The sequence below is a fragment of the Castor canadensis genome, chromosome 14, assembly GCF_047511655.1.
Source record: "Castor canadensis chromosome 14, mCasCan1.hap1v2, whole genome shotgun sequence".
Classification (NCBI taxonomy): domain Eukaryota; kingdom Metazoa; phylum Chordata; class Mammalia; order Rodentia; family Castoridae; genus Castor; species Castor canadensis.
Genome location: NC_133399.1, coordinates 101,064,538 through 101,207,110, shown reverse-complemented (window position 1 = coordinate 101,207,110; position 142,573 = coordinate 101,064,538). Strand labels below are relative to the sequence as shown.

Genomic DNA, 142,573 nt, shown 5'->3' with positions numbered 1-142,573 from the left:
TGGACAACACTGCTTCCTACTTCTTCAACTTGGGGACCAAGTCTGTTAAGAGGGGGCTAACAAATAAAATGGAGCTTAATCCCCATAGAAGTATGCACATTTGCATGTAGCATTTCCTCTGCCCCCAGCCCTGGCAATTTATATCTCATTATCCAGGTGTGTCTTTGGTGATCTCCCCCTACGCTGGTCCAGCCATGTTCAGCTCTATTTCCAATTTGTCCCTAAGAACAATTGTCCTATCCTCTTGTCCTGCAGAGGCTGCTGGCCACAACCTGCCTCTGTCATCACAGCTGTTTTACAGGTGTTCACCATACCTCTCTGCAGAGTTGTCCCCAAGGCTGGGCCTGGAATTCAGAGAGTTTGCACTGGGGGCCAGGGTGAGTGCCCATGTGCACTTCATGGGAAGAGACCTGCTGGTGTGAACACAAGAGGTCCAGGCTGTATTCATATGTACATATGTACACACACACATATACACCCTGTGTGTGTTTATACATGTTTGCCTTGACCTCTGTCTCCTTGCCCTCATCCCAGATCAACCTTGGGCAACTTCTTTTTTTTTTTTTTGCTTTAAAACACCATTTAATATGATGTTCATCATGTGAAAAAGGTGGGGTGAAAGGAGATAGGAGGAGCAAGGACAAGTTTTGCGTTTTATGTTTCATGCCCCATCCTTGCTTCCCAGGGGCAGATCCTGGGCCCGGAATTCTTCCAGCACAGTCCTGCTTTTCCTAGCCTTGGTGTCCCCCCAGGGGGCTCCTCTGTGCATCTCTCCTCTGGAGGCCCAGGAAGCTGTAGTGGAGGTCCCGTCACATCCAGAATGAACCGGGGGCCCCAGGGAATGAGCAAGTGCTGTACAGAGAAGACCCCTTGAGGAAGGCAGTTGGAGGTCTACTTGGGGCCACATCTGCTGGGCTAGTTTACTTGCTTCTTGGCATTGCTGCCAAGGTGAGTCTGAGCAGGCTCTGCTGCTGTGGACAGTGAAGGAGAAGGGGTGGTGAGCAATGGCTGGGCAAGCAGGCCATGTGCCCTGTCACGCTGTGGATATAGTGGCTCAGGAGACAGACACGCATCTACCATATGGAGTACACAGGAGTCAGAGGAGAGGGAGTTTCTCCCTAATTGGCTGCAGGGCCTCTCTGGCCTCAGTGTTCCCGTCTGTCAAATGGAACCACTTAGGGTTGTTGTGAGAGTCGAGTGAAATATGTGAGATGTAGACATTGAAAATGAACAAAGTAATAGAATGCTATTGTGATTTTGGTTCATGGTCAGGAGCATGAGGGAGGTGAGCCGGACTGGACCAGGGTTGGGGAAGGGAGGTAAACACAGGGCTAGGGTGCAACATTTTAGGCTCCTCCTTTCTCTCTGGTGCAGACCTTGCCCAGGGGCCCCACCACTCCCCCGGAGAGGGAGAGGCACCTTAACTGCTGCTCCGTGGGGAGCACACCAGCTGGCCTTAATTCATGAGGGAGGGCTAGGTACCCCACTCAGATGCATGGGATCAGGAACTCTGAGGATGGAGCGAGCTGAGTTTTAACAAGCTTGGGATGATTCTGATGCCACAGGTTCATGACAACCAGTGCCCTGGACTGGGTATTGATAAGGGTTGGGGGTGCCTTTTTGGACTGATTGAAGTAATTTACTCGCACAGGTAAATTGCTTTCTTCTCCTCTTCCACGCTTTTTCCCTTTTTCTTCTATTTCTTCTTTTTTCTCCCCCAAGACATGAAATCAGCCATCAGTAGATATGATCTTAAAGCTTACTGTGCAGAGTAAAAACATACTTCTAACACTGCTTCTACCTTAAAAAAAATAAGACCAAATGACTAGCGAGTATTTGAAAAAGATCCAAATGCTATTCATTAAAGAATGTAAACAATGCTATTCATTTGAACATAAACAAAATATGACTTTGACCTCACTAGGATGGCAAGAGTTAGACAGGTGAAGAAGATCCAGAGTTGGTGATGATGTGTGTGAGAAGAGCCTGGTGGCTCAGCTAGCAGCTCATACTCCCAACTTTTGGAAAACAATCTGGTGAATTTGGTGTTATTTATTTAATTCTTCTAGTTAGCATGCCATACACAGGGCTTACTGAGTTTTCAACCTTGTTCTAGGAAATTTACAAATGCCACCTACCTACTGTGTTCCTCAGAGTGCTGGAAACTTAATCCTCAATGCAACAGTGTTGGAAGGTGGGACCCTTAAGAAATGATGAGGTGGATCAATGCTGTAATTGAGGGTGTGCGTTAGTTATCTTGGAAGTGTGTGCCTGATAAAAGGATGAGTTCAGCAACCCTTCCTCTTATTCCACCACACTTTTTTGCCCTTCTGTTTTCTGCCATCATGATGCAGCAAGAAGACTCTGGCCAGATGTGAACCTCTTGACCTGAGCTTGCCAAACTCTAGAACTGTAAGTATTTGTTTCTTATAAATTGTCCATTCTCAGGAATTCTGGTATAGCAGCATGAAATGGACTAAGACACCAGATCAGGTAATTATTAACATATTTACTGAGTGTGCATGTGGCTTCTGACTCAATGGTCCTACTCTTAGGAATGATTTCTGTAGAAAGTCTCTCACCACTGGTTAAGGGACATGTTAGGGTGTGTTGTGTGTAGTTGGGAGAGGGGGAGCTGGAGGCACTTGATGTCCATCCATGGGGGATGAAGAAATAGTGACGAGTGTATAGTGTGGGATCCTATGCAGTGCTAGGATCAGCTAAAGAGATATAGCAACAAGAACAGATCTGCAGAACAGTGTTGATAGAAAAAAGTAAAATGCAGAAGAGCCATTTATGAAAATTCAGCACACATACTCAAAACAATGCTCCATAATTTACAAGGCTATATGCATAGTTAAAGGCATGCTGCAAACATGTTTGAGCAGGTACCTATGGGGAGGAAATGGATTTGGATGGAGTGGGGTCAGCAGTGAAGGCGATAAGACAGAACACATGGAGGGCCTTGCATGGACCAGATGCAATCTGTCAGTGTGCTGGGCTCTGAGGAGTGTGATGACCCCGATGCACTGAAGCTGTGGTCACAAATAAGAGAAAGGAAGCTGGCATTTCCCAAAGACAGCATCTAGTGGAGAACAGGCAGGCTTAGGAGAGTGGGCTGAGCACACAGAGCAGGGTTTGGAGTTTGACCTGAATTTGACTCTAAAACTAGTCACTCAGTCCTTGGGAATCGGGAAGGGAATGGAATAGTGATGACGCTTGTGTCCCATGTTACAGAGGGACTGGCGCCCCTTGGACACCCACAGTGCCTTCTTTTCCTTTTGGTAGCATTCTGGAAGTCATCAGTCCCCTTCAAAGGGGTACATGCGTGTGTTGCCATTGCCCAGGTCAGAGCTGGCTGTGCCAGTGGGCACTCAGACACAAAACCTATGTCTGGGCTGACTTTTTGAAAAAATTCCCACATAGACAAAGTAGAGAGGATATTATCACAAACCCCTCACTCTGTCTTAGTCTGTTCTGCGGCTGCAACAAAAAAGCCATAAGCTGAGAGGCTGTGACAACAAACATTCATCTCTCATTGTTCTAGAGGCTTGCAAGTTCAAGATCAAGGTGCTGGTAAATTCAGTGCCTGGTGAGCTGTCTACTTCATAGAGAAGTGTGAGGACACAAATATTCAGCACATCCCCACATTCACATTCATCAGCACATGGCCAATTTAGAGGTTTTATTGAGAGGAGAGACCCTAGATAATAACAATTCCTTACATTTATATAGAATATTAGTTCTTGTTCACAGACATCTCTTGCATACAATGTTACACTGTCCTTACAACCACCATGGAGGAGATATTGCTATTCCCATTTCAGAGGTGAAAAGACTGACCGAATGATACTGATCAAGTCAGATCCTGGTTCTGGCCCTGGGTGTTCTGGCTTCTGTGTGGCCCTCACCTCCATGCTCTCCCTGGCAGAGCACTGACGGTTGTCCGTCCCACATCTTCTACTCACTAGTGGGTGACCTGGGGCAAGCGTCCTCCTTTTCTGGGCCTACCCCAATGGTCCTGGCAGGAGAGGACTGAGGATTCTGCCTTCATTCCTGAGTCTCACCCTGTCCTTCTCAAAGTGCTGTCTGTCCTTGGTGTGTCCTACTTAATGGGAAATGGAGCAGTTTAGAAGCAACCCAGAAAGCAGAGAAAAGCAACCCACGCAGCCCCACTGTGCCCACTCCAGGGACCCAGCGCTGGCTCTGTGCTATGGTTTGAGAAAGAAGCCCCAGGAAGTGGCAATGGTGGTAAGTAGGTAGGGGGGTGGTCCTCAGGCTTTCCTGGTTTCTGTTTGGCTGTGGGGTCTAGGAGCTGGAGATCTGGTGGCCCCTGCCTGTGATCCTGGGGGAAAGAATGAGATTTCTGGACCTTCCTCAGGGGATGCTTGACTCCCAGGCAGCACTGAGTCCAGGTTTTAGAAACAGATCTTTCCTTTTTTAACCACTTTTCTTCCCATAGTGACCCACTTTTGTACCTGAGGCCTGTAGGCACTTTGGTCACCTCTCTGAACCATTTTTCAGAAGGATAGGCTCCTTATCTAGCCCTCGCTCTCCACTCTGTGGTTGGGAAACCTCTGTAGGGACACTGAGCATTTTCTGGGGAGGGGGAGGTCCCCAGGGCTCCTGGAGCCACCATGCCTCCCTCTGGCCTGGAGCCCTTGCTTGGTTTGTGAGACACGAATGAGAACTTCTGTCCCTGAGTTCTTAGTCCCTCAGGTCATGGGGTGGGAGAGGGAGAGATGACAAGTAGGTCATAGTGTTAGCCAGTGATATAAGTTCTATCAACACAGGATCTAAAGATCACTCAACATACCTGTGTTGAGCACTCCCAAGCTATCCAGCTCTGAGAGCAGGATTGCAGAGTTATAGGTCTGGCAGTGGCACCTTGGGAGTTGGAGGCTGCAACCAGCAAGTAGGTATATAGAATTCCTGTTTTGCGACTGCTGTGGATTGAGGCTTTTAGACGCTCAGCAAGAGCAGGACCACACTCCTGCTACCTTAGTCTGCTTTCTGTTGCTATAACTGGATGCCATGGGCTGGATGGTTTATATAGAATACAAGTTTATTTAACTCATGGATGTAGAGGCTGGGAAGTCCAAGAGCACGGTGCTGGCACTTTCTGAGGGCCTTCTTGCTGCATTATAATATGACAGAGGGTATCACATAGCAAGACAGAGCAACTGAGCCAGCTCGGGTCTCCTTCTTCTTATAAAGTGACTAATGTCATTATGGGGACTGTACTGTCAAGAGCTCATAAGACCCTAATTACCTCTCAAAGTCTCATGTCCAAATACCATCAACATAAGAATTTGGGGGTTAAGTTTCTAATACATGAGCTATTGGGAGACACAGTCAAGCCATGGCACCTGCCCTAAGGGAATTATAACTCAGTTGTGCATGCGAGCACATACATGCAAGTGTGTCCATATGCACACAGCTAAATAAAGGCACACATGCAAGGAGAAAGCACTTGGATGCTGTGTGTGTAACTGAGGTGTTCTCAGCACAGATTAGTTCAAGCGGGAACAAAGAAGGTTTTATGGTGAAGGTATGGTTGCATCTTACACTTTGTATTGAGACGTGTAGGAAGAGCATTGCAGACAGAGGAACAGCACAAATGGAGGGGTGGAGGCTCACAGGAGCATTTGTTTGTTCTGGGGGACATCCATTTGCCCTGAATCATGCAGAGTTTAGTATAGCAGTGTTAGCCCTGGAAGGCGAAGCCACGCAAAACCAGCTGCTTCCAGATTCAGGGAGTTGAGAGGCACAGGTTTGCCAGTGCTACTATGCCTTGGTTAGTCCAGGCATGGGGGATGTACTGAATGATGTAATCAAGCCCAGAAATGGGAGCAGGTATTGGAAGGGGACCAGGACACTGAAGCAGACTCCATGGAATGAGCAGAACCTCTTTTCCTTCCTGCTGTGAACCTGAGACACCTCTTCCTATCCCCTCTCTGCCTCCTATGCTTGCCAATGCCTTCTCCAATGTATCTCCTGCCACAGAATTGGGGATGTGGTATCATACTTCTGACGGTGGAGATTAATTGGAGACGGCATCTCGCTTCCTAGCATGGCGTTTGGCACTCAGGGAAGTCCTGTGACTGAGAGCTCTTGTTACAGGGCTCCTTCCTTTTTCTATCTGGCTAATGTCTTAGCTTTCTTAAAGCTCAGTCCCAGTCAGAACTGAGCGCTCTCTGTGTTACCCCCTGCCTTGGGCACACCTGTGTCCTGAGGATGAGGCACCAAAATGGCCAGTTGAAGGCTGCCCCCTGTGGTTGTGGCTGAGTTAGTCACTGGCGTTCCAGTGCCTCACTCCTGGCTCATAGGAGAGGCTATAAACATTCCCGAAAGAATGAATGAAAACATGTAAGTACTTTGTAAATTGGAAAGAATTTACAAAAGTTACTTAATATGCTTCTCCAGAGAGTGAGACTTTGGCAAGCACTGAATGAAATAAACAGAGTTGGATTTCATGGCAAAGGCCAGATTGGAGCTGGGCCTGTGGGGATGGTTTGGCGAGTGGGGGGGGCCATACCTGCATAAACCCTCTTCTGCAGCTCTCTCTGCCAGCCCAGCAGCCTGGACTGTGCTGTAGCAGCAGTCCCATCACCTTCTTTCCATGGGCTCTTTGCTGTTCTCCACGCCACTCCCCGCCAATGGTTTTCCTGGTTATACAATCAACCAGTATAAAGCATTCACACAGGAGCAAAAATATTTAACATGGAATGTGCACGACCCTCATGCCCGGTGTCAACGAGGTAGCCACTTCCAGGATGCATCCTTACAGATGTCACTAACTTATTCATCTGCTTTATTTATTTATTTGTTTTTACAGAGGCATACCTCTGCAATTTCCTTATGTCACCTAGCAACATATTGTGGACATTGTTATTTTTTAAATCTATATTGCATCCCTTTTAACGGCCATAGACGCTCTGTGATATGCAGCACGCATTGCTTATTTAACCAGTCCACTTCTGATGGGCTCTGGATTGGGTAAAGTGGAAATTGCATTTTGAAAGAGGACGGTGTGGTGAGGGTGATGGCTGGCTGGAATGAAGGCTTCTCTCATGGCAAAATTTCAGGCACAGTGACAAGCAATGTTTTGTTTCTTCCTCTTCATCTCATTCTCTGTGCTTCTTTATTGAGATAGCAAAATGACCTTTCTCTGAGCCTCTCCTCTCAGCTGGTCTTCTTTCCCAGATGGGTTGTCAGGATATCCCAGGTCCCAAGAACTCCCCTATCCATCTCTCTTCTTTGTCACCATTGCCAGCCTGGAGTTTGTTTGTCATCCCTTGCCCTCTGGGATCTGGCCACCCACTCAACAGACCTTGTTTGCTCACCTTGGAGTTTGGCATTGAGGGTCTTGACACACATGGGGGCTTTGGGGAAGGTCTAGGGCAGGCAAACAGTGAAGGCAAGGAAGAGATGGGGTGAAGGAGGTGGTGGCTTGTTAGAGAGAGTGATTAGAGTGCAGGTCATTGTATCCCAATCCCAGGAGACCAGCAGCTGAGAGGACAGTGCTGCTGTTTGTCATGGCATTTGGCATTTAGGAAATTTGATGATGCAAACAAGGCCTCATGTTCTGGTGGCTATGAATATTCATGAGGAGCTTCCCTCCGGCAGCTGGGAATTCCTCCAGGCTTGCTAATGAACCTCTTTCTCCAGTGTAGGAGGTCTGGGGGCAAAGGGTGGGATGTGGTCCTTCTCCATTCTGCCTTTCCTCTCTCCTGCCTTCATCTTGACCCCCCTGATTTTGGGAGGCAGAATCAGGACATCAAGGCCTGGGATCTCAAGCCTTAAACTCTGCCCCTATTTTTCTCTTCCATTGTGGAAACTCATGACCAAGCACACCTCTTTGAGTCAGAAGCAGGAGACAATCACAGAGAGCTGGAAAGAATCTTAGATGTGGTTTAGAACAGGTGGGGAAACTGAGGCTAAGGGCATAGTTGGTGTGCCCACATCATCTGGTAATAAGGCAACACAACTGGAGTTGAACACAGGCAATGAAATCAGGATGGTGACAATGTACCTCTCTACTCACCTCTGAAGCCAGATTAGTCCATTTGTACCCAGGGTAGCTTCATTTTGGACTCTGTGTACCTGGGTCTAAACCTCTTCTTCCTTAGTGCCTTCCCTCAGAACTGCAGCTGTCTCTGTCTGACTCTGGATCCTCTATCCCTTCTTGACTGAAACACTCACTTCACACCCAGGCATCCTGGCTGGGCTATTTACCTTTATGGAGGGTGCCTGTTTCCTGAACATCAGGGTGGGGCTGTCTTCCACATCTAGACAGAAGTGTGTGTGAACCTACTTTCCAAACCCACACCAGGACACAGTGCCTGGTTACTGTGACTATCTTATAGGACCACAGGAAAGAAGGCGAGAATGAAGGCTTCCCAGGTTAGGGTAGCCAGTCAAAACCATGTGGGCATGGATTGGTTAAGAACACAGAGAGAAGAAGGAATCTCATTAAGTTGTCTCTCTGGGTCATTGGATTGGAGATTTTTTGTATTCTTTTTATAATCACTAAACCTTTTTTTTTTTTTACCCAAGTGAAACCTTACTTAAAGCCTTACAAATAAAACTGACAAAAGGCAGGGCTGCTCAGATGTGGGATGAGATGAAGGACCTGGAGTCATTTTTGTCAGCCCCTCCCCTGTGCTCCTCCACAATCAGGTTGGTTTCAAAACCATGGTCTCTCCAGCTCACTCAATACACAGAAAAAGGAAAGAGGCTCAGAAAGGGATGGCATATGCTTTAAGTCACACAGCTTGGTAGTAATAGAAGTAGAATTAGAAATCAGGTCTCATGTGGCCTGCCAGATCTAGGGCCCTGTCTGCCTGTGTCCTGAATTTTTCAGGGCCCCTCGGCTAAGTTCTGGGGTCAGCCAGGCTGGTGAGTCTCCCTTCCCCTCCTGCTCTCCACAGTCTGGGCCTTTGTGATACAGTGAGCTTTGGCTTTTTTCTCTGTGGAGTTTTTAAAGAGAATGATGGAAAGGAGAGGAGGGTTATATGGAGCTAAATGGGCAGAGTGAACGGAAAAAGAAAGAATTTCTCCAAGTGGAATTTGGTCTGGACCACAGAGCTTAGCTTCTGGATCTCAGCTTGCTCAGGAATGCAGGTGGGGAGGATCAAGAGCCCTTCCCATGCAAGCCAAGAGCAGGAGGCTGTGTGTGGTTGCTTGTGTGTGCTTTCCCAATTCCCCTTTCAGCTGGGTGAGGATGCCAGCAGGGAGGGGTGGCGCTCTTTTCTGGCCTTGGTGTCCATTAGCCCTCACCACCCCAGGATTCCCTCTCTGACCTCACATCTTCCCATGGTCTTCTCATACTATTTGGAGTGCCTATTAGGAACCAAGTACTCTGCTAGGTTCTAGCCATACAGACACAGGAAGGCCTAGGCCTCCATCAAGGAAACTACCGGCCAAGAGTTTGTGAATATGTAGTTACAGCAATCATAATAAAAAGTACAGTAGAATTTTTGAGTTAGCTTTGGGTTTGATTTCTGCCTCTACCACTCATTTAATAGTTTTCTCTGTGATCTTGTGTGAATTACCTAACCCTCTCTTAATCTGCCTCTCCATTTGTAAAGTGGAGATAATAATACAGGTATATTGAAGGTAAAAACCTCAAGAATGTTAATCTCCTCTCTCCATAAGAGAGGTAGAAAAACATGGTGTGAGTACAGGATGGTGGTGGGGGAAGCAAGCATATTCCAGGTCTGGGAATCTCTTAGAATGGCTGACATCTGGAGAGGCATTGATGAGAGCAGATTCTGGGTAAATCAAGATGGGAGAGTGCTGGGTGTCACCACAAAGCAGGGAGCAGGGGCAAAGTGAGAAGACACTTGGAGCCAGGCTCTGCCTTGTTCAGTGCTCACAGAGGATTTCTGAGTAGAAGAGTGAGATGTGCCTCCTTAGCTCCCAGAACTGAGCTGGGTCCCAGTCACTAGGTTGTGGGCTTCTTCCTAGAGCCATAAAACAGGATTTGTCCCTGAGATCCCTTGAGAGGGCCCCATTCAAGGTTGGCACCAGCTGGGCAACCTCTGTGACTCCCTTCACCTCTTTGGGTCTTAGGACCTTAGAAAACACAGGGGCTTGGATGCTGCGATCCCTTTAGGTTTGGGGTCCATTGTTAGTGTCTCTTCTTCGGTCTCCTGTGCCTTCCTGCCTTCCCTCCTTCCCTCTCCACCTCTCCCCTGGTGTTTTTGCAAGACCATTGTTTGTGGGCAGAGTGGAGAAGCTGGCCTGCTTTTTCTGTCCTGTGTGCCAGGGGTGGGTAAGTCTGCATGTCCTTCCCGGGCACTGAGTATCCTAGTTTTGCTGTTAGGAAACCATTGCCCATGAAGGTAAGGTGGCTTTCACCTCCCTTATGGGCTCCCTGCACAGTTGTCTATAAGCCAAGATGGGCTCCCCTCTCTTTTTCCCAGAGAGCTCATGGTAGTGGTTGGCAGCAGAGTGAACCTGGCTGTGCAAGATGGAGTCCAACAACTACCCAGGTGGGGATTATCTCAGCCTGCAGCCCACTGAACCCTGACAGTGGGCAGCCAAGGAAGACAGGGCAGCTCCTTAAGAGAGTGGGAATAATTGTTTGTTTGTTGGCCCCCACCTGAAGCCAGGACCCTGCTCTTGGGAGAGAGGTTGGTCTGACCGGTGGAGCCTGGTACTATGACAGGGAACTTCACTGGGAATTAAGAGAAGGCACTTAAAGACAATAGGAGATGGGTATCCAGGTGTCCCCACCCCCACATGGAATGGGTCACATAGCCAGGACAGGAGAAATCTGTCCATGCTGCTTTACCAAAGTTTTGGGGAAGCCTCCACACGTCTCACTTATTATACCCAGGTCCCATACTAAAAGTCACTACTTTTGGCTGAGGACATACCATTAAGTGACTTTAGTTCCTGCTGCTGTGAAGATTTAGAGATGTACCATTGGCTGACTGAGGTTGGAGAGGCCTGTGAAGATACCGGGGGAAGTGGTGGGGGCACAGGGCTGGGGGACAGACAGCAGGTGAGGTGAAGAAGACACAATCCCTGATCAGCCACATCTTTGTTCGAAACCCTGGGAAGCCTGTTTGAACTGGCCTGGATCATGTTCCCTGATGGTTGCCAATGAGAGGCTCTAGTCTGCTAGACCAGGGTGAAGCCGTAAAGTTTGCCTCCATGGAGATACCCTGCTGGCTCCTTGCTTTCTAGCTGGGCTGCCTGGGGCAGGTGACTTCTTACCCTCTGCAGCCATCTGTAAGATGGAGTTATCAATCATGGCAACTCCATCAGGATGTGGCGAGGATCAAGTGGGATCCTATGGGGTATTTAGGACAGTGCCTATTACATAGGAAGCACAGCCAGAGAAGCAAAGGGGTGCTGTCTCCCTAGGAGAAAGCCTCAGTCTGACGCTCCATGGAGCTTAGAAGCTGTCTGCTTATTCCTCCGTCTGCAGATCAGTCTATCTTTCTTACTAAGCTTCTTTTTATCTCCCCTCTTGTTCAGTTCATCTCTGTATCTCTGGCCGCTGTCATGTTATCTCCCTGCCTATCTGGTTCTCATCTCTCCCTCCGTGCTCATGTCTACCTCTCCCAACCCATCCACCCCCATCCTCCTTCCTCCCTGTGGCTATCTTCTTGCCATCTGTCTGGCCAACACTCAATCCTGGGACTCTCTCCCCTATCACCAAGCCCTTCTTCCTCTCAGCCCCCCAGGATTTTCCTGGCTGAGCTCCTCTGCCCATCTCCCTCTCACCCCTCTTTCTTCCCGCAGCTCTGTTCAGAGCACTTTCCCGGCACCCCCACCCTGGACAGGCAGCTGTGGAGTGGAGCAATGCAGGCAGATGGGGACAGAACGCAGTCTCCAGAGGCGAGGGTAGGGCCTGCTAATTCCCCCGCTCTGGGTGGAGGATGCAGAGGCCTCATTCAATTATGTCACATCCACTCAGCCACTCCACCCAGATGATGCAGTGCAGCCTGCTCGCCCTTCCCTGCCAGAATCTAATGGAGAGAGATCTCCTTCTGCCTGGCCGACCACAGGGTTCTCCCAGAATGGGAATGGGCCCGGTCTGTCTGGCCTCGGGGTTCTTGGCCTGCTGTGATTCGCTGTTCACTCTAATTACACCCAACAAAGGCCTCTGGAGTTTGTCCCACTCACCTTAATCACTGTGGAATTGGCTCTCAGTCCTCATTCCATTACTGCCCCCTCCCCACTTGGCCACTGCCTACAGGAGCCAGATTGGCCTTGTCTCTCCTTTGGGGCATGAGGACCGTGGGTGAATGGACCAGGGAGGTGACCAGAGGGAAAGGGGCTGGGATCCAGGCCAATGGTGCTTCTCCAGTTTGGAGTACAGACCTGTGGACATTGAAGCAGGGTTGGTTGCCGGCATGGTGTCTTCAATGGCTCCAGGTGTGTCAGCTACAGGGAGGAGGGATTCCAGAGAAGTCCTGAAACCTTTTCCTTAAGAGGCTTACCTTGGAGAGACAAGACCAGCAGAAGGAAACAATTACACTCTGTGCCAGCCATAAATAGGAATGGATTCAGGGATGGGGAGATCAAATATCCAGAGAAAAAACGTTTATTGGCAGTTAATTGGACACAGATTCTTTTGTATATCTCTCGGAGGGGGGGATTGTCGTTATTTTCAGGTGAGGATATTGAGAGGAACAAGCAGTTGGTAAGTGACAGAGCCGGTGCTCAGGGTCTGAGGCTAAGTCTTTCCTTTCTCCTTGTCCCTCACGGGCTGGGGCCATTAGGGAAGATTGTGAGGCAGGACTCTAGGTTGAAGACTGAGTTAGAATGAGGACACTGAGAGGGAGAGGTGACAGGGCTGTGGCAGGGGTATGCCGTGGTGGGATGTGGGACCAGGTAAGAAAGGTGGGGGCTTTGTGTTACTCCCAGTACAGTGTGGCAGCCTCAAAGTTTGGCAGAGGGGATAATCTACAGGAGAAGGACTAGTAGACCAATATAGAGGAGTGAGCTGTGTACCCCAAAAGATATATCCATGTCCTAATCCCTGATACCTGAGTATGTGACCTTATTTGAAAACAGGTGAGATCATCCTAGATTTAGAGTGACTGATGTCATTAGATGAGAAAGGACAGGGAATTGAGACAGAAGAGAAGGCCACGTGGGGACGGAGGCAAAGTGGAGTGAGAATGCCACAAGCCAAGGGATGCCAGGGGCCACACAGCGTGCGGAAAGAGCCTATGGAGGGAGCTCAGCCCAGCTCTGTATCTTGATTTCAGACTCCTGGCCTCCAGAACTGTGCTCTAAGCCACACAGTCTGGGGTAATTTAATATGATAACTATAGGAGACTAACACCGGCAGGAATTCATCTGTCCAGCCCAAGGAGACTGACAGGCAAGGCTAGTGGGCAGCTGGTGTCTCAAGGACAACTTGAGAGGACCTAGTGCTTTCCTACGGAGGCCTATTGGGACTCATGGCTCATGGCAGTAGGACTGGCCAGAGAATTCAGCTCTTGCTCTTTGCCATTGGCTGAGGACAACATGTGAATTCCAGAAGGAGGGTCCCCAGAGAACCTGAGGGAGGCCTGTCAGGCCACATAGAAAGCAGGCCCCATATACACTGTAGGTAGTAACTACATGGAGGACCCTTGAGAAGAACCCCTGCTAGAAGTATGCTATGGTTTGGGTATGGTTTAGTGTATCCCCCAAAGTTTCATGGTCTCCAGTGTGGTGATATGAAGAGGCTACGGGACCTTTAAGAGGTGTGGACCAGTGGGAGGTCATTAAGTCATTGGGAGTGCTGCCGTTGGGAGGGATTAGCAGTTTTCCCTGTGGAATCCAAGTCTTTTGGTCTTCTCTCTCACTCTATGATCACCCCCTCTTGCACACACTCCCACCATTGAGATGACGTTTGCCATGAGGTCCTTACCAGAGTTGAGCTGACGCCGGTACCAGGCTGTTTGTACCATCAGAATTGAGAGATAAATAAACCTCCTTTCTTTATAAAGTCCTCAACCTGAATTATTTTGTTATAGAAACAGAAAACGGACAAATCCAAAACATAAACAGGTGCAGCTGGGGCTTTGCTGACTTGGTGGGTTAGTGGCATCATGACACGATATTAAAGGGAATGAAGGATGAGAATATAGGGCGACAACCCGCTTCCAACTTCCTCTCCTCAGAAATCATCCCTTGAGGCCATTTCCTGATGTCAAACCTGAGTAAAGTAGGATTCTGGTCTAGGTGGGAGATTCTCAGGCCTTGATAGAAGAGTTAATCCAGGGCAGCTGTTCTATAAGACTGGCTGATTTTCTAGCTCCCCTCCCTCTCCACTGAACATAAATGACAAATGGGACTCATGTCTGCAAGTACGAAGACTGCTGCCCCTGAGTGGCTCCTGGATCCATTTCCAGCTTGAACTTAAAGAGCAGAGTTAAACAAGATAAGCATGAGTGTTGTTTCTGGGGGGTTTATGATGAATTGAGAAGTCTCAGGGGAGGTTGATGGCAGGGCATGAGGCCTGACTGTGTCTGGGTGTTAAGGGGAACGCATCTTAAGACAGGGAAATACATAGCTGTAGGGTTTGAGTTATTCTCCAAGGCTGCTCCTGTTGGAGGCTGGGCATGTGGGTGAGGGCGGAAGTGGAAATGTACACCAAGGAGGGGAGGGAAGGCCTTGGGGCCCAGAATGTTCCTCCCTTTCCTCTCTGCTGATCGTAGCTGTTTGGTTGTGGTTTTTCCTCTGTAGAGGGTAAGATGTCTTTCAGCACACTCTGCTTCTGAGCCATCCTTATTTATCACAGTCTTCCCCTTGCCTCCTTCCCTCCCTCCCGGCCAGTCAGTTAAAGAGAGACCCAGATAATTTTCAGCTACCTGTTTGTTCTTTAAGGGAATACCCTTCCTGAGGGCTGCCTGTTTCTCCTTTGTCATTTTCCGCTTGGAGGCTCTAGTTCCTTGCTAAGCCCCTTCCTTCCTCCATCTTCATCGGGGAGTACACCCAAAGCTGGTGATGTATGTGTGCAAGCACACCTGTGTGTGTGTGCGTGCGTGCGTGTGCACGTGCGCTTCTGCAGGTGAGCTGGGCCTGCTGAACATACTTATCTGCCAGCGGCCCCATTTACAGGGTCACTGTCCTTTCTCCTTGCAACACACCCTTACCAGGCTTTTAGAGCAGTCAAGTCACATGAGGGTTTCTGGACTGTGCCCAGCTAATACCCTCCCTGCCCACTGAACCCTCTTCCACAAGGGCTCCACAAGGCCTCTGTAATGCCTAATTTCTTACAGCCACTCTTCCCCAAATGGTACCGATGGAAGGGCCTGGAAGGATCTAGCACAGCCATAGATGAGGACACAGAGGCTGAGGATATGGCTGTCCAAGGTCACACAGCCAGGACTTGGCTGCAGGGCCGGACTGGACCTATTCTGTAGATAGTCAGGTGGCATGTATGTTGATGTCCCCTCAAGCAGGTGTTCTGAAATATTTATTTATTCCACACTCTTTTAGTGGGGTTGCTGTTGGCTCCCAAGGGGAGAGTTGGGGGGCTGTCTATTTCAGTGGAAGTGGGGTCCAAGTGACTAAAGATGCTGTGTGTAGTGACTTGACTTTTGGGGCACATGTTATTTATTTGTTGCATTGCTGTTTTTGAGTCCCATGAAGATTGGAGCCCAGGGTCACCTCCCCTAATGCAGCCTGATGGTGCTGGAGCCCCAGGCCCTGTCTTACCGCTCACCTCTCCGTGGCTCCTTCCTTGATGCCCCAGTGTCTCACTCACCATGCCAGGATGCTGTGTGCTGTGAGGGCTCCTCCCGCCAGGAGATATCACGATGACCCAGAGCTAGCTGAAAGCCTCCTCCTAGTCCCTGTTACCTGGCTTTCCTCCTCTCTGCCCCTCCTCTCCCAACTCTCTTCTCTCCAGGCCCCCCCTGCCCCGACACCTCCTGCCTGTTGTAGCTCTCTGGCCTAGCATCTTCTGGCACTTTCTTTCCCTTGTGTATCCCCAAAACTCTCTCCTCAGACCTGCCCCTTCTCTGAGTGATGACAGCTATGAGCATGCCTGAACCCCAGTCATGCTTCCCCTTTCCCAAGATGACTCTCTGGCCCAGTCACCACCAACCTCACATCCCACCTCATGCAGAGTGGGAGGAATTCCAGAGCCACTGTCCTGGTTACTTCCTCTGTCACCCAAGGGCTTTTTGATAGAGGCTCATTTCTTTGGTTTCAATGCAAATGTCCCTGGGAGTGTCACAGAGAAGCCATGGCCAGTGTCTCAAGAATAGAAAGAAAATCAGCTAGAGTTATCCATTCCACAATGTACACATAGCTCACAACATCATGGTGCATGCCATATGTGTACACAGGCTTCATGTGTCAACTTCAAAATGATTTTCATGACGAAAATAAGACGTGTCAAGCTTCCTGCTTTAGCTCAGAAATAAGCAAGTGAGAGACGGGCCTTGCCTACGGCAATCCCTAAAAAAGGCAAACCTCTGTAAGGGCCAGAAGGGAAATGGACGACCAATAGTACAAGATGATCAATAATAGTTTTGTGGACCACAAAATTGTCTGTCATAGTGATTCAATTCTGTCATTATAGAGCAAAAGCAACTACAATGGGATGACCAATGTCCACTCCTCCAATTTTTTTACGTTGCGTTTCTAATTGCAGTGTCTCCTAATATGAGTATAAGCAGAGGCAGAGTCTTGAATGAGGTAATTATGTTGAAATGTGGTCATCATGCTGGACCCTTACTCAGTGTGACTGGTGTCCTTATAAGAAGAGATTCCAACTTGCACAGAGAAGACTGTGTGAGGACCCAGGAAGATACCACCTGCAAACCAAAGAGAGAAAGGCCCCAGAAAAGAACAACTCTGTTAACACCTTGACCTCAGACCATTAGCCTCCAGAACTGTGCAAAAATACATTTCTATTCTTTAAGGCCCCAGTTGATGGCATTTTGTTACAGCACGTCAAGTTTGTAAGCAAACTTGACTCATGAATACGGAAAGTTGAATTTTGGATTATTTTCACATGTCACATATTATTCTTTTGACCATTTGAAAATGCAAAACCCATTCTTAGCTGTGGGCTGTGCCCAGATAGGTGGCCAATGGCATTTGGCCTGCTGGGCTCTGGTCTGGGCGTGGATGTGGCTGGTGAGGTAAGCTGAGACTGGAAGGGTGGGCCATGTCCACGTAGGGCAGAACAAGGAAGATTTCTTGAGCTTTAAATTTCACAGTGAAAGTGGGAGCCACAGAATATTTTACAGCGAGGGAATGCAATGATTAAAACTGGATTCTCAAGGCACAGCTCATTTTCCTTGATGTAGAAGGTTCCGGGAGCTTAGTACTTCTGCTTCCTTGCTGAAGCTGGAGAGCTGCTAGATCAACTGAAATTGTAATCGTAATTGTAATTGTTACTGAAATTGTTTTCCTCGGATTTCTCTCCCTTTCTCCCTTGTTGGGACACTTTGTAATTGCTGTCTTCTCCTGTAGAGCCTCTGGTCACAGGATCGTAGCTACCTTTTCTCTACATGCCTGGAAATTAGGCTTTGTGAAGACTTCACCACATGTTGTTCTCTCTGTGGGCTGCTTGAAACTTTAAGATGACATGCTCTTCTTTCTAAGCTCCCATCTCTTCTGTCTCTGGTTTCTGTCATTTTCAGGTACCAGGATGTTCCTCTGGGTAGATCAGAATGCAGCCCCAGCAGGCTGCTGCCTTTGGGACTTCCTAACTGTTGGGGGGTTCAGTTGTGAACTAGGTGAGAGAGAGGGGTTGAAATGCTCTGTTTTCAGCAGTGAGATGTGTGTTTGAGTCTAGATCCTGCACTGGATTAGGAATCTGCTCTGATGTCTTGAGGTCCCCAGGGGAAAGCGGCCCCTAGTGCAAGTTCTGGCCTCCTCAAACACTGACCTGGTCCTGAAAGGTAGGCTTGGGGGAGGGAGGGACCAGGGTGACCCTCCCCATCAGTGAGGGAAGAAAACCCAGCTCAGAGGGGATGGTGGCCCATCCTTAGCAGAGTCATAAATGATGTGATTTCTTCTGCAATAGAGTCCCATGGTTGCCGGACCACTAGTGTCCCTACTGGGCCTCCAGGAGTCCTGCCTGCAGGAAGAAAAGCAGACTCCACAGTCAGCACGAGCATCAGGTGCTTCCAGACCCTTTCCTAACCCTCCATGTTGGGCAGAAAGGCCTTATCCCCATTTTCTGCTCACATCTTTTTGCTAGACCTTTACACATTCTGTTCTTGCTACTCCCAGTGCCTTTCCTTTTTCCCTTTTCTTTCTGGAGCATCCATATTTGAGGCTCAACTCCTGGCTCCTCTATGAAGTCTGTGAAGTCCTATGGGACCACCTGAATCTCTCCTTTCTCTGACTCTGAAACTCTTGTTGTCCTGTCCCCTGGTTGGCACTAACTGCCAACATTGTCTTATTGTATCTGATGCAGATGTTCAATATCACATGGGTCCCTTGTCTCCTCCAGATCAGAAGGGCAGGAGCTGTCCTATGGGTCTTTGTGTGCACTAGGTTGAAGGAGCTGCTGAATCTGCAGGTAGTCAGAATGAAGGGAAGGGAGGAAAGAGAAAAAGAAGGGAGGAAGAGGAAGAAAAGAGGGAATATAGGAAAGAGGGGGGAAAGAAAGAGGAAAGGAGAGAGAGGGAGAAAGGAAGGAGGGGAAGAACAAAGGAAGGATGGAAGAAAAGGGGCTCAGTGCTGAAAACTTTAGTGCTCTTTGAACAGGCACAAGTTCAGCCTCTCAGAGAGGAAGTGAGTGGGGAATTGGGGTGGAGATGTGATGGCAGCTGGTAGAGACACTAGCTCTGGATAGCATGGAGCCTGGGAAGGGGTGCTTCCATTCTGGTGGTGATAGAATCCGATTGCATTTGTTTGAGAGGTAAGGGAGGGCAGGAGAGGGTGGACCCCTCCCCCAGTCATGTTTCTGTTGCATTTCTTGTGGTGAATGGAACAGTGGGGTGGAGGGTGGTGGTGGCAGGGGGTAGCTGCTGATGCCTTTGGTGACAGGAGATAAATGAATCCATTCAAAAGAGCAGCTCCTTTTCTAGTATTGTAGCAGCTCGTCTCTTGACTTCACTGCCTTGGGGTTTTAATTAAATGTCAAATATAATTTAGGGCTGGGGTGCTGATGGGTGTATAAACACCAATCCTCTGTCTCCTCTTTGTGGGTCTCCCCAGTACTTACTAATTTTGGGGGGTTATTGATTACCTTTTATTTGATTGCCACACGAGAACACATTTGGTTTTCCCTCTCACCTCATTCTTGATTTTGAAATGATGATGGAAGAGTTAAAAAAAAAAAGAGCTACATCTTGCATATGTGTTATATATAGAGAAAGAGCCAGATTGGGACCTGGGTAATTTGGGGCCTACAGAACTATGTATATCTGAGCTGTAGTTTCTCCACCCAAGTGAGCTTAGGGAGGGAGAGTTTCTGACCATGTTGTCTGCTCAGCACCTGGGGCTCAGGTTCGGGGTCAAGATGTTCCTGCAACTTCCTCTACCCATTTCCTGGGAGTGAGGAAGAGGGAGCCTTGGTCTCAGAGGGCCAGTCACACACTAAGTTCTACAGTGTCACGATGCATATGAGGACACTGAGATCAGAGAGAAAGGTGACCCAGCTGAGGTTTTAAAATGGGTTGATGGTAGAACCAAAAAACACCCCTGACACTTTTCTGAGTGGCAATTGATTGAAGAATCACAGGCCACATGAAAGGAATTAGATAACTTTGCAAGTGTTAGATGGTGACTCTATTAGATGATGCAGATACTACAAAATAGTGCTGGACCCTGCTCATGGGATATCACCGATGTCATTATTGGACTCTTGCAGTCTTTCCTTTATACAATCAATACAATTATTTTCCAAAACATAAACACAATCATCTTACTCCCTTCTCAGATGCTGTAAACTGCTCTGCTGAACTGTGTGTGACAAAGTGGTCTTTTCTACTCTGTTCCTGACTTCCTGTGAAGCCCCTTTCCCCCTACTCTATAACACACAATCCGTAGCCCAGCCACATGGAACTCCTCACCGATCACAGGCGTGATTTATCGCACAAATGTCTTTCTGCCTGAGAGCTCCCTTGTGGGCCGGTTAGGACTGCATTGGGCTGCAAGGTTAGGAGATACTAGTAAACATGGCATAAAACCATAGGACCTAATTTGCCTTATGTGACAAGAAGGCAGACAGTTGCCAGGCATTGCTTGGCTGTTTAGTAATCTGTCAGAATTTCAAATTCCTTGTGCCTTTGTACTCTGCCATTCTTAACTTATTGGCTTTTTGTCCTTGTGCTCATACCTGATGGTTACAAGATGGCTATCCTGGCTTTAGGCATCATATTTGCGTTCAACACGGGAGCAAAAGAAAGGACAGCAGCCAACCCATCTGTTCTTTTGCTCAGGAAAGCAAATACTGTTTCATTACCTTCCCCATTTAGTAGATCTCTTCTTACTTTTCATTGGCCTGGTGACATGCTCACTGACAGGTCCAAGAGAGTCTGGAAAACCAGGACTCTGGAAAATGGGCATAAGGACTCTATGACTGGTATACACCAGCCCTGGAAAATCATTTGCATCCTAGGCAATATTGGATCAGCAGGCGAGAAAAGGGCAATTCAGGTAATGGAGAGGCCCAGTCTTCATCATATTTTCTCCCCTACTTCTCAGATGCAACTCCTCTTGACCTGCAGAATCCAACCCAAATGTAACCATACCTAGGGGAGCTTTTTTGGGTCCTCAGAAACCAGGTTCTACCTCCTCTGGGTCCCAGCACCCTTTCTTGTTTCCTCTTTTGTAGTATTTTCACCTTGGCTGATATTTCCCCATGTGTCTGTCTTTTTTTTTTCCTGCCTGGTAAGTTCAGAGACAGTTCCAGAGTCTGAAGTTAGAGGTGATCATTTTTCTGCTCCATCCCTCAAACCTTCACCTCACTGAAAACTTTGCTCTGGGAGATTCATCTGCCATTCTTTGCATCTCTGTGCCTGAGGAATTTTCTGGAAGTTTCCTCTGCCTGAATGAACCAGGATGACAGGCTGGAAGGGTTCAAGGATTGCCATTTCTGGGGAGCAGCCTAGACTCATGCTTATGAGAGCCAGCTGATAAATACTTTAGTTCCCTCAACCTGGAACTAGGGTTCATTTCCAGGTGTGCTTTATCCTGTTAACCAGAGCTGCTCTTTGGGAGTGAACATCCTTCAAACATTCATCCACTGAGGTGGCTGCCTTAATAAAACACACATCTGGGACCTCTGCTGCTCTTTCCTGCTGGTGTTCCCTGCCCCTTCTGCCAGCACCATGCACTCTGGTCCACAGCTCAAGGTCTGCTTCTAGCGTGGTTCCAACTTCTATACTTACAGAGATCAGCTTGGTACTTGCTGTAGAGCAGAGCTCCAGAAGTCCTATGGAGTATTTGGAGAGGAGAGGTGTATGCCCAGAGGTCAATAGAGATAGGTAACTGGGTGTTGCTGCAGTGAATGTTTCAAACTGATCACACTCCAGTATGGGCCTCTGTAGCTGCCTTCTTTCTCACAGTGGGAGCTAGGAGACTGGGCCTGACCTGTAACTGGGTTAGAAGTGACAATGTGCCACCATGGGCAGCACCCCTGGCTCTCTTCTCCCTGGACACAGTGACTCATGCATAGGTGCAGCAGGCAGTATGGCACGATACCATGACATGGAGGACAGTCACCCTACTGAGTTACCAGACCCACAGTGGGCCTTGTGTGAGAAATATACCATGGCAATCCAGGGACATTATGACTTCTTTTTTGTTATCACAAAGTGATCGAGTCTAACCTGCACCACCCATTCACCAACATTTACTTTTGAACTCTTACTGATGGATTCTGGGTGCTGGGGAGAGAGGTACACAAGAAACTCTTGTCCACTTATTGTTCTCTCACCCCTGCCAGGTGGTGGGCCTATCTGCTGACATATCTGTTACCAGCTCCAGCTTTCTCACCTACACGGGAGTGGCTCCATCTTTCCTCACTTCTTTTCATCCTTTCTTTGGTGGAAAAGTTAGGCCGATTATAGGCTCACTGTATTGTTTAGGATGGAAGGCATCAATACCCATTGTTTTAAAATACACAGTTAAGAATGTATGCAACACACATATATGTATATGTGCATGCTGTGAACAATGTTTATCACTGGCAATACATTCTGAAAATTTGTACTCTCTTTTGTTAAAGACTGCTCATTATGATCCATTGAATTGGTGTCCATGATCCTCTAGCAATACACAACCTGCGGTTTAGAAAAAGCCAATGTAGACGTTAGGGACTTGAAGGAGTTAGAAAATGGAGGTAAGCACTGTGTACTATGGTGAAGGGCTTCCAGGAGGAAAAGGCTCTTAACCAACATCCTAGGGATAGGTAGGGGCTGGAGTAGTAAAGAAAAGTCATTAGAGAAGGCTATAAGTAAGGCCTTGGAAGACAATCGGAGATGTTTGAGGGGTGTGATCAGCCTCTCTGGGAGGGAAGAGGAGAGGGTGGACAATAGGAATAACAGGCAGAAGTGGCATTTGAAATCCTAACACCTGGAACAGTTTTCATGCCTGGACTATAGCATGGGCTCTGATCAATCAGGATGTGTACCCACTATGAACCCCTGATTCAGCAATGGTACCTCTCAATCAGGCTGACCATCTTGGAGAGGGTTCAGTCAAGGAGGGGGTTAGAATGTGAACATGGGTGGATGAGGAGTGGTGGAGCTGCGAATTACAAGGTTGGGTACTTGAAATCCCTATAAAATGGAAAAAAAAAAAAGCTCTACTGTATGTAGCCCAGGCTGGCCTTGAACTGTTGATTCTCCTACCTTAGCTTCCTGAGAGCTGGAATTACAGATGTGCACCACCATTGCCAGAGTGCTGTCTGTTCCTTTTAAAATCATAGCTTTATCATTGTTACATATACAAGTGTGTGCTGCTGTATATAAACAATGTCCATTAGAGATGGACCACATATACAATGATGGTGGTCCCATGAAATTATAGCAGAGCTGAAAAATTTCCTTTTGCCTTGTGCATCAGAGCTGTTGCGCTGTTGCAGCACAGCACATCACTCAGGTGTTTCTGGGGAGGCTGGCATCAACACACCTGCACTGCTAGGTGTGTAGACAAAAGTATCACACTTATTATGTACAGCGCATAGTACCTGATAATGATGATAAATGACTGTGTTACTGGCTTATGTTTTTACTATGCTCTACTTTTTATAGCTATTTAGAATGTATTCCTTCTTATAAAAAAGTTTATGGTATGTCATGTTCAGCTGGCAGTAGCCTCACACGTTTCGTTTTTACCAAGTCTCCCGATTACATCAAGAGACCAGGTGGACAGATTGACCTGTATCATACAGGTCTGTGTGAGCACATTCTCTGATTTTCTCATAGTGACGAAACTGCTGAACACACACTTTTCAGAATGTGTCTCCATTGGTAAGCCACACATCACTGCAATTTCAGACTTCCCAAGATTCTGAACATCTTGACCCCAGGTGAGGGTCCTGCCAGGCTAAACTCTGGGAGAGATGCAGGACTTAACCAGGACGGGGTGGGGCACAAAAGGGACCCACTGTGTGTGTGTGTGGGGGGGGGGTCAGGCAGTCTGCCAAGCATCTATGTTAGTAGTTCTGGGTAGAGGGTTGAGGTGTGGTTTGGGTGCTGGTTTTCTATTCAGCCCCAAAGATTTCTTTTATTTTGAGTTCCAGAATTGAATAAAGCAGGTTTAACATTTTGTACCCCTCTGCTGTGGGAATTACACTGTGAGCAAGTGCAGAGAGTAGTGAAGAATCACCTTGGCCTGGAAGAAATTGTATGGGTGTAGGCACCACCCTGGCAGGGGGTATAGGGAGCACGTTCTTCCCAACTTTCCTGAGAAGATAAATTTTTGCTTAAATAACACGAACATAGAAGAACTGTCCAAAGTACATGATTTCAACAATGAAATTTGTGGAACCTAACTCATTGTCCTCTTAGTTTTATAACAGTGTAAAATAATACATTTTTCATCAAGATGGAAATAAAAACAATAATAAAAATATAACGTTTATTGTGTGCTGATTATATGCCAAAAACTATACTAGATACTTTGCATCTCACTTAATTCCTACAAACATCCTGTGTGGTGCATCCTAGTGTCATCCTCATTTTGCAAAGAAAAATAATGAGAAAGTTGGTATAACTCAACTGGCAATGACACTCCAATTGTTCTACCATGTGGAGAGATACCATTAAAGCATCTAAGAAAGTAGTGCTCCTCTGGAAACACATTAGTTATGCCATCCTTAAGTCCATAAAGGCAAGGCATTGTGGTGCTGGTCAATCTCACTAACCCTGTATTGGTCACCTTTTCATTACTATAATGAAATATTTGAGGCAGGCTACTTATGAAGAAAAGGGGTTTTTTTAGCTTATACTTTTAGACTTCAAAGATCTGGCCACCTCCTTGGTTTGGTCTCCAGTAAAGGTGTTGGACAGTGTCACATCATGGCTATGTGTAGGGGGAAGTGGTCAAATCTCAAACTAAGAAGCAGAGAGAAGAGGAAGGGCCAGGCTTACTCTTTTTATAACCACCATTTTCTTGAGAACTTTCAAGAGGTCACATGAGAACTACCATAATCCTCTTTGAGGCCAGGGCCAAAGTGATCTAACTTCCTTCTACTAGGTCACACCTCTAAAAGGTCCCATCACTTCCCAATAGTGCTACCCCGGGGACCAAGCCATTAACACATAGACCCTTGTGATATACTCAAAAAACCATATCCAAAAAGTAGCAATCCCACTCCCAAGCCGTGTAGAGCTGAGTCTTCCCTATAAACACAGCCAGTTTGTTCCCCGACCCCACTTCTCTCTAGTTTGTTTCTGTCAAAGCCTCTTACCTTTTCAAGAGCTTGGCAGGAGTACAGTAGACAAGCTAGTGCTCACGAATAAAATAATCTTGTCACTTTCTAAGTCATTTTCTGTTACAGTAACAGAATACCCGACACTAGGCAATTTATAAAGAAAAGAGGTTTGTTTTAGCTCACAGTTCTGGATATGTGAAGTCCAAGAGTATGACACTAGTACTACTAGTGAGTACGGCTCTAGTGAGGGTGTCATGCTGTTTCAACTCATGACAGAAGGCAGAAGGGCAATGGGGCACGTGAAAAAGAGAAAAGGGGGCTGAACTCCTGTGACAGCTGATCCATTCTTTGAAGCAAGGCATTCATCCACTCACGAGGCCTCCACTCCCATGACCCAACACCTCCTAACAGAGCAACAGAGGAAATCCTTCTTGCTGTGCCTGCCTTTCTGGACCTCCTCTGAAGGCCAGCCTCCAGACTCCATACTCAGGTGGTGCTGTCCTTGGCCCCTGTTTGCTGATTGTTGGCCACACAGGGCACTTGCTGTCTGGGTTATGCAGGACATGTTGAGTTGAATGTAATGTGTGGAGACCAGAAGTTCAGACATTCCACCAGGCATCTTCTCACGTGGGACACTTGTGTTCATGAACCCACTCAGACTTGCTTTTCCTTGGTCTTGGTCATAAATATCTTGGTGGATATTTATGAGAAAGAAGGTTGTGACGGGTTTGGATCCCTCAGTGCCACTTTCAATCTGCTTGACTTTGGGCAAATCATTCCATTTCTTCACTCCAAAGAGCAGATAATGATACTTCAGAAAGATGCTGTGAAAATGAGTCATGATTTATGTAAAAGCCACACTGGCATAGGATGTGACATCAATAAATGGCCCCAGGGCAGTGGGATAAACCTGGAGTGAACAGAATCCTGGCTTTGGGACCATTAGGCTGAACATAAGGAAGTTACTTCTCTCTCTGGAGCCTCAGTTTCCTCACATGTGGAATTAGCAGACAGGTGTGGATGGCATTTGAGTCCCTTCCAGATCCTACATTGTTCTCCAGTAAGCCTGGATGAAATGCTTCCCTGAAAACCCTGTGAGACTCAACTTGAAATGGCAAGAACTGGATTTTCCAGGTGCCCATCTTTCCAGGGGATGGATGGGCCCTTGGCTGCCCAAGGCCTGGTTGAGAGAACACAGAAGGGAAGGAAAGAAGGAGCACACCTTAAGGAACAGGGTGACCTTGAAATTGGTCAGCCCAGAAATGATGAGTTAAGGGAGGGGCTCTGTCATGCAGCGCTTCTCAACTTTAATTACTATAATTCTGAGAAGACTGAAGTCTAAGCCTTAGAATTCCTCCTCGGAAGACGGTGTCTTTGCAGCATCTGCAGACAAGGACGTTAGCAAACTGGCAGTCAACGCTCCATCAACTCGCCATGCAGAGAGGGCGGTGCTGACAGATGGAGGTGTGTTCGCGGCATGGGTCAGAGCCTGACGGAGCACCCTATCCAGTGCTGGGCTCCCCTTTCCCTTCGATCCCACAGCTGCTTAGCTACAGTTGCAATTACAGAGCTATGAAGATGTCTATTACCTCTGGGGCGAGGCTGGGGTGGTGGGAAAGAGGACAGAGCAGTTCTGAAAGAGGCAAAAAGAAGGCAGGATGGGGAAGAGCCAGGATGTAGGCTTTGGGCATTTTTACACATGTCCATGTTAGAGGGGCTTTGGGGTCTTCTGTAGTCTCTGGGGAGGGGGGAGACTGTGTGTGTGTGTGTGTGTGTGTGTATTTGTGTGTGTATGAGACTATGATGGTGAGTGAGAGGTGAAGGACCAGCTGGCAGGGCTTGGAGAAGCCTGACATCCATTGAAGTCTGTTATCCACACCCCAGGCCAGAGAGCCTGGTCCCTCCTCTGACTCTGGAAGTGATTATTCAGTCATTTCAATGTTGATTCTTGGCAAAATTCCAAAACAGATGACTGAAACTGATGATTTGTGAGTACTTGGGAGAGAAAGGTGATTGCCAGAAGTCAGCATGAGCTCACTTAGGACAAAGCAGATCAACCCTGGCCTTTTTCTCCTTCTGATACCAGCTTGATTGGTAAATCAGTGCATCAGGGATTTCTGCTCTGCAGGGGCTGCTGCGGACTGTTCTGCTGCTGCTGTCTATGTGCATGTGGCACTTAGTGGCCTTGTGCATGTGGCACTTAGGGGCCTCGTGAGCCATCCTACTCGTATGAGTCTGTTTTTATTCTGAGCCAATACGGGAGGAGAGCCATTTCCATGAGACTAGTGAATGGGCCCCATCGTCACACTGGTGCCCTGTACTGGGCGGTTGTGGCTGATGATTGTAGGAAGGAAAGAACAATATTCTCTTGAGGAAGCTTTCAGGGCAAGAAGGGGAGTTGGGTCTAGGGCCTGACCTCCAGGACCATTGGCCAGAGCACTGCTGGAACCCACAATGACCCCAGGCTAACAAGGAAACTCTGTGTGGGCCTTGGGGAGAATCTACACACTTCTGATTCAAGATAAAATATTTGGGTCCTGGACACCCTGATGTCCTCCTTACCTTAGAGAGCCCCCCAAATTGAACAGGAATCTGTTGCAAGGCCAATCAGCAATGTCAGCCTCTGAGCCTTTTCTTTTTCTGTAGCTAGCAGCCAGGCATCCTTGAGGAAGGCTGAGATTTCTGGGAGTATTTGGGAATTAGACCTTCAGTTGAGCGGGTGAGGACTCAAAGCCGTTGCTACTTGGGTATGAGAGGAAGAGTGATCTCTTTTTATTCTTACAAGCTGATGAGGCCTAGCTATTTGGGTTGGTCCATCTGTGAGCAGGCAGTGCAAAATCATTGTTGGTAGCCTTGTGAGTAAATGAAGAGAGTCCAGTTGTCAGTGCACTTGGGTAGACAAGGAGCTGCTGAGTAATTCTCCCTAAAAGGGGTTTGCTTACACCTCAAATCTCAATCTCCTCCATTGAGACGGACCCCCTTGCAATGTGCCATTAGTGCTTTGTCCTAACCCTGCTTCACTTATGACGTGAATGAAAATACAGACAGCAGGATTATTAAATTTTTAGATGACAGTTAGAAAGGATAATTGAGGTCCAGAGAGATAGCTGAGGGTTTGAAAACATCCTGACAAGATGAAATGATGCCTGAAACAAACAAGAGGAAATTTAACAGGTACCAGTATTAAGCCCTATATTTAGGTAATAAAAATGAATTATGTAGGTACAGTTATGGGGGAAGCATGACTTGGGAGAATTTCAAGTTAAAATCCTGCAGCTAGGACACTTTGATTATAGATGCCTGATGGGGGCAGCAGAGAGTGGACTAGGCAGATGAGGGACAGTCCAGGACATCAATGGATGTGGAGTTTGAATGGGACAAGTGATCAGGCAGGCCTGAGATGGGAAGATGAGGACTGAGCTGTGGCATACAGGCTCCAGGTATGTGCCTGTCTGTATTGAAACGAGGCAGGGCTCTCTGTATCCATTTTTTCCCAGGCTGCCTGCTCCGGTCAGTTTTCTTCTCAATTGGGATCTACCCAGTCTGTGAAATGGTTTTCCATGGCCACAAGCTCAGCAGGGCAGACAATAGAAATAACAAAATGATAGAGATGGAAAACAGATTAACAATAGCCAGGGGTGAGGGGGCTGAGGAGGACAAAGGGATGTTTGTAGTGATGGAACAGTATTGAATCTTGGTTTCAGTTATGGTCACATCAATCTACAAATGGCACAGAACTACATGTACACATTGTAACTACACATGTACACATTGTACCATGGCCACATTCTGGTTTTGATACTATAGTATAGTTATGTAAATCGCAACTTTTCAGGCAACCTGATGAGAGTCTATGAAATCCCTCTGTACTATTTTTACAACTTCCTGTGGATCTATTTATTTTTAAAAGTTTAATAAAGAAACAAAAGTAAGACATCCTCTGCAATGAGTGTGGGGATCGGCAGATCTCTAGTCACTTCTAGGAAAAGCTAGCTGTTAGAACAGCCTGGGAGACAGACGGGAATTTGTATGCAGGAGGTCCCTAATGTCCCAGGCATTTGAAGAGCTTGTGACAAGGGGCTTAGGACATTGAGACTACAAAGATTAAGCAAGAGGGAGACAAGGGCTTTTCTCCAAAGTGACCCTGAATGTACCAGGTGAAGGGGGACCCAGAACACTCCACATCCTTGGGCTTTTGTCTGTGTGTTGGTTAAGTGGTTGCTGGTAGAGATGCTTTGGGACTGATCCAGCCTGGGAAAATGGTCCCAGAATTCTCTGAGAGCTGATAGAGTCCTTGCTAAGTTCTTTTGACTTGGAAACTCAGGAAGAGTTGGAGTCCAGGGGAAACCCTCCCCCCACTTCCTGTAGCACTAGCTGAGATGAGGGCAGCTGGGAAAGCACCTCACATGGAAGTCAGTTCTTGCTTCTGTTTTGGGGGGAGGTGGGAGGCTGATGCTGCCAGCTGGACTTCCACTGGTCTCCAAAGAGGTGGCTGCACCTGCCTGCTGTGTTGTGGCTTAGCTGGGAGTGGCCTGCTTTCTGCAGGCTGTTCTTCTCTCCTGGACCCCAGAGAGGCCAGTCATAGGCCTGTTTTCAAACCAATACAATTTGAAAATGGATTTTCTGGAGAAAGCAGAAATGTCCAGTACTTTGGCAAAGTGATGGAGAGGCAGCCCCTCCCCAGATGTTCTGATGGGAAGTCAGGCAGTTTTTAGAGTTCCATGCTCTGGGTCACTTGGTTGTAAGGTTGGGGTGGTAGGGTTTTCTCCAGGGCATCCCAGCCTTGGCCTCATGGCTTGAAACTAACTTACATCTCAGTGCACCTTTCACCTCATTCTTGGGGCCCCTTTCCTGAGGCTGTACCACCTTTTCTTTTGCCACAGAGTCTCTGAGGATTTGGGCTCTCCAGCTGACATCTCAACCATTGATCATGTGCCACTCCAGTGCCAGCACACTCCTGGGCCTGTGCCACTGTCCCAGTGCTGCTAATGCTATTACAAATGACTGGTTGAAGGTGGTTTTTTTGCTCTGTGTGGATGGACATTCAGGGATAGGCAAAGGGTAGCTTCCTCAGTACTGATGGGATTGGGCCCTTGAGGGTCAAGGACCTATGGGTGGGCAAACAGACTCCAAGGTTTATAGTCGTAAACCTTGAGCAGTAGAGACTTATGGCTTCCAGGACTCAAGGCCAGAGACTCATAGCTGTAGGTGATCAAGGGCACAGCTCTGAACTTTGGTTGCTAGCGGGTGAGCCCTCAGCGGCCATTAGAGTCCTTGACGGCAGCAATGTTGAGGAGCATTATGGCTTCTGAACTTGGGGCGTCTGGGCCTTCAGCTTTTAACAGTAGCTAGTGTTGGCAGCAGCTGGGGGTGGGGTGAGGACTATTGTTATAGAGCTTGTAAACAGGAGATCTTTGGCTGAAAGTGCTTGGTTGCTCTTTGCAACTCTAGTGACTGGCATCTCCAGTCCCCTGTCCATGGCTCCTTACAGTCTTTGCCTTCTAAATCTGAGTTCTCTGCTGTCTCTTTGTTTTCTCTGACTTTCACTGACCCCCCATCATCTCTTCTATCACAGATCTTGTTCCCTGTTTCTCTCCTGGTCTCTATGGCTGCACCTACCACTGCTGTTACCTCTGCCATTGCTGCCTCTGCTGCTATTGGTGCCTCCGCCACTGTGCTGCTGTCCTCTGCTGCTGTCTCCAAGGCTGCTGCTTCTTCATGTTACCAGCTCAGCCTGTGACAAAGACTATAAGTTGGGGACCTCTCAGGAGAAAGTCCTTATTGGGGTATAATGTTGCAACAACAGAGAGGTCATACAAAGAATAAGTGAAGTGGCCTGGTTATACAGCCAAAACAGGAGGAGAGAGATGTAAACAGAGACTGTGATACACACCAATCACAAGCCTCACATAAGGACTAATCACAACACAGGTCTTCATGCAAATGAGGGATTGTCATCTGCACCAGTCACAAGCCTTTTGCTGAGCCCTTCAGGCTTGGCTGGCTTTGGCAGGGTCACCTAAAACTTACCGAGGCTTGTCATGCTAAGAATACTGCTTTCTGGGGCTAGGGGTAGGCTCGAGTGGCAAAGCACCTGCCTAGTAAGCACAAGGGCCTGAGTTTAAACTCCAGTACCACAAAGAAAATAAAAGAATACTGCTTCCCAAGGCTTGTGTCTGGAGTGGTCATGACTGGAGCATGTCTTGAGCCATGGTGGTAGTGGTTCTCTACTGGAGGGTCCTCAGAGTGATTGTAGAGTATCTGAAACAGCCAGGCTGCCATGAGAGAAGTCCATCTAGTTGCCAGTAAGGGTCTGTTTGGGCTGGTGGAGTGGCTCAAATGGAAGAGCACCTGCTTAGCAAGCATGTGGCCCTGAGTTCAAGCCCCAGTGCTGCTAAAAAAAGTTGGTGGGTCTGTTTGGCTGACAGTTTCCTGCCAAAGATAGCTGGGCATAAGGGAAAGGTCTATCCACTGTCATTCAAAGGCCTGAATGGTCTACTTTTGGTGGTCTACTGCTGTTTCACAGAGAAAGACATTTTAAGGTGCCTGCAATAAAGACTTAAAGAAAGCTCAACACAAAGCTAATATTCTTAATAGCATCTAACAGTGCTTAATCACATTTAACAAGACTTAACAGTGCTTAGCACCTGCCCCAGTGCCCTAGGGAGAGTTGGATCCCTCTAGCTGTCTCAGCATTTCCTTGGATGCTTCCATTTCCCCCAGTCCCAACTGGGATTTGCCATGTTCCTACCGCCCTAAGGCCTAGTTCTTTTGCATTCTCAGCATGTCAAGGAGTTGGCAGCAAGAGGTCATAGATTTTGATCTGTCCTATCAACAAATGTCCAGGAAGGGGAAGGACTTGAAGAGAATGGGAGACTAAGCCATGTGGGACTGAGGCTTCAGTTAGAGGGAAAGGTAGAGGAAGTGAAGCTGACCACACCCTAGCTAGAGACCTGATAAGGAGGAAGTGGAGAAGGATTGTATGTTGTGAGTCACTTCTACTTCTACTAGAGTCCAGTGAGTGTTATGGACTGTGTTGGGGTTGTATTTGTGTTTGGGGTGGCCATCAGGGGTAAAAACGGAAGTGAGGCCATGGTGATGCAGATGTGGAGGGCGTTGGATCACAAGCTCTTTGTTGAGGCCATCTGGTGAGAAACCATGGCTCATTTATTCTGTAGTCTGTTTCCGACCATGTGTTAGGGGATGGTTAGGTAGGGTAACAAATGTGGAGGAGGTGTGTTGAGGAGTTAGGTACAATAGCACTTGCAGGCTGAGGGCACCAGACCCTGTCTACTGGTGCAAGATGCTCCTGACTGAGGGGTACACGGTGTCCTCATTTGCTGGTCCCTACGTTCCCTTTCTCTCCTACCCCTGATGTTGCTGGGCTTCCAAGGAAGTCACTGCTACACTGCTCTTTGCAAATGGGTCAAAAACTCAAGAGCCATTAGCAGCTAGCCAGCCATGTCAACTTGTGGGCAGCCATTACAGGCATGACACAGGGGGCAAGGTAGGGCCCTTAGGGGAACTGGGGAGTATGGGCTAACCTGTCATCATTCAGATTAAAATCATTCAAAGACAGTGTCTACTGAAGGAGATGCATCTGCAGATAGAACCTGCACTCCATTCTCTCCTGCCTGCAGAAGGAGTCTCTCTGGTCCTCAGTGACATTCTCCGCCATCTCCTGCACCACCCAAACCATCAAGCATCCCTGCATGATGCTGGACCGATACCTGACCTCTCTCTATCTTCCTTCACTCATCTGCCAAATGGGTCTAATCTAATGCCTTCTCTATCCACTTTGAAGCGTCACCCTGAGAGTGAAATGAGATAGTATATTTTTAAAATTCATACCCTGCTTCATTCCACAATGCATTTGAGGCAGCTTCTAAAAATACCTGCGATAGAAAGAGATAAAAATAAATACTGTATGAAATCATCTTGCAATTGTACTCTAAGCATGTTTTCCTTATTGTCACTTGTAGTGGTGTAGAAGTGATAATAGGTATATTCTCAAACTCATTTTCATTTAACCTTGGCCATCAGTGCCCTAAAAGAAAAGTAGGCCTGATATGGGAAGTTTGGACGTTGAGGCTGGCCATCTGTGGGGTCCCAGGTCCCCTGAAGGGGTTTGGGTGGGTGGGTGGGGGTTGGTTCTAACTTTAGCTGCTCCAGGCAGAGGCTTGACTGACTTCTACATTATTGGGAATTCCTAACTCCCCTGAATGTCCCTCTCTGCATGGCCTTGGGCTGGGTAGTCAAACATAGAGAAGAAAAATGACTGAGTCTCTCCTATAGGGCTTACGAGGAGGCCTGGAAATTTTGAAAACCTCATATTACGCTTAGCTTGAGTTGAGAAAGTTGACTAATTGCTTCGTCCTTCAATTCTTGGTCTATAAGATGGACATCAAGATGCCTTCTTTTCCTCCCTCACAGCAATGCTGGAAGGATCTGATAAGAAAAATTGCTATGCAAATGTAAGAAATCATCACTGCTATTCAGTGCTGCTCCAAAGTGATTTCAAAAATAACAGGGCCATTAGGACTTGGGAACATTTATGACCAAGAGGATTTGCCTTAAATACTCCACAAGAATTTTTCAGTCTTTGCAGGACTGGGAGTCTAGGCCACAAAGATGAGCCCTTCCCATGGAGAACTCAGAATGCCTGTCAACTTCAGAGCATATACAGAGTAAGGAATATGTGCCCAGAACTGAGGCCAGCACTGTGGGGGTAGAAGTTGAATGAGTTGGATTTTATATCTCAAAATTCACATGTTAAAGTCTTTGAAGAAGTGATTAAATTAAAATGAGGTCATTAGAGTGGGCCCTAATTCAGTGTGACTGCTGTCCTTATGAGAACAGGAAATTTGGACACAAGAAGAGACAGCAGGGATGCACGTGCACAGAGAAAAGAGCAGGTGAGGACACAGAAGTGACGTCTGCAAGCCAAGGAGAGAGCCCTCAGAAGAAACCAACCCTGCCCACACCTGGATCTCGGATTTCTAGCCTACAAACTGTGAGGAAGTAAATGTCTCTTGCTTATGTCACCCAGTTTGTGATATTTTGTTATAGCAGCCTGAGCAAAATAGTATAGACTTATATAGAAAAGTAGGAATCTTTGCTCCTTCAATATCTTTACTTGTTAGGTAGGTACTATGTTGGGTCCAGGGGATTTAAGGACAAATAAAAAAGGTGTGGTTTCTACTCTCAGGAAACCTAAAGTCCAGTGGGAACAGCTGTGTTTGAGATGTGAAGATGAGTTCAAATATGAGCAAAGGTAATAGGAGATGACTTCGTGTTAAATTGAGTAGTGTTGACTTCAAGTGATGGAAACTTAGAGAAAATAAAAGAAAGTGAGAGAGGCAGATGTGGTGAAGAGGGGGCTTGAGGATCTGGGGAGATAAACATCCTGGCTGCAGGGCAATTAGGATTCCCCACTCCCTGGACACCTGTCTGTGCACCACAGGACTCGCTAAGACAGACCATTCTCCCTCATCCTCCCAGGGAACTGCTACCCTTTTACTCCTGTTCTATGGCCAATAGGGCTTGGCCGGCCCTTCTGTGGTTATTTGCTGCCATTTCTCCAGGCAGATGGGGACTGCTGGCTGTTCATCAAGTTAGCAATTAACAAGTAATTCATTAGGCGCCTAATGAACAAATTATTAACCTGGCAAGCTATGTCCAGCCACTGACTGGGGAGAGAAATGGCTATTAATAAGGTCTTGGAGTGGCAGCTGTGGTTTAGTGGTTAGGGCACTGGGCAGGGCGACAGGAGATGAGGGTTCTGGACTCTTGGGCCAAGTTGCTTCACCTCTCTACTGCTTATGTAATGGAGTAATAAATGCAATTAGTGGGCAAATTAAGTGTCAGAAACAGTCTGTATGAATACAGGGCATTGTATTATATGAACTCTATGGTTCCTTAGTTCTAAGTTTCCCTAACTCTACCTCCTCAAGCCACTGTAAATTATTCCAGAACCATTACCATAACCCCCTAATTGGCTAGTACAATTGGATTTCCAAATAACCTTGGATAAAAAGTATTTAAGAAATCTATTGTACCTGTTCTGAACATGTACAGATTTCTTCCTAGTCATCATTCCCTAAACAATACAGTGTAACATGTATGCCAATTACATGTGTATGCCAATTAGATAATTTAAGGTGTACAGGAGGATGCGCGTAGATTCTATGCAAATATATGCCATTTTGCATAAGGGTCTTGAGTATCCTTGGATTATTTTTCTCCACAGGGGTTCTTGGTCCAATCCCTCATTGATATGGAGAGATGACTGCACTCACTCACTCCTTCAGATATGCCTGCACTGTACAGAGGGTTGGGCAGTGGGGAGATGATGTGTAGAATGTGCCTCCACTCTCATGGAGCTTACAATTTGGTTGAGAATATCAAATGTTTATGCATAGCAAACTAACTAGAGTATAAAGCAATTTATGACAGGGCTGAGAGCGATAGGATTTCACAGGAGACAGAAAACTGTCAGCTGGGATGAAGGAGAGGGGGCTCACAGGAGGGCAAGGACTTAAAACATGACTTCATTGTGTTTTTCTGATTGTAAAAATAACATGTGCTCTTTCTTCTATATCTGCAAATAGAGGAAATTGGAAAGAAGGAGATAAAGATAATCTGTAATCTCATCACCCTCAGATAACTGCTGTTGACATTTTCATGTGTGTCTGGGGATGGTTTTGACAGGCAGAGATGGTGGGAAGTTATTCTAGGTGAAGAAGAGCCATGAGTGAAGACTCTGGGTTGTGGAACTGTAAGACATGTGATGGGCACTTTGAGGGTCAGACTGTGGACTTGGTGGGCTGGAGTGTGGGTTCTGGAGCAAAATGGAATTGCAGGCTGGTGTAGAGGATAAAGGGTGGGAAGTGGCAGCAGGGGCCAAACAGCAGGGATGGAAGAGGGTGGGGGAGCCCCAAAGCCCAGCCAGCAGAGCAGACCCTGCTTTTCAGGAACATCTGTGATTCAGTTGAACTTATTGATGTAGCTGTCCCACTTAGGAGAAATACTGCAAAAACCTCTGTAGGAAAAACAAACAAATACGAAAATGTAGTAGAGTTGCCAAAGAGAGTCTGGCAGCAAAGGAGGAGGCCAGGAAGGCCTCCTAAGTGTTGCAGGGGCCATTTTAGGTGTATTTGCAAGACTCTCAGAGGGCCATGGATCTGTCCTGGTTTGTTCCCCAACCAGTAGGTGTCATGAACTCTCTTGCTTCATCTCTAGGAGACATCAGATACACAGCTATTTTTGTCATGTAGTAACAAAGGACTCTTAACTGATAAAACTCTTTTCTATGACTTTTAAAGGAGCTAATGGGCATTTCTATCTTCCCTGTTTTACAGACGAGGAAACTGAGGCTCATGGATGGGAAGTGACTTACCCAAGGCCATAAGGCTAGAGATAGAGTCAGGCTAAAATCCAGATCTTAGGGTTGCAGATTGTGTATGATTGATGGACTCATCTTCCTGTGGGAAGTAGTACAACTTGGTGGTAAAGTGAATGTTTTTTGGACACAGGGTAGTTCTGCATTGAATTTCCTGCTCTAATATTTTATTAGTTCAAGAATATGAAGAACATTTCTATGCACTGGTGGCTCATACCTTTAATCCCAGCTACGTGGGAGGTTGAGATCAGAAGGATCTTGGTTCTGGGCCAGCCCTGACAAAAAATTATGAGACCCCCATCTTGATGGAAAAAGTTGGATGTGGTGGCAAGTACCTGTCATCCCAGCTGCAGCAAGATGTGTAAAACAGGAGGATCATGGTCCAGGCTGGCCTGGACAAAAAGTGAGACTCTTTCTCTAGAATAACCAGAGCAAAAAGGGCTGAAGGCGTGGCTCAAGTTGCAGAGCACCTGCCTAGCAAGCATGAAGTTCTGAGTTCAAACCCCAGTACTTCAACAAACAAGCAAAAGAATATGAATCTTGTACTTGTTCTTCATTGTCTTAATATAGCAAATAGATCAACAATAACATTTATTGTTAATAATGGTCAATGTTAGCTATGATTATTACTGTTCAGTATGTGCTCACTGGAGTCACAGAAATAACTTGAGTCTTGTGGTTGTTCCTCAATTTTCTGCCATGGCCAGTCACTCTGGAGTTAGGAAGAATGCATGTTCAGTCTTGGGTCCCAGAGATTGCTTGGTCCCAAGGGCTCGGTTCCCTAAAGGACCTATGATTAGTTAAATCTCAAGTTCTGTAGGACATAGACAGGGCTTCTTTTGTTCCTGTGACAGAGGCGTTGGTGTTCACTAGACATCCTATCCATGTTCCCATAGATATCAGGCCCAGTGTTGTTATATAGGGCCATGTAGTTGATCCTGACCAGTGGATGTGTTCCAAGTGCAGCAGGTACAAGGGGATGATGCATGAGTCAGCCTGGATCCCTGAGTGACCGTGTGGAGCAGAGACCCCTGCCAACCTACACTGACCATATTGCATAAAAAAGGAATAAACTTTTGTGGTGTTAATCTACTGAGACTGTGCAGTTTGTTGCAGTAACACACCGAACTAACCTAGCTTAACTGATAGAATCCATTTTGCTTGGCCCAAGTCTGACAGTTTACGCAAATACTTTGCACTGTGCAGCTCTGCACAGCTTATTATTGAATTTTCACACCCCTTATCTCTTTCCATCTTCAGAATAATTATATATCCAGAAATGTCCCCTGATAACAGAACTTAGCAAGGGTTATTTCTTTATGAAATGACTTCTCTAAAATCCTCATTTCTACACACCCATATTATTATTTCTACATACCTATACTCATTAGTCAGCCTCTTTCCCACTACACCCTGATTCAATCACCATATCTTATAGACTTTGTTGCATTTATTTGTTTATGTATCTGTTCCCCCATTCCAAGCTAGAGCTCCTCCATCCTGTCTTACTGAAAACACAGACACTGTCTTGCTGGGTTTTGTGTCTGTTTCAATGTGTGGAACATAGCAATTATTCAGTACATTGTTCCTTTGACTACATGGGAAGGAGGGGCAAGGTAGGGAAGCAAGGAAGGAAGCTCTAACTTGAACTTTGACGGGAAGGGAGCATATGAGCATATGGAAGGGGAAAGTGTGGCTCCTCTGGGACCCACATGGTGCCTGTCTCAGGTCTCTGTAAAAATGACAGGGCTGTGCTGACTGCTGAGCAGATGACATTACATGGTTGGTCCACTGTAGTACCTGTGTGACTCATTTAAGTGCTCCCAGAATGCACGTCAACAAGCATGGCAGTGTGCCCTCCTGCCTCCCACTTGCAACTGTTCCTTGGGGACTGAGGGGAGATCCTGTCCCCTTCTCTGGGTCTGAGGAAGTGGTGGATAGAGACCTGGTGACAAGGGCTGTGAGTGACACCTTGTGAAGAAATGCCCTTTCCCTCGGGGCTATGTGGCTTCTGTAGCAGGGATTTGTTTTTATGAATAGTCAGAATCCAACAGGGTCTGATGTTTTTTCTTGGCACAAGAGGGTTCCTGTCACTAATCCCTTCCTTGAATCCTTCCTAGGGAAGCAGGAAGACTTCTTTCTTCTGAGAAGCCCCGCAGACACTCCCACTGGTCTCTTGTGGCATGGATGGGCATTACATGAGTCAGTACATGTGCCATTTGAAGGGTGTAGTGAGCTACCACCCAGCCATCTCACAGAGCTAGATTCCATACCTACAGGGGATTCAAGATTCGTGGGACTGGCTCTTGCAAACGGATTAGGGGAATTTGTGAGCAGGCTCCAAGTGCCTGGCGTTAGTTGCAGGAGCACTGCTTTGGAAAGTTTTCATTGCAACCAATGAAAAATGTGTGCATGGTGAGGAGAGGGAGTGGCTGCAAAGGCTTAGGAGTTGCTTTCTCCATCTCATTTGAATCCCTTTTCTCCTGGTGCCCAATTTCTCCGAGAGAGCCATTACCTTGCATTAGGACTGTGCCTCTCTGTTAACATTTCTTCAAAATGCATGTGTGTCAGAGAGGAGTAATAAGAAGGCATTGAAGAATTCAATAATTGATTGAGATTGATTGTAAAAAAGAGACCATTATCAGTTTTTCTGGTTCTGGAAGACACAGTACACTGGCAATGCAAACTAAATAGATTATCACTTCGCTTCGGATTTGTTTACCAGACTGGCTTCCAAAGCTGCAGCTGGCTGAGAGGAAACAGAGAAGTCGCTTTGATGAAGGCAAGGTGGGAAACTCGAGGTGCCCTTTCAATGAGGACCAGAGTGTCCCTTTCAATGGGGACTCAGGTGGGCCACATGGATGGAAATGGTAATTCCTGAGAATGGGCACATGACCAGCCCTATTCTTCTCTCTGTTTAGAATCCACCAGCTCTTGATCCCCAGCTCCACCCTAGCACTATGGGTGCTCAGTCTGCAGGGAAGGGAGGCCCATTATTGGGTGGGGGATGTCTTGTGTTCTCAGCACTGTTGCCTGTTCTCTATAAGTTGTGTCTCTTGCACCCATTTCAGGGATCTGACTTGGGGGTAGAACTGAGGCTGCTGCTCCTTTGTTACTTCTTCACACTGAAAAAGTTATTGGCCTCACTGGACGGAGTGCTGGGGTGAAGGATTTCACGCTAACAAGTAAGAATGAGGCTGTCTGTTGTGTCGATCGGGAACTCTGAAGAGTCCAGCTCCCATTGATGTGCTAAATCTTTATAGAATTAGACTTAAAAGTCAAGAGCATAAGCCAATCTAGTTTGAATTAAAAGATCTTAAATGGCAAAAAATCCTCTGGTCAGATTTATCAATTTTTCCAAAGGAGAACAGAATGGGAGAAAGAATCATTTATTATATGGGTCACTTAGACCCCAGAGAGTCCAGAAATAGGGGATGAGTGGTTGGCAGCAGACCAGGGATTCTGGGCCTGAGTCCCTATGCCAAGGCTACATTGGGAAAGAGGCATCATTCATTCATTCAGCAAATACTTCTTGGGACTTATGTAACAAGTTCTGTGGATATGGGATATGGTGGTGGTGGTGTGCAGATGTAGGTTCTGTTTGCATAGAGCTTTGGGTTGAGCCAGGAGTACAGACAAAACCATGGCCTTTTCAACAGGATGGGAGGGGTGTTAAGAGGGTCACACAGTGGAACCCGGGGGCCTCAGTTTTCTCATCTATGAAAGGGACTGTTCCTCTTTACTGTGGGGCTCTATCACTAAGGTAGCAAGAGCTGTTCCAAGTCATGCAGTTGGGCATGGGACGCTCATTCTTGAAGCAAATGGTGAAGACTGGTCTCTAGGACTCACTGTGGGATGTGGCTGCGTAAGAAACCTATAACAGGTTCTTGCAACTGGTAGGGTGTCTCATGCATTTCAAAGCATCATATTCAGCACCTAGCTTGGTCCTCCTGTTCCCTTGGAAAGTTCGCTAGGCGGGTAATTAATATCTCAAAGGACTGAAGTTCACACGGTCAGGTGGTAGCAGAGCTGGCAGTTAGAACCCAAGTACACTTTGCTGGCTCATTGCATGGGGTGAATTGGATGAAACATGAATTGAGGAAGGTGGTGAATGGAGCACAGAGACAAGAGAGGACAAAGATTACACCTGTACACAAACCCTCTCTCTCTCTTTTTTCTTTCAGTTGAGAAATCTTTACTGAGGGCTGACCATGTCAATGTGCTGCCCCCCAACTACCAAACTCTTCTCTGGGCTGGCAGCAAACTGAAGTCAAAGCTGGAACCCAAACCCTAGTCTGGACCTGCTTTCACAATGCCACACTGGTTGGGGTGTTGTTCCAGGAGCCAGGCATCAAGAACATGACAGGATGGAGCCACCCTAACGCAACAGTTCATTTCATGGGGCAGCTGGGAAGATGGCAGAATGATGAGTTCTGCTTGAGTATGGGGCACCCAGTCCAGCTAGCCAGTCTTCTCCCAGGGATAGGGGACTCCCCTATTTTGGAGTGGGAGGAGCCAAGAACCTATAACTGTACCTATGCTAAAGTTATATTGAGTGATCCCATCCTAGGAATGTTTATCCTGGGGCTCACTTGGTGGATGTGGTGACTTGTCCTTGGTGAGTTGGATTGGGGAGTAGGAGGTGATGGGAGTAGCTTCTGCCTGTCCTGTTTAATTAAAGCAAATAGTGTATCCATCAGGCCAGCCCCTAGGGAGCTGGTCACCCCAGATTGCCTACAATCTGAGGAATATCTGGGGCACTACCTATATATATATGTCTGATCCTTATTTATTCTTGTTGCCATGGAAGGTTCTTCCCAACCTTAAGAGCCTAGACCTGAGGGCAGATAATGGTCAAAATTCTACCATTAGTGATTCATTCTTTTGGGATAAACTTTGCCCCTCTCCTTGGACTTCCTATTCTGGGGCAAGCAATAGCATAGCAAGAAAGTACTAGAGCACAGAAACAGTGTGGTAAGGAGAGAAAGTTCTGAATGATGGGAAAAGAAGTTCTCTGAATGAGAGGTCAAGGTGAAGGATGGAGGTAAATGTGCTCATATGACCAAATTCCATCTTGGGCTCAGGGAAGGCTCATCTGCTTAGAGAGGGACACAAAAGTCCCATTTTCTGTGAGTTGCCTTCCAGGCCTTGGAGATGGAGCTGGGCACTTAGAGTGACAATCCATCTCAGACCAAGTGCTGATATTCCACCCATCTTACCAGGCTTGGCTAAATAAAGACATGGTCCCTGCAGGGAGCCACTGGGGCTGAGAGCTCTCCTGGGGGTGCCAGGCAGCAGGAGCCACTCCTGAGATTCAGCAGAAGTAGTCAGTGTCTTCTCTCGCTTGATTCTGCCTTGACCTTGAATAACTTGGTAGATGGCCAGTGCCCAAGAGAGGCTGTGGGGTTGTTTCAGACAGCTGGGGGCTGCCAGGCACTGCTCTGGCATCCAGACAAGGTTGGGAGTGGCTAGAAAGGTGTCAACCACAGACAGCAGTGCAGTTAGGGAAGTGGCATCTTAGGCTTACCACTGCAGAGTCGTGAAGGGACAGGTGAGGAATGTGGGGGGGAGTGCAATCTTTTTGAGAAGTCTGATGGAAGAGGAGTTCAGAGCAACAGCCCTCCCTAGTCTGTCTTGGATGACACAAAGTTGATAACCCTGCTTTCCATGGTCCCCTGTCACGAGAGAAAGTAGAGGAATGGCCCAGCACGGCAACAGGATTAATGCTTCCTTTCCTTTCCACTCTGGAGAACAGTGGAAAGCTCACAGGCCCAGGTGTGGAGGACCTGCTTTTGAATCCTGGCTCTGCCATTTGCTGGTCATGTCATGACTGTGGCTGTGCCATGAGCCATTTGTGAACCCAAGTTTTCCCACTTGGGAAAGAATGGAAGCTAGGTCAGCCATGTCTTCCTCCCAGATGTCACAAGGACTTGGAGACGCAGATGTAGAAGGTGCTTTGTGCTGTTGTGAGGTGCAGTACCCCCTCAGGTGGTATTGATGGCTTCCCCTGCAACCAGTTTCCCATTTGCCTCCCTCCACCTCTCTCTAATAAGGAAATCCAGTTGAGGTGGTTCCTCTCTCTCTAATGGGCTACCCTAGAGCTTGGGGGTTCCCAGGGATGGGTGGGGCTGCAGAGAGGTCTCTTGGGCCTGGGGAGAGGCTTAGTAGATCCCACCTCCCCCTGGTGCTTACAGGGGATGATGAAGCACGGAGAACAATGACTGAAATCAATTAGAGAAATTAATGTCCCTGAGTGCAGTATGTATTTCTCCCCTCCTAGCCTGGTCTCACTTACCCTGCTGCAAAGCCCTGTTCACTCAGAGGGAATTACATAGTTTAGTTAAATCCCTGCTGGTCTGTATTCCCACACTAGCTCATTCCTTCTGGGCTAGGCCTCTGATGGAGAATGACCTGCTCCAAGGGGATGTTAATGAGAGCTCAACCTGCCATTAGAGGGAGACAGGGGACTGGAGGAGCACTGTGTAAGCCTGGGGATGATCCAGGACCAGGATACAGAGCTGGGACCATGAAAACTGCCCCAGGAACACAGGCTCTTGTTAACCTCTAGCCTTAAAGTCCAAGGAGGAGACCAGACAAGGCATGAAGTATAGATAAAAAAAGGAATTTTGATTCTCATGATTTTTTTACACTGTTTGCTTAGACAAGGCAGGGAGAAAGGGATTATCTCATATGCTCTTATGCAGATAAGAAAATTTATACACCTGGAGGGCTACTGTCACTTTGCTTATTTATATGGGGCCCAGAGTGACTAATGCAGGTCTCTGGATCTTGACTGCTTGAGTTCGAATCCCTGTTTTGTCACTTAAAATAGGACCTTTGGCAAATTAAATCCACTTCTCTTGCCCTTGTATTCTCACTGTTAAAATGGGGGTATTAGCAGTATTTAGGGCATGGAGTTATTATGAGAATTAAAGAACTAATTTTGTCATAAAGTTAGCTGCTTATTTTTTCCAGTGTTAATGTTGAAAAGTCAGGTCTCGTATCTTTATCTTGGCCTGGTCATTTTGGGTAGAAGGCAATTCCCCACCCCCGAGCCCTGTGTTCAAGCTGTCACCGGCATCCTGCTGATTCATCTTTATAAGGCCATGGCTCTGACAACCATCCTGTCCATACCCACTGCCACCTCCTGTTTGGGGCTCTCATTACCTCAGGCTGAGACTGTTACAATTGCTTTCCAACTGGCCTTTGGTGTCCATCCTTCACACAGTTGTCACATCAATCTTGCTAAAAACATTTTACCATATAACTTGCCTGTTCAAAACACCTTCAGTGGCTCCTAGTAGCCCAAGTCTGAAGCCTTTGGTCTGTGGTCCCCTGCTGTGCATTCCAATTGGACCTTCCAGATCTTTTCCCAGCAGACTCCTCCTACCTGTTGGATGTTCTGTGAACCTTCCTTTCCTCTGTGGCCTTGTCTAGGCAGTTTTCTTGCAGGGAATGTCTTGGAACTCAACCAAATTCTACTTTTGCCTTCATGTCTAGAATGAATCCCACCTCGCTGGAGCAGCAGGTCCTCCCTGAAAGTTCTCCTGAAATCCAATGGTGCTGACTCTTCCTTCCTTCCTGGGCCCCAATGTGCCCTTGGTTTGCTCACTCTTCTCATTGGGGCATGATTAACTCCATCTAAAAATGCTTCCCTGGTCTTCAATGCCTGACCTATTCCCCAGGGCCTTTGGCACTGTGCTGGACACAGAGAAAATGTTCAATAAGTTTGTGCTGGTTGACTGAAGATGGAAGTCCCAGGTCAGGCTGCTGTCTCATGGCCCAGGGCACCTCCATCTCACCAGCTCTGTGGTTTCTGATGCATCTTAGATGGATGCTGGGGCACCTTTTTTTCATTGCTGGTTGATATTTTATCTCTGGGACAAGGGAAACTTCAGCCTTCTTCCCTCCACCAAAGGAAAGGAGGAAATAAGATTCTGGGTCTCTGAGCTTCCCTTGCCCTCCAGAAAATCCATTCTGTGAAACAAGTGGAATCAGAGAGAGGAAAGGGAAGGAACTAAAAGATTAAAAGGATAAGTGCTATTGTGTCCCCCTCCTCCTCCCCTTCATGGTTCCTGGATCTGTGTTGGGAGGGGCTGGCCCTCTCTGTGGCTCATAAACTCTAGACCATAAGGTTAAGCTTATGAATCAGCTCCCATGAAGGCTGGGAGAAGGATCCAGGTACCTGAGGGTATGTGAAAATGTATCATGAACCTAAGGGTTTTTGCTCTCATTTACTGAAGTTCACGCTTACCTCTCTCGTAAGATCTGCTCCTATCTTCTAGAAAGTGGTCTGTAGTTCTCTTGAGCTCTCACCATCTTTTGTTCTTTCTTCTTCTAATTCGCCACATAATTCTTATTACCCTCATTCTCCGCCGGATCGGATCGTGGAAGAAGGGGCGAGCAACTTTTTTTTTTTTTTTTGTGAGTCAGGCATTCTACTAGCTGCCCTGCGGATTGCGTCTTATCTAATTTCCACAAGGTTGGGTTTTTTTTTAAGTCCTCAGTTTACAGATGAGACAATAGAGATTCAAGAGAGATTAAATTGCCTCTGTTTAGTTCTATTTCTCTATCTTTCCTCTGCAGATCTGGAACAAAGAGGACATCATACAGAGCAGATACTCAGAAAATAAAGGTGTAATACATGGACCATGTCGTGTCTAAGAGAAACTCAGGTTGAGGGCTCTGGTTGGTAGTGTGGAAACCTTTGCATAGACACTAGGAAAGAGAAGGTCCAAGGTCAGAGTGCCCCACAGCTACAACAAGCTGAACTTTGGGTGGTGATGGGTGTTCTCCATGGTCCTTGGGATGGCTGGGTGGTCCTGAGTCTTTGAAGGTTCTCAGCCACTCACCTTTTGCTACCAGAATCCACTGTCCCTGTCTCCATCGGAATTCAGTGGGAGCCATCCCTAGACGTCCATGTCCATTGTCACTTCCTCAGCCTCCTTCTGTGGAAGGAATGGGGGAAGGCCAAGCTCTCATATGTTCAGTTTTCCTCCTTATACTTTGCTGGCGTTAAGAGTGAAATATATAGTGATGTATTGGGGGTAAAGTCTGGAAGCAGTTCTTGGGATACAACTAGGTGGAGAAAGGTGTTTTTTTTTTAAATTCTTTTATTTTAGAAGTAGCATACATTAATAATATGAAAAGATTCCATTGTGATAATTCCATGCATGAGTACTGTGTACTTTGAACATGTTCACCCCCTCATTTTTTTTAATGGCCAAGTTTTCAACCTCTGATCCGAGGCTCCCTGGGAGTATAACTCCATGCTTTTTGTTTTTTAACTTACATTTGCTTGAAGCCCGTTCCTTAGGTTTCCCTAATTTTTTGAAAAGAAGCTAGGAGGCCTTGTCAGATGTGAAGTCATTTCCTAGAACAGAAGAGGTCCGGAGGAGGCACAGGGAAGGCAGGCCCAAGGATGGCTTCCTGCAGCTCCATCCCCTAGGCCCTCTTGGAACAGACCTTCCATTACCCAGTTACCAAAGCATTTCTATCGGACACTGATCACTGGTTCGAGGAGAGGATGCGCACTGCCCCACAATGGGCCATATGAAAGGGGCATTTGGAGAAGCAGACGAATCTTGCGCTTCCAAGGAGAAGCTGCGTTCCCGCCTAAATCCACAAGATGGAAGTTGCTCCCTCTAGCTTTCCCACTAGCTAAGACTGCTGGGTTTCTGAGTGACCCCTCCCCTCGCGCCTAGTCGATTTCTAGCTTTTACCCTATTCAGGAGACTTGTTATTTAAAAATGTTTCTTAATAGGCACTCCCAAATACACCTGGGATGCAGACCAGATCCGGTTTGGGGCAGCTCGTAAAGTTTACGAGGCAGTGCGCATACCGGGCCCCAGCACCCTGTGAGTGCGCGCTGAGCTGCCTGCAAAGAATGTGTGCGCGAAAGCCCAGCGACTCCGGGCAGCGCTAAGGCAGCTGAGGGTGTGTCAGAAGAGAGTGTGAAACTGGGGTGTGCGTGGGTGTGTGCTGGCGTGTGCGCCGTGTCTGTGGCCCCACCATCTCTCCCCGTCTGGTCTTGCGGGAACGTGTCAACCTCACTTCTCCTTCAACCCTTTCCCTGACAGACGCTTCCTTTTCGGTGCTCCTGCTCCTGAGCGTTTATTGTAAATTCCGTGACTAAAACACGCCGGTGAGCCCGGTCCACCGACAGATGGATCAATCGCCCCCTTCCCGGCTGGGGGAGGCGGTCCCCACTCGGAGCCTCCGGAGCCGGGAGCTGCCAGCTGTTTCGGAACGAGCTCCCCGGAGCCCAGCCGGCCGCCGTGTACGGGGGTGGGTGGAGGTGGTGGTGGCCGCTGTGCCTGGCGTGGAACCCTGGCCTGGGTCGGTCTCAGGGTGCTCCAGCCAGGGTGGGGTGCGAGCTCGGGTGCGAGCTGCAGCCCGATCGTTCCAGTGCTGTTCTGGCAGGTTTCCGGGCCTCCGAGAAGGCGATCGGGTCGTCCAGACACAGCAGCTTTCTACTGAGCAGGGGCGATCAACCCGGGAAGGGACGTCTCCAAGGGCTGCGAGATTGGGGCGGGCGGGGGACAAGAGTGTCACGGCTGTGCGGGGAAAGTTCTCGAGCTCCGCATGGAGCTCACACGTGTATGCACGCGCGCGGGGCTAGACTGGGGCAGGAAGGCTGCGCGGGGGCTTCAGGGTGCGAGGGGTTGGCGCCGCAGGGTGTCCTTCTGTTCCCTTGCACCAACGGGAGACACTCTGCTTCGGCTGCGGGACAGAGGGACACATCAGCCCGCGGAGGGTGGAGCCCCTTTCCGGAGCCCCTTTCCAGACCTCAGCTACCGGGGGTTTTCTGTCGCCTTGCGGTCCTTCGCCTCCGGATGGCTCGGGGACCGGGACTCAGTGCCCTCCAACCTTGCTCAACCTCCCCAGGCCTCCGAGACTCCGCGGTCCAGAGGCCGAGGACAGGGGCAGCGGGAGTTTGGAGGGCAGGCACAGCCGGCCGGCGGCTGGGAGAGGGCGTTGCGGGGGAGGAGGAGGGTGCGGAGGCTTCCGTGGGTTTGAGCACAAGCGGCAGCCCCGGGAGCCGGTCAGTTTCCGGCCAAGGCAGCAGGTCACTCCGGGAAGGGCGGGCGGCTGAGCAGAGGGAGTCAGCGGCTGAGCTCTCCCCTTGGCCGCCAGCGTTCCCCGGCGCCACCGCCACCGCCGTGTCGCCGCCGCCGCTGCAGAGTGTCGCTGCTGTGCCGCGTTCCCGCGCCCCGCGCCGCCAGCCGCCTAGGAGCCCGAGCGCCGAGCCCCGGGCGGAGGAGAGGGGCGCGGGCGCGAGAGCAGCGGCGAGGGAGCCGCGAAGGGGGAGGGGGCGGGCGGAGGGAGGAGCAGGGAGAGAGGGAGAAGGGAGGGAGAGATCAGAGCGCGAGAGAGCTGGAGAGAGCGAGAGAAAAGAGAGAGAGCTAGGGAGAGGAAAGGAGAGGAAGGGAGAGGAGAAAGACACACGCACGCAGAGACACACGGTCACTGGAATTCCATTAGAAAAAAGTGAGCCGAGCAAGGGTTAGCGGGAGAAGATTTTTTTTTTTTTGAATCTTTTCTTCGTCTTGGTACGAAAGAAACGACTCGGGTCTCCCGTCCTCGAAGCTCCGACTGGATTGCTCCTTGGCGCTCACACCCCGTCGGTGGATTTTTTTTTCTATTTGCATTTATTCTGACCCCCTTCCTCGTCGCTTCCTTCCAGCCCCTCACTCTCAGATCGCCTCGCCCCCACCTCCCTAGTCCCCTCCTGGGAGGCGCAGGAGAATTGGACCCGCGGGGACCCGCGCCTTCCCGGACGAGCGGAGGGAAGGGCTGACCTCAGGACCAGGCTTATAAGGCAACCAGACACATAGCTACGTGTGTATTTGATTTTAGTGGGCAAGGGGGCGTCGAGAGGAAGCCCACCGCCTGCCTCCCACCCCACCCCCTCCAGCCACCAGCGAGAATTGCAGGACTCCGTATCTTCATCGGGCGGACCAGCTGGGATCTCCGCATTGGATTTGGGGCTAATTATCACTGCTTGGCTATCATTATTGTTGTTATTTGATTTTATTTCATTTTTATTTAACCCAAGGGAGAAAAAAAAAAAAAGAACCGTGGGATTTATTTAACATGATCCTGGCAAACGCCTTCTGCTTCTTCTTCTTTTTAGGTGAGTACCTGCGGGCGGTGAGCCCCTGGGCCGCGCGGGGCCGCGCGTGAGGGCGCTAGCGAGAAGCCGGGAACGCGGGGGTGAAGCGGGGCTCCGCGGGAGACCGTGGGGAGAGCGCGCCGTTGGGCGAATCGGGCCAGGCGCGGGCGAAGCGAGCGGCCCAGGCAGCGTGGATGCGGGTGAAGGGGACCGTGTCGTGGCTGGCTGCCTGCGCAGGGGATTGGGAAGGAGACTTACAACATGTGAACCATCCCCTCCGAGCGCGCCAACACACACACACACACACACACACACACACACACACACACACACACGCGCACGCACGCACGCCGGGATGGCACTCATTTCCTTCAAAATAATGGGTTCAAATTGCAGCAACTTAAGAAAAAAAATACAACTCTTGATCAGGAAGAGAGGGGAGAAGCTGGTGGCAGGGAGAGAGAAATCATGCCAGTCCCACCTTTTTTTGGGAGGAGGGCCAGGGTTTTTGCAGGAGCTCCTGGTTGAACATCTCTGGGGAGCCCGGGCAGCCACCACCCCACCTGCCAATCAACCTCTGGAAAATGCACCCTATTTCCCTACTCCTTGGAACACTTTGCAAGTTTTGCCCTATCCTATGCCCCCCTCCCCCCAGCCAGGGCGGGAGCTCAGGGTTGCAAGTGGAAGTTCAAAGCCTCATCTTCCTGCACATCTGAGGTCCAGGGCCAGTAGCTGGGGGAAGAGGAGAGAATGAGGAGGCCAAAGTTTGCTTCTTGGGGGTGAAGAAGGTGGGGAACCAGGGAGGAAAATGATCCTAACAAAGATCACTGCTCATTCTGTAAGCCTCTTCCCTCCAGGGTAGGGAGGAGGAGCTGTCCTGTGCCCCTGAACCACAACCTCTTCCCACATCTCTTGCCTGCTCTTATGCTGTGTGAATCTCAGCTGCTTGGGAAGCAAGGTCTAGAGAAAGCAATTTCTTAGTGCAGGTGAGGAAAAGAAGGTGTTTGCAAGGCTGTGTGCTGACCATGATTTCCAGGCAAAGCTGGTGCCAGGAAGAAGGTGTCCAAGAGGGAGCTGGAGAACTCTTGTGTGGTGTGTGTGTGTGTGTGTGTGTGCGCGTGCCGTGCGTGTGCGTGTGTGTGTGTGTGTGTGTGGCGCGCACAGTTTGCTTCAGGGTTCTGTTCCAGCCACCCTGGTTTGCTGGTAGCCCGGGGTGAGCTGGGCTGCCAGGCAGGGCTGGGGATGGCCCAGAATGGGGATATAGATACTACTCACAGATGTGTGTGGTCTGAGAAGTGCTCTCCAGGTGGGGGCCGGGGATTTGAAATCAATGGGATTCTGCGTTGACTGGGTCAGAGACCCTTTGCTTGTCCACTATCCCTTACCTCCCAGGTAAGCGTTCCCAGGGAGCAAGGCCCTGGACTGGGGTGTGGCCAGGGCCTCTTTCAGCCTGTGGCAGCTTCTTTCTGGTGTGGGAGAGACAGCACCAGGAGGTTAGAAGGTGCTCTGGGCCCAGGAAGATCCTGCAGCCCTTTCTGGCAACCCTCTGGAAGTGGCCTCTCATTCTGAAGGGGCTGTTATAAAACCTGACCTTTTCTCCCATTGCTAGTGTGAAAACACAGCTTTCTGGGGCTTAGAATGATCAGGGCCAAGAAAAAAAGAAAATTGTATTTCAGGCAAAGCAGCCAGACTGCCTGCTGCTGAGCTGTACCCTTCTCCCAGGTCAGCAAGGCTCCCAGGCGTGGCACCTTCTGAGGGCTCGGGGTAGAGGCACCTTCAAGGCCCCGACCCTCATGTTGCAGGCTGGATGTCCCAAGAGAATGAAGAGCTTGCTCTCCTCTTCTTCCCAGAAGTGGTACTGGGGATCCTACTCATGGGGTGTGTGTATGTGTGTGTGTGTGCACGCCTGGGATGTGGGCAGAGATGGCCACCACCCATTGACTATGACCTGGGAACTGAGTGGCGAAAGGTGAGGTGGCAAAATCAGAGGAGGGGATGTTTGGCATCTCCTTGGGTCACAGCCTTTTAATTCCCTGTGCCTTGAGAAGTCCCTTCCCAAAGCTGAGCTGAGGGCTTAGCTGAGTGACCACAGGATCCTGAAAGGGTCTTGAAAGGAAGACAAGGAATGATGTGAAGGAAACGTCAACTCCAGGACCCTTTCTCTGGCCAGGAGTCCATAGTTGGGATTGGTTGGAGGTTTCTCAGGAGCTTGAGACTTGGTAGGCAGTTTTGGCTGGGACATGGTGAAGGGTGCTCTTGGGAACATGGGCTTTCAGGTGCCCTAACCAAGGTTCTGAGGAGGTCTTGGGTAAGATGACTTCAGTGGATACCTGACCATCCTGACATCCCTGTTGGTGTACAGGGAGAGAGCACAATGGGCGGAGTGACACGGACAGGGGGTTGGTCATTGGGCCCACTTCACAGTGGCATCCTAGCCTACATTCTGGCTCTTTTGGGGACTCTGGATGCAGGACACAGAGCTCTGTGTCACTTCTCAGTCTCTTGTGTCTCTAAGGAGCTGCCCCCCATGTCTACTCTTGATGGATCCAAGTTTCCTTCAATTAGGTTTTTGAAACATCTCCAAGATACCTTGTGCCCTTTCTTTCCTTTAGGCTTCTTGGCTAAAGGTTCTGGGTTACCATGATTACATTTTCTGGTTGGAGTTGATTCATTCTGCGGACTGTGAAGCTGACCATAAGAATCAGGAACAGTTGGTGAAAAAAAGTTCCGGTCTTTTGTAGAGTCTGTCCCTGCCCCATCATGGGGACCAGTTGGCAGGATGGGGGAAGCCCTCACTTTTGCTTCGGGAGCCTGCCCATGATTGTGTAAGGCCGTCCCTCAGGGTTCCACCTGCATGCAGGGCAAACAGAGTGAGTGTTCTTATGGCCCCGGCTCTGAGGGTGCTATCCTGACTTTATGCCTCCTGTGAATTCTGAGCCTGCAGAAGGCTGAGGATACCGGGAAGATGTCTTGTTATTAGTCTCTGCTGGACAGTGCAGCCTTTGGTTCAGTCAGTTTCCTGAGACCCTTGAGCAAAGTCAGTGGAGAACCCAGGGCTGGCTGGCTGGGAGGGGCCGGCAGGTGCTGGGAGGATGAGGGCCTGGGAAGTGTTGGCTCAGTTGCTCCTGGGTGGCCCAGAGGCACCAGGGTCCTGGGCAGGGATGTAGGAATCTGCAGAAGCCGAGAAAGAAGATGCCACTTCAGCTTGTGTGGAAGACATATCTCTATCCGGAATCTGGGCAGACCCTGTGGCCCTTGCTTCCACTCTGCACTGGTTTTACTCTGGTCTTGTCTCAGTGTGGTCACATCCTTCAGCTCTTCCTGTTCCAGGGCAGAGGTGTGGTCAGTGCGAGAAGGACAAGTACCCGGTTCCCATGCCTCCTCTAGCCCCAGGCCACCCCCTGGCCCCTCTCCTCAGTTGTCTCCTGGTGGGGTACACCAGGTCCCTCTGGGAGTAATTCCTTTTCCCTTGGGGCTGTGGGGAGTGACAGGCTTGCTGTGGGATGCTCTGCCTCTAGGTGTCGCTGTCCCCCTGCAGTAGCTCCCCCCTGAGCAGGACCTCCTAGGGAGAAGGCTTGAAATGGCAGCTCTGGGGGCAGGGAAGGGGGGAATTCTGGGGTATTCTAGGAGGAAGGGACCAATGACCTAGGATTTTATTGTGTTTTAGAGCGAGAGACAGTGGAGGAAGTCTCTTAAATCATTCTTTGGGTCTTGGAAAAGGCAGTCGTGGCTCTGATCATGCGATAGGGCTTTTTTGGGGGCAGGATCTGGAGTTAGGTGCTTAGGAAGGGAGATGGGAAGATGTCCATGTTAGGAGGAAACAATTTTGGAAGCTTGGTTTTGAAAGGGTCAGACCATCCTCTTCCCGTGCTTTACCTGCGAATCTTCTAACCCCTCCCTTTTGAGGACACTGGGGGGCGTGGGTAAGAAGGGTGGGTTGTTGGGTCCTCTCCATCCGTTTTTGAAGTGAGACTCAATCAGTGAGGCAGGGCATGAAGAAGGGAAGCTCTTTCTTTTTTGTAATTGATTTATGATTTGGCTTTTGGAAGGAAGAACAAAATAAGAGAACAGAAGGAGAGAGAGAGAGTTTCAGGGGAGTATAAGGAAGAGAGGAAAGAAAGCCAAGTCACTCAAACAGAAAAGGTGATGAGATCTACTGAGAACAGAGCCCTTGGGAGACAGTAAGCAAGAGAAGCTGAGAGATGGAGACCTGGAGAGGCAGGTCGGAAGAGGGGAGGAGCAGATGGACAGATGGAGATGCTCACCTGGCTGGCATAATGCATTTCCTTTTGGAGGGTCTGGGGTGGAACTAGACCATGGCTGGCAAGTTTTCAGGTCTCTGGTGTGAAATTGGACTGGCAGGTGTGAAGGAACTGGGCCCGAAAGGGGCCTCTCTTCCCTCCTGGGCAACATTAGACTGTAGGCTTAGGCTTGTCTCTCACTGTCATCTTGGAAAGTCTAGCAACTCAGAATGAGGAGGCTAGGGACTGAAGGGGGGCTTTCCTGCCTAAGTAGGTGACCTGGGGCTGCCATCTGTATTCTTTGGACCTGGGTCTCTCTGGGGTGAGCTGTGGGGGTTGGACTCTAGGGTCTGTATAGGTCTCAGACAGGCTCTGAAAGTTAAAGACTTTCTGGTGCATTCAAAGCTAACACATGCCTTGAATGGGCTTCTAGCTGGAGCAGAGATTGGTAGGAGGCTTGGGTGAAAGATTCCCTTTCCCCTTGCCCCCCCCTCGCCCCTCGCCCCCTCGCCCCCTCAACCTTGCAGCTCCAGCTCTCTGCTGAGGCTGAGGCTATAACCGCCTGGCCTGTGATGTTCTTTCTTCTTGAGTGAGAAAGTCTTCCTGGCTCTGTCATGTTGTGCTCCTAGGCCCAGGGCCCACACTGAGAAGGAACGGAGTGCAAACGATAGAGCCCAGGGAGCATGGCAGCCTGAGTTAGCCTTTGGGTCCGAGTTGGCCTTGGTGTGCTTTGGTGTACAGTGGGTGTGACGCTCCCCGAAGGGCCCAAGCCCTGGGCCTAAATCTTGGGTCAGAGACTGTGGTGGCCCTCATTTATGCTTGTCTTCCCTCCCCACCACCCAGACGAAACCCTCCGCTCTTTGGCCAGCCCTTCCTCTCTGCAGGGCCCCGAGCTCCACGGCTGGCGTCCCCCAGTGGACTGTGTCCGGGCCAATGAGCTGTGCGCGGCCGAATCCAACTGCAGCTCCCGCTACCGCACGTTGCGGCAGTGCCTGGCGGGCCGGGACCGCAACACCATGCTGGCTAACAAGGAGTGCCAGGCAGCCCTGGAGGTCTTGCAGGAAAGTCCGCTGTACGACTGCCGCTGCAAGCGGGGCATGAAGAAGGAGCTGCAGTGTCTGCAGATCTACTGGAGCATCCACCTGGGGCTGACGGAGGGTAAGCCTGGGCCGGCCCCAAGGGAGGGTGGTGACTGCTGCGTGGTGGGTCCTGAGCTCAGGAAGGAGGACTCGATAGTGAGGTGACTTGCTTGGCCTGTTGTGTATGTCTGCATGAGGAAAAAAACCAAGGATAGAGGAAGGGGAAGTGATGGGTGGAGGAAGAGCAGGACAATGAGATGCAAGCAAGGGCAGGGTGAAGTGGTCTCTTCTCCAGGTGGATGGTCAGGTGAGATAGGAGAGAGGCTCATGCAGTGCGTGCAGTGAGTGCAGTGTGTGCAGTGCGTGCAGAGCCCGGTTGCCCAGAGAAACCAGCCCCTGCCATGCGGCAGCCCTGTCCCCTAGAGCTGATTCCAGAGCCTTGCTCTCAGGAGGCCTGCACATCACGTGACTTCCAACCCCATGGCTGAGGCAGGGTGTGGACAGCAGATCCCATGTCCCTTGTCAAGCCTGCCTCAAGCCAGAAGCAGAATCCAATAGCTCTGTCTCAAAGGACACTGTATTCTCCCCTACTCCAGACTGGGGTTTTGGGGATTTGCATATACTTTATAAAGGTTGTCTATCTTGGCTGGATGTTCATTTATTAATCCAACAAATGAATGTCCGGTATTGCAGCTGGTGTTAGGTAGTTGCAGTTATAAGCTGGTGCAGCCTCTACCTTCCTGGAGCTCATAGTCTCTGGTAGAGTGCTGTACATAGAGGGCTTCTTCATTTGGTGGCAAAAGTGCTGTGAGGGGAAGGCACAGGTGCAGTGGTAGCACCTCAGAGCATCTAACCCCTGTCACAAAAATCTTTTTTTGTTTTGGCAGTATTGAGGTTTGAATTCAGGGACTCTGTGCTAGCTAGGCTGACACTCTACCATGCGAGCCACACCCCCAGCCTTTTTGCTTTATTTTTTCAGATAGGGTCTTGCTTTTGCCCTCAGTTGATCTCAGACCTCAGATCCTCCTACCCTCCCCTTCAGAGTAGCTAGGATTATGGTGTGAACTATGCCCACTTCTTCTTTGAGATAGGGTGTCTTTAGCATTTTGCCCAGGCTAGCGTCAAATTGTTAAGAAGTCTAAAGAGCCTTCCTGAGGAGGCAGCCTCCAGGCCGAGACTGAGAGTCAGAGTTAGAAAGGTGAGGGGTGTGGGAAGAGTGGGGAGGTGGAAGGGGTGGCATGGGCAGGGTGGGGAGAATTTGGAGGGTGGGCAGTCAAGGTGGGGAGCACAGGGAGCCCGAAAGACTTTAAGGGAGTTGATCAGATGCTTCAGAAGAATGGTCATGTGGTTCCAGTGGAGAGAGTCTCTTGTAGGACTGTCCAGAAGCCATCACTGTGGGATAGCCCAGGAATAATAATGACGGGAACAGAACAGTGGCAAGAACAGGGATGATAGATGTAGCGGCTTTCAGAAGGTAGAATCTGCAGGTCTTGGTGGCTGATTGCCTGTGAGAGGAGGAGGGAAAAAAGTGATTAAGGAGGCCACCTAGCTTCCTGTCTCCACTGGGTGGTGATGGGCTGGTTAGAAGCAGCAGTCAAGGCTTTAAGTAAGAGGATGATGAATTTATTTGGGGGCACATGCCTGTCATTGATTGTGTTCTACTGACATGCAGTTCTGGAGTGCTAGGGAGGAAGTGAGTTTGGAAAGAGAGGCTTCAAACTGGGCATCAGCCTGTGGGTGGGAACCAGAGCTAAGGGAGTGTGTGTAATCACGGGAGTTGGCAGCCACAGAGCTCGTGGACCACCAAAATTAAAGGATGGGCAAGGGAAGGGAGTCCTTTCAGGGCAATGGAGAAGGCTCCAAGAGAGAAGTCTGAGGTATGCTCGGGAAACAGGTAGATAGCAGGAAGGATGGTTAACAGTGCAGTATTTCGGGTCAAGCAAGAGAAAGACTGAGGTGCCCCCACTTCCCTTGGGGTGAGCTTCTTAGGTGGCTTCTGGGACCAGGAGCCTGGTGAGGGAGTGTATGGGATCTAGAGGGTTGGATTTAATGAATATGCACAATTTTTCTGAGGATTTTGATATGAAGAGGAGAGAACAGATAATAACATTTTATTTTTTAAAGATGGGAGAGGGTGGAACAGTCTAAATTCAGGGGTAGGACTGTAGTGATGGAGTTGCTGGGAGAAGAGAACAAAGTTCTTTATGTGCTGGTGCCCCTGGGAGAGGGCAGGAGGTAGGCCCAGGGTCAGGGTGGGGGACTAGGTTGGATCAGAGAGGAGCTTCCTCTAGGATGCTAGAAGTGAAGGAGGGTTTCAGCTGCAGGTGTGGAGACTGAAGAGAGAGAGATCCCTGAGCAGTTGCCAGGATGGCTCAAATATGCTCTGAAAATAGTAGGAAGTGTGTGTAGTTATTAATAGTATTATTGCCATTAATAACATCAGGCAGCCGCCTCTTGCAAGCAATCTTGATTCCTGGAGCTAGAAGAAGCCAAGAAGGAAGGACACATACACTTGGCCCTACATGGGACAAAGACCTGTTCACCCAGAGTTTGCTTGCATGTATAAGCAAAGATAGATCCAGGGGGCAGTTTTGCTTTCTGTTTTCTTCTGAGAGCAACTGATTGGGTGGACTTGCTGGGGCCACAAGTGAACAAGTGAGGGGACAGAAGAACTGCCACTAGAAGAGCTAGTGACCTTTTAGCACCGGCAGCCCTGCCATCTCAGTAGCCCCTTTGGCATCACTGCTTAAGCGTGTAGGAGGACCGTAATGAGAGACAGGCGTTTCTCATTTTCCTGAGAGCAGGGCTTGTGATGTGTGTGCATTTACTGCGTGCCTGCAGAGTTTTCAGGGCCCCTTTAGACCTGGAATGCCTCACTGACCATGGCTGTCTTTGGTTCTGAGCCTTGAGATGATCTGTTTGTTCATTTACTCAACAACCATCTGTTAAGCACCTACTTTGTGTCTCAGAGGGTAGCAGCACTGCAGAAACCCCAGTCCCTGTGCTGCTCATCTGCAGACTGGGAGACTTTCCCCTGGGTCCTATCCAGAAGAGCATCCCAGCTTATCCTTTTCTGCAGAAGCTTGTTCGTCTCCCCAGGGATTCCATCTTCTCCTTAGGTCTGGGGGTTGGAGACCTTCTGTCAGGGCTGATTGGGGAAGTCAGGAGGCCTTTGAATGACAGGCCAAGTCCTTGTGACTGGCAGGGTCTACCTGAGAGTTAATTATTCACACTGAGATGGAGCTGTCTCCCTGGGGAGGCTGCAGGTACCGCCTCCCTGCTCCTTAATGACACTTAATGGCCCAGCTGGGCCTGTGGCTGAGGGGAGGGCGAGACCCGCTGGGAGAGGAGAGGTGGGAAGGAGAGGTGTGTGTAGGATTGGACTTTCCTTCCATTCTTTGCGTCTCCTCAGCCCCGCACGTGGGAGTGATTCACCCTGGCCTTTGCTCTACCTTCTCCCTCCATCCAAGGCTGAGCTCACTGCATGGCTGAGGCCTTCTGTCTGTGAACAGAGCTGGGGTGGCAGTGGAGGAAGAGAAGACAGCTGTGGCAGATATGTGGCTTCTGAAGTGATAACCACTGAGCTCTTGGAGTCAGACTGTAAAGGGCCTGGGTATTGCTGGGGCCCACTCCTTATTCTGCAGGGAAGCTGAGGCATAGAGAGGTGGGATGGCTGTTTGGGGCACACAGCAAGCTGGTGACATAATCCAGGCTCAGACCTGGGGTACTGAACCTCTTCCCACTGCCTTGGGGGTGATCCCATGCCTGGGTTTCCTTCTGTCATTACCACCTCCAGTATTTACACAGTGGGGCTGTCACTATTGGCTGCATGGGATTTGAAGCCAGGTTTCCTGCCTTCAGCAAAGGTCTGCAGGGCACGGATTCTTTGAGAGTGAAGAGAGCCTCTCTCATGTGTTGGTTCCCAAGATATGACATCCTGGATCTGACTTCAGTGGCCCAGGCCTGAGATTTCTTGGTGCATTCAGCTACAGGGACAGACTACTTAAATAAATGGACTTAGAGAGGGTGGTCCCCAACCCCCTTTAGGCAATGGCACTGGTTGAACCATGCAGTTGGGAAGGACAGGCTCTGCCCCGGGGGAGCAGTCTAGTCAGCAGCAGACCTTTGCTTCTGCAGGAAGTAACAGATAGCACTTGGGAGGTGGAGATAGGAAGGATCAAGGTTTGAGGCCAGTTCAGGCAAAAAATTAGTAAGGCACCATCTTGATTATAAATCTGGTTGTGGTGGTTCATACCTGCCATCTCGGATATGTAGGAGGCTGTAAGTAGGAAGACTGAGGTCTGAGACTGGCCACGGGGAAAAATGTGCAATCCTACCTTAAAAGTAACTAAAGCAAAAAAAAAAAAAAAAAAAAAAAAAAGCTCAAGTGGTAGAACTCCTTCCTAGCAAGTGCAAGACTCTGAGTTCAAACCCCAGTATGGCATTAAAAAAGAGTTTCAAGAACACTGCTGTTTTGGGAAGAGTGTTTAGGATCGAAGCACTGGGCCCTGAAGCCACCTGCTAGGGTCGGAAACCTGGCTCTTCACTTTCCGGCTGTATGGCATTAAGTTGCTTTGGGCAAGTTCCTTGATGTTGCCCTTTCTCATTGTCAGCACAGTAGAGGAACCATCGTGTCTAGCTCACAGAGCAGTGAAGAGGATGGAGTGAGTTAATTCATCTAGCGCTTGCTCCATGTGTGGACACATGGAACACACAGTGCAATCTTTACCATAGAAGTGATTCCTGGGCCCGATACATAGCAATGGCTTGGGGACCCCACCACCAGGAGGGGTAGCTCAGCAGCTGGACTCTGCTCCATGGACCAGCACAGGGCTAGCTGCATCTCTAGGCCTTGTTAATGGTGGCCTTCTGGGCTGGCTGAAGGCACCTCCTGCAGGGTCATTCCCAGGCCCCTCTTCTGGGGAGTTCATGCTTTCCTATAGGTGGCACCATGGATGGTGCCCACTTGGGCTCTCTGTAGGCAGGGGTGTCTGCCAAAGGTGCGAGGCCCTGGTGTATGGGAAATCAATGAAGGAGGCTGTAGGTCACCCCATATCAGCCCCGCCCCCTGACCACACATGCAGTCTGAGTGAGCATGCATTGATTTATCCTCACTGGCCAGGTCTCCTGAGGATATTTCCTTGTCAGAGGGCATGGGATTCTTGATTAGGTGGTGGGGGTCTCCAGAGCAGCCCAGTGCCATTTATCTCCTGTCATTTACTTGCTTGTCCATTCATGAGCCTCTGATGCACCCCAAAGTCCCAAGGAAAGGTTTGGGAAATGGCAGGTGGTGGGGAGGTCAGGGGAACCTGTGAGAAAGGGAATCAGGCAGATGGGAGCAGAGGTCCAGGCCTCCCACTCTGTGATCTTCAGTACTTCTAGCCAGATTCTACTGGTGACATCACAGGAAGGAAGAGGAAATTCTGTCCTCCTGAGTGACCTGGGCAGAGCCAACATGGAATGAGGGCTACAAGACCAGAATCTAGCACTAACTCTGACATGAGAAGTTGTGTGACTTCTGTCAGATGACTTCACCTCTCTGGGCCATCTCAGAGCCCTATCTTGTGACATGAATAAGTTGTATGGAATGATTGTTTGGGACTGGGAAGGGGGGCAGCCAGGGCTTCAGATCCTATGACTTGGGCCTGTCCCACCTCTCTGTCTGTTCCAGACACATTTGGAAGTCCTTTTTGAGAGGGCTGATCATTCAGGGAAGTCACACAGAAATAGCTTGACCATGTGAAATGCTGAATGTTTCATTCCTAACTTTCACTCTGGGAAGGACTGCTCTCTCTGACTTCCTCGATGGCAAAGGCACAATAGTGGAACTTTCTTGAGCAGTCACTGCATGCTGGGAGAGCTCTGATGGGAGAAGCCCATGTCTGATGTCCGTCTCTCTTCCAGGTGAGGAGTTCTATGAAGCCTCACCCTACGAGCCGGTGACCTCCCGCCTCTCAGACATCTTCAGGCTTGCTTCAATCTTCTCAGGTAAGTAGCCCTAGCTGGGACTTGTCCCATTATCTTCTCGTCCCTGTGGCATGATCCAGGCAGCTCTGGACCTGGACTTTTGATACTCTGGGCTTCTGTTGGCTCTGCCTCTCACCAATGTGTCCCTTACAATTTCTGAGCATCTGACGCTGACCTGTAAAGAAGGAGACCTTATGGCTTCCCTCCTCAGTAGTCTGGAGGACCATGATGGCTGTGAAGGATAGATCTTGAATCTGAAACCTGCTATCACTTCCCTTTTTGTCACCTCTCTTTCCCTCATTCCCTCTTTCCAGTTCCCTGGCTCTTCTCTTTGGTCAGGTTGCTTAACTTCTCTGTGCCTCAGTTTCCTCAGTTGTGAAGCAGGGAGAATAACAGCAGCTATTGCATTGAATGGTTGTAAGGTCTAAATGAGTCCGTGGTCATGAAGCACGTGGTGTGGTGCAGGACTTTCGTGAGCATTCCAGAAATGCTCGTGTTAGCTGTGGTTGTTGGTATAGATTGAGCATGCTTAATCCAAAAGTCCTAAATCTGAAATGCTCCATAATCCCAAAATTTTTGAGCAATGATTTGACACCACAGTGGAAAATTCCATACTTGATCTCAATGCAGATACACTAAAAGTACTATGTAGAATTACTTTCAGGCTGTGTGTATCAGGTATATATGAAACACATTTTGTGTTTGGGTTCCATTTCTAAGATATCTCACTATATATATGCAAATATCCGTACTTTTGGTCCTGAACATTTCAGAAGATGAGGTTACCACTATCCAGCCTTCTCTGGGTTTCCTTCCTCTTCTTGAACTACAGAGGGAGGGAGGCATCTGAGGGGGAGTTTCCAGCCTGGGCTGCTTCCCCATCCTGGCCTGCCCTGGGGAGTGGGAAGTACCATGTAGGGCACTTGCTTTGCCTGCTGGGTCCATATGTTGGAGCCAAATGAACATTGTTGACCTTTCTTCTGGGCCTTGATCTCTCTGGCATTTTGGAGGTTCTAGGCCCAAGTCAGGCACTGGGGAGGGGTTTCCTGTCTTTCAGGAGCCACCATTCACCAGTGGGTGAATGGCTAGGCTGGCTAGAGTGGGGCTTATTCTCAGGGATCTCTGTGAACAGGGATGGGGCTGCTTGTAACAGGTCCAGGCTTGTAAGTAGTTTTGCTAGTCTTTGGTGCCTTCTGAGGTCCCCGTTTCTCTAAACTAAGCTTTCTCAATAGCAAAATGGTGACACTTTAGCCTGGGCAATTTTTTCTTGTGGAAAGAACCATCCTGTGCATTGTTGAATGTTTAGCATTATCCCTGGTCTCTACCCACAAGATGCACTAGCATGTCCCCAAGTTGTGACAACCAAAAAATGTTTCCAGACATTACCAAATGTCCCCTGTTGTGGGGGGGAGCATAGTCATTTCTGGTTGAGAACCACTGCTCCAAATTGTGAACTAGGGAGACCCTGAGCCCTTTTAAATGAGGGATTCTCTAGGACAACGTTTCCTAACTATTTTTTTATTCCCTGTCCCACGAGAGTGGGACAGACCATGTTGGGTTCTTGCTTTGCCCGCAATTAATTAAATTCTCCCAACTAGAGAAAAAATTAAATACCAAGAAATAAAATTTTTTCATTGAGGGTTGAGTTTTGGATGACTACAAACCATTGTGACATTTACTTGTTTTTCTGCCCACCTAAGGACCTTGTTCCCTTGAGACAACTCTCTCCCTTCCATGGAGAATGTCTAGTCTATGTTATTGAGACAGGGATGGTATGCATGTCTCTGGTGGGAGAAATTCTGCACTCCCATGAGAGGGGAGACACAGTCCCCTGTGTAATTCACCTTTCTGCCTCCCTAACACATACATGAGGGAAAGACTTTCTTTGGCTCACAGTTTTAGACCATGATTGGTTGGTCCTGTTGCTTTGACACATTGTGGCAGGAGTAGGTGATGGAATGAAATCATTCACCTTGTGGCTGGGAAGTGAAATATAAGGAAGAGGAAGAGACCTGGATCCCAACATCCTCTTCAAGGGCACACCCCCAGGTGACCTAAGGCCCTCCTTCTGGGCCTTACTTCTTAAAGTCTCCACCACTTTCCAATAGTGCTAAATTGGGGACCAGGCCTTTAAAACATAGGTCTTTTGGAAGACATTTAAGATCCAAACTATAGTAGCTGGACAGTGGCCATGGCCTTGGGCCCTGGTGGTGGTTGGTGATGGTAGGGAGACCTCAAAGCTGATCAGTTATGTTGAGCACCCTTCCCTTGGCTCCCATGATTATAAAACCCCCAATGGGATACTAGAAGAGGCATTGAGCTCAGGCTCCCATCCTAGTTCCTCTTGTGGGTATGATGATAGCTCTCTGATTAATCTTGCTCATCCACTGAGGCTGGGATAGATGATGGACTGACTGACATTCTGATTCTCACATTTCTGGTTACTTTGGAATAGAAATCTGCATTGGATTGGTTCTTTTGAGACAATGCCCTGGGGCTCAAATGCAGAATGAGAACACTGTTGGCATATATGTGCTATGGTGGTATGCTATGGGGTCCCCAGGCACCCTTGTCCCACTCTATCTATTGCTCAGGTAACAGCTGATGATTCCAGTGTGGGCAGGTGCCACTGGATTTACTCCAGTAAATAAATACCTTTGGTTTGCTCTGTGGATGCTGAGGTCCTCACCTTAACCCAGGCCCCTAACTGCTTCCTGGACTCAATGCTTAAGTATCTTCCCAGTAGAAAATCTTTACCTAATGGACTTGACACTCTATGGCACAAGGATGTTGACAAGACAAATGAGAAAATTACTGGATGCACAGCTCACCGAATGAGCCTCCTGTTACCTGCTGTCCAGTGATAACTGGACTCTACAATGCTCTGAATCTCTGTGCTCCAGACTACTCCCCACCACCAGGGCCAGACTTTGGGGACTGGGATGGTCCCTCCTCTGTTGAATCTGCTCCACCCAGAGCAGGCTTAGGATTGGGTTGGGCACAGCTGGTAGGGGCAGTGCTGGCTCCACCACTAAGAAACCAAGTAGGCCATTGTAGGGAGTGCAGCAAAAAGAAGTCAGGCGACTGCATCCTGCACCACTACTTTGGGCTTAGGAGGCTGTATCCTATAGTGTTGCATGCAATTGGCAGGAAACCACTCCCCACTTTTCATGCCCGTGCCTTGCTAGATGTAGCATCTCTACCATCTCTGTGTGGGGATTGCAGCCTCTTTGGGGCTCACTGTCCCCAGCTAGGGTGTCAGGGCAGAAGGCTGTTGTATCTTTGGGACCCAATTCCCTTTATCTCTTTACATGTTCTGTTTATGACTTGGGACCATTTTATAGGGGCCTCCGGGGTATGTGTTCTTCTTCATCTCTTACCTTCTCTCTAGTTGGGGTTCTTGGCAAGTCCTACTGCAATTTGGTAGGGAAGGAAAGCTGCCAGGAGTTCTATAACACCTTCTGCTGCCCAGATGCTCCAGAGAGGGTGTGCTTTGTCCTCCCCTCTTCTCTTCCTAGTTACACCTGACAGGCCCTGGGTTCAGCAGTTTGACCCTGCCCTGAGACAGGGATGTTGGAAGCATTGAATGTCCCGCATCTAACATGGAAGATAGATTTCATGTCCTGTTTCTTGCAATTCAAGCCATCCTTGAAAACATGAAATAACATTTAAGGGGATACCTGGTGCATGGGAAAAACATGGGCCTTGAGCCTGACAGTGTTAGTCAGTTTTCTACTGCTGTGACAACATACCTGAGGTAAACAACTTACCTCATGATGGCCAGGAAGCAAAAAGCACAAGAGGCAGGGGCCATGGGTCCCGACAATACTTCAAGAACATGCCCCCAGTGACCTAACTTCTTCCCACTAGGCTCTACCTCCTAATGGTTCACCACTTCCTAATAGTGTTACTAGCCAGGGTCCAAACCATCACCACATGAGTCTCTGGGGGATATTTAAGATCCAAATCGGAACAGGTGTGTGATGTTGGGCCTTACTGTGGCCTTTTTGGCCTGTGATTCCTATGCTTGTAAGACAGGCATGTGCTACCTACCTGCTACCTACTGCCTGGGTTAGTGAAGAGGCTTCCATGAGACTGGTCATAGGCTGTGTGCCTGCTGCAATTGGAGACCAAGCCAACCTTGGCAATTGCTTATCATCCTTCTGCCTGACGTGTAGTGGAGGGGGGAGGTCATCTAGAGAGCATGCAGAGGTCCAGGAGCTGAAGTTGAGTGACTCCTCTATCCCCAGGCCTCTGTGACCTTAAAGCTGAGAAGATAGGAGAGGGCAGAAAAGGCAGAAAATAAAGAAAAGAGCTTTTAGGCAGAGAGGAATGAAGTTCCTGGAGGGTGATCTGGAGTCAGCTGGGGTATGGGCCTCAGTGGAGTTTGAGAAGTGGCTGAATATCAATGTGGGGATAAAAAGGACTGGATGGGACTGTAGAGGTGGCCCTCACAGCCGTTCAGGCCATGCCTAAGGGAGAAGCAATGAGCAGATGACCTTGGCTGTCATTGGGCACTGTCTCAATATTCTGGGTGAGAAGCCTGCCTTGGCATCTCGTGCAAGTGTTGCTTGAGGCACAGCAAGAAGCAGGTTTATGGAGTGCATCATTTTCTTTTCTGTAGCTGGAAAGGAACTTAGGGATTATGTAGGCCCATCCCTTCATCTGACAGTAAAGGAAACTGAGGCCCAGAAAGAAGGGACAGCTGTAAACCAGGGTTCAAGTCTTGATTTCAGCTCTGCCCAGGGTGTATCTTAGACAAATGCTTCATATCTAAGCCCCAGTTTCCTCTTGCCCAACATTAGGCTGGCAGAAACACCTATCTTCTAGGATTTTTGCAAGGATTAAATGAGACAATGCAGGAAAATGCTTGGTCCATGCCTGACATGTTGCATGAAAATATGTTAGCTATTTAAAAATTATCATGGAGTGATTTCTTCAAGGTCAGATGGCAGATGGTGGCAAAGTCGGCCTAGGTGGCATTTGGGAAATGGTTGCATGCTTCTTGGTGACTTGACACCATGAATAGTGTTTAATGGGAGCTGAAGTAAGGTCACTAGGAAATTTTTTAGATGATAGGGGGACCCTGGGGCTCAGTGAGATTCTCTGACAGTAAATAGCCTTCTGTGACTGGGTGGGGACAGGTGGAGGCTGGCAGGAGTCCTTGGCTTTGTGGCCTTTTGTGGCTTGGAGGTAGAAGTTGGCAGTGTCTCTGGCCCAGAAACCATCTAGTAAGCTTTCTTGAATGGAGCCCCGGGACATTCTTGCTGGAGGACCCAATGATCTCTTTCTTGGGAGCTCAGGAGAGAAGAGACCTAATGCTCTAGTCCTACCCCTTGCCAAGAAGCCTTGTATATGGCCCCAAGAGGTGAACGCCACCCTTGCTCTCTTGTCATGGCATGGTTTCATCATGGTGTTCATCCCCACATGTTGGGCATGTGCAGTTGTGGTGCTGGTCTCTCTGTGTCTGGTGTGTACATTCCTTTTTGTACCGCTAGCACTGTGCTTTGTACCTAATACACATCCACAGAGGGTTCTGGAGTATAGGGTGGGACATGGACTTTGAGGCTGGCTCATCCTAGTCTTGAATCCTGGCCTTTTCCTACTAGCTACATAGCTATGTGACCTAGGGCCACTTGACGCCCCCTCCCCAGCCTCATTTCTCTCATTTGTAAATGCAGCAGTTCAGCTGACCTACAAGGACTGGTGATGACATGGGCAACTCCTCACATGGTACCTGGCTTGCCCTGGACACCTGCTTGGTGTGCAGTAGTACCTGGGATGGTGATCATTGGTGTCACTTTCTGGAGATTGGAGAGAGTGAATGGCCTAGTGGGAGTGTTCAGTCTGCCCAGGAAAAGGCAACTGAGAAGTCCAAGTGATTGTGAAATGTCACACCTTAGGAGTTCAGAGGTGTGGAGATGCAGTAGACCCTTCTGAAGCCCAGGAAGTACTGGAAGAAGAGGACCTGGACCTGAAATGAACACCATTTTGTTCAGGCCATATAGAGTGTGAGGCGGAGACAGCACAGACCACTGTAGTACAATGTCATACTCATGTTCTTACCATCCAGGAGGCTATGCAGACACCCACTGGGACATCCTATAGATGGTGAATTGCCTGTGTGGGGCAGACCAAGTGCTGCCTCAAGAGTTTGGGGGAGGCAGAGCCTGGGGAAATCAGAGAAGCCTTGGAAGAGGAGGAAGTGGGACCTGGAAATGACATTTCTGGCCGCAACATGACTGGGAGACTGGACTGAGCTTGTTTTGATGAGGAGACCCCATGTCATCTGAGCCTGGTGAACTCAGGGGACATTGAATATTGACTATTGTGGTAGGTAGGGGAATGGTCTCTCTGGAGTGTCCTTCCTTATGGCTCCTGCCCCGGACTTCTCCATGACAGAGTTCTGGATGACTGCCTGGTCGGGGCAAGGTCCCATGGGACCCTCCCTTGAATGGAGGAGGGACTTATCCCTGGGTGCAAGAGTCAGCTCCCTATAAAGCGCATCTCAGAAACCCTAAAGGGACTGGAGGAAGATGGGGGCCTAGCTAAGCTAGGAAAGCCCCTGCCATCCCTGACCTGCCCCCCTCCAACTTCCCTGCCCATGGGGGAGGCTGGTGTGGAGCTTTGCCCCTACAGCCCCTTCTCCTGGGTTGTGCAGAGAGATGGGGAGAGCCAGTGTTATCATCCAGGAGGCCAGGCTGTGGCTGTCCGGCAGCCGTGGGGATGGGGGATGTGGGTGGGCAGAAGGAGCTAGAGGAGCAGGCAGCCTCTCACCCTGCCCCCCTTCATGGTGGCTCAGGCGATAAACTGCTTATCCTTAGGTTGTCTCCCTGAGCCGAATGCAGAAGTGTGTTATTTAAATTTCAAAATCACATTCTTTTTCTAACAGCTGTCAGAGTCTCTGAGTGTCAACGAAAATTGGGCTTTAGCTGCATCTCTGTCACCTCTTTCACACCCTTCCTCTTTCAGGGAGAACTCCTCTGCTGGCCAAGGGGAGAAGGCTTGGGGGAGGGGACCATGGGATCTGGGGAGCTGAGGCCAAGTGACCAGTGGCTGTTCAGTGCTGATGGGTAGCTGGAACCCACAGAGAGGGAGTTAGCTTCCCACCCAGGACTGATGGAGCTGGAGAGAGCTGCATCCCCCTCTTCTGTTTCCATTTCCTCTCTCCTGTAAAAGACAGGGACCTCGGGCTCCTGTCAGCAGGTAGAAGGATTTTGTTACACTAAGGCATGAGCAGGGTGTTGGTGACTTCATCTTTGGTTGCCTGTGTGTCTAAGGAAGAAATTGCTAGGGAAAAAAAAAAGGACCAGCAGAGAATAAATTTAACCCCAAAGAAAGGCTTCCTAATGGTAGAATTTCAGGTGCTGTGGTTGGGGTGTGATTTCTTTTGGGAATGAGGGTATTTTCTGATACACTTCTGCCACCTGCTTGCTTTTCCTTCTGTGTATGACAGGCTCTGCTGGCAGCTGGCTGTGGGGCTGTTCTTGGCTGGACCCTTCCTGCCTTTCCCAGCAGGATTCTGCACTCCCAAGCAGGCTCCTAGCTTAGCTATTAATGGCACCCACTCGAGTTTATCCAAAGAGAAAGTTGGGTGTGTATGACGTGAGTCCCCGCACTGGAACTCCCTTCCCCAGCTTGTCTGTTCATGTGCTCCTGTAACTCCATGGTGTGCTGGGAAAGGACCACAGCAAAGAGAGGGGTCAGTGGGGGGGGTGAAGAGTATAGTGTGTAGCAGGGGAGGGAGAGCATTCATGGTGTATGTGTCGGTGATTTGTGCATGAGGTCATGTGTGTGTGGTAGATGTGGCAGGGATGTGTAGATGGCGGTATGTGTGTGTGGGCCAATTTGTGTATATATGTGTTGTGTGTTTGGAGGTGTGTGTCAGTGTGCTTGTGAGGTGGTGTGTGTCAGTTATGTGGCATGTATACAACTAATTGTGTTTCAGGGTGAATATGGGGTTTTGTGTCATTGTATGTGGGGGTGGCCTGTGTGTAAGGTGATGTGTGTATGCATGGGGTTGTTCTTGCATGTGGGTGGTGTGTGGGAGAGTGGTTGTGGATTTGGGGCAGAAAGGGGGCTGGTAGAGGTGGGAGCCATGTGCTCTCCTGGTCACAACAGAATCTAACCTGTCGGGGCTCAGGGAGCAAGCATTCCGCTCAGCTTCCTTTGTGGTTTCTTTGGAATGCTCTGGGAGGAGTGGTCTAGGGATGAACACTGGGAAGTGTTAGATAATGGAAAAGCCATGTGGTCCCACAAAATACTGAGAGGACTTAAATTTGTGTGTATGATTTGGGGTATCCTAGTCTGGAGGCTGTTTCCATGAGCTCTGGATGCTCAGGTGCCCTCTCTGCAGGAGAAATTCATCCCCACATGTTCTCTGAGCATCTTTCCTATGCCAGGTCCTGATCCAGGTGTTGAGGATGCATCAGTAACAGAAACAAAGGAAGCTTTGCTCTTAGGGAACTCATGCTCATTAGAAGAGATGGAGGAAAGTAGAAAACAAGCCAAGGAACAAATTCACAAGAAAAATATAAGATTGTGATGAATGCAAGCAGAGATTAAAATAGGATGATGGTGTGAGGTGACTGGGAATGCCCAACTCTGACTCACAAAAAGGGCTGGCATGAGGAGATCAGGGGATTGGCAAGGTTGGAACAGGTTGGGGAAGACCCTAGGTGTGGACCCACATGTGGAGGTGGGACCTTTGGAGGGCCACGTGGCTGCAACCCCTGAGGGTGATGGAGATGGTAGTATGGTGGGGGAAGGGTGATGAGGCAGACAGGGCCAGTCATTGAGCTGCTGCAGGTGGTTTGGAGTTGGGATTTTATTTCAAGAGTGAGGAAAGAAAGCATTGGGGGATTTTGGACAGTTGAACAGCACAGTATGACTTATGCATTTGAAAGAAGCTTGTGATATGGGAGAACAGGTCATGGGGAGGAAGAGGACACGGACAAGGGTGGTAGTAGCGGGGTCTGCTAAAAGGTTCAGGTAGGAGACATTCATAGGAGAGATGGGAAGAATGCACAAGGTTGGGATAAGATCTTGTAGTGGAGTTGAGAGGATGTAGAGGCGGACTATTGATAACTCTCATATTTTTGGCTTGAACAATGATGCTGCCATTTACTAAGATGGAGAAGATGGGGAGAGGGACAGACTGGCAGTAAGGTGGGCAGAAGTCAAGAGTTCAGTTTTGGCCAAGTTAGGCTTGAGATGCTAAGTAGACCTGTACCTGGAAATGCCAAGGTCAGAGTGGATATATATATAGACAGTCATTAGCATTTAGATGGTGTTTTAAGCCTTGGAAGCATGAGATCACCAAGAGAGAGTGCATAGTCAGAGAAGAGGTCAAGGCTGGGGGTCTCTAAACAAAGAACTGAGATGAGGGCCAGAGAAGAAGGGGTGTCTAGGGAGCTGAGGCAGGCATGGGTGTCCAGAAAGAGGAACTGATAACCATGCTGGTGCAGCTGAAGGTCAAGCAAGAGATGCTTAGAGGAGTGACCATCTGACTTGGCCACATGTAGTCCCCCATTTCTCCTAGAGGGTCTTGCAGGAGGGTGAGGTGGGAAGGTCTATTTGGGGAGACTGGAGGAGAATGTGAGGCAAGTGGGTCAAGACAGCAACCAGAGATTGCCTTTTCAAGCTTTACCATGAAGGGGAACAGCCCAATAGGCAACTGGGGATCAAGGAGAGGCTCTGTTTTTGGTGTGGTTTTGTGTTGAGATGGGCAATAATAGCACATTTGTACCCCGTTGGGGGTGATCTAAGAGGGAGGGAGAAGTTGGAAGGCATAAGAAAGGAGTGAGGAACCAGAATAGGTGTCCTTGAGCAGTGAGATGTCATGTGGCATACACGAGCCCAGAAGGCAGGGCAGCTTTGACAGGCTGGGAAGGGGGTTCCCTCTCCCTAGTAACAGAGAAGTTGTAGCTGGGTTACACATGAGATAGGTTGGTTGTTGGCAGGTAAGAGTATATCTATACTAACCATCTGTTTCCTTGTAAAGTATGAAGCAAAGTGCTATGGTCTGAATGTCTTTGTCCCCTCCCAATTTTTTATGTTGGAATCCTAACCCCTAAGGTGGTGGTATTAGAAGATCTTTGAGAGATGATTAAGGTCATGAAGATGGGTCCCTTGTGAACAAGACTAGTGCCCTTGTAAAATATTTCCCAGAGAGTTCTCTTAGAACTTCTAACAAGTGGGGCCCAGTGAAAAGATGGCTATCCCCAACCCAGAACTGAGCCCTCACCAGATATCATATTTGATGGCATCTTGATGTTGGACTTCTCAGTCTCCAGAACTATGGGAAATGAATTTCTATTATTTATAAGCTACCCAGCCTGTGGTATTTTGTTATAGCAGCATGAATACACCAAACACAATGCAATCAGACTAGAACAAGTGAGGGGAGAGAGAGTTTAGGGAAACTAAAGCAGAAAGTGTGAATGGCTTTTACTAGGCATTTGAGGTTCAAGGACAGGAATTTGAAGTGAGACTAGTCATCCCAGTTATGTGTGTGTTTCCTGGTGACCTTTAGCTGCTCAGGGGCCAGTGTGAAGTGGCACGGGTGGTTTCACTTCACTAGAGTTGGCAGTTAGCAAGTGTGATGGAGGAAGAATGGCTGAGAAGACCAGATATTTGCCTGGAGGTTAGGGAGTTGAGACTGGGGGTACAGGGTGGGAGGTGGTTGAGGGACAGCAATTGATTAGGTCAATAAGTCAAATCTGGGAGGTTGTGAAATTGCTGGAGTAGGAGTTCCAGAGAGGGAACTGTAACTCCCTCTCTGGAACTGTGAAAGCAATGTCTGTGAAAGCAATGACCATGACAGGGCCCAGGGGTAGGAAGAGATCACAGGAGGCAGGAATATGTGTGAGTGGAAGCTGGTGAGCCAGATGTGAATCATTCCCAAGGGGAATGGTGGGGATGGTAGGTGACAGACCTAGAGAGAAGTGTGGGCAGTTGACAAGTGGCTTGATGATTACATGAGAACAGATGGCACAGAAGTATTGAGGAGAAAGGAGATCTTCCCACCTGCTCTGGGTCGGAAGGTCATCCATCCATGAGCCACACAACGGTTCCTTCTTTCACAATTAGCATGTTAAGTGACTAGGCCACTGATTTTACCAAAGACATTGATATACCCAATTTGACTTACTTGACAAGTTTTTAGAAATGCTCATTGAATGGTTTTCCTGGTTTTTGAAGGTTTTTACAAATGAACTTCATAATTATGTTTTGAGATATATTCAGTTTTATTGGAATCTAAGGGTCATGAGTTCATGTAGATTTTCTATGGTGAGAAAAGTATTTTTATAATCAGTAAACAAAATTTTAGCTTAAGGTTGGTGCCTCATGCATACATCTATTTACCACAAATAAAAAATGCCAAGGAAAGACTTGGGTCAATCACATCAATACGGAATGCCTCCATTTTGATTTTCAGTTGTTATAAATACAAAATTAAAGCTGATATAACATAATGGGAGTTGGCATGGGAGTGGTAAGAATTTTTAACATGAAATCCCCTAAACTTCCAAACTATTTTCAAAAGTAATTGAAGTATTGAAATGTGGTCCTTTCACAAGGGAAAGAATGAAACTTAATTTTTTAAATGCTACAGCCACAAAATTAAGACTGATCGGCTTTTTGAAGAATTGAAGAAACAATTTTCAACATGGTTAAAAATTGACAAAATGTAAAATCATTTTCACAAGCATCAGATTGATTTTTTTGGTTGATTTTCAGTGAATTTGCCACTCATCAAATTGAATTTTGGTGGGTTGGCCTGCTTCCAAAAATTCAGTTTCCCCTAGAGAGTACTTGAGGTGGCTGTGGTGGTAAAGGAGGTGAGGGAAAGTCCAGAAAGAAAGTGAAGACTGTAAGGGACCTGTACTTGGACTTCCAGGGTGGGTCAGAGGAGTGCAGTGCCCTAGACACTCAGAGCAGAGGGGGGCAATGGTTTGCTTTCCCCCAGATCCCCGGACTTTGAGAGGACTGGGAGCTGAGGCTCTGGAATTGGTTCTATCTTTTCTTGGGGAAGATGAAGGAGCACTTCCGTCTTGTTGCTATAGGCCTCCTGGTCACCATTTGTAGGGGTGCAGGGCCCAAAGGTGAGAAGGGACCCTGAGGTCCTGTTCCATTGGTCTTCTTGGATAATGGAGTGCAGCTCTGACGTGTCCTCTTGCTCATGAAGGCGGAGACTGGGGACCCTTTTCTCTTGGAACATGGTATGTAGAGACTGGGACACAAGGATCTGGCCTATTCTAGTAGGGCACCATGAATGTAGCAGAAATGGGGAGATAGATGGGAGGGAGGACCTGTCCAGCCAGGTGACCTGTTTTTAAACCAGCCCTTATTGCATCTGCATTATAGGATGGAAACTTTGAAAGTTGTTGTTAGTAAGTTTTGTGTTACCATAATGAAATACTGGAGTTCAACTAACTAGTAAAGAGAAAAGGCTTATTTCGCTCACAGTTTTGGAGATTCAAAGTCCAAGGTTGGGTGGCCTCTGGAGAGGGGATGGCAGCATATCGTGGTGGGTAGTGTATATACAAGCAAATGGTCACATCTTGAACTTGAATTGAGAGGGTGACACCAAACTCAGGCTTTTGTCGCAGTCTCCTCTAGAGAACTACCAAGAGTCCCACCAGAACTACCTTCCAAGAGCACGTCTTCCATGACCTAAGAACCTCCTACTAGGACCCACTTCTAAAGATTCCACTATCTCCCAATAGCACCCCTCTGGGGACCAGGCTTTTAACACATGGACCCTTGGGGACATTCAAATTACACTCAAACCATAGTGGGCTTCTTCATCAACACTCTCTGTGTTTCCTCTTGAGTGTGTCCTGTGTGTGGGTAGTGTGGCCTTTGTGTCCCTATTTTCATATGAGGCAAGTGAGACTCAATGAGGATACATAACCTCTACATACTTGCTCTGCTAGCCGGTGGCCCAACTCTGGGTAATCCTCTACCTCCCAAGCCACTGCTGGGCTAGAGCCCTTCTATTACCAGTGGGGAGTGAGCCTCGGGTAAAGGGGAAAGTTTATGTGTTTATTTGACTCTAGTCTCTCTCTGGTAGGCAGAAGTCTTGTCAGTGGTGTTACTATCTTCAGTTATCCCTGACTTCTAAGGAGAGGGAGTTCAGAAAGTGCTGATTGTAAAAGTGAACCTGGGGTTGGATGCCTCCCTTCAGAACAAGAGATGTTGAGGTCATGATCCTATGGGTGGCTGCAACCCATGGGAAGGCTTAGGGAAGGTTCGGTTGCATTATGGGCTACTTCCCCCTTCTGGCCCATCTCTTCTCCTGTCCCCTGCCTTTCTCTATGAGTCCATGTCCTTCCTGCCTTCCATCTAGCCCTGGATGGAGTTTGTTTATTCTGTACCTCATTCTTGACACACCCCTAATTAATTGGGGTCAGTTGACCATCCAGTTGACCTTCCTTCCTTTTTGAACCTCTTGACTTCCATGAAACCAGTGCCTAAACACTGGCACCTAGAGCTGTGTCCTGACTCCTTTCCTTGTCTTTATTCTCACCCTTCACCTAGGTGGCCTGGCTGAGCTGTGTGACTTTAAAGAGCCCTTCCTGTCAGTGATGCCCAGTTTGGTGCCTTTATCCCAGACCTCCCTCCTGAACTCCAGCTCACTGATCCTTCTTTCTGCCACCACTGCATCTGGCCACCGATGAGGCCTCTCACACCCACCGAATCCAAACCAGGATGGTCTATTTCGTTCTGCCCCTTCTTCTTCCTCCCTTTTCCATGTTTCATGAAATTCTATCACCATCTACCTGGATGCTCAGAACTAGGACCCAGGACTTCCAGAGTTCTTTCTCCTCCCACCCCAAACCCAGCCAATCCTGTTGCTGTCATCCCTGTAGCATATGCAGAACACATTCATTTCTCACCATCTTTGCAATGACCACCCGCCCAAGACTCCACCTCTTCTATCTGCTGCCACAAGAGCCTGTCACTGTCTCATCTTCTTTTTAAATGTGTATTTATGAATTCATTAAAAATTGTAATAATAAAGCTATTGTGTTATTTTGGTTTTTGCCAATTCCTTTTTTCTTTTTAATTAAAATATTTTATTAGTATAAATTAATTGTACAAAGGGGTTTCATTGGAATATTTACATACATGCACCTAATGTACTTTGATCAAATTCACCCCATCTGTATTACTGTTTCTCAAAGTCCCCCCTTCCTTCACTTTTTAACAGTTTTTAGTGGCTTCATTATGAAGTTTTGTATGTATATATAATGTACTTCAATTGTATTCACCCTATCACCTTCTCCTTTCTCCCTCCCCTTTCTGCTAGTTTCCCCCGGTCTCCCGTTTATGATCATGTATTATTATTATTACATTAGGTTTCAAATATGGGTAAAAACATGCCACATTTGCCTTTCTGAGCTTGGATTGTCTCCTTCAACAGGATGATCTCAGCCATCCATTTTCCCACAACTTGTCTCCTCTCCTGCTTCTTCTCCTGGTTGCCTTCTTTCCACAGGATGGTCAATGAGCTCCTGTGGCTCCCTTCCTTCTTGCTTTTCAAGTGCTTAGCACTCTAGAATAAAATGTAAATTTCTTACCATGCCCTGCAAGGTCATGGATCTCCCCTGCCTGTCCCTCTGACTTCTTTTCCTTCTAACTTTTGCCTCTTTGGGAAAGCTTCAGTCACCCTGTTGTCTTTTCTTTTGACTGCAAATATGTCAAGCTCATGCCTGTCTCAGGACCTTTGTATGTGCTCTTCCTTTCACTTGGAATTCTCTTACCTTAGAATTTTTGTGTTACACTCCTGTCCATCATTCTGTCTCAGGTTGATAAAGCCTTCTCTGGGACACTATCCCTTATCATCCCCCCATCCCCTGCATCATTCTCTTCTGAATTTTCTTACTTTCTGCACCTTGCTTATCAGTCCTTAAAATTATTTTATTTGTGTATTTAGTACCAGTCTTCCTCTCATTTGAATTAAAGCCCCTGGAGAGCAGGGACTCTGTTTTTCATACTTACAGCTGAATTTCTAGGGCCTGGCAGATACTTGGTGTGACAGTATTTGTTGGCTGAATGTTATTTGACTGACTGCTAACTGCAGGGCCATGCATCTGTTTTTGGAGAGGCAGGTGTAGTTGGGAGCCCTTGTGTGTGTGTGTGTGTGTGTGTGCGTGAGCGTGTGTGTGTGTGTGTGTGTGTGTATGTGCTGTGCACATCCATACTGTTGTTTGTTTGCACAGGGGCGGACTCCTTTGGGTCTGCCATAGTTGACCTATGGTTACCAATCATAGGAACAGGATGGGCTATGGTGCATTCCCAGGTCCTCTTGCCTTTAGAATCTTGCTTTCGTGTGTCATCTGGTGGGTAGGCAAGAAAGTCACAAATTTTTGCACATGAAAAAATGAGACCCAGAGAGGGATGGGAGTCCACCTGGGGTCTTATACAGCTGGGACAAGCAGACACAGAAGCAAGATTCAGGTTCTCTGATCCTACTTTAGTGGCAGAGCTGCACAGCCTGGCCCAAGAGTCCAGGGTGAGCAAGGGACAGACAGCTGCAGAAGGCATTGGGGGCAAGTGGTCAGTGGGTGAGAAGGAAAGTTTCCTGGAAGGGCAAGAAGGGAGTTGAAATGCCTGGGTCCTGGTGGCTTGGAATATTACAGAAGACTGAGCCTCTTATTTCTGTTCCCACAGGGAGATGCCAGTTTGTGGTTAGAAAGTCTGTCTTGATGAGATAGGGGATAGGGAAGAGTTAGAGAGAATGAAAAACTCCCAGGAAGCATGCTTAGGTGACAAGAAAGGGCCACAAGCCACTCTCTGCTAAGGTGAGCCTGGAAAGTTGTGAGGTGTGTGTGAATGTGAGTGTGGGTGTGTGTGAGTGAGTGAGTGTGTGTGTTTGTGGAGTGAGCTATGGGCAGCTTGCCTCACCTCTAGGTGGTGCTTCTCAAACTTTGGAAAGTAGCTTGAGAATCACAGGTAGCGTGTAAAGTCCATGCTGGTCACCAGCCACAGGACCCTGGCCAAGGGTCTGAGTCACATGTGCACTGAAGTTCTAAGTCAGTCCCCAGTTTCTGAGTGCATGCACATGGAGGCTGGAATTCGAGATGGGCACAACAGGGAGTATTTTTATTTTAATATCAGTGCTTTTAATGACTTACAAAGATTCAGAAGTAGTGAAGATGTTATCATTTAGGACATATCTAGGTAGGTATTAAAAAATTTAAAAAGTGGGTCAATTAAAGAAATTTAAAAAATTTCATTTAAGAATTAAGGGATTTAAGGACACAATTAATTGAGTATTAGTACTGTTAATAAGGACCAAATTACATGGCGATACTTGGGTGACTAAAGTTTGGTAAACCTAATTCTATTCAAATGTAGAACAGCTGTTAGACAATGTCATTTTGAAGGGTGCTCAGATGCCCCCTGGCTAGGGTGATCCACTATCTAGGGTCTGCCTGGTGCTGCAGATGGACCGTTGACTCAGGGCAGTGCCCTAAGCTGGGGTGAGGGCAGGGGTGAAGCAGGGTGAAGCAGAAGTGTGAGGAAGCTGATTTGGAGCCTCTGGTGGTGAGGCCAGCTGCCCCTCTGAGTCTGGCTGCGCTCCCCCTTGTCTGGCCCTCATGGAGGAAGGAAGAGAGGAGGGAATAAAGAAGCCAAGATGTGTCCTTAGGGGCTGGGGCTGGCAGGATGAATTTACTGAGGTTTTGGAAAGTGCCAGGCATTATTAAATCCTGTTTCTTTCTCCCTTGGGCAGCTGTTTACCATTTACTTCTTGGCCTATCTTGGCTTTTCTCTCAGCAGGCCTAGGGCACCATCATGGGGGAGGGGCAGCACCATGTGTCAGGGACAAGTTGTCCTGGTCAGCCAGGCCTGGCATGCATTTCCAGCTCCTGTGTTGTGTCTGGTCCTGGGTGGTCTCAGTTCTTTGTGCAGAGAGGGATGGGGAGTGAGAGGGGCTTCTGTTTCCGGAATCCTCATCTCTGCCCTTTGCACATTTTGGTTCAGGGGCTGCAGCCTGAGGCAGTTACCCCAGAAGTGTGAGGGGTCCTGGCAGGCAAGATTTGTGTTTGGAGTCCAACACTCTTTCTTATTCTCCAATGAGGACTTGCCTTTTAGATGAAAAAGAGAGAGAGCACTTTTTAGTGGGCTGGAAAGAAGCCTGCTGTGTTTCAAACATGCTACCCAGGTTTACATGCACCTGGCTGGGCCTGGACCTGACTGCCTCTCAAATGATGAAGGTCTGAGTGGGTGGCCTCCTGGGATAGGAACAGAGGCCAGAGTCCAGGGGACCTTCTCTGCAGTGGAGTGGCCTGTCATCCCACTCCCACCTGGCAGGCTCAGGGGGAGGGGCATCTTCTCTGTAACCAGGCAGTTGCTGTTCAGATCACAGCATTTCTTGATTTTTTTCTAGGAAATTTACCAAGTCTGGGCCCAGGGGTTTACATGTCCCACCCCTAGCAAATGCTTTCGCTATTCAAACTCCAAATGGAAGCCACTGGGGCTATAATTACACTGGCATTAGCTCCCGAACATGCTGGGAGGAGGGGAATGGAGCACCTGGGGAACCTAGACGCAGCCACAGGCCTAAATTAGCTGCTGTTCTGCTTTCAGTTGTCGCCTGCTCCTTTGCAGAGTCCCCCTCATCTCTCTCCTCCACCTCGGCCCCAGGCCACTGGCTCTTCTCTCCCACCAGCTAGCTGGCATCTGACAGGTACAGGGACCAGTTGGTCAGGGAGACCCATAGGCAGGGCCTTCCCTCAGTAGCCTTTGTGTTGACAGGCATCCTTTGGTCCTCACACGGCCCCCACAGAATGAATGACTTGATGGCAGCTCAGAGAATTGCTTGGGAGGCCAAATGTTCCAGCATGGCCAAGTCCCTTGCCTGTTGTCATTCTCCTGCTCGGTTCCCATTTCCAGGCATAATGAACTGCTTCTTGTTCCTTCTGGCCTTTGCCCCTGCTGTTCCTTCTGGCTGGAACCCTTTTCCACTCTCTTCACTTCCTCTGATTGAGTCAGAGATACCACTGCATTCCTGGTACCCCAGCTCCTGGCAGGACCTTTCTTCTCTGTACCCCAACTTCCTCCACACAGAACATAGCATTAGCACTGGCCCAGATGGGTCGTTTCGCTGGCTCCAGCTGTATCTCAGACTGGGTTGCACCCCAGTGGCTTGGATGTGCCTGACACATAGTAGGCCCACAATAAAGATCAACACTATATTGACTGATTAGGAAAGTCAACCTTAATTCCCTTTCTGCTTTAATTTCCCCCAACCACCCCTTTTAAAAGACTTGATTTTTTTTATAGCCATTTTAGGTTCACAGCAAAATTGAGGGCAGGTACAGAATTCCCTGCCCTTCCCTCACAGCCACCCCCCACTGTCAACATCCCCCACCAGCGTGGTACATTTGCTACAGCTGAGGCTACTACAGTGGCAACCTTTACCACCCAGAGCCCATGGCTAATGGGGGTCACTTTGGTGTCGTACAGTCTGTGGGTTTGGGCATGTCACATTCTGTATCATATAGAATTCTTCCACTGCCCTTAACATGCTTTGTGCTCTGCCTGTTCATCCCTCCCATACCCCTAACTCCTGATAACCACTCATCTTTTTACAGTCTCTGTTCCCGTTGCTTTCCCTTTTCCAAAATGTCATGGGGTTGGAATCATATGTATGACTTCTTCCATGTGACGTTTCTCCATGTCTTCTGCTTGATAGCTGATTTTCTTTATCACTGAATGATATTCAGATATCTTTTGTCTGGATGTACCTCTACCCCCTTTATTAATTTCAAAAATTTTTTTGAGGTCCTTACCACTTGAGCCATGTCCCCATCCCCAGCTCTTTTGTTCATAGTTTGTTTTGAGCTAGGGTCTCAACAACTTTGCCCAGGCTGACCTTGAACTTGTGATCCTCCTGCCTCTGCTTTTGGAGTAGCTGGGATTATAGACATGTACCACCACACTCTGCTTACACTCTTTATTTTTTATAATAAAGAGAAGGGGAACTTTTCTCTTTCTGCCTTCACAGGGCTGTTATTGGTTAGAGCAGGAATTGCAGTGAATGAGTTGGTCCCCCAGATTTTGCTTCTGAGCCTCTTTGACCTGGACTCCACATTAATACTTGATTATATGTGGTATTATATTGACCATTGTTACCTGCTCTCTGTCAGTTTTGTTTCCTTAATGATATCAGTAACTTTTGGAAACACTGATTAACTAGAAAGTATTCTTTCATTCATCAAATTCTTGATCAGTAACCATGTATCAAATACTTGGTACTGTGAGTACAACCACAAGCCTGACCTACAAAGCCCTTGGCTTCATAGAGCTTATGTTTGAGACAAACAAACAGGTGAGTAAGTAAAGTATATAGTTTGGCAGATGGTGAGGAGTGCAATAGGAAAAACAGATCAGAGTAGGAGGTTAGTGGAGTGTTGGGGCTGTTATTATGCTGAAGGTGATCAGGAAGGACTGAGAGTCCTGAACCAAATGAGGAAAGTTGCCCTGTGGTTCTGGGGGAAGAGGAGAGCCTTGCAGACCAGGGGAACAGCAAGTGCAAAAGCCCTGCAGCCAGGTCATCATTGGGCTGTTCCAGGAAGTTCAAGAGTAGAGTGACCAGGAGGAGGGAGTTGCAGGCATGGTCACATAAGCAGTCTGGTTAAAAGAAATAGAGCATGCACCACTGATACGGAATTCTAAATGGTTTAATAGTACATTAAACGGAGGGAGGTGGAAATGGGAGGATTGTGGTTCAAGGTCCGGTGGGGTAAAAAATTAGTGAGACCTTATTTCAAAACACAAGCTAGATGTGGTAGCTCTTTCCTGTAATCCCAGCGAGGCAGGAGGCAGAGGTAGGAGGCTCTAGTCCCAGGTTGGCCCAGGGCAAAAGCAAGAGAACCTATCTGAAAAATGAACTAAGCAAAATGGGCTAGGGGCATGGCTCAAGTGGTAGAGTGCCTGCCTACCAAGCCCAAGGCCCTGACTTCAAACCCCAGTACCATGAAAAAGGAAAGAAAGAAAAAAAGGTGAAGTTAATTTTAATACTTCATTTGTTTAACACCATCTATCCAGCCTGCTATCCCTTCAGCATACAATAAAGTAATATACTTTCTTTTTCTTACTAAGTTTTCAGAAGCTGGTGTGTATTTCACAATCTTGTGTACATATTTGAAATGTATTAGTTGCATCTCAAGTTCAAAGGCCACATGTGGCTATATTGGACAGTGTAAACTCAGAGATTGCAGGTCATACTAAGGTCTCTGAGTGACATGGAGGAGTGACATTGGGATGCTTTAGGCTCAGGGATGATCTCTCTGCCTTTGATTCTAGAAGATTCACTCCACCTGCTGTGAAAGAAGATTATTTGGGGTAGAGGAGGGGGCAGAGGGGGCAGAGGGTCAAGCATGGTGCCTGGAAAGAGGCTTTTACCAGGCACAGAAAAATAGCGGCTTGGTCCAAGGTGGTAGCAATGGAGTGGTGAGAAGTGGTAGATTCTGGATGCATTTAGGAAGTAGAACCTCCAGCTTTTCCTGATCTGGTCTGTGAATGACAGGAGTTGAGGATGGCCAGAGTTTTGACTTGTGCTACTGGAAGGGTGCAGCTATTTGCAGCAGGCAGAGGAAGGCTGTTGGCAGGGAGGGTAGCCTTTGGGGGTCTGGATTTGAGATGTGTGATTTGGGTTTCAGGCAGAGTGGCTGAGTAGGAGTTGGACAGGTGGATGGATTCAGCAGAGAGGTTTGATCTGGAGAAATTAAAGCCTATTGATGGTGTTTAAAGCCATGAGATGATATGAGAGCCCCAGGTGCATCGAGAGGAGGGCTGAGCCTGGGGCAATGAAGAGGGGAATCAGTAAATCAGGCAGAGCAGGGGTGTCAGGGAGACTAGAAGAGAATGGAGGAAGGCAAGTGAGCAAGAGGCTCAGTCAGTAGGCAGTGGTCCTCTGTGTCTAGGTCTGCTGATGGATGGGGGAGGGTAAGGCCCAAGGACTGCTGATCATCAAATTGGGGTGGGGGGCAGATGTCAGGCTGAAGTAGGTCCAAACAGAGAATGGGAGGAGAGCAAGACATGGCTGGTATAAACAACTAGTTTGAGTGGTTTTGCTTTAAAAGCAGAAAATAGGAGTAGCAGTTTAAAGGTGGTGGTAGGGGAGGGAATGCGTGTATGATCATGAGGAGGTCTTTTTTTTTTAAGATGGACATTATAATAGCTGGTGGGAATGTTTGAGTAGACAGGGAAAAATCACGACATGCAGGAGAAAGAAAAAAATGTGTGATTTTATTTATGTGTATGACGATTTTATTTGGTAGACAGGGAAACAGGCAAAGAAACATTTAGTCACTTGCCCAAGGTCACACAGCTGGTGAATAGCAGGGCCAGGAGTTGAAGGCTGATGGCTCAGTTCTCAGAGGCTTTGTCCTGGCCACTGTGTGCTTCTGCCTGTTGGTTTCCTAGCTGGAGTGTTCGGCTCTTCCAGACGGGGGCTTCCTCTTACACTTTTGTTGCCACCCAGCACCCAGCAGAGGACTGGGTCTTAAAAGGCCTTTAATGACCAGGTGAGGGAAATACAAGGAGCTGTGTGCTGCAAATGCTGAAACATCAGAGCCCACCATGGAGGGATCGTGGCCTCCACTAGCCTAATCCTGAGTCCTCCACCAGTGACAGTGCCTTGAACAGAGAGAAATGCTTCAGAAAGGCTGGGGTGAATAAAGAGTGATGCAAAGGCTATGACTTCTCTCAAGCCTGAAGCCGATGGTCCTCCCTGGCATACCCTAGTGCTGGGTGATCAGGCTCCTGTTCTGGTTTGCTGACAGTTTGCTGGGTGACTGTGGGCAGGCCCCTTGCCCACTCGGGGCTCATTTTAAAAAAAATCTGTAAACTGATGAGGTTGAGTTGGGTGACTGTACACCTGGCTCACACCAGAACATCTCAAGAGGTGTGTGCGGATGGGTCCTGCTTGCTCACTCTGTCTGTCGTCAGGCACTGTGTAGGTGGGAACTGTCTGGTGGTGGAGGTCAGTTCATCTTGTGCCACATGTCTCTCCAGAACAAGTGAGACCTGAGGATGGGGCAGCCCCGATAGGGGAGCATAGCAATTTCTGGGAGTCTTGCTTTGTGTCTAAGGTGTTTCACCTGGTGGGCAGAGGCCCAAAACATCATGTCCAAGCACACCTGCCCTGTGATTGCTTACGAACTCAGCCCTGAAGGTCCAGGTGGGGGTGGGGGCAGCCCTGACCACACACTTGCAGGTATCTCCCAGCTCAATGTTTTCTTCTTAGGTGGCAGTGGCAGCCAGTACCTCCCCCATCCAGAAGGGATATTTGAACTGGCTAGAGACTGTGTCGGTGGTCACAGGGTGGGGGTGAGGAGATGGTTGTGATACTGCTCATACCCTGGCTGCCATAGACCCAGTGATAAGCATTGTCCCACTCTAAATTGAAGCCCTGCTCAGGTGTGCTGTTGAGAGCAGGGAATCAGGGCACTCTGGTTGTGTGACCTTGAGCCAGTCATGTTATTTTCTGCATTTTTTCCAGTGCTGGGGTTTAGCTTTCTAGACAGGTGCCCTACCACTTGAGCCAGGCCCACAACACTTTTTGCTTTAGTTATTTTGTGGATAGGGTCTCACTTTTTGCTGGGGGCCAACCTCAGACCATGCTCTTTCTGCCTATGCCTTCCACATAGCTGGGATCACAGGTGTGTGCTACCAAGCCGGGCTTCTTTGTTGAGACGGGGATCTCACTAGTGTTTTGTCTGAGCTGGCCTTAAACTGTGATCCTCCCAATCTCTATCTTGTGAGTAGCTGGGGTTGTAGGTATGAGCCAATGCATCCAGTCCTTATTTCCCGCATTTGTAAACAGGGCTACATGCATGAGATTGCATGCCTTTTGGGCTTTATTGATAACTTTGAGATAAGATGGACTGATTGTCACCATCCCAGTCACTTCCCACATGTGCAGCTTAGCCTGTGTCTCACACTGTCTTGAGTTCTTACTTCGTGGACCTGTGTACTAATTCCTTATTGCTCACCACAATCTCAGGAGCCAGGTCCCGCGACGTGATTCCTGTTACACAGATGAGAAAACTGAGACAAAGAGCAGACATGTGGATGTATACTGATCTCGGGCTCCTGTGTCCCTTTGTGCCTGTGTGGGCCTCTGATCTGCACTCTCCTTTCTCCTCCAGGGACGGGGGCAGACCCCGTGGTCAGCACCAAGAGCAACCACTGCCTGGATGCCGCCAAGGCCTGCAACCTGAATGACAACTGCAAGAAGCTGCGCTCCTCCTACATCTCCATCTGCAACCGTGAGACCGTGTCCATGGAGCGCTGCAACCGCCGCAAGTGCCACAAGGCCCTGCGTCAGTTCTTTGACCGGGTGCCCAGCGAGTACACCTACCGCATGCTCTTCTGCTCCTGCCAGGACCAGGCGTGCGCCGAACGCCGCAGGCAAACCATCCTGCCCAGCTGCTCCTACGAGGACAAGGAGAAGCCCAACTGCCTGGACTTGCGAGGCCTCTGCCGGATGGACCACCTGTGCCGGTAAGAGCGGCCACAGCTGTGGGGTGTCAGATCACGGGGGCTTTTGTGGCTCCAACTGGTGTTTTCCCTTCTTCACATTCTCTGAGGTCCAGTGGATTGCCTTGAGCCCAGAAGAAAATGTCAAGGTTAAAACTGACTTGGACATGTGCTAAATCAGCTGTCATCTGTTCATTTTATTCATTCATTTATCCATCTATCCCTCCATCTGCCCATTTATGAAATCGTTCATCCATTTATTCTTCCGTCATCTGCTCATTCATTCATTCAAGCTGAATTTATTACTTGCCCATTTTGTGCTCAGCCTCATGCTAAGTACCTCAAGGGAGGCCAAGATGGACCTCTGAGGAACTTATAATTTAAATTCGCAGACTCGTAGAGTCTCAGAAGGAGAAGAATGTTAAGAGAATTTGATCCCCTTTCTAAAGGAAATCCCTTGCAAAGGAGGGCGCTCTTGTAGAGCCAAGAGCCTGCTCCTTGCGGACTGAGAGCTGAACCAGGTTGGTGTTGACTGAAGAATAGGTTCTGGAGTGTGACAGTGCTGGGTTTGAATTCTGTGTGGCTTTGAGTGAGTTTTCAAGATTTCCTGAGCCTCTGTCCCTTCACATGTGAAACTAGAATAAAAATACCTACCTCACAGGGTTATTGTGGCATTTGATTGATTATATGTGCATACAAAGAGCTGTAGCCTAATTACTAGGAAGTGCTTTTTTTGTTGTTTTTGGTTATAGTGAATTGGAATTTGCCTCTTTATAATTCTTGTATTTTTCACTTGGTGCTAAGGCCTGGCCTTTCAGAGGTAGACAGGATGCTCTCAATGGAGCACACAGTCCACCAGGGAAACACAAGTAGAGAAGTGGTCCCAATGCAGTGGGACAAGGCTAGAGGCACAGGAGAGGGGCATCTGCCCCAGCCTTGGCATCTGGGGCTGAGCCTTGGAAGTCAAGAAGGACAAATCCCAGGAATGAGTTACACAGGAAAGGCTTAAGGGAGAGAGCCGGGGATTATGGGAATCTCCACGAGGTGGGTGCACATGGAGTGGACCCTGTCAAGGAGGCTGTGATTGTACGCATTTACAGGTTTTGCCAACTGTGCTCTGGACAGTGTCCTAAAGCCTTTGTGTCTCATTTACCCCTACACCAAGGCTGTGAGATCAGTACTGTATCACCTTTGTCAGGTGAGGAAAGAGAATGAAAAAGCAGCTTGCCTAAAGTCATACAACACATACATTTTGGAGCTGGGATTTGTGTGATACTGCTTTCTTGCCATTGTGGCACACTGCTGTGGATTAAGGTAGTGGCTGTGGAAATGGAAAATGGGGATTGTTTCAGAGAAGAGTGGTAAGTAGAGTTGACAGCAGCGGGTGACTGGACGAAAGTCTCCTGGAGGGAAGAACCATTTCTCTTTTGTTCATTCCACACCTCTTTCTGTACGTGGAGTCTAGCGCCTAGTGAACTCTCCATAAATATGACTTGATGGGTGATGACTGTCATGTTTCACAGTTGAATAACTATAGGGCTGTGGAACCATCTGTGGGGAGGACACACAGCATTTAAAGTGCCTGGGGGACCATTGCCTGGAGGATCCATGGCAACATCTGGGGGCACTGTGACTATGGAACCTGGAGTTCAGTAAGTGAGGTTGGAGAAAAGGGATGGGTTTAGGAGTTCTTGGGCACCTTGTTGGTGACTAAAGCACTGGATTGGTTGATGTTTTAGGGAGGATTGGTGGTAGCCATGAGTTTAGTCCAGGCTGGAGGTGCCTGCTGATTTGGGCAGGTGATAAATGAAGCCATGTTGTGTACAGCAAGGGCTAAGCTCTGCTGGAAACATGGTGTATACAGAGGGAGGGACAAAGGAGGTGAAATAGGAGATTGGGAGGCTGGGGAAGTTAGAGGACAACCAGGAAAGAGATGTCTAGAAGCCAGAAGAGAAAGGAGCTTCAAATGGTCAGAAAGGAGTGACCAAGCCAGGGTGTCTCACAATGAGTGTGTGTTGCAAACCAGATTGCTATGGCCCCAGGCCTGGTGGGTAGGCAGAAGTAGAGGCACTGGGTACAAACTACCTTCATCAGAAGGAATCAGGGCTGAGGATGTGGGCTGCAGAGTGCTGGGGGATGGAAGAACTGGGCCTGTGTGCACTGATGCTGCTTTGTTTGGTTTGGAAAAAAAAGCTTCACTGGAGTTCAGATAAGGGACTGAGCACAGAGCTTGCTGCAGGCTCAGGGAAAGCCCTGTGAAGAAGGTGGGCTTTTCTCTTCTGCTTACTTAAAAAAAATACATCTTAGACACAAACAGACTGAGTCGATTTGAAATAAACCCATGCTTGCCACACTAGGAGGGTTGGCAGTGGAAATGGAAAGCCCTAGAAAGCAGAGCAAGCGCATGCGTCAGCTGTGCAGTCTGGCAGTGTTACTGAACTTGAGCCCGGAGTGTTCTGGATGCTGGGATTAACAAGAAGCTGGATGGGGCACATAATTTCCAAAGCACAACAGAAGGGAGCATGTGAATTCTTAGATGGAGACATTCTCTCCTTGTGCTAACTGCTAAAATGAGCTTTCCAGGCCGCATCATATACAGCAACCTGGAACGACAGAACAGATGAGGAACTGGGCCTTTGGGAGCTGGTAAAGAAAACCTGGGTCAAAGCTCAGGACCCCATGCCTACAGGTAGGCCAGACACACCAGAAGGCTAAGAGGTTACAGGAGGCCTTCGATGGGAGCCTGGGGGCATGCCACACTGATGCTTGAACGAGGAGTCTCAGAGGACTCCTCTTGTTAGTATCATTTTGAGGAAAGATGGTTAGAGGAATGTGTGGCTCTTGCAGGGTCGTTGTTCTGCATAAGAATTTGGAAAAGGGTGATTTGGTGGCTTAGACTGTATTTGTTTAAAGAACCAGAAGGGCCTGTTTGTTTGCTTGTTTTTCTGGAGATGGGGAGCCAGGAACAGAACTGGGAGGCTAATGTCACATTGTGGAACTAGAATGGGTGTTTAACCCGATTAGATGTTAGGGGGGTCGAGGTTCCAGGAGTTGAGGGCTAACAGCCTCAGTATGGGCTGAGCCACACAGATGAGCTGCTTGCAGTAGAAAACAGATTACAACAGCAACTCTAGGCCCATGGAGAATGCTGCATCTAGATTATTCAATTAGGGACATGGCTTTCTTTGGGAGGCCTGGGGTCCTGAGTAGGAAATTCTGTTGCCCCAGGATGTGGTTAGGTAAGCTCCAATCTTGAACCAGGGTGTTCTTCCAACTCATCTCTGCCCAGCCCCCACCACACCCATTGCACCACACCTAAAGTGTGATCCCAGGAGTGTGTGGGGGAAGCAGGGATGAGGGCATGGCCTGCATATAGGTGAGTCTAGAAGGGGCCTTGGGGGATGTTATAGCATGACAAAGTGCTCTTCAGGGAACCTTGCCTGTGGTTCAGAGCTGAGGCTTGAGGTGGATTGGGAGACATAGGCTAGGGAGAACGAGAAACCAAGATGCAGAGATGACAGGCAGGTGGTGGATTGAAGGGTGCCCGAAGTTAGAGACCTGCAAGTGGTCTCCTGAGTGGCCCTGGATGGGCTGGTTCATTACCTATGACCTTGGTTTCATCACAGATCAAATGGGGATACTTAATCAAGGCATCTCTGAGGACCCATGGGGGTCTTCCAGCTTTGTGGTCTGGGTTCTTTCCAGGTGGTTTTATAGGCTGCTCCTGCTCTTGCCTCTTGGGGTTATGTTCCTGGGGAGATGAGCTCTTAGCCTAAAAGGTGACCAGAGCCTCTTCAGGGTAGCTGGCATAGAAGGGTGGATCTGAAGGGCCCGTCTCTCCCTCCAGTCTCTGTCCAGGATGGTCCTGGAAGGAGAGGCTCTGTCTTCCCAGCTCCTGCAGGCCTGACCTGCCCACCATGTGTTGCTTTCCCCAGCAGCCATGGTGGCGCCCAGGCATCCCTGTGTAGCCACTCTTAGTACCAGAAGGTTATAGGTGGCTCTAGAGGGCATCTGGAGGGCAGGAATCCAGGCTTGGTTCTACACTGTGCCTGGGAAGGGTGCTGTGCTCTTCCTTCCTCTGCTGGCTTGGTCTCTTCCAGGGTCGGGCACACAGGTGGAGATCTCATGACAGTGATGGAGGCCAATGTCGTGGGGTTTGGAGCAGGAATCAGAGATCCCCCCACTTTTTTGGGTACTGTAATGAACAGTGCTGGTTTTGTGGGAATCACAGGAAAGTCCTTCTGGGGGCTAATTCTTGGGAAATGAGGCCCTTGTCTTTGGGCATCTTCCAGAACATTCCTCATGATCCAGGGTTGTAGTTCTGGAGCCTGCCTGCTCCAGTCCCTCCTTCTGCTTACGGAGTTGGCCCACTTATGCCTAGACTTCTCTCCGAGAGCGTCTTCGGGGACAGCTCTGCCAAAGCCTGCCTGGCACTACATGAAAGCTGTGAGGCTCACCTAGTGGCAGGCCTCCTGCATCACCTGTGTGATGTGTAACAGACTCTGCTGTGCTGTCTTATTAAATGTCACTACCGATAAAGCATTGGAAATTTCCCTTGAACTGTTGTTTGAAGAAGCCTTAGTTGAACAAGGATGTCAGCTCACTGGGCCCCAGGGTTATTGGAAGTGCTTCTGAATCCTCTCACCGCCCTTTGGACCAGGCTCAGATGGAGCCTTTGGAACCTCTGCTTTACCCACAGTTTAGCTGGCTGGGAAGTTTCATCTCAGGACCCCAAGCTCTGCTTTTCTCCTTTGTTTGGTTCACGTCCCCTGAGCTTCAGGACAGTGGACTTGAGCTAAATGAAGGTGTAGGGAAGACCAAGGGTGGCATTTCCTTTAGAAAATTCTGATAGGGAGTCTGGAGAGCCTGGGGAACACGTTGGGATGATCTATGAATTTGGCTGGATTCTCTCCAGCCCCACACTGGACCATGATCTTCATTTTTTTTTTTATTACACTCTTTTTTTAGTTTCTATCCTCACAGCTTGCACTCACTGCAAGGATGTTCTCAGGGTGTGTGTGTGTGTGTGTGTGTGTGTGTGTGTGTAATGGTGGTGGTTGTGAGGAGGATGATTCCATTGTCTTATAAAGCTGCGTCCCTTCCAGGCTGCATTTGGAATCAGTCCTCTGAAATGTCCTGTTTCTCTTAGTCTGCCAGGAGGATATAAATAACTCCTTGCTGGCCCCATGCCATCTGTGGGGCTGTAATTTAACCTCTGGGTGTTGAGAGTGTGTATGAATGGACTCCAGCCTGGGGCTACCCTGACAGTCCAGACCCCTCTGTGCTGTGGATGGTGCCCTTGTCCAAGAGGATTTTGGGATGCGGGAGTTGGACCCTCTCCCTTGGGACTGTCCTTAGGGGCGGGGGAGAGGGGACATCTTCAGCAAGCCCCTCCCTCTTGCCTAGCTTGGGAAACTTCTATTCTCTTTAGGCAAGGAAGATGAACAGGCCTGGGATTTGATTCTTGACCCATTGGGATTGTCACTCAGCTTCTTTTTTGACTCTGTAGGAACTGTTGGCTGGTGTTTTTAGCAGATCCTCTATAAATGATAGCAAAAGATTCCTTGTGTAGTGCTAAGTGGGTTGAGGGGGCTTCCAAGCCTTCCCTCTTTTTTTTTGGCCATACTGGGGATTTGAACTCAGGCTTTGTGCTCACTAGGCAGGCCTGAGCCATGTCTCAAGCCTCTTTTGCTTTGGTTATTTTGTAGATAGGGTCTTACTTTTTGCTTTTTGCCCAGGCTGGTCTGAACTGAGAGCTCCTATTTTATACGTCCCACCATTGCCGGGATGACAGGCTCGTACCTCTGTGCCCATCTTTTTTTCCATTGAGATGGAGGTTCCACAAACTTTTTTCCCCAGTCTGGTTTGGAGCTCCAGTGCTCCTGATCTCAGCCTCCTGCATAGCTTGGAATGACAGGCATATGCCACCAGGCTCAACTATTGGTTGAGATGGGGTCTGCTAACTTTTTGCCCAGGCTGGTCTCAAACCACCATCCTCCAAAACTCAGCCTCTTAATTAGCTAGGATTACAGGTGTGAGCAACTAGTGCCAGGCAAGACTTCATTTTTAAAAAAGAAATCCTTCAGTATCTTAAAATTATACACCAAATTTTGGGTGTGTCTTCAAGGGCAAATCTTGTTACATTCATTAGATTCTCCAGGTGTTCCTTGACCTCATAGAGCTTAAGAACCTCTGCCTTCTCTGGAAGACCAGTTTCATCAGAATCTTGAGGAAAGATGTAGAATCTTCTTCCCGCTTCAGTAGCAAAGAGGGCTGTGATTTATTAGTGATGTCTGTCATAAGCATCACTAATGGAGGGGCAGGAAGGGTCCTGGATGGAACCTAGCCAGTCATTCCTAGGGTTGGTGGGTTGCCTATAGCAGAAGCGATGGGGACTTTGTGGCCATTCCCCTATTAATTTCACAATGATTTATTGATCATCCACATTGGGCCTGGCACTGAGTTAGTGTTGGAGAGTTCATGAAGAAGGAACTAGAGGTCCTTGCCTCCTGGCACTTGGAATGTAGAGCTATTGTAGACAGTGAGGGTGGAGCTACATTACAGTTGAATGAAGACAATGTCACTTGGCTTATCTGATATCCCAGTTCTTCCTTACTACCTTCTAAGTTCACTATGGTAGCATTGGAGGGTATCCCCTCTTGGGGCTTTGAGCAGCGCTTATAGCTCAGCCTCAGAGCAAAGCTGCTTGCTGGAGTGTTGTGGTGAAGCTACCGCCTTCCTGAGGAGAGCTGACAGTCTGTGGAGGGAGGTTTTGTCTGTGGGTGACTCCCTGCTTCCCCGGCCAGAGACCTGTGGTCCTCCTTCCTCCTGCATCCTGTGCTGTCTCCCATTGCTGCTCTGAGTAGGGGCCCTGTTCAACTCTACTCGGGGCTAAGGTATGGCTCTTTCTGGAACTTCTGTGGGCATGTTGAGACAAGGCTGGAAGGTTGAGTATTACTTTATGAAAGGCTCTGAGGAAATAAACTTGGGACAAAGCTCCAGTCCAGATACCTAGATTATAAGGAAGGTTCTGCACATCTTCCCGAGGTGGCCATTGCAGGCTTACCAGGGTGGCTGTCAACGGGGAACTGTGTTCTTACTGAGGACCTTCTTACTGGTAAGGTCCTCACCTGGTCTTCATTGTGCAGGGCGAGAGACAGAGATTGAGATAGAGAAAGAAAGAGAGAGAGAACACTCTGGAATCTCTTCCTTTTTTAGAAGACCACTAATTCAGTCATAAATATCCCACCCTTATAACCACATCTAATCTTAATCAGCTTCCAAAGGCTCCACCTCCAAATACCATCGCATTGGAGATTAGGGTTTCAACCTAAGAATTGGGCAGGACATTAGTATTCACTCTAATTAAACATGTCTGGATCCCCCCTCCCTATGCCCTCCCCTCCCTCTTTCTTCAGGGATGTTCTCTAGAGTTTGTCTGTTTCTGTCACTTGCACTTTGTACTTTTCTTCTCTGCTTATATTATTACTGTGTTTTTATTTATTTATTATTTATTTAACAACTGAGTCTTTTGTGCCCCCACTCTGTGGCAGACACTGTTCTAGACACTAGATGTGTAACAGAGAGCACAGTAGAATTGGTCCCATACTTGCGGAGCACATAGTCTAATGGAGGAGATAGATGGTTGACAAGTAAGCAGACAAGTATATCCAGGTTGAGCATCTCTAATCGGAAAACCTGAAATGCCAGATGCTCCAAAATCAGAAACTTCTGTGTCACCAACATGACGCCACAAGTGGAAAATTCCACACCTGCCCTCAGGTGATGGGTCACAGTCAAAGAGCAGGTGCATTAAAAATATTGTATAAAATATCTTTAGGCAATGTGTTTAAGGTATACATAATACATAAATGAATTCCCTACCTTCATCATGCATATTCAAATATGTCCCAAAATACAAAATCTGAAAACCAAAACACGTCTGGTCCCAAGCAGTTTGGATAAAGAATAGTCTACCTTAATCAGAATAGTTGAAATGAGCAGGATATAGAAACAGAGAATAATAGGGGCAGGGATGGGGACTCCTACTTGGACAGAGGTCAAGAAGAATTTGTCTGAGGGGGTGACATTTAAACTGAGACCCTAAGAATGTGGAACCAGAGTGAGATATAAGGTGTGGCACAGAGAGGGATGGCAAGAGGGAGACTTTGCCTTGCTGAAAGGAGATGCGTGACTGGAGCAGAGAGGCTTGGGGACAGGCATGGGAAGAAGGCAGGGGCCAGATCACATGTGCCTGAGGGCTTCGGAGAAGGTCTTGGATTGACTCCGAAAATAGGTGGAAAGGAGCTTCGGAAGCCGACTGGTGACATTAGTAATCTGTATGAAATGACCAGCTACTGCATGAAGAAGGGGAGGAGGCATGAGTGACTCCAAAACACTAGGGAGGAGATTATTTTTGTTTCACTAGATCAGAGATGGTGGTAGCTCAGATGGGGTGGTGGCTGTGTAGAGTGAGATAAGTGGATAAATTGGAGAGATTTTGGAGATGGGTGTGACATACCTTAGATGCAGGAGTGAGGGCGACGGAGGACTCAGAGATGACTGACAGGCCTCTGGCTGGAGCACTCAGTCGTTGATGGTACCATTTTCTGGGGTGATGAAGACTTGGGGCGGGAGGGAGATCAGGCGTTCTGTTGTGGTCATGTTAATTTTGAGGTGCCTTAGAGACATTCATAGCTGGTGCTTTACCAGAGTGATAAATTCTGGGGATTACAGCATGGCTTTGGTGTTTAAAGCTAGGGGATGAGTAGGAGCCTCCTGGGGAGAGTCCAGCGAGTCACAGAACATTTTCTTGAAAAGAGGGAATGGACAGCTGTGCCAGATGCTGCTGAGAGGCCCAGAGGAAGAGGGCACACAGGGAACCATTGGGTATACAAATGCAGAGGGCTGTGGTGACTCTTTCGGAGCAATTATTTTTTTTTGGTAGTACTTGGTGTTGAACTGGGGGCCTTGTTCTTGCTAGGCATGTGCTCTACCATTTGAGCCATGCCTCCAGCCATTTTTGCATTGGTTTTTTATGAGATAGGGTCTTGCTTTATGCTTGGGTCAGCCTGGACTGCAATCCTCCTATTTATGTTTCCTTGAGTAGCTGGGATGGCAGTGCACGCCACCTTGCCCAGCCATTGGTTGAGATGGGATCTTGTGAACTTTTTGCCTGGGCTGGCTGCAAACTGCAATCTTCCTGATCTCAGCCTCCTGTGACTGTACCTGGCCTTCTTAGCAGTTTCGATGAATTGCTGATTCTAGAAACCTGCTCAGTGCTAAAGAAAGAATGGTCAGTTGATTAGAGTGTGCTGGGAAAGATGTCAAAGGAAAAGGAAATCACTTGTCCTTCAGTGGCTGAGTGGCCAAGGAGACCCAACACTGGGTGGGGGATGGGAAGTGGGGGGTGAAAGTGGAGGTGGGCAGGAGAGAGGGTGGTCTTTGCTATTGTGGGCAATCCCAGATTCTCCACTTTGATATTCTGCAGGTCCTAGGACCATGCCCTTGGCCAGAGTCAGTCTGTTACCTTGAGGTTCCTCAGCCTTGGGGAAGCTACAGGATTTTTTTGACCTCACAGTGGTACAACATATGATCTGCATCCAGTAGAGACTGTACACTGTATGGATTTTAAATTTGGGTCTTTTCCCAGGCTTGTGATATAGGGTCTCATACTTTGGTGATGCTGGGTAAAGGCTGCTGAGCTGTAGCTCCCAGTGGGCCCTAGAACTGCAAGGATGAAGGACCGATTTTCTACAGTGTACTGTATTCAGTAAGTTACATGAGATATTCAACATTATTATAGTTTTTGTGTTACAGATTTTCCCCAGCTATAGGCTAATGTAAGCGTTCTGAGTATGTTGACCATGGTCATGATGTCTGGTAGGTTATGTGTATTAAACACACTTTTGGCCTATGATATTTCCAGTTTATGATGGGCTCATTGGGTACACAGTCACATCATAAGCCGAGGAGCCCCTGTGCTTCAGTTTCCTGCCCAGGGCATCCCAATCTGGGCTTTGAGGATCCATGACAGGGTTCCACTGACTCAGCTCCTGCTCCAGCCCCAAGAATCCTTCAAATGTGAGAAAAGACACTTTTCTCCAGGCCATTGTGTACTTGTGAACAGCCTAGAGGACCACCCTCTTGTTTTGGTTTAAGTCTTCATTGGGGAGGGACTTAGGGCAAGCACTGAGGGGCTTGAGGTATATCCTGGGGCTCCTGTCCATGGGTTCCTTTCTGTCCATATTGTTTCAGAGGGGGGATGTGACTTTCCTGCAACCGATAGACTGGAAGTCACGCTTCTGTTTTTGCTGATTATAAAAGCACTGTTCTTATTATACAGAATTATTCAGGCAAGACAGAAGGGTGCTTTGTCTTTCTGGGAGTTTGTATCCCAGAGGTGAGGCAGCCTAATCTTCTTTTGGTGTTTCAGCAGGAGCATGGTATCCTGAGTCAGCTGACAGCTGCAGGGTCCTTCCAGGGACTCTTTTGTAAGACTCAGGTGTGGCACTGATAGCCCTGGTCGTCTCTGAGGTAGGAGAGCATCTCAGGCCATCACTGGTACCCACGTCACTCAGATAAACTTGGACATTGAGAACAATTTTGGGATAGCTGCTCCCACTTTGCCTGGCCTGAGTCCTCCTGTGCTGATGAAGCTCCTTTTCCATCCTTGGGTGCTAACTCCAGGCACCACACTATGCTCAAAAGTCAAAGAACAGCACAGAGTGTGCATCAGACAGCTTTGGTTTTCAGTCCTCAGTTGGGCAGTCCTTTAGCATTGATGGAGGAACCTTTGCTTTCCTTGTCAAAATAAGGACAGTTACATCTTCATTTGAGCTTTGTGGTCCATTCAAGAGGAGGATGAAGCTTTCTTCTCTGGGTGTTTAGCACCCAGGATGCTGAGACAAACCACAGACATGCCTGAAAGAACCGCCAGGCTAGTCCTACTACAGGTAGAAAGCCAGGTCTTTCAGCCTCATTGAGGTGATGTATGTGCTGAGTTTGAAGGAGGATAGGCCTGTATTAGGAGGTAGCCCTCTGTTCCTTGCAGAGGGAGTGTGTGTGTCAATGAGGGGTGACCCAGAATAGGCACGGATGGGGGGAACCAGCTCACAAGGTCCTTGTATATTTTGCTGAGAAGTTGGATTTTCTCTGGAAGACCATGGGGACCCATGAAGTATTTCTTGCAAGAGGGTAATACAAGACCCAACTGGCATTTTAGAAAGATCCCTTTGGCCACTATGCATGAAGGGGTTGGAGGAACGTGAGGCAGGAAACAGGGAGTCCTGTTAGGAGACCGAATTGTGATGGGCCTGAAATGGGGGCAAGGCAGAGGGTGAGTGAGGAGGAACTGGTCAGATGGATCAGGCAGAGCCCTTTAGAGCTCAGTTCCTGGGGACTTATTGGAAGTGGACAGTGAAGGAGGAGTCCAGGATGCTGTTAAGATCTCTGGCGCGGTGGCTGACTGGCTGACAATGTTATCACCTGAGAGAAGGGAAGAGGAGAGAGAGAAAGGGGAGAGAGAAGGAGGAGGAGGTGGAGGAGAAGGAGTAGGAGGAGTCAGGAAATGGGGGAGGGTGTTTGGGTTTCAAACTTGTTTGAATGCCTTTGGAACCTGCAAGTGGAAATGTCAAATACAAAAGGTGTTTGTTATTTGGGCATTCAGGAGAAAGGCAGGGGCTTGGGAGGGGGATGATGAGAGTAAGGGAAATAACAGGAAAAGCAGTGAGCAGAGCCAGCACTGGGCACATGTAGACCTGAGCTCCTTCAAAGAACTCCAAGCTCCTCTGGGGAGGCAGGGCCTGCACGTGTGGACAAGTTAGTATGAAGAGGAGGCCTTGTTTAATTAGGTGTTTGAGGATTAAAGTGTCTGTTGCAGATGAGGCTGGGAGAACCACAGAGGACAGTGTGGAGAGACAGGGTTGGTCCTGCAGCTGGGCCAGGAAAGAATGAGGCTGTCTGAGAGCAGAGGCTTCTCAGAGAAGGGGGCACAAGAGGAAGCAGAAGTGAGCATGGCTTGTCCTGTGGGGAGGGACTGTCCCGCTGAAAGCAGAAGGTGCCAGCTGAGGAGGAGAGTTCTTCTGTGTGTTGGGGATGGGGGAGTGTGAGATGGGAATTGTGGTAGACCCTGAGCAGGTAGGGGTTCAACCTGCCCCTCCCCCAGGCAGTCCCCAACTCCAGCTGGAGGATGAAGTAGTCACATGGATCCTGGATTAGGAGTTATATTAAGTCCTAATTAGTACATCTGGTCTTCTGTATCTGCATAATCCACATTAATGGATTCACTTAACTACAGATTGAAAAAGTCACAATGAAAATATCAACATATCAAGCCGAGCATGTTGGCTCAAGCAGGTACTTGGGAGGTAGTGATCAGGAGGATTGTGGTTTAAGTGCAGCCCAGGCAAAAAGTTGGCAAGACCCCATCTCAACCAATGGCTGAATGTGGTGGTGAATGCTTGTAATCCGAGCTATATGGGGAAGCACAGATAGGATTGTGCTCCTGGGCAAGTCCAGGAATAAAGTGAGACCCTATCAAAAAAAAAAAAAAGCAAAAAGAACTGGTAGAATGGTTCAAGGGCTTGATATACAGTGCCTAGCAAGTGTGAGGTCCTGAGTTCAATCTCCAGTACTGCCCAACAAATCAACATAGCAATAAAAGTAATATGAATAAAAATGCAGTACAATAACAACTCATCTAGCACGTACATTGTATTAGATATCCAAATTAACCCAGAGCCAACTCGCAGTATACAGGACTGAGTAGGTTCTACTCAAAATCTGTGCCATTTTAAATAAAAGACTTTAATATCCTCAGATCTTGGTGTCAGAGAGGGGGGTTCCTAGAGCCAGTCCCCCGAGGACACGGAGGGATGATTACGTGGTTCCTGTTGAAAACTGACCTTGTGGGATATTAGAATAAGTGGCCTCCTTAGGTGGTGACTCACCATCTTCAGATGTGGAAACTGAGGCAGAAAAAAAAAAAAGGTCGGGAATGTGAGTCAAGTGTAGAGTGAAGTGTCCTGAGATCGAATGCCAATACTGATATACATATATATTCAGACATATGCACATATATGTGTACGCACATATGTGTACACACATGACACACATGTATATGCACATGGGCGTGTGTATGTGTGTGTGGGGAAATCATTCCCAATATGGACATCTTGGGAAATACACACTTTTCATACTTCGTTTTTAATGTGTGTACATCAAGTTTAACACAGTGGTGTCTGGCAGTACCTGCTGTTTTGTAAGCTATATTTTTTTTCTGTAGATACACGGTCAGCATTGTCCCATCTCCATGCATGCAGGTGTACTGTACTGATTTTCTGTGGCAGTCTAGTTTTCCTATGTGAGCTGTGTCCCCATGGATGGCTTGCACAGCTTGTCTGTGTCCACTTGTCCATTCACTCCTATCATCTAAGGGATAGGCATCTGGGTCCCATCCTGCATATAGTGGGGGAAAGCCACCTTCTAGGCTCTCTGGGGGAGAGGGGATACTCAGGCAAGACCCTCAGAGAGCTTTTGGGACCTGCGTGCAACTTTCTTAAGGTGACAGGAAGCTGGGATGAAGGGTGGGAAGTTTCTGGGTGGCTCCGATTTGTGTTTTGGGTTCCTCTCTGCTGGATGATCATTAAAGAGACAGAGACCACCTGAAACAGAGACAGTGCTCAGGTTGAGCTGGATTTTAGAAAGATGCAGAGGCCTCTTTAGTCGCCATCTGAGACTCAAGGAGAGATGATGCCCAAAGTGGAGGAGTTGAGAAATGGGTCTGTGTGTTAGTATCAAGACACTAAATGGGCTGGTGATGTCAGCGTCAAAGCAGGGGCCAGTGGGGATGCAGAGAGGGCTGGAGCATGGTGGCCGGACCTGGATTTGGAGGTCCGAGGTGCATACTTTCTCTGCTCAGTTTCCCTAAGGGGTTCATTTCTCTGGGGGCATTTTAAATAAGGAGCAAGTATCATTGCCTGCTGCTTGCTAATTCTCCCCTAGCTCCTGCAGGGACAATTTGAAATCCCTAAGAAATCAACAAGTAGGAGCTACCAAGTGGCAACCCCTGAGCTCAGAAGACTGGAGATGCAGCAGTCCAGTGATTAAGCTGTGAACTTCCCCTACCTTGGAAAGGGGTGGAGACTGCTGCCTGGAAGAGGGGTGGGCTGCAGTCTCTCAGCAGGTGGGCAGCAAGCTGGGCAAGGAACAGGGACGCTCCTCTCCCTCTCCCTCCTCACTGCTTTCCTCCTTCCCTGGCTGGTTCACTCACAGGAAGCCCAGGGAGGCAAAAGCCCTTTGGCCTTTTGAGGGTGCATTGTGTTTTTGTGCTTCTAGGGGGGCTGGGCCTGGGGGGTGGGGAGCGCTCAGAGAGTGCCCCTTAGAGCAGCTGCCATGGCGAGGACCAGTGGTCTCCACTCCCCTGCTGTCTGTCTCTGGGCAGCACTGCCCACTCACCTGAGCATAGCACTGGGTCCTCTGCATGGTTGAAAGAGAACCGGCTTGGAGAAGGGACTCTGGTGCGATGGTGTGTTGCAAGGGAAACTGGGGTGGTTGGTGTGTAGGTCTTTAGTGTGCCTCAGCCTTATTCATGCTGGTATAAAGGTGTGTGCTGAATGGAAAGGTGGCAACTATGGACATTGTTGTCCCTGAAAATGTGACTGATGACAGCCCATGGATCCATGATTGCATCTTAAAACAGAGGTAGAAGAGATCTAAAAGACGATCCCAACAAAATTTTGTTTTATAGATGAGGAAGCTGAACTTCAGAGAGGCAGTTATTTGCCCACACAGCTAAGGAATGGCAGCACCCAAACAAACAGTCAGGTGTCACCTCTTTGGGTAGTACCCTGCTCTTGGAAACAGCTTAGCACATGGTAGAGGGTGAACTGGACAGAGTCCAAAGCCCTGGTCCAGACTTGTGACATCTGTGATTCTGTCTTCTTATTAAAAAGTGGACAGAATCGGGTGGGCACTGGCGGTGCACAGCTGTAATCCTAGCTACTTGGGAGATTGAGACTGGGAGGATTGTAGTCCCAAGCCAGTCTGGGAAAAAAGTTTGTGAGACCCCATCTCAATGGGGAAAAAGCCAGGTGTGGTGTTACGTGCCTGTCCTTCCAGTGTCCACCCTGGTCCAGGCTGGACTGGGCAAAAAGTGAGACCCTATCTCCAAAATAACCAAAGCAAAAAGGGCTGGAGGCATGGCTCAAACAGTAGAGTGCCTGCCCTGAGTTCAAATCCCAGTACCACCACTACAAAAAAGAAAAAGAGAAAAAAGGACAGAATCAAATCTATCCTGTTCACTCATGGGTGTAGAAAATAACAACTGTGACAGTATAGGCAGAGCATCTCTTACGAATTGTTTGGGATCAGAAGTATTTTGGATTTTTTTAAATTTTGGAATATTTGTGTAAATATATCTCTATATAAATGTATATAGATATATATAAAGAGATATGTCAGAGATGAGACCAAATGTCTAAACATGAAATTTACTTATGTTACATGTGTAGCTCATATACACAGCCTGAAAGTAATTTTATACCATTTTTATGCATGAAAAAGTTTCATGGTATGGAATTTCTCACTTGGGATGTTATGGTTTGGATATGAAGTGTTCTCTCCTCCCCCAAAGGCTCATGTATTGAAGGCTTGTTCCACAATGCAATGTTTACAGGTAGGGCTCTGATCTCATCCATGGGTTAATCCATTGATGGGTTCATATTTGAATGGACTGGTGGGAAGCAGTGAGAACTGTGGAAGGTAGGGTCTGGTTGGAGAAAGTGTGTCTCTGGAGTGGTGTCTTTGAAGGGTATAACTTGTCTCTGGCTATTCCGATCTTTCTCTCTGCTTCCTAGCTGCTGTGAGGTGAGCAGCCTCATCGTCACACATTCTTACTGCCAGGATGCACTGCCTCAGTGTGGGCCCATTGCAATGGAACCAGTGACTATGATCCAAAATACACCTTTCCTCTTTTAGGTTGTTTTTCTCAGGCATTTCCTCACAGCAAGGGAGACTGACTAACACAGGTGATGTTGATATGAAAATATTTTCAGAATTTGGAGTATTTCAGATTTTAGATTTTTGAATTAGGGATACTCACCTGTACTTGGAATGCTGCAAAGTTTAAAAATGTGATGTTCCCCAGTCCCTGTGCTGGTCTGGAGAACCTGGGTTCGTCCCGATGGAAGTAAGGGAGGGCAGCAACGGGGCAGTTGGGCAGACCCCAGAAAGGGGCAGGGGAAGAAAGGCAGGGAAATTTTACAGCTTGGATACAAGCAGAGCCCTGGAAGATGGCTTTTGGCTTCTAGCTGTGGGCAGAAGGTCTAAAACCAGTTGGAGTTCAGGCCAACCTAGGCCTGGCATAGGGGATATCATTTCAGCTTCCTTCCCTTTCCTTTAGTTCTATGACAGTGAGATGGACAGACAGTTCCTGAGCCCCTACACTCCTGGCAGAAGCCTGCCAGTCCATGGAGCACTGTAGGCTGGGAAGGGAGCAGTGGGGGTATTCAGAAATCCATCAGTAGGGGGTCCTACCCTCCTTTCTTTCTACATGAGTGCGCAGGCCTGCCTTGCTCTTGTCTTCCCACCCCTCTCTCTCCTTCGGATCAACTTCCCAGAGGTCAATGGCAGAAAGGAGGGGAAAGAAACAGCAATGATGATGACTTTGATTTTTTTTCCCCCCTTTTTCTGTTGGTGCCTGGGGAGGGTAGTTGTTTTGCTTCCTGGGCTTCAGTGGAGAATTCTTTGCCAGACAATCATCTCGGCGCTTTCATTGCTTTCTGATGCTCCTCTAACTGCACAGGGTCGGCTATTAAATGGTCATCAAACCTCAGCCTCTATCCCATCAATAGTCATAAAGTTGGGGAGATAAAAGCCATCAGTTTTCCATTATAGCTGAAAGCAATACTGTAGATGGCTATTTTCTGAATGCTGCAGATAGATGTATTTTAACCAGAGCAGGGTTTCCAGTGGCCCTGGCTCAGCCGTGGGCCCTGCTGGGCCTGGGATAACCTGCTAGGTGGTTAAAATGGAGGTGTGGCCTGGGATTTTCTGCCTTAGCCCCCATCCTCCTCAGAGAGTCGAGTGGAGAGGTCCTTGGGCTTGGGGTGCTGGGTGGAGGCCTTGGTAGCACTGTGGGATGCGACCCTTCATGCTGACCAGATGTTGTCATTAGATGCAGGGAGTTGCCACCTGCTTATTCTGATAGGAAATGGTCCTCCTTTGCTTGATTCTAGGCTTCTGGGAGGTCAGGGGCAAAGCTGGCTTAAGCAGTGCTTGGGTGGGGTGAGGAAGTCAGCGCGTGCAGGCTGGGCCTGTGTGGACCTTGAGCAGCTTAGCTCAAGGAAGCTGGCACCTGGGATGCAGGATGCTGGGAGGAGCCCAGAAGCATCACTGCCTCTGATATATGTTTGTGCCTATAGTGTCTCACAAACAAGCAGGCCATTTGGAAATGGATTTTGCAATCAAATAGCCTAGCAGCAAGGAGCCATCAGATGAAGTCCTCAGAATGAACTCTTCTAAGCACTCCAGTTCTAGGGCTCTCCTGACTACGGTTCCAGCAGAATCCCTGGCATCAGCCCCTATGCCTGCAGCTTCCCTTCCTACCCTCCCTGAATGCTTCTCCTGCTTCTAGGCTCTTGCAGGGACGGGTCCTCTGCCTGGGTGTCTGCCTGGCTCAACAGAAAGTACCCAGTCACATTAGGTCTGTGGTCACCACCTCTTTGCAGCAGCTATCTTTTCCGGGAAATTGCCTTCTCTGGTTCCTGTGCTCATATACCACTGTGTTCCAGCTCTGTCAGAGCTATTCTTAGGAGGCGTCACAGTGGTTGAGTAAGTGGCCTTTATCCCACAATCCTCTGGGGTCAGTTCACATTTCCTGCTCTTTCTAACTCCAGTTTCCCCTCCACAGCCTGGCTGGCAAGATCTCATCCCAGGTGCCTAAGCTGCAGGACTGGCCCCTCATGGCCTGAGATCATCTTTTTAGCCTGTGCTTTTGGCTCCTTCTGCCAGCCTCACAGGTTCCTCAGCATCTGTGCTGGGCCTTCTGCCCCAGCTGGCCCCATGTGCTCTCCATGGATGTGAAGTCCACTGACCCCAGACTTGCCCAGAGAGACCCCTCCCACTCCCATAATTACTTCCTTCAAGACCACGGGGCTCCCTGTGCTGCAGTTCCCATGTCCCTCATTAGGGCCCCAGGGCAGTGGGGTCTTGTGAGCCAGGATTTCCAGCCTTCTCTCCTGTCCAGTGGCATGCCACTCAGTAAGGCCTGGGCACCCCTGGCTCTTGTCCTGCCTTCTCAACACTTCTGAAAAGAACACCTCTTAGTATCAGAGACACCTCAAAATCTTCTTGCCCCTGGAAGGGGCACATTGTAGTGGGAGAGAGGGAAAACAGTTCTCATTGTTTTTTCTTTTTCTCTTTCTGCCTCTGCTGCACCCTCAGAAAAGTAAGAGCCAGGTGCCTTCTCCACCACATCTGCTCACATGTGGCCCTCCTAATGGTGATACCATGAGCATTGGGTGCGGTGGCGTGTTCATTCACCCCTGTACCTGGCCTCGGGCCTGACATGACTCAGGGGTACAATGAATACTCCTGAAATTCTTCCTCCCTCCCTCCCTCCCTCCCTCCCTCCTTCCCTCCCTCCCTCCCTCCCTCCCTTCCACAAGGGTGCTGGCGATAGAATCCAGGGTTTTGTGCATGCTAGGCAAGTGTTCTACACTGAGCAATATCGCCAACCCACTTGTGGCGTTCTTGAAAGCTTTTTGTCTCTGAAAGCAGAGATTGTAGCAGGTGCCCTCACCTTTTTTTTTTGATGATACAAGGTCATCCCTAATGACCAGGTAAGGTGCATAGATGGTACATTCAGTGCCTTCAGGTTCAGTGACTTCTCTGGAACCACTCGCCCCTCCACTAATTAGCCCTAGACACTGGAACTTCTGAGCCCTTGTCGTGTGCTTTTCTGTCTCTTTCGATGTGTTTGCTGTCACTTCATGCCAAAGGTTTTATCTGTCCCTGGTCACTTTCTTCTGTCACCCATTCACTTTTGCTGGTTTACCAGGGAACAGAAAACCAGACAACGGAGTGTGTTAGAATTATGAATGCATTAAGAGCCCTGGGGCTTTGAGTAGAGAGAGGATGGATTTTTTAGGAGTAAAAGATCTGTTTTAGTGTATAAACTTTATATTGCCTATTTGGGCAACCTCCTCATTCTTGGCAGGCTGCCAGACGAGTGACCTACAAATGTGCTGCTACAGCGGAGTCCTTTTAGATTAAAAAATATATATTTTAAGATGACTTTGGAAAGGGACAACAGAGCATATGAAGGCCTTTTGGAAGTGGACTTGGCCATTGAGATGGATCAGGATAGTGGACCCCCTCAGATTTCTGTCTGTTTCTCTGCAGTGACCACACCTTCATTGTCCTCAGTGTTCTCTGTTGACCTATTCCACCATAATTTTACCCTGTTGTTTTGTTCTGGACTGTGGGTTCAGGGATCCGGATAAAGACAGTTTTGGTCTCAGTGGGTGGAGTTGTGGTCTCAGTGGGTGGAGTTGTGGCACTAGCACAGAACAGTGACTCTAAGGCTGAGGCTGTCAGGATGGAGCTGTGATTGCCTTACCACATGGTGCCAAGTGTCTTGGTGATGGTGACAGCAATGGCTGTCTTACCCAGGGGCGCTAGGAATCAGGTAGAAATGCTGTGCTGTGAAGCTTCCCACCACAGACTGAGTTGGGCTGGGCCAGAATTCTGGGGACCCTCCATCTGCCCATCTTACTGCGAAGACCTCAGGGAATGCACACAATCTCTCTGGTTTGCACCAAATGATAACAAAGGGATTGAATTAAATTATACCCATCCCAAATTCTGTGCTTTGTGAATGATGAGTTGCCTTATATCTGGATTTGGGGTGGAGGGAAGGAATTGAGGAGAACCATGAGCTTAAGGTTTTAATAATAAAGTTTTTCCTGCCCAGCAAGGTAGAAAAGCCCGGGGCTTATCATTTTGTTGTCATTCTGCACATCATGTGATTCTGGAAGTTCGCACGAGAGTATACAGTGGGTTGTGTGTGTGTGTGTGTGTGAGTGCTGTGCTGTGTGTATGCATGAGAAATATGGGAGTGGGTGGGGATGGGGGAATGGGGAAATGAGGGATCGGGGGCCAGTGCTTGAAGGACAGAATTACGAGAGGAGGGTTTCTTGCCCAGCATTCCAATACAAGGCTCAACCTCTCACTGATTCTGGAAAGTGGATAGGAGCCAAAAAGGAGACCGTGGACCAATCACTTCCGCCTTTGGGCAGCAACTTCCTCCTTTCTGTGGCGAAAGGCTGGTCCCTTGTGTTCTATAGCTCTGAGAACCCAGGGAATATTTTTGCAACTCTTTCCTCTCCCTCTTGGTGCCAGGTGTGCAGTGGCATTGCCTCCTTGGATTGGGGGTGGCTTAGCTGTGATAGGTCATTTCTCCAGAGCATCCTGGGGTCTTCATGTCTATAGGTTTTCCAGGATTGACAGAAGATCCTGTGGCCACTTCCTCTTCTGTATTGGGAAGAGGCCAGGCAGATGACAGAGGGGCGTGAACTCCCAATACTCATAAGCTAGAATAGCAGAGAGAGAATCTCTCTCTGGTCACTGCTCCCAGGCTAAGTCTGTTGGCAGTGAGGTGATGGTGAGATGGCTGTGAGTGTGTACTCATGTGAGGGTTCTTGAATGAACCATGTACATAGGCTGTGAGAGAGGTTGTCCATATGAGTGTGTCTGTATGTGTCTGTGGGCTTGTCAACATGCCTCCCCAAAGTGTTTCTGAGTTGTAGGTGCTACCTCTATAAGGAAATTTCCATCTCTTTAGTAGTATACTCATGTAATTTAATGACAGGAACATGCTCTGAGAACTGTCACTAGGCAGTTTCGTTGTTCGAACATCATAGAGTACATCTGTGCAAACTGAGATGGCTATAATGTCACTAGGTCATGAAATCTCACGGAACCATGTATGTGGTTCATCGTTGACTAAACATCAGTTATGCAACACACGACTATAACCAAGTCCAGATTCCCCATGGTTGTAAAAAGAGAAAACCTGCAAGTAGGAGGAAGACCTCCCAGGTCCCAGTCTCATCTTCTGGGACCCTTTTCCCCTTGAGATGGTTCACAGATGACCTTGGCCACTACCCATGGTAATTGTGCTCCCAGTTAGCACTCAGTGCTTGTGTGGATACCTGTTCACACTAATGCCCAATGGAACAGCTGGAACCAGGCTGAGAGAATTACTATTGTTACACAAAGGATCAGGGAGATGAGGAGATGAGCACAGGGAGTGACCTACTGTGCTTGGACTGACTGTTGTCACTAGGCCTGGCTTGTTTTCTGTGGCTGGCAGGTTCTGTCCCGCTCTAGTCTGGATCAGCTCCATGTGCTGGGCACCATTGTGACCATAGTTTCTTCACTGTCTAGACCCTAGGCAGTGGAGGGGATTGTCCCCTGCGGTACAGTAGCAGCAAGGTAGCCCCAACTGAGCTGTTGAGTGTTAAGCACCCTATCACTGTGCCAGGAACTGTCACGCCCAGCCTCATGTACTCTTTACAGCCCTTTCAGGTAGGCACTCTCATTATTTCTCTATGTTCAAATAAAGAAACTTGAGGACCAGCGATTTTAAGGGACCTGCCCAAGATCTCATGGCAACAAAGTGGAGCAGAAATGTGAACTGGTGCTGACTCCAAAGGTTGTTTTCACCGTATCATCTCTCCACATCTCTGTGGCTTAATACAATGCTGATTGTTAGGTCCCATTGTGGAACCTGCAGAAGCAGGATCCCTGGGTGTGGAGTGTAAGAGTCCAATTTTTCCCTGGCTTCCTGGGCTATCTTCTTGGAGATGGTGGAGAACCATTGCAGGCACATACACCCTGCCCAGCACCACTGTACAGTGGCCTGGAGGGCAGCTCCTGGGATAGCCTGAACAACACATTTAAATCTCACGGTCTGCCTGTGATTAGTTTATTTGCTGGTGTCTTCATTCTAGAACTCTGCCAGTGGTAGATGGGGAGTGCCTGGGTTGGAAAGTGGCCCAGATTTATCTGCCATTAACCTGCGTGCAGCATCCACAAACTTGTCTGTTCATCCGCCAGCATTTCTACCATTAAAATAACCCCCTGTTAATTTATCTTTGGGAAAATAATCAAAAAATGTTTCCTTGAGTCCAGGCAGTCATTGAAAATGGGATTACATTGCAGTTGACCACTGTGGCATGAACAGAACAGACGGGTTGTCTTGAGCAAGGCTCAGCATGGAGGCTGCTGTCTGGCTAACATGCAGTAGCAATGCTCACCCCACCACCATACAGGGAGTTGGCTGTGACACACAGCAAACTGCATGTCCTTTCTTAACTGTGGAACTGAGTACACTGGCCCTAGGGGGAAGATAGAGTCTGGGCACAGGATTCTTCTTGAACTTGTCTCCTGCAGGCGGCTGTATGGGATGGGCAGGATACACGTGTGGAGCACCCAAGGCCTGGGTCACACAGTATCATGCAGGAAAGAGAGGAACAGGGTAGAACTTATTCCTTCAGGGTGACCTGGTTTAGTGGGATCAAATTCTCCCTCCACCCAGGCCAGCCCCATGGCCTATCACAGAGGAGGGAGGGTCAAGGCAGATCCTTTCCAACTCCCACGGGGAACAGGGCCCAGCAGAGACTGGGACCTTGGAGAGTTGAAACCCTGTCCTTGGAGCAGTGACCACCCAGGCCAGATGTACAGAAGGTTCAGCCTGTTATCTTATTCAAGCAGGGCTGGCGGAGATGAGAACTGGAGAGGGATTGATGAAGGTAGATGGCAGAAGGTTGGATAATGTCTCCCACAGTTTATGTCTACCCAGAATTTTGGAATGTGGCCTTATTTGGAAATAAGGTTTTTGTAGATGAACTCAGTTTAGAGGAAATCATAGTGCATTGGGATGGGCCCTAAATCCAATTACTGGAATCTTTATGAGAAGAGAGGTGATCACAGAGATACACAGGGAAGAAGGTTGTGTGACAATGGATATAGAGACTGGAGTGTTGTCATCACAAGCCAAAGAATGCTGGCATTTCCACAAGCTGGAAGAGAAAGAAAGGATCCTCCCTGAGCCTTCAAAAGGACCTAGGCCTACCCACACTATGAACTCTGACTTTAGGCCTCTAGAACTGGAAGAGGATGATACACTGTTATTTTAAGCCATCTAGTCTGTAGGAACTTGTAAGAGCTGTCCTAGGAAGCTAATAGAGAGGTAGGATCTCCCATAGTTCTCCAGGATTATCATCAGCCAAAGAAGGGCTGTCTTGTCATTGTCTTCCCCAAGGCCATTGGGATCTGGCAAGCTTTATGACAATTCATATGGCTCTCAGGGGCAGATGGGTGAGCAGGTGTTACTAAAGAAAGCTGGGATTGGCTCAGGAAGGTTTTCTGAGGAATGGGTGCTGGAGAGAATGGAGTAAAGGATACTGGGGTGTCCTAAACAGGGAGAGAGCTGGAGGAAGACTACAATTTGGAATGCAGAGACTTACAGCAGGTGGGCTGTCATTCCGTCTGGGGCCAGCATTCTCAGTATAAAGCTCAGGTCCATTGACTGGTGCCAGGTTGTGACCCTCAAAGGGGGACTGCAATGTTTAAGGTCAGGCAGCCCTGGCTCTGCCCTTGTGACCCTCACTCTTATCTGCATGTCTCACTATTAGATTCTGCTGCCACCATCCTACCCACCACCCAGAAGGGGATGCTTGACAAGTGTGGAACAGCAGCCTAAACCCACCCACCCCTCTGTAAGGACTAGTAACCTTGGCCTTGATCGTCAGAGAGACCTGTGCTCAAGTCCAGCCCCAGCACTCCCTAGCTGTGCCACAAGTCATATAGCTTCTTTAAGCCTTGGCTTCCTTCTCTGTATAGTGGGGAACTTTGTGCTACCTGTCTGTCTCAGTGTGCTTGCAAGGATTAAATACATTAATGCTTTTAGAAGTGCTTAGCTGACACATAGTAAACACTCAAAATTGTTAGCTATGATTATTTATTATTAGTTTTGTAGGTCTCTTAGTAAATGCAAAGGCAGGACTAAAAGGAAATAATTATAGAAACACAAACAGCATAAAAATGCCAGTTTGCAAAGTACAGGTTTCAGCTGTAATGTCTGGGCTGGCTCAGTGTGTCCTGCCTGGCACTGGGCACTAGGCTTTAGTGAAGGGCTTCTGCTCTGGCCTGCTTACCCTCTTGAAGCTGTTTGATCTGTTGTTGACCACAGAACTCATTGACTTGTAGTGGGAACTGGTCTGCAGATCACTCCTTGTTCAAGGTCTCAGCTTTTAGAGGAACTCTGAAATCTTCTTTGCGAAGACCTATCATTAGTCTTTGGCTCTTTGACCTTTTCAGACAGGCTGGCTTTGCCTCCAGGATGGATGCTTGGGTGGCTGCTGGTCCTCTATGCTCCCACCCCTGTCTGCTCTTTTTCAGGGCAAGATCAGTCAGGTGGGACGGGTTTTGAGAAGTTCTGTGGCACAAGGGTGAGTGGGAGCATGCTCTAGCCTGGGCAGGTTAGTGTCCTGGGACTGTGCACCATGTCAGTGGCCATTGCAGTCTAAGAAAGGCATTGGAAATGTCCCTCACAGGGGCTCCCACCAGGAGTGGTCCTCTGCATGATGCCAGTATGTGTCTATCTGCATTTGAGTCTGGGAGGAGGATCAATGGAGGAAGACAACCTAAAAGATATTCCTTGCCAACTCTTTAATACCCCGAAATGATTATTTTTGATTTCATCCATGTTCCAGTCTATGCACATGGACTTATCATTGTCCATCGGATTGACCTCTTGCAGAGCCTTTGTTTACAGACCACCTGCTACTTGGCCCCTGGTTTAAGACATAGGGCTCTGTTGAAGGCTCCCAATAATATTTTATCAGCTCATTATTTGCAGACCTACTATTACATAGGAGTGAATCAATTGTGTATTGGAAGAATAGCCCTGCTATCAACTATATAACTGGTTTACCTCCTCACTGCTGCAGATTCACACAGTTCAGAATTCCTTGTACTCCGTGTCAGAGCAACGATTGGTGGAGTCTGCTCTTGCTCTGCAACACTCTTACCACCAGCAGTCAGTGTTTACATGAAATACAGGTTTCCTGTAAGGACAGCTTGTAGATCTCCAGAAGGCCAAGGAGCAGCAAGAAGCACCACCAAGAAACACTAAGAAACACTTGTTCCCCCCCACCCCCACCATAGAAGACCTTCTGCAGTGAGACACCATCAGGGACAGGAGGCAGGAGGATTGTTCTCTGGGACCTTGGGTCGGAGGTCATCAGCTTGATTTACTTTTCTCCCTGTGGGCTTATGAGTCTGTAGTCCACTTATGCATGCCACCCCTCTTGTTTCCTGGGTGTGGTTTATGGTTTCTAGCTTTCCACCCACCCTACCCTACCAGCTTCCATTTCTCCTGCCATGTTTGGCTCTTCTACTGGGGCCTTGTTTGTTGAGTCACCTCCTCCTGTCTGCCACCTGCTTCACCCTGTTTGACAGACTAAGATGCTGCTTTCTACCTTGTATTCTAGTTGCCTACCACAGAAGTGGAATTAAGGACCTGGAGTTGTTACAGGAAATTCTGGATATCCCCTGGTATTAGGTGTAATCTGCTTTCCAGACTATTGGGGAGAGGAGTGAGAGAGCGGTCTTGGGGAGCTACCCTCTGCTTCAGAGTTTTCCTGAGAGGGTCTAATCCTTTCCAAGTGAGCCCAGGGAACCCTGCTGCTTACTACCCTTGGAGAGAATGGGAGGTTAGTGGGGCTCCTTTTTTCCCTAGGCTGAAGCCCAGCTGCTCAAGAGAACCTCTGTTCATGCATCCTAACCCTTTGCGGAATCTCTCAATTCCATTCCAGAACCTGCTCATTCATACTTGTCCATTGTCCATTCCACTTTATAGAGAGCTTTGCAGACTTGCCTTTTCTCCCTGAATCTGCTGTTACTAGTATCTTGATTTTGACTCAGGCTCTTCTTCCTTTTATACCTTGTATTCATATGTTATGTACTCCCACCATCCCTTAAACCTCAGTCATTTTTTTACATTTAAAATTGTTTTATTATCATATTATTGTTTTACTGGGGGTACATTTTGACATTTACAAAAGTTCTTACAATATGTTATAGTTGAATTCACCCCCCTCCATCATTCTACTTTATTCCCTCTCCCTCTAGTTCTGGAATAATTTCAACAGGTCTCATTTTTTCCATTTTCATATGTGAGTATATAGGAAATTTAATATTCTCCTGATATTATCATAAATACAGTATTTTTACCACATTAATCCTCCTAAACCCTTTCCTTATATCCTACCCTTCCTACTGGTACCAACTGCCAAACAGGATCTATTTTACCTTTCTGCTCTCTGCTTTTAAAAAAAGACATTTTTTGTTTGTTTAAGATAGCTATACAGGAAGTTTCATTGTGACATTTCCTTGTATATAGGTTGAACTTCAGTCTTTTCAGATCCTGCATGGTATGCGTGAGGGACCCTTGAAGAAGTGAGGAACTTTGCCTGGTCTCTGAATCTTCTGGTATTAAGAAACCTGTATCCAAATGCTTGATGAGCTAATGAAGAGCCTCCTTGCTCCTTCTTTCTGTTATGTCATTACACGGCTGTTGACATCTGTCTTGTGTCCCATGGGAATAGTCCACCTGGATACTTTACCTTTTCCTTGGTTGAAACCAGAGGTTCCGGTTCAAATTCTCAGAAGCTCCAGGGTCCCAATGTTCAGTTTCTTCATGGTAGAGGTTTCTGGAGGGTGAGGAAGCTAATCCAGTGGAGCTCAGTGACTACCTGTTCTCCTGGGCTCAGTGGTCTGCCTTGTTCCCTCTGGTTTGCATAGGGAGGCTCTGGATAGGGAGCCTCTGGTGGGAACAGACCCATTGCTAGACTGTAGCTGCACATAGCCAGCACTGTGTATGTACTGACAAGGTGGAGAGCCTTGCTTTCTGGGTCACCAAGCTGGTGCCCAGCCTTGTAATGTCAGAGGGAGACCTACTGTGAAGTTGAATGGTAGAAACAGAGAGAGAAGACCTGAGATACAGTACTTTGGGAAAGCACACCTGACTGGAGGGTAAAGGGGATGAGAACTTTTAACCAGAGGGGTGTGTGGCCTTGTGTGTGTCTGTCAGGGTAGCAGGGCCTTCAGAGGGGTGTGTCTGTAGGACATGTGTGACAGAGCTTCCTGCATACAGGTGAGACAAAAGGGCTACACTCTGTCCTCGCTGGATGCCACAATCCACGTGCTTGACCTTATGGTGACAGATTGGAACCCCCTAGTTTATAGATTTTATTTTTAAAGCCCTTTTTGTAAAACACTAACCTCAGCGAAGGGGAAGAAGGAAGAAAAAGAGAAAAAGCTGAGTTCAGCAGCTGCAGTTTGCTGTATTTTTCATCTTGCATCAGCAAGTTGGGACCACAAATAATCTGGTCTTACATGCTCCAATGCTGCCGCCACCTAAGACTTTGGCCACCCCCCAGACCCCCAAGCAGCATATTCCTGGGAACCGGCCATGCTTCCCTTCTCAAGAACCTGGCTCAAGGGCCTGGAGGTGGACAGGCAGGGTAGGGGGGTCTAAGTGGGAGGAAGAGTATATAGAGAGAAAGCACTGGCCAGCAAGGGGGTGGTGGGTAATTAATTTCTGAATGGTTCTGGAATCAGCTAAACATTTCCTTTTAACCAGTCTCCTCAGCCTCACATCCTTTGTTAGTTCAGGAAAAATGTCATTTATAATGGATGTTGCCTTGATAAATTGCTCCTGAGAAGCACAGCGTTCTCATTAGTCTATATAATGAGAAAGACTCCTAGTGGTGGCATAGCTGCCCAGATATTTGCCTGATAGGAAAAATATTTGTCTACACTGTTTGTTCTAGAAGGCTTGGAATGGAGGGCAGTGAGGAGGGGTTTGAAAGCAAGATCCCTGTACTTTCTCAGCAGACCCCAACTACACCTGCTCCTTCCTACTTTCTGGTAGGCCCAGGCTGCTCGTGTGTTCTGCCCATACCTGTCCCTTTCCCCTTCTTTGGCTTCTGCACTAGGAGTTTGTCTAGCCAGGCAAAGAAGAGAATTAGGGTGCACATGAGCTGCCGTGTTCTCTTTTTATTATCGCTATGAAGAAAAAGAATAAACATATTTATAGCACATTCTAATTTTCAGAAGCACTTTAGTGTATGTGGCTGCATTGAATCCCCCAAACAGTCTTCTGTGTGTGTCACAGCTACCTACCTAGGCACGGAGCGGTACAGTAATATTTCCAGAGCTTATGGCTTATAAGCAGGTGTTTTGATCCCAGTTCTGTGCCCCACCATTGACTCCCTTTGCCCTTCTTCTTATTGGAGACTGGACACATTAGCTAGCCTTTTTCTACAGGGAAGCATTGGCTTCTCCTCTGTAGGTCCCCAAGGCTCTTCTTCATGTTAAGAATGATGCTTAAGGATGTGTGTTAATTCTTGCAGGCCACCAGGGCCTCCTTTAGTGAATGGCTATTACCAGAGACAGCAGAGAGACTTTTCCAAGTCCTAACAACCACCAGGCAGGTGGGAAGACAGACTCACCAGAAGGCACTTTAGGGGGCTGGACTATCTTGATGCCCTAGTAAATGCAGCATTGACATAGTTTGCTGTGCTGACAGCTGGAGGTCTGCCAGTGATTTTATTTTTCAAGGGGAGGTGTGAGAAGAGTTTCCAGATCTCTTACTGCTTAGGGGAAAGTCCTCCTAAATGCAGTCCCCATTTACCCATCCATTTGTCCACCCACCCATCCATCTAGCCATCCATCCATCCATCCAGCCATCCATCTGTCCATCAATCTGCTCATTCATCCACCCATTAATTTATTCACCTATCCGTCCACTCATCCATCCACCCACATCCTTTCTTCCCTCCACTCCTCCACCAGTGCTACTGAGTACCTGTTGTGTGTTGGGCACTTCTTTGGGAATTTAAGATTCAAACGTGAACAAGATGATTTCTTTTCTGAAAGAAAAGAAAGGAAAAATAGATTTGAAAAATATAAATATGACACGATGCAAGCACAATGGTTGGAATTTGTGAAACAAATTCAGAGTTGGGGCCAGGCATTCAGGGAAGGTTTTCTGGAAGAGATAGTACCTGACTTGGGTTTGGAAAGTTTGAAACTGGAAAAGGTTTTACGGAGGACATGGTTGGGGGAAGGTATTTTTGGCAAGAAGAGCAATGCAGGAGTAAGATTGGTGAAACATGGTTGGGAATCATGTGTCGTTGTTGCTACATGGCTCTCAGATAGGAGAGAGGAGGGGTTGAGAGATGAAGTGATAGAAATCATCCCAATTATGGATGGAGATCAGGGTGGCAAATGATGACCTACAGAATCTTAGGAAGTTTTCCTTCAGTGGGGCTAGTCTAGGTATACAGCAGGCCTCTCGTGAAAGCTGGAGCGAGCATGCCAGGCACAGTCCCGAGCACTGTATTACAAGTCTGCTTACTCTTTCAAGATCTGCCAGCTCCTTTTCATGGAGCTTAGTCAAGGAAGGCTGAGTACATTGTCCAAGGCTGTACCCTTTGTGATTGACAGAGCTGGGGTTTGAACCCAGGTGACTCTTTGCCTGGGATTTGGCTCTCAATCGTTGTGCTGTTCTGCCTCTCCATCATTGTGCTGTTCTGCCTCTCCAGTTGGTCTGCAGTTTAAACAAAGCATCCACTTCTGGATTTTTCTCTATATATTATGTTTCAGGACATTTGATTTAATGTAAACACCTATCTGAATCTTTGTACCTTTGTAACAATATGTCATGGAATAATAGGGTTGGGATGGATTGCAAAGACAGGGAAACACATTCTGTGGAGGTTGAAGGGAGGGGAAATGCTGGGAATGACAAGGCTGGGGAAGTGTCTGGGGCTTTGAGTAGGAGGTCTTCAGATTTAGGGATGGGCAGAATAAAGGTTGGAACCGCTACACTAAGAACAGAAAAACTAACCTGGTGAGAAATCAGATGTCAGAGTCTTAGTCCTAGGAGGATCTTTGTGAGATCAACCATGTAGAGTCACCTGCTGCCCTCTCCTGAAGGATGATGGGCCTAGAGTATTTTGCTCTGCAACAGGAGGAAGGGCAGGGGTGGGCAGGCAGGAGAGAAGAAACCAAACCTCACACCACCAGCAAGAACCATATCAGCATTCAGAGGAAGCTGAAAGAAATCTTTCAGCTGGCTAGCTACCTAGCTCAAGGCTAACCACACTCTTAACACAATAATAAGTCAATCCTCACTGAATAATTAAATAGAGAGCCTTCATAAGTATTGACTTAATGTGACAGCAAGTCTATAGTGACTTGGGGTTTGCTTATGTAAACACAATCTCTTGTTCAGCTTACTTAGCAGTTCAATGAAATAGAACAGTCCTTCAATTAAAATCAAATGATGCATATGTTTAATTCTTTTCTCCTCTTGCCCGGTAATAATAGGTTTGGAATATACATGAAGGGACGGGGGAAAAGTGGGGAAAAGGGGATCTGCTTTTGGAGGACATGACGGAGTATATCCAATGATGGTCTCTTGGAGAATGAAAGGCTTTGGCTCCTGTCGCTGGGTCTTATAAGGAGATCCAGGCAGGCTTGGGTTGGCCTCTGTCCCATCAGACGACTCCCCACCCCACCCTGGCCCCCACCAGACCTTCTGTCAGAGCCGGTTGGCATGCCAGTCTTTTGGTGGTAGACTGAGTCTATTCGATTGCTTCTGGTCAGCTGGGATTCAGTGGCTTTAACCACAGCCTCTTCCTGTGGATGCCTTCATGGCTCACCTGGAGGAGAGACTGTGTGAGCTATAGACTGGATGAGGGGGCATGGAGGAAGGTGGCACCCAGTGATTTCCTAGGATGGTACTAGAAGAAAAACAAACCTTTATCCCATGGTTTGAGTCCTGGGAGGAGAGAGAGTGGTGGACTGGAAAAAGTAGGGGACTGGGGACAGCATGATAGAAGGGAAAACCCACTGGCTTTGGAGCTTGGATTTGAACCCAAGTTTCTGGCCTTGCTGCTGTGGTGTCCAATTTGTCAATTAGCCTCTCCAGGCCTAAAAACAGGGGTAATGATACTGGTGATGTCAGGGCATTGCTTTGAGAGTGTGATGTGGTAGCATTAGCAGAAGCACTTTGTGTGGCACAGTACTAATGCAGAAGGTGCTTGTTGATAAGTCAAAGGTGTTCTGTCCCTTTGACTTGAAGGGACAGAGTTCTTGCCTTGCATGGTGTTTTCTCCTGCTAAGGAGCAGTTAGTGGAGCTCCTAATATTGATCACAACAACAGTGAGCCTTGGCAGAGCTCCCACTGTGCCAGGCACTGCATTCTCTTGTTAGATGGGTCAGCTAAGTACCCTATTACCTCCATTTTTCACATGAGGAAACTGAGGCCTCATTTAATGACCTACTCAAGGCCTCATAGCTAGTGAGTAGCTGAGTCAAGGTTCAAACCCAGGGTACAGTCACATCAGAAATTGGACATTATGATTAGGTGGGCTTCAGTGGAGATGCTGTGAGGAAGGTGGGGTGTTCTTGAAGAACTCAGGTCTTTGTGGGAGATCAAACACTTCTACTCGCAGCAGCATCCTGAGGTGTGCATTGTGTCCAGAAGCATCCAGAGGCTGTTTCCCAGACAGCACCAGGCCCCTCTCCCTCCTGCATGTTCCCAGGAATTGGGGCTTTCCAGCAGTGAGGAGCTAGGCCTCCGAAATGGGGGCTTTTCTCTCCTCTTCTCTTTGTCTCAGAGTCAGCTAAATTTGCTGATGTACCTTGAACCAGAAACATTTTCTCTAACTGAGGGCTAGAAAAAACATTGTTTAGAATAATTCAGGATTCCTGAGGGCTCTTTCAATTAAACTTCAAGAAAAAACTACAACCTTCCAGCAACTTTATTAAAAAAGAACATAATGAACAGTGTCTTCTGTTGTAGCTTTTGAAATTTTCTTAAGTCTCCTTGGTTGATAGCTTCACATATTTCCTTGTTTATAACTAGGGGCATAAGCTGTAGTGGCTCCTGCTTTTTAATCCCTTAACGTGATTTCATGTTTAAATTTTCATGTATTGACACAATCCACGTCCTTGTCGTTTTTGACAGCAATATGGCTTTCCATGGTGTTGATATCCATCTGAGCTGTTTCTTCTTGCTCAAGCTGGGAAGAGAGTCCCTGGCCTGGACTATTTTCCTGTAGGAAATTGATCGTCATTCGTTTTCAAAGTTGCTCTTGTTGAAGTGCTCCTACTATCCTAGCTTTTTGGCAAGGGCTACAGTCCTTCATGGACTTGACCTTTGACTTTTTCTCCACCCCCCTCCTGATGTTGGGAATCAAACCCAGGGTCTTGCTCATGCTAGGCAAGTGCTATACCACTGAGCTACATGCCCATCCCATGTGACCTTTTTATAGTGTGTGTTTTCTCTGGTTGCTTCAAACTTGGACAGAGAAGGTCATGTAGTATCAGGGAGTGAAGCTAAGTAGTAGTCAATATATATATATATATATATATATATATATATATATATATATATATTTAAATGACAGAGACCTAACTAGGTTAAGAAAAATAAAAAAGGAATTGATTGGTTCACATAATCAAATATAGAAAGGGCAGGGGTATATCCCAAGGACTCAATTACAAAGAGGACTCAGTCTCTCTCCCCCCACTATCTGTTCCCCTCCCCCGCCCCACATTATTTCTCTTTCTCTTTATAGGTTGCTATATGTGTGTTCTTATTACAACCACAAGGCCAGAACTATGGTCTCAGTGTATTTGTGCTTACATCTGGGTGTCTCATAACCAGAAAGAATAGAATGTTCTCCCTTACCTTGCTCCATTAGAAAAACCAAAGGCAAGGACCCTGTTTGGTTCAATTTGTGTTAATTCCATGGTATCCAGGAGAAAGGGGCTCTAGTGGTTAGCCCAGCCTGAGTAAAGCATCTACCTGGGTAAAGCATCTACCTGGGCCCACGAGGTGGTGTACAGCTTTATCAGGATTACCCACTCCCAGGAAGAAGTCCTCCTTCCTCAGCCCATACTCAGGGAAGTTGCCATTCTTGCGGAAAGAATAAATAAGTCTCCATTGTATAGTTACAGAATAAACAGCAGGGAAGGAGACCAAGTTGTCTCTGTTTCCTGTAACCAGTGGTGATGGGCGGCCAGGGAGGAGTGAGGATCAGGTTGCCCACTATGAGCCCTGTGGGTGTGGGTCATGGGAGTGAAATCCCGGTTTCTCTTTCTCAGCGTCACATCATCACATTGAGCCCTCTTAACCAAGTCCTATACCACCTTGAAGAACCTCGGAAAGTCAATCCAGAGGCACGTGGGTCTATTAAAGCCATTTCCTCTGCATTCCCATAAGTTGTCTATGCAGCTTATCCCGGGTTATTCACACTTCCTTGGAGCCATCTTCCCCTCCATGGCATAGTCAAGCGCCCACTCATTTACATTAGGCAGTGATGGTGGCTGCCCTGTTCTCCTTAGCAGAACCCAGCAATGGTGTGCTGGCTGTAGGGTAACTGCCATCTAGCCTTTCTGAATCCTCATTTTGAAATGTGTCTGCTTTATGATATTGTATAGAAAATTAAATGAAATGATAGCATTGGATACACAGTAGGTCCTCAATAAATGTTAGCTCCCTTTCTTCCTCTTCCTTCACTTCTACAACTGGTAGAAACCTATTGTTAAGCTGGGGCAACCATATAGCTGGTCAACCCAATGAATGGGAACTCTGGGAAGGTGATAAGAATCTCAGACCAAAAAGACACATTGGCCAGCACTGGAAAGTTTTGGCATTCTGTGGGAGTATTTCACCCCAGTATTATTCTAAGACAGACAGATTTGGGACAGCATGTGTCTGGGACAATGTTTACAGCCGAGGCCAAGGGAGGGCATCACTGATAAAGGTGCTTCTGTACTTTCTTCTGGCTATGACCAAAGAATAACACTGGGAAGGGAATACTCAAGTGTAACTGTGTGTCTCTGTGGGGTCAGGAGAGTATTAGTGTGTATGTGTGTGTGTGTGTGTATGTATGTGTGTGTGTAACCACAGGATTCCTTGGACTATGGCTTGAAGAATTCCTTTCTTCCATGGCTGGGTCATAGAGTGGGAGTATTTAAAGGTGAGACCAGAAGGTGTAGTCTGAAAGGCACCCACAGGCACAACTCTGAAAACAGTGCAGATTGCCACACCCCCAATCTGGGACCTGCCTCCACATCATCTGGAGGCAGATTGCTGGTCCTGCTGTTAGAATTTCAGGTCATGTATGACTGAGGTGGAGCCTATAGAATTTGCATTTTAAACAAGTTCCCAGTTGATGCTGTTGCTTTTGTTCTGTGGACCACACTTCGAGAACCACTTTGACAAATCCTTCCTCCAAACCTGGATGATTTCTGTGGGTTGTGTGGGGTTGATCTCTGCTTGCCCACCCTGTTCTTTTTCCCCTTTGCTGGGGGCACTTGTGCCTGTCAGAGCTAATCAAAGAAAACAGAGACTGCCCAGTTAAATTTGAATTCCAGACTCAGAAACTGTTTAGTATAAGTATGTCTGAGACATACTTACACTAAAAAAAATCATTTATCTGAAATTCAAATTAACTGGACGTCTGCATTTAATATGGCAACCTTTTCATCAAATGAGGGGGCAAGTGTCTCTCTCCTGCTGCTTTTCTGTGATTGAATAGGCTGCAGCTGCCAATGAACCAGGCCCAAAGAGGGTTTGTGTTTATCGGGCAGTCCACCTGCTGCCCTGAGCTCAGTTGGCTGTGTTCTATCTCGGCAGTGATACACTTGGCTTGTTTGCATTTCAGTTCTCTTGCTGGCTTTCTGCTCTTCTTCCCTCTCTGTTTATCTGTTTGTCTGTCTCTCCCTCTCACGATTTCTTTATGCAATCTCTTTTCTGAGGGCTCACGAAGGCAGAAATCTGCAGAACCAATGTGGCAGATCCAGGAAAGGTCTGTTCTTGGCAGCAGGAGTGGAGTCCAAGAGACTGATGCCCTCCCGGTGTATGGGAAAGGAGTGACATACATTTGGCCTAGAGATGAGATAGACATCACCAGCTGGCTCATCATGTATTATGAAAGGGTAACATTTGCCTTGGAGAACCGTTGCCTACCAGGGCTGGGCTAGAATGCTCACGTGACCGGCTCTCATCATGGTTGGAGTTGGAGTGTGTCAAGGGCTTGAAGGAAATTGACACCACTTAGTCTTTTATGCTGACAGAGGGAGCCTGCTACCATGGATTTATTGTGCTTTGAGAGGCAGAGAGAAACTTGAGCAATCAAAGGCCTCCTGGAGACTTGGATGTGGCAATGTCCTAAATGGCCCCATTTGTCACTTTTTTCTTGCCAAGATCACCTCGATGCTAAGAATGAAGTGGACAACAGAAGGCTAGCCACTTCCCTTCCCTTCGCCTTCCCCTCGCTGTCTGCTGGTTCAAGTCCATGCTCTCCCTGTCTTTTCACTCTGTACAGCTTCCTCTCTGAGGCCTGGAACCAACCATCAGGCCTGATGTGAAGGAAGTAGGCTATAGCCATAGAGGAGTGAGATGGAGTTTCCCTATAGGTCACCTTGGGGGCTGGTGAAGGGGCCCTGTGGACAATCCTGGGCTTCCAGGGACTGTTCTCCTCCTCCTGTGTTCTTAGCATGGTACGGAGAGGGGAGTCAGGAGGGTGGGGTTTGCTTGGGGGCAGGCAGGCTGCCTCTGGAGCCTGGGGAGACAGGGAGCTGCCTGTCACATTTACATGGCTGATTCTGTCCTGCATGGTACCCACACTCACCTTGGCATATGGTACATGGCTATGTTTTCCTTCTATGGGAGACACCAGGGAAAGCTGCTCCCTGTTTTCACTTGCCAGTGGCAGGCACAGTGCTGGGGACTAGACGTCAGTATGGAGGAGGACACAAGGATGATGATTCCCATCTACCTTGGCATCTGTTCTCTTCATTCAAGTTTTATCTCATTGGCTCTTTATCATAACCGTGGGAAGGAGACAGACATGTGTGGCTCTTTCTATTTGTTAATGGGGAACACTGAGCACCAGAGACATGCCCAGACATCCCAAGTCACACAGCAGAGGGACTAAGATGCTCCTTCCTCACCCAGAAGCTGATTGGCCCCCTTCCCACCTGCTGAGGACCCCCTGTGGGTAGCCCACCTGAGGTCTGTACTCTTTCACCTCCTGTTTCCTGGCTTGCTTTCTTACTTCCATCTCTCCTCCTGACACCTTGCCTCTCTAGCCCATTAGGACAATAATCGGAATTCCCCAAAAGGCCTTTGCCCTATTGTGCCATTCATGTTTCCAGCCTGGGGAGCCTGTGACATTTTGAGAGTCCCTATAGATGGCAAGGCCAGCCCAGACCCTCATGGTTCCCAGTGTCGGTTGGCCTCAGAACTAACCTTGTTAGAGGAGAGCAAGGACCCTCGGGTGCTTCTGGGGATTTGAGCTGTGTGAGAGGCTCCAGACACCTGTAGGTCCAGCTGGTGCTCTCAGATCTGCTGTGGTAGGCAATGTTGTCTCCCAGAAAGTGAGTTGACAGTAACATCTTACCCATGTCCTGCACCCTAGCCTGGTATGCACACTGCCCTGACCCTGTCACTGGGGTTTCCCTTTAGACATTGTGTCAACATGCCTGAGATTCCCATCTTTAGTGCGTCAGTCATGTGACGGGCTGACATATATTTGGAACTAGGATGAATGGATATCTACTACCCCATCCCTGTTCAGTGGGGCCATGGAAGATATGGATGAAGGAAACAGTGGTCTGCTATACTGGCAATGTAGGTTCTACTGGAGAGACCAAACGAGGCAGTACTAGTAAGTTAAGTCACCTGGTTCAGATTAGATACAGCTGGAATATAGAAATAAGACAAATCCATGTGGCCAGGAGAAAAGGACTTCCTGTGAGGAGGGACTGGAGGTGACCTTGGAGAGGCAGGAGGTAGGAGACAGACCCTGTGTATAACCAATGGCATTGGAGCAGGCTCCTGTATTTCAGCTGAGAGATGGTGTTTACGCTCCTCTTTGGCATGAAGATGGTAACTAGTGACTTTCCTTGTGCTGTTGCAGCCAGCCTGCACTGTATGAGGATCTGTGTTCTTGCCCATGTGCAGCCCCACTCAGTGATGGGGGCCTGACCCTTTCCCCTTGGCTCCTTCTGGAGAGAGATTTGGTCAAAGAAAACTCTGAAGTCTTTGAAGGGGCCAAAATTTCCTGGGCTGCTGTAACAAAGTACTAGAAGCTGGGCAGCTTAAAAAAGAAATGTGCTCTCATAGTTGTGGAGGCCAGGAGTCTGAGGTCAAGGTGTCGTCAGAGTCATGCTATTTGTGGAAGCTTGAGGAGAATGTTCAATGCCTCTCTTCTAGCTTCTGGTGGTGTTGGCTACCCTTGGCTTGTGGATGCCTCACTCCAGTCTCTGCCTTTGTGGTCATCTGGACTTTTCTCTGGGTGACTTTGTCTCTGCTTTTATAAGGACATGAGTCTTTAGACTTAAGACCCACCCAAATCTACTTTGATCTCATCTTCACTTGATTACATCCACAATCCCTATTTCCAAGTAAGGTCACATCCATAGGAACCAGGGATTAGGATGGCAGCATATTTTTGGAAGAACAGATTTTATTTTGTTTGTCTCCAAATCCCATCTGTCTGTTAGATTCTCTGTCCCCTCAAACCTCCCAGGTCTCTAGAGCTCCAGGATGTAGGCAGAGACCATTCTCCTTCTCCTGTAGCTGACAGAGTGGGACGCCTACTGGTTTTGATGTTCAGGGATGAGTCTTAACCTGCATGGTTGGACATGCTCTTTTCCTGTTTGGGGAGGTGGGGAGGCAGCGGGTGTATTGGTGGCCGGAGGGAGGCTGACACAACTGTAGATTTCCTGCTCTTCTCCTGTGGAAGATGACACTGCTTTCATGGGCACAGAAGGAGGACTATGGAAGGACCCTCAAAGGGACCCCCCACCCCCACCCTGGCCCTCCACACACGCACAGAGGGGCAGCAAGGCCTGCCAGAAAGGGTATCCTCCTGCTTTTGGAGTTCTGGGTTTGAGTACTGGCTCCACTGCTCAGGAGCTCTGTGATCCTGGACTAATTTAGCTTCTCTGAGACTTAGCCTTCTCATCTGTCAAGTGGGGTAATAAACCCTACGAGGGGCCCTATAAGGGTTTTTGTGAGGGTTAAATTATAAACAAGAGACAGAAAGTTACCATTTAAAAAGCCATCGTGGCAAAATAACATCGATTTGCCGTTTTAGCCATTTTTAAGTGCACAGCACAGGGGCACTAAGGACATTTGCAGCGCTGTGCAACCTTCCCCACTCTCCATCTTCAGAACTTTTTCATTATCCCAGTGAAGGAACTTCTTATCCTTTACTGTTTTTATTCATTTGAAAATAAGGAAGCTGAGCCCCTAAGAAGAAAGGGACTTGCCCACAGTCACCCAGAGAGTCAGGGTAGAGCCACGCTGAGAATTCTGCCCGACTGTTGGTTTGGTGTTCATGACCTTCCACGGGCTGTGGCACATAAGTCCTTCTCAGGGTCAGATCTCCTCAGGGGACTTCCTCCCTCTCAACACCATCCCTCAGGACCATGGGGCCCTCAGGCAAGCCATAGCAGTGGGACATAGCTCACCTGCCCTCTTCCTGATGCCTTTGGGCCTGTGTGGTGGGCATCCTCTCAGACTTTGGGCACTTCCTCTGCTGGATCCATTCTTAACCTCTTCTTTCTCTCCCTGCCTTTCTCAAATGCGGCACAGTACCAGTGAAGAGCCAGGAGAGCTGAATTTGGGGTGAACTTGAGGATAACTTTGCGATGTTCTTTACTTTGTGCCAGTAAAGGGGCCAGTTGACCTGGGTTCTGGCCCTACCGGTAGCTGGTTTGTGGAGTCACCAGAGAAGACCAGCGGGGCACATGGCTGCTGGGGGCCTGTGCTGTGCTCATTACTGGAAAATGCCAGTCACTGGCATTATTACTGGTTCTTGGAGCTACTGTGAGACTCAGAGGATATGACACATGGGGCCACAAGGCCAAGGACACTCACCTGTAAGAGGTGATGATTTCTGTTTGACATGATGGGGAGAGAAGTGTCCTCTGTAGTTGGGGATGATGGTAACCTCTGAGTCCAGGGCCCTAGGGCAGGAGAGAGAAGGAATGGGGATTACCATGTGTGTTCCACTTGGGCACCTGGTGCTCTGTCCACCTCTGAGGCTGGGGACAGACCCAGTCAGACAGCAGTTGTCTTTAAGCAGTTCATGACCAAGTATAGCACCATGAGTGATTATGATACAGTGTCACAGGCGCTGTCAGAGAGGAATGCGTGACAGCATGCTGCAAGTCACCAAGGGAAGAAAAGACTGGTTCTGCCACAGTGAGGTTAGGGAGGTGGGGGAAGGGCAACAGGGTGGCCTTTGCTTTGATGCATACAGAACAGCCCAGGCAGAAATGCTGGTGAGATGACTCATCTTGAAACCACTCCCCTCCCTGCCCTGGTCCCTTGGATGCTGGCTCCTTTGAGCCTCAGATGATCCTAGAGGTGGCTGGACAGGGATTTTTGTGGTGGGAAGACTAATGTGTTGATTGAAGGCTTTGGACAAGATCATCCAGAGGTGTGGCCTAACAGAAGGCAGAACCCAGCTCTCCTGCCTGGTGCCAGCACTCTGTGTGAGCCCAGCCTGGAGACTCTGTGTTCTCATGAGAAGAGCCATTTGAAGTGTGCTGTTGCAGTGTCTTTTTGAGCCCTTTTTTGTCAGTCAATTTCTGGACTTTGCTTAAGCTGCACTATGTGCCTGGCTCTCCAGAAAGACTATCTTCAAGTTGCTTGCTGCTCGAGGCCCCCAAGGCTTGGTTCCCCCCATTTTCCTCCCTCCCTTTTTCTGGCTTCCTCCATTCCTGGGGAGCTGCAGGGCAGAGCTGTTAGCTACACACAGGCTGTCAGACTAAACTCCTGTTTCCTCCTTCGGGTCTTCTCCCAACACCAGGTCCCGGCTGGCCGATTTTCATGCCAACTGTCGAGCCTCCTACCGGACCCTCACCAGCTGCCCTGCAGACAATTACCAGGCGTGTTTAGGTTCCTATGCTGGCATGATTGGTAAGCTCTCCTTGCATTGTTGGAACTCACTGGCTTCTTGCTGCCCCGGCTTTAAGGGTTGGAGGCTGCCTCAGTTCAGGGTTGGTGGCGGAGACAACCTGAGTTCGGCCATCTCTGCTGTGGACTCAGATAGAGTGTTGTGGGGAAAGCAGAGGGAGGCCAGTTGTTTATGGAACAGAGGGAGGCCAGCTATTTGTTATTGGGGGATGGCTCCAGGGGTCTTATGAGGCTTTGGAAATAAGAAATAGCCTTCTAGATTTCTATGCTAAGCAGTTTACATGGACTTTCTGTATTCTGCCAGCAGCTCTCACCTGGGAGGTTTTTACAGATGAGGAAACTGAGGCTTAGAGAAATTCAGTAACTTAACCAGACTCACCTAGCTGGTGAACAGTGGCACTGGGATCTGATCCAGGAGCCTTTATCTCCCTGGTCCTAGAAGACATGCTCTGTGTGGTGGTGAGGGAGAAAGGAAGGGCCTGTAGGCTGGAATGGAGCCCTGGTGATCTAGAGTTCAGTGTCTTCTATACCTCTGACCTCTCTGCTCCTGCTGACACCATGGTCTCTGGGATGGTAACGGTCAGAGTTAAGATTGCAAGTTGGGGTGTATGTGTGTCTGTGGGGCAGATGGGAGGGCAGGCATGAGCCTCTGCCCAGTTGTGCCTGGGGTCTGGGGACCCAAAGGGAAGGGCCTATGGCTATTTTTTCCCTCTTTTCCTCCCTGTCCAGGGTTTGATATGACTCCCAACTATGTGGACTCCAGTCCCACCAGCATCGTGGTATCCCCCTGGTGCAGTTGTCGTGGCAGCGGGAACATGGAGGAGGAATGTGAGAAGTTCCTCAGAGACTTCACGGAGAACCCGTGCCTCCGTAAGTTCGGGAATGCCCTCCCCAAACTCCACATGTCCCTTTGCTCCACCCCCACCTGCCACCTGGAGCCTGTGGTGGCCATCTGCTCTTCCTATCACTGGGATGACCAGTGACATATGTGGGTATCTCTGCCCTGAGGGATGCCTGCAGGTACTCTGGATTGTGAGCTCTTGGAGATCCACACCAGAGCTGTCAGTAGGAGAGTCTCAGTTTAGCCCACGTCAAGTCAAGGATGCAGGTTTCTAGTCTGGTATTCTGACAGCTTTAGCCAGATTCCTTTGGGGACTGAGCCCTCTCATGAAAATCTCAGGCATCTGTTACTTCTTCCTTTAATGAGTTTTTTCTCTTGGAGTGGGTGACATTGTCTTAAAGTCATTCAACTCCTAATCCAAAGGTTGCAGAGAGAAGGGGGCATAGCTGTGCTCAGTCTGCCTTTGATCTTTGCATTCTGACATCTTTAGCAGACCATGCCACTTGCACAGCCCTTCCCTCTTTCCTTCTCTCTTTTCTTCCTTCTGCCCATCTATCTTTTTACTAGTACCTGCCACTAAGGAGCATGCAGGTGGATGCAGGTAAACTGAGGTCACCTGTAATCCCAGTACAGAGTAAACAATCCCAGGGTGCAGTCTGCATGTGATTCTTCAGAATCCAGTGTGTAGATGCTCATGTCACCAAGAGGAGAGAGGCCATGATGGCTTCTCCAAGGCCCTGATAGACAGATGGGCATTGGTCAGTTGAAGAGGCAGGGCACAGCTGGACACTGGTGGCTCATACTTGGAATTCTAGCTACTTGGAAGGCTGAGATTGGGAGGATCATAGTTCAAGACCAGCCTGGGCAAAAAGTTTGAGAGACCCCATCTCACCCAATAGCTGAACACAATGACACATACTTGTAATCCCAGCTATTTGGGAAGATTGCTGTTCCAGGCCAGCCCAGGTAAAAAGTTCATGAGATTCCATCTCAGTGGAAAAAAGCTGGGATGATGGTGCATGCCTGTCATCTCAGCTATGGTAGGAAGCATGAAATAGGAGGATTGTGGTCCAGGCAAGACTGGGCAAAGAAGAGAGACCCTATCTCCAAAATAACCTGAGCGTAAAGGGCTGGAGACGTAGCTCAAGCAGCAGAGCACGTGCTTAGCAAGCATGAAGGCAATGAGCTCATTACCTTCAAAAAGACAGAAAAGAAAAGGGAAGGAAAGACGGAAGAAAGGAAGGGAGGAAGGCAGAAAGAAAAAGAAAGAAAGAAAGGGAGTTCCTGCTGGTTTACCCTGACAGGGCTCCCCAGAAGACCAAAATTTGTTGAAAGACCTGCAAAGCACTAAGTCTTGCCACATAGCATCCAAGATGATTGAGTGACAGTTGTCTCGACAGGTAGTCCTCCTCATACAGACCCCAAACTGTTTGGATTCTCTTGTCCTGTAGGCAGCACGTTGATGGTGGTATAGGAGGTCAAAGGGATGCCAGCAGGTGGGGTTGAGATTAGATGAGCCTGGTTGCGGTGTGGAGGTCATTGGGGTTAGGAATATGATTTGACAGGCGATCCGATATGGAGTGTACCGTAGGAAGTTTGTGGTAGGTGTCCATGGGAGAGGACAATGACGAATGGGAACCAGAGAAGTGGGAGACGGATGGTAATGACAGATGGAGAGACCTTTAGACCAGGGCTCAGCTGACTGTCCATGGGTAGGTAGGGAGGCACCATGGGTTACTCCCTGCCAGGTTTCTGTGATGAGGGACTTGGGTAGATTAGAGATGACCCCTTCAAGCCTGGCAATGGTAGGAAGAGGTGCCTAGTGCAGTTTAGACATGAGGACTTTGAAGTACACTGGGGACACGGAGGTAGATTTCTCTAAAAGCTTGGTTATAAGGGTGAATCTCAATTACAGGGATGAGTTTTGCCCTAGAGGTCTGATTAGTTAGTCCCAGTGAATTAGTCTTAGTTGACAGCGTGAATGGGGGAGCTGTGCAGGGAAAGTATATCATGTGAGTGTGGAGTGGGGACCTGGAAGCATCCGAGGTGACAGAGCCAGGAGAGCCTGTGCCTAGGGAAGATGGGGGGAGGTTTCCATGGGAGGGGTCTGCAGTGCTGACCACCGAGGAGAAGGCGTTCTTGTCACCCATGGCACGACCCTCCTCCCTATGGACTCCCATGCCTCCCACTTCCTTCTTTTCCTCCTTTCCATTCTGGCTTCTCTGTCATTTCCAGCCTCTCTCTTGCTGTTTTCCTCTCCAAATGGAACACCTCTGTAGGTCTGAAGAGGAGCCTTGGCAAAGTTCAGTTCAGGTGTGCTGCCCTTTGTCTCCAGCTTCTGGGCTGGGCAGGAAGTGGTCAGGATGTGAGTTGGCGCAGAAGTGATGGACTTGGTTCCTGATTTCTCTGCATCTGCCTGTCTCCCTCTCTCCAGGGAATGCCATCCAGGCCTTTGGCAATGGCACAGATGTGAACATGTCTCCCAAGAACCCCTCATTCCAGGCTACCCAGGTCCCTCGGGTGGAGAAGACTCCTTCTTTGCCAGATGACCTCAGTGATAGCACCAGCTTGGGGACCAGTGTCATCACCACTTGCACCTCTGTCCAGGTGAGGGGAGTGGTTCTGCAGCTTGGGAACTGGAGGAGCACCCATGGCATCAGAGGAAATGTGGGAAACCACTAAACTGGGGCCATGGAGGAAACACTGATGATCCTTCCTTTAGCTCAGGAACCCAAGAGACAGGCAGGAGCTGGTGGGGATCCCTTTTCATCCATCCATTCATCTAGATATCCATCATTCAAGTAGGAAATACCTGTTATCTCACAGAACTGTGTTAGGCACTGGGCAGGGTGCATTAGAAAAACATAGTGGCTGACATTTATCAACCATTTGCTTGCTCCCAGGGAGTGTGCTAGTAGGATTTTCTGCCCATCTCATTGAACTCTCACAACGAGGCACTGGCCTTCTTGTTTTGCAGGCAGGAATATGAACTAACCAAGATCGTCCAGCTGACTGCTGGTGGAATACAATTTCAAAACTCCCTCTGATTCCAAAGCCCCTGTTGTAGCCCCTGTTGTCCATCTGTCTGTCCATCCACCCATCCATCCATCCACCCATCCGTCCATCCATCCATCTGTCCATCCATTCATCTATCCATCCATCCACCCATCCATCCATCCTCCAATCCATCCATCCATCCAGTGTGGTTTATGGAGCCAGTGTGTGCTAGGCCTTCTGTTAGATGCTAGGGATACACGGGTGAACAAAGTCAACACAGTTGGGGGTTTTGTGGTCCTTGTGGTCTTGTTGAGGGTTAAACAATGAAATAGGCATCAGTTGTGAACTACAGTCAGTATCAAGGCAGGGGACAGATAGCACTGTGGAGGTACACACTGGGGCCTCCTCTCAGCCTCTCACTGTGCTGAGCTATGCATACCATCACACCTTTCATTGTAGTAGCTTTTCTGCTGCACACACACACATCTTGAACAAAGAATTTAGAAGAGACCTAGTGAAAACTCCAAGGTAGCAGAGGGAAGAGGGACTGTTTCAAGCAGGCATTGGTACTGACTTGCTGAACACATTGGTGGGGTCTGAAGAACAATAGCAGGGCATAACCTACGTGAAGATTCAGGGGGAACAAGACTTGCTTGGTGTGAGGTAGTGGGGATGCCAAGCTGAGCAGGGTGGCAGGCTCCTGGAATCAATTCATGCACAAGGATGAGGACTTGAGTGGATCCCTTGTGGGTGCCCATCAAATCATAGCTCGGGTGGGGGTGGTTAGAGAAACCCTCTCCCCACACCATGGGGTCCCCTGCTCCTAATCACACTGGGCGTACTTGAGTGACTATCTATCAGTGGCGGCACAGGATTCTACTATGCAGATACTTCTCAGCTAAATTCCATGCTACAGTGAGGGCAGTTTGGCTGGTCAGGGCTGGGCCACTTATGAATTGACGAGGCTCTGATGCGATCCACCTGTCCCTCTAGGTCCTTCTAGGCTCTCACAAGGCACTCTTGTTCCCAATCCTTTTGGATCCACATCACCTGGGGGAGATACTGCATCAGCGTAAGGATTCTACTCTTGTCGACACCCTCACTGGGATTCTCCATGTGGGTGGAGTTTGGAGCTGTGGCCTCAGGCCGCCACCCCAGCCCTTTCGGTGTCCGATGACACGAGTTCCCTTTTTTGTGTGCATGTGCCTGCCTTTCCTCAGCAATTGGCCAAAGCATACATTGCTTGGTGACCTTGCCCCCCATCCACACCTGGTTTTCTGTAGGTTCTGGTCTAGGGGCTTGTCTTAATCCTTATTTGATTTCAAGGGAGGTGACAGGATGATCCAGTCACCTGAGGAGTGCTGCCCAGATGTTAGGTGTTGTGAGGCCTGGGGGCTGGGGACGCTGCCTGGTAGGTAGCTCCTGTAGGCTGGTCCCAGGGACTGTCTACTTGGGGCCTCTTGGCTAATCCACTGAGCAGGATACGTGGGGACAGCCATCCTAGGAGGAAAGGAAGAGAATGAGACCCTCAAAGGAGACCTCATCCACCATAACCCCAAGACTCCTTCTCAAAAATGAAACAAGAGAGTCCCCTGATTCTGTTTGATTATAGCCTTTTTTTTGATGGTACTGAGATTTGAACTCAGGGCCTCAAGCTTGCTAGGCTGGCGCTCTACCACTTAAGCCTCACCCCCCCAGCCCTGTTTTGCTTTAGTTATTTTTCAGATAGGCTGGACTTAATTCTTCCTATCTACTACCTCCTGCATACCTGAGATTACAGGCATGTATCGTCACACTCAACTTGTTTTTTGAGATAACAGTCTCACTAACTTTTTACCTGAGCTGGTGCTGAATTTCCAATTGCTACCTTCTGAGGAGTTGGGATTACAAGTGTGAGCCATGGTACTTGGCCTGATTGTACTTTTTTTTTTTTTCAGTGGAATTGGGTTTTGAGCTCAAAGCTTCACGCTTGCAAAGCAGGCACTCTGGCACTTGAGCCACACCTCTAGTCCATTTTGCTCTGTTACTTTGGAGATGGGGTCTCATGGATTCTTTACCCAGGCTGGCCTTGAACTGATCCTCCCTATCTCATCTTCCCAAGTATCTAGGATTGCAGGTGTGAGCCAGCAGTGCCTGACCTGATTATCTCCTTTTTAGTAACACCTGATCCCCATGCCAACACTGGGAGTATGTGTGAATATGCCCTTGGCTGTACCCTGCTTAGCTGGGGGATGGTGTGGATATCCCACCTCCTGTCACCCTACACCCATCTCCTATCCATTGGCTCTCCTAGCTTGTGAGGTCTCTGATTGAATGACTCCGTGGTAAGCTTGCCAGGGCCTTCAAGAATTATGGGAACCCATGGATATAGAGGGGTCCCAGAGGACCTTTCCAGCAGGTCAGGAAGCTGAGGGGAGCTCATGCATCTCAGATATGGCCTGGAAGACGCAGATGATTGCCCTCCCCTGTCTTTCCTATTCCCTTGGGAAAGCCTCAGGCAATCCATTGGGGACCCACACAGGTGAGTGGATGTGAGGGCTGGAAGGATCCCATCCAAGGGATGGGAGGCCTGGTGTGGGCAGTAACTTGCCAATGGCCCCACAGCCACTGGTGGCTAAGCAGAGTCAGGAATGGGACCCCTGGCTACCTTTTGCTGCCTCCTTCTCAAATCCTTTTCCTACAAAGGATTTTTCCCAGTGGGGTAGATGTGGGGTTGAGGAACTCTTATCCCCACCATGGGGCTGCTGGGACAAGAGTTGTCTTATCTTGGGAATCCTGTACACAGTGGAGGATCCAGGAGCAGTGTGAACCTGAAGTGGCCCTGTGTCCAGTGTCTTTGATGTAGGAACCTTGGTTCCTACATCAGAACTTCTCTGCCTGACTGTGGCCCCCTGTCCATCAAACTTGCCCATCTGAGCCCTGGTCTGTCCACCCAGGTTGTCCTCTGCCTACTTTGGCCTCCCGTTTGCTTCATCTGAGCCTCCATCATCCCTACTGGACCAGTGTCACTGGAGGCCCCAGCTGCACCACCACCTTCCTGGTCACCCTGCAGAACTGAGTGCACAGGACCTGGTATGGAGCAGGTGCTCTGCATAGTTGCAGGAAAGATCTGAGCCCCTGGTGTTTTGGTGTTTTGGTAGATGGTGGAATTTCTGTGTGCCCAGGACTGGTTGAGGGACCTGAGGGTGGCTGTTGGAGGTGGTTACTGCCAGATAGGGCATAGGTTTCTCAAGCCATTTCTTCTCGAGCTGTCATCTGCTGAAAAGAGGATGGAAGAGGCCTTGGAGGGATCAGGAGGCTGCTCTGAGGTCACTCATCTCTCACTGGCTCCATGCTGTTAGCTTGCCTGGCTGGCATCTGATAGGTCCTTCCCAGCCCCTACACTGCGTTGCTCCTTGGCATCCTTTGGGATGCAGAACTATACCTGGTTCTTTGTGCAGTGAGTAGGGAGCCCTCAGCTTTGTGGTATGCTTGTTTAGCCCTGTTTTATAGCTGGGGAAACAGTCTCAGCTGTCATTTCCTGGCTCATTGGCAGAACCAAACTTGGACTCAGAGCTCTGGCTCTCAGGCCTTGCTTCTTGTTCTGTTTGTGGGCCACCTTGGCTCAATGTGCAGACCTGTGTACACCACAGGTTAGACCCTGCTGGGATGGGTCTGTGCAGTCAAAATCTAAAACTAGATTGGGCAGCATTTGGGGAAGCCGGTACATAGGGCAGTGCAGGGGAGCCTGAGTGTACTCCATGGGTATGGAAGTCAGCCCTGCTCCCTGCTGACTCAAATATCTGTAGGCTTAGAAGGACTCCCTCATGGTTTTTCCTGTGTAATACTTGGTACCCTGTCTCCTATATCCACACATTGGGAGGAACCAGTAGGGCCTGTTCACTCTGGGTAGGAGATCAGGCCTAGGTCAGGTGCCCCAGATTGCATCGAAGTTCAGCTCTTATCTCTGTGCACCTGGCTGAGCTGGGGAAGGAGACACAGGGCTTGGGGTTTGGGGGCTTTGCCAGCTCCTTGTGTAGGTTGACCTTGGGATAGAACCCTGGAGAGCTGGTTATGTCTAGGACTGTAGACTGTCTTAAGTGCTGGTATCCACGGTCCCAGAATGTGTGGCTGCCTACCTTAGAGGCCAGCTAGATTTGATAGGTTTTTTTTTTTTTCAAGCCTTATTTTTTTTTTTAAGCCAGAGACTATTTTAAAAACAATTTTATGGATAGCTCTAATATCTAAAACAAATAAAAGCAGTGGCTTTGTATGAAACAGGGAAGGACCTTGAATCCCCTGGGGCTTTCTGTCTTTGTGATTCCACATGGGCTCCATAGTTAGTGAGCACTGTTGGAGATGAAGACACAGGGATAAGACAGGGATCCTTAAAGGAGGTGGGACAGGCTTACCACATCTGATAATTAGAGTAGAAAGGTGTAAGTAGGTGCTAAGCTGTGGAAGTCACAGTTGGGGACCAATGTTACTAGGTGATGACTGGTAGAGGGGCAGAGGGAGGGCAGATGGGAAATAGTGACAACAGCAGAGCTTCGAAAGTGGGGTGGGCATGTTCTGCAGTGGCCTCCCACAGTCCTGGCTAGAGCAGTGACATATTCTGAGGAGTCAAATCCAGTCCTTTGGGCTTCAAGGGCCTTTGGGCATGTGGTCTTCTGTAGAGGGAAGCAGTTGGTGGGTTGGCTGGGCCATAGCTTGGCACCTGCCAGCACTGGTCCTGTGGTCTTGAATAGGATCCTCCTTGGTCTGGCCTGGTTCCATTTCTGCTGGCCTAATCATCACCATGGTCCTATCTCCATCGTTGGCAGTCACTCTACTCTTGGCAGGGGTCTCTGTGTGACAGCTGGGCCTTATTTAGCTGACCAGATGCCCTGGGTGGTCGATTGCCTATGGTGTCCAAAGGATTATTGATACTTCTGGCCAGAAGCAGTGATTTAGGCATAATTTCTTGGGCTTTCCAGTTTGCTTCTGGTGGCCACAGCTCCCCAGAAGTGCCTTGAGAACCAAGCCATTCAGAGCCAGGATAGAAGCACCATGTCCCCAGCTGGTTTCCATGGATCTCTATCATGATGATGGTAACAAAGGACTGGACATACCTTCTGCTCCGGCATCCAAGTAGTTATGCCAGGGTAGAGAATCCTGGGATGGTCACCCAGTCAGCTTTCCTTTCTCGTTCCTCAACTTGTCTACAAAGTGCCAAGGTGCTGCACATCTGTTCAGGGTGGAAATGGCCAGGCACAGTTGCCAGATGTCCTAACATGCACCAGTGGCAGACATCACTAATCAATCACAGCTCTCTTCCTCCCTCAATCCCCCTCCCCCCTCCTCCGAGCCTCAGTGAGGGCCCATGATCTTTTCCCATACAGCCTTCCAGCAGCAATGGCAAATAATGAGCTGGCGTTGGACGCCATTTCTGATCTGTGGCGTTCATTCATTTACTCATTCATGCATGTATCTAGTCAAACAGTCATTGAGTGGCTGCTAAGTGCCAAACACTGCTCAGTGCAAGGGAAAGAAAACAGGGTCCCTGCCTTCAAAGAGCTATAAGTAGTAGCCATGTGGATGGCTGATGACTACAGAATACTGTAGACTGAACAGCAGTGTTAAAAACTCTGTTCTGCAGAAGCTCTAAGGGGCCAAGATCTAACTGCTGAAGATTTCAGAGTTGGCAGGGGCACTCTGTGCTGCATGGAACCCATCTGTGTGCTATGCTTAATGATGCTAATGGTGGGTGGCAGGGTCTTATCTTAGTTGCTGGAATAAAGCCTGGCCCGTAAAAGCTTGGTGACCTGTTCTTACTTGTGCCTTCTCTCCACAGGAGCAAGGGCTGAAAGCCAACAACTCCAAAGAGTTAAGCCTGTGCTTCACAGAGGTGAGCAGGGGTAGAACGGGGGTTGGGGGTTGAGGGGTTGAAATGGGGGGAGGGGGGTACAAGAGACCGGTTCATAGGGGACTATTACTGAGCTTTGGACTCAGAGCTCCTGTACCTATTACCCATTGCCCCGGCTGGGTCAGCTGACCTTCTGGCCCTACCAGGACCTGCGTGGGCATTCACTCTGCTGCAGTGGACAGAGGGAATGCAAAGGCTGCCACCAGGACTGTGGCTGTCTCTTTGGGGAAGACAAGTGGCTTTTCTTTAGCTGACTCCAACCCTGCTGACAAGCTTTTGTTGTTTTTCTCTCTGTGTCTGTCTGTCCTGCTGTGGATTCAGCTCACGACAAATATCATGCCAGGGAGCAAAAAGGTGGTCAAACCTAACTCAGGCCCCAGCAGAGCCAGACTGTCAGCTGCCTTGACCGTGCTCCCCGTCTTGATGCTGACGTTGGCCTTGTAGGCCGTGGGAACCATGACACAAGATTTCTACAAGCTCCACAGTCGAGAACTCCCGCCTGACAAAATGGAAACACTCCCACATCCTCACACACACACCTTGCAAAGAAAATCTTTCCCCACCTTGTCTCTGAACCTGTCTCCTCCCAGGTTTCTTCTCTGGAGAAGTTTTTCTAAACCAAACAGATAAGCAGGCAGGTAGCCTGAGAGCCAGTCCAGAGGTCCTCTGGAAGGCACACTCAGTCACTGCTGATGAGGGCACGAGGCTTTGGAAATGCCCTTCGTGTCACCTGGTGTATTTCTGTCTGGACCCTTCTGAAGAAAGAGACCAAGACAAGACCCCTGCCACAAAGGAACTAGTGCTGTGCCTGATGCAGACGGGGGACAGGAAAACTGCTGCTGTTTCTTGAGCTGCCCACCCTGGAGACCTGCTCCCTAGTAGAGGGCATCCGTTGGGGGGAAGCAAGGCTGGCCATGGATGTCTAGCTGGGTCCTGTAAGCCCCTCGTTTTGGCTTCAAAGATGGAGATAGTTTGGCTTCCCTCTCTGCCCTCAAGTGTTCATGTTGGTCTGTGTCTGGCTGTGCTGGGCCCCCTGACTGTAGCACAGAGGGGGCTGGGGGCAGCTCCCGGATGGCCTAGGAGCTCAGCCAGCCTGAGAAAGTCCCTTTGGAGAGGGAACAAGCCTTGGGCACCAGCTCCAAGATCTGGAATTTCCAAGTCAAAGAGAAATGATACTTTGTTGACGTTTTTGGTTTCTTGTGGGTCCATTTGGCGGGTATTCCCTTGGGGAGAGGGGCTGTTGAGGGGGCAGAGGAGACCACAGTAGGACGTGTGGCCACAACTCTGGTCTCCCAAACTTGCTCCTTCTCTCTTTCTCCCCTCCATGTTTCCAACTTTCTCTTTTCTCATTTCTGAGACATACATCAACTGTCTGTATATACGCAGCTCCTTTCTCAATGTATGTGTATATACACATCCATATTCAAATATCCTGTGCTTTCTTCTTTCTTTCCTTTTTTTAAGAAACAAAACTATCAAAATACCCTACAGATGAGCGAAAATGTATTATGTAAAGTTTATTTTTTTTAATGTTGTCTATAATGGGAACAAAGAAATGGACCTCCAGGCCCTGCTCCGGTTGGGGTGACTGGGCTGGGGCCAGGGACTCCCAATCCGCATTCACGCTTAACCAGGCTCCAATAAACGTACTAGGAAGCAAGTTGCCTTCTTTTCTTTTTCTTGATTTAAAAAGGTTTTTGGTGGTCCTGGGGTTTGAACTCAGGGCTTCGTGCTTGCTAGGCAGGAGCTCTACCACTTTAGTCACCTGTTTGGTGCTTACCTGAGACTCTCACGGGGCCTGGGAAGGTTCATGTATATATGTGTGTGTGTGTGTGTGTGTGTGCATGGACACCTGTGCGCACACACATCTAGTCCATTGTGTCCTGGTGTTGGTGATGGATAGAGCTCCTGTAGGAGATAGTTCTACACGCGGTGGGTTTAAGGGTTGTGGCTGTGCTGATTCTGGGGGAATGTTTCCAGGCCTCTCCCACCTCCCCTCCCAGTCAGTGCTGATTGATGCCTGTTCTTCCTGGACTGGAAAGAATGAAGGTAGTGGTGGGGGTGGAGGGAGAGATGATCTGGTGTCACACCTTTGGTATGGCTTTGTTTTCAGGCAGTCTGGGTAGCCCTACTTGTCTCGTGTATAGTGAGTGGAGTGGTGACTCTTTCGAACGCCTGAGTATGTGATTGGAAAGGCAGAGACTTGTCCCTTGGGTGCCACCAGGGAAGGAAGATGACTGTGAGTGTTTAGGGGCCAGGATCCAAAAGAGCAGACATTTTTTGGTGTCTCTCCACCCTTTTCTTCCATCTTTTTCATTTGTTACCAGGCCCTACCCAGGCACTGGGCCTGCAATGTTCTCTCAGGCTCTCCACGGAGAGATCACAGGATGCCTGCTGGCAGAGTGTGTGTGCAAGTGTGTACACGCATCCATGTATGTGTGCACACGTGTATGCAGGCTTGCATGTGTTCATGTGTGTATATGGCATGCAGGTGGCAGGAGGGAGAAGGGAATACTGTCTGGTGCCTTTGGAGTTGCATGTGATCCCATCCTGTCATCAGGTGATGGGATGTCATTTTCCAGCCTCTCTGTCTTGGGTCTGCTTGAATGTCTCTTGTTTCCCATTGCACATGTAACTAACATATGTTCATGATGGTGACACTGCCTCTGCCTAGAGGGAGGACATTGAGCCAGCCAGCTAGCAGCCACTGCTGCCTTACTGTGAGCAGAGGTGGTGGTGACATCGCCTTGAAATCCATGTTCCTTGTAAACAGCAAAGACTGGCTAGGTTAAAAAGGGATTTACTGGAAGGCTGTGGGGAAAGTGGCTTGCAGAATCAGTGGGTGGACTGGAGCAGCTGGGTCAGAAACCAGAGGATATCTGAAGGGCTAGAAGGTCTGCTGCTCCCTCTGTAATGAGCAGCCACCAGTTGAACTGTTGCCCAACTGGATCATCCAGGCCTTGAGCCCGTCCCCTGCCTTATCTGGGTGAGAGAGGGAAGATATGTCACAACTGGTATTTTTAATGGGTAGTAAGCCCTTGGACTACATACTGGGGGAGAGAAAATGTCCCACAAGGAAAGTGAAGCCCTGTTGCAAAGGAGGAATGGATTCTGGGCAACTTACTCTGACTTAAAACAAATCTCCATTCATTTCAGCACATGGCTGAAATTGTACCATTAAATACTCATTCCTTTGGTGGATATGATTTCCTGTCCTCTATGTTCCTCTAAAAATATGTAAATAAATCCGGGAAGAGCAAAATAGTGACATTAGGACATTTGGGGCTGGGGAACAGACAGGACAGAGAAACAGGGAAAGGATCAAGAGCCAATTGGCGGACAGGGATTTTGAGTTGGGGTTATTTGGGGGGAAGTGCAGCCCCATGCAGTGTAGTTCCCTGGGTACTTGCCTCAGTTAGTTAAATGTGTGAAGTCACTTTCCTTTGCCACTAGCCCCTGGGCATTCCAGATCTGGGTCCTGTGTCTGTCTGCAGGGCTGTCTCAGCCTGGTTCTTGGCTGTGGGACCTTGGCAAGTCTGAAACCGCATAGCAATACTCCTGCCCTTGCTGGGGGAGTTTCTGGCATGGGTAGTTTTGCTCAGCTGAGAGCCCAGGCATCAGCTTCTTGCCTGATTCTTACCTTTGCAGTCCTCCTTTTAGTGCAGCAAGGGCCACTTGGACCTGGATGAACAACTAGGGGAGGCCTGCAGTAGGGGTCTGAGGAGGCCCCTTTAGGAGCTCAGCATTCTGAACATCCAGTGAACAGGGTTCCTTGTCCTATGCTGACCTGGCAGTGGTCCTCACAGCCAGGCCTCTGCCTGTGTCCAGACCAGCCACAGGAGCATCATCTTACTTCCTGGCATTTGGGGCCTTGCCTTTGTAACATGCCTGGCCACAAAAGTTTCCTAGGACTGACCCAATCCTACTCTTACTGGCCCTTCCAAGAAACAGGACCTGTCTGGGATCCTTGGGCTGTTTCTGGGCCCTGCTCTCTTCACTAGACCTTTCTGATGCCAGGCAGCTGAGGGCTGGCCAGGGTGGCCACTTCTGCCCACCCAAGAATCCTACTTCAGCTGCCCAGTGTCAGGCCTGTTGGTTCCTGATGTTCAAGGTCTGATAGTCCAAAGGGTCTTGAGTGTGTGCGTGTCTGTGTGCACGCATGTGTGTGTCCCTAGTTTCTACCCATGGCGCTGAAGACATAGACTTTACTCACAGAAGAGAAAAGCCTCAGGGTTGCCTGCTGGCTGGAGAAATCCTTGGTCCACATTTTCTAATCTGTGAAAGGAGTTTGCAGGCAGCCCCTACCAACTGGGCTAGGGGACCAGGCTATAAAACTGGTCACATACTCCATGTTAATACAAGTGACTGTATTCATAGCCTGCTGCTCATTCTTTTAAAAAGTCTCCATGGGGGTTGACAATCACCTTTTAAAAATGTATTGAATTTCTTAGGAAAAGCCAAAGTCATATGGAACCAAAACTGATAAATAAAGTGGAGTGACATTCCTTGTGGTGGGTCTACGTGTTGAAAAGACTGGTTTCTAGTCACTGATGGGAAATCTTGTCACTTTTTTCAACCTTGGTAGCCTCACCTATAAAGTTACCCTAGCTGATGACTGAAGTCTTTTTCATCTCTAAAAGAGCTGTGAAAGACAAAAGACTCAGAGATGGGCGGCAATGAACACAGGCTGACACTGAGGTGGATGCTAAGCTGTCGGCCTGGTTTTCCTGCCTAGTGTGTCCACGGTCCCTCGTCGCCTCTATCTTCTGGAAATAAGAGCACACCAAGTGTCTGGGGACCACTTTGAATTTCTAATTTCTGATGTGTTTTCTGAAAACTCAGCTGTCCTACCTCCTTGTACACCTCCTCCATTAGAACAAGTGAGTAAACAGAAAAGGCTTTGAAATCCTCTAAAGACGTTACTAAAACCTGGGCTGTGCAGAGCATCAAGTCATCAGAATGTCACTTGCCACATCCCTCTTTTAGCGTGAAGTGGAGTTTTTGTGCTGCATCTTCCATGGCAGAAAAATGGGGTCAAACATTTTGGAAGGATTTTAATAGCTCTACTGAAAACAAAATTAAAAAAATGTAGATCTTTGAAAACATGCTTGTCTAAGATTTAACTAATGCTCACTTGGTCTCACCAGGTGCCAGAAGCTTTCTGAAATTGTGTGAATGTTAACTCATCGAATTCCCTCTGGGACTCAGTGAGTTGGTGCCATACCCCCATTCTACAGATGAGCAGACTGAAGCACAGAGAAGTTCCTTACTTGTTCAAGATATTGCACAGGATGAGTGGTTTGCTGACTTAAACCCAGGTGGCTGATTCAGGGCTCTCTGCTTTAACTGTCTAGCTAGGCTGCCACCCTTAACTGACCTGTCATATCTGTGCCCTGTATAAGCTGGTCTGTAGCTGCCCAGATGGAAGCAGCCACTTCCCTGGGGAGCTCCAGCTCATCCGGCTCATTGCCATACTCTGCCCTTCCTTTCCAGCACCCTCGGCACTTGTATGGTCAAGGGTAGCAGACTGTCAACAGATGCAGGACTGAGTGTGCCTTTGGGAGCCTGCAGGGCAATGGGGAGGGAGTTCTGCAAATAACTTCATGAACTCAAACATGGCATGGACTTGGAAGAAGGGGGAGAAGGAGAGGGAAGATGCCCTGAGTTCAAGGCTTTTGGGGGACATTTTACTTCAACATTTGCCATCCTGGGATTAATGACTTTGTTGGGAAATGGCTGTGGCTGGAAGAGCTGGGATCCTGCTTGCTTGACCTTTGACTGTTCTTGCCTGGGGAGTGGGGGGCCATGGTTAGGGGAGAGAATGCATTTGGGAATCAGGAATTCCAGACCCGTCACTGAGCAACTGGGAGGTCAAGTCCAGTCTAAACTCCAGTTTTCTCATGTGTAAAACCATGATGTCAGTCCTGCCTTATAGGAATGGTGTTGGGATTACATAGAGTTTTATGTGTACCCACCACACTGAGAACTGAGCCACATACTCCTTCTCCCAGTGGGCCACTGCTCCAGGCCTCCACCAGCTAGGCTCCTCCTTTTGGGTTCATCCTTGGAACTTCTCCTCTTTCCTTTCTATGTCCTAAGAAGCTTTTTTTAAAAAATTTTTATTTATTTATTTTTTATTCATATGTGCATACAATGTTTGGGTCATTTCTCCCCCCTCCCCCCACCCTCTCCCTTACCCCGCCCCGGCCCCCTCCCTCTCCCCCCACCCCCTTGATACCCGGCAGAAACTATTTTGCCCTTATCTCTAATTGTTGAAGAGAGAGTATAAGCAATAATAGGAAGGATCAAGAGTTTTTGCTAGTTGAGATAAGGGCACCTATACAGGGAGTTGACTCCCATTTATTTCCTGTGCATGTGTGTTACCTTCTAGGTTAATTCTTTTTGATTTAACCTTTTCTCTAGTTCCTGGTCCCCTTCTCCTATTGGCCTCAGCTGCTTTAAAGTATCTTCTTTAAGAAGCTTTTGTGGATTCTCTGGGGCAGGCAAGAGTATGACTGTCATCAGGCCCATGGGCTGTACTCTTGGAAGCATCGCCAAGTGGAGCTAGGAGAGCAGGAAGAGTGGGCAGAGGAAAAGCAAATGACCTTGTATTATTTGTAAATCAGAGTTGATTTGATCTGCCAGTCACCAGGGTTGGTGGCTGCAGAACATCCAAATGTCATGGTCTCTGGAGTCTCTTTGATTGGCTTCTCCCTCTCCACCCATGAAGGCAGAAGACATGCCACCGGGACAAGTGCAGCGGCTCAGAACTGAGAACAGGACGCATTGATTAGCTGTGGCGCTGGGCAGTGGGGAATGTCAGTGCCTGTAAGTGACTTGTGGTCCCTGAATGGGACCCAAGGCAAGAGCAGAGCACACAGGCTCCCTACAGGGAGGAATCCCTGGGCTTTCAAAGTCAAGATTCAAGGGACTTCTGAGTCACACAAGCTTCCTGAGCAGAGCTGCCTCTCCTCTGTGTGATTTTTCCTATAGAAAGGTCTGGCAACGAGGTGAGGATCTGAAGACATGTCAAAGGCATTTTCTTTCCTCAAGGAATCTGGGACCCAGGTTCAAATTCTTGCTTTGCCATCCATCTGCTAGGGACATTAACTAAGTCACCGAATTTCTCTGAGCCCCAGAAAGGAAATATGACAGGCTCTGTGGGCCAAGCCCTGTCAGTTGTAACAACCTACTCTGCTGTTGTAGCTTAAAAATTGTCACAGGCAGTATGTCAAGGATCAGGCCAGACTGTGTGCCAATAAAACTTTATTTACAAATACAGATTCAATTTGGTCCACAGACTATAGTGCACCAATTCCTGCTCCAGATGCTGTCTGAATGCAGGTGGTCAATCCCAGGCAGCTGGAACTCAGAGTGACAGTGGCAGAGAGTGACTGATGGGGCTGAACTGAGCCTGAGGGTGGAGGAAGAGAGGGTGGGCAGGTCTGCCAGCATGGAAAGGGATGTGAACTCGCTGGCAAGCTGGTGGTAGAGAAAGCTGGAAAGAACAGCCCTATATTGGGACAGGGGTACAAAGGGAAAAACTAGGTAGCCTATGGACCAGACCCCCACAGGTGTGGGCTGGAGCCCAGGAGTAACAGCCCAGCATTGCAGATGGGACTGAAATCCAGCCACACACAATTCATCCATCTGTGCACCTGCCCTTGGCCTCAGTCCTGAGGAGGGGTACTGTTCTCAGTTTGCACAGCAGCTCCTGTGTGTGCTGGCAGAGGACCCATGGCCAAGAGCAAGTGGAACTGCCATTCTGGCTGGAGGGGAGAATGGTTGTGTGCACAAAGGCAGGGTGTCCCACCCAGGCAGAAAGTGACTATTTTTTTCTTTTGGATGGTACTTTTGAACTCAGGGCCTCATGCTTGCTAGGCAGGCAGAAAGTGACTAATTTGCTTCAAACAATGCTGTATGTGCCACCACCATGGTGAGTGTGACTTGGGGTGATGGAGTTCCTGCTTCTTGGAAAAACAGCAGCCCCTGGCCTTCAAAGCAGTGCCCTGAGAGTCCCCTACAGCTGTTGACAAGTCACTTACCCTGTCTGGACTCTACCTTCTTAGTCCACAAAGGGAGAGGGTGGAGGTCTTGCTTGCTCTCCCATCTCCTTCTGCAACAGAACTCTGTAAGTCTCTGCCACCAGCTGTTGCTGAACTCACTATTCCAGTGCAAAATGAGTTGCAGGGAGACAAAATTCATCTCTCTTTCAGCAAATACTGCCACCCCGCTTGGTTGCTTCCATTTTTCTCCTCGCATCTTGTGCAGAGCTCTGGACAGCTGCCATGGGGTTCATTCTGGATATGGTTCACTCTGGTTGGGTTCTCCTCCTTCAAGATGATATGCCTGCCGGGAGAAGCTGACCCTGGGTTCAGCCTGCTCTCCCTCTTGGGGGAGGGCACATTTGAGTCACCACCTTGCCCTGGAAACCATCCAGCAGTCAGAGGTTATGGAAGAGCCTCCTGTAGGCAGCCCACCCAGGCAGAACGTGAGTAATTTGCCTTAAACATCCCTACAGGTGGGAGTTTGCACAACCACACTGTGAGCAGTGAGCAATGTTCAGGGTGTCTGAGCGCCAGCAGCCAGAGGAGGCTTCTAGGAAAAGCACTCCCTCGCTTTGTCCTAAACCCACACAGCGAGACCGAGACCTCTCTCTCCCTCTTTTCCCACAACACACAGGAGGCTGACAATTTAAGAGAAAGTCTCTGCTTTCACCCTATTCCATCTGAAAAGCTGAGTCCAGCCTGGTTGGCCAAATAAATCCTTATGTGATGACACCATCCTTCACTTTCATCCTCAGAACAAGATGAAAGGGCTTTTTTTTAAGGGGTCCCAGCCACCTAAAAATACTCTTAATTCTTGTTTTGTTAGAAAGCTGGCTGGGTGTGAGGCCATGGTGACAAGAGGAATCGGTGCACAGTGCTTTGTTCTGGGAGAGCTTGGGGGTGCTTGGGGTGGGGGTACGGGGGAGGGGAAGGGTAGCTGCTAAGCCAACCTTGTCTTCCAAATGGAGAAGTGGTCTAGGGTACCTATGTCTTAGGTACCTATGACAGTGCTGAATCCTTGCTGGGCTCCTCAAACTTCCCTTCCAGTGGCTCACTGGGCAGCCCCAGGGGAGGGAGGGACAGGCCTAGAAAAAGCCGGAGCACTCTGAAGAGGGTTTGTGCGTGCAGTCACAACTGTTGCGGCACCCTGCGGTAGAGAGGTTGGGGCTGAGTTAACTGTGAGTCTCATGCCTCTGTGCCTCAGGACTGAGCTGGCAGAACTGGGAAGGCCACTCCACCCAGTTCCTACCTCACTGTACCTTGCAACAGGCCCCACTCAGAAAGCCTCTCTGCTTGCTCCTGAAATATCTCAGCCTAGGTCCAGTTCCTGGGCCAGCTGAACTCTGGTATCTGCAACTTCAGAATGGATTTTGTTTGGTGGTACCGGGGTTTTGAACTCAGGGTCTTATGCTTGCTAGGAAAGTGCACTTGAGCAATACTTCCAGCTCTTTTTGCTTAAGTTATTTTTCAGGTAGGGTCTCACATTTTTGTGGCTGGCTTCCAACTTTGATCTTTCTACCTACATCCTTGGAGAAGCATAAGCTGGGGATTACAGACATATAACACAAAGCCCAACTTATTTGTTGAGATGGGG

General features: G+C 48.6%; 1 protein-coding gene across 4 annotated transcripts; it reads left to right on the top strand.

Annotated features, from left to right (window-relative positions):
- The first annotated feature begins 47,545 nt into the window (after nt 1–47,545).
- On the top strand, nt 47,546–137,436 carry Gfra2 (GDNF family receptor alpha 2). 4 transcript variants are annotated; one of them, XM_074055123.1, is made up of 10 exons: nt 47,549–47,705; nt 48,274–48,351; nt 53,415–53,729; nt 59,555–59,638; nt 82,789–83,143; nt 123,103–123,212; nt 123,939–124,079; nt 126,485–126,657; nt 132,860–132,913; nt 133,253–137,432. In XM_074055123.1, the coding sequence occupies exons 2-10, from the start codon at nt 48,312–48,314 to the stop codon at nt 133,373–133,375; spliced, it is 1,395 nt and encodes a 464-aa protein (XP_073911224.1). In that variant the 5' UTR covers nt 47,549–47,705; nt 48,274–48,311; the 3' UTR covers nt 133,376–137,432. The 4 variants fall into 4 exon arrangements, with proteins under 4 accessions (XP_073911227.1, XP_073911225.1, XP_073911224.1 ...); XM_074055124.1 differs by having other exon boundaries at nt 47,547–48,351; nt 53,456–53,729; XM_074055125.1 differs by lacking the exons at nt 47,549–47,705; nt 48,274–48,351 and adding an exon at nt 48,485–49,722.
- Nucleotides 137,437–142,573: the final 5,137 nt, after the last annotated feature.

Bases quoted from the DNA above. Each gene is read 5' to 3' on its own strand.
- Gfra2 (XM_074055123.1), top strand. From the start codon at position 48,312: ATGATCCTGGCAAACGCCTTCTGCTTCTTCTTCTTTTTAG. The intron at 48,352-53,414 runs GTGAGTACCTGC...CCCACCACCCAG, and splicing joins CTGCTTCTTCTTCTTTTTAG to ACGAAACCCTCCGCTCTTTG. The intron at 123,213-123,938 runs GTAAGCTCTCCT...CTCCCTGTCCAG, and splicing joins TTCCTATGCTGGCATGATTG to GGTTTGATATGACTCCCAAC.